The sequence below is a fragment of the Periophthalmus magnuspinnatus genome, chromosome 6, assembly GCF_009829125.3.
Source record: "Periophthalmus magnuspinnatus isolate fPerMag1 chromosome 6, fPerMag1.2.pri, whole genome shotgun sequence".
Classification (NCBI taxonomy): domain Eukaryota; kingdom Metazoa; phylum Chordata; class Actinopteri; order Gobiiformes; family Gobiidae; genus Periophthalmus; species Periophthalmus magnuspinnatus.
Genome location: NC_047131.1, coordinates 24,243,555 through 24,353,771, shown reverse-complemented (window position 1 = coordinate 24,353,771; position 110,217 = coordinate 24,243,555). Strand labels below are relative to the sequence as shown.

At 40.3% G+C, this 110,217-nt stretch overlaps 10 protein-coding genes across 14 annotated transcripts; 6 read left to right on the top strand and 4 right to left on the bottom strand.

The window, feature by feature from the left end:
• The first annotated feature begins 1,803 nt into the window (after nt 1-1,803).
• LOC117372894 (NLR family CARD domain-containing protein 3-like) lies at nt 1,804-8,102 on the top strand. 3 transcript variants are annotated; one of them, XM_055222294.1, is made up of 10 exons: nt 1,804-1,877; nt 2,276-2,346; nt 3,136-3,240; nt 3,665-3,803; nt 3,876-4,068; nt 4,176-5,949; nt 6,028-6,201; nt 6,307-6,480; nt 6,549-6,595; nt 6,686-8,102. In XM_055222294.1, exons 2-10 carry the CDS (start codon nt 2,300-2,302, stop codon nt 7,219-7,221), a joined length of 3,189 nt encoding a protein of 1,062 aa, XP_055078269.1. In that variant the 5' UTR covers nt 1,804-1,877; nt 2,276-2,299; the 3' UTR covers nt 7,222-8,102. The 3 variants fall into 3 exon arrangements, with proteins under 3 accessions (XP_055078269.1, XP_055078268.1, XP_033824664.2); XM_055222293.1 differs by having other exon boundaries at nt 1,849-1,909; XM_033968773.2 differs by lacking the exon at nt 1,804-1,877 and adding an exon at nt 2,088-2,206 and having other exon boundaries at nt 6,686-8,082.
• A 241-nt stretch (nt 8,103-8,343) lies between these two features.
• zc3h18 (zinc finger CCCH-type containing 18) lies at nt 8,344-33,427 on the top strand. Of its 3 annotated transcripts, none has more exons than XM_033968771.2 (19): nt 8,344-8,548; nt 9,460-10,286; nt 10,709-10,793; nt 12,066-12,214; nt 12,468-12,563; nt 14,298-14,440; nt 14,572-14,601; nt 15,897-16,011; nt 16,271-16,524; nt 19,442-19,627; nt 20,176-20,301; nt 20,421-20,510; nt 20,741-21,013; nt 27,208-27,318; nt 29,096-29,301; nt 29,624-29,829; nt 30,796-30,895; nt 31,383-31,479; nt 32,149-33,427. In XM_033968771.2, exons 2-19 carry the CDS (start codon nt 9,474-9,476, stop codon nt 32,357-32,359), a joined length of 3,291 nt encoding a protein of 1,096 aa, XP_033824662.1. In that variant the 5' UTR covers nt 8,344-8,548; nt 9,460-9,473; the 3' UTR covers nt 32,360-33,427. The 3 variants fall into 3 exon arrangements, with proteins under 3 accessions (XP_033824662.1, XP_033824661.1, XP_033824663.1); XM_033968770.2 differs by having other exon boundaries at nt 8,363-8,859; XM_033968772.2 differs by having other exon boundaries at nt 8,363-8,863; nt 32,149-32,977.
• A 7,274-nt stretch (nt 33,428-40,701) lies between these two features.
• Nucleotides 40,702-42,797, top strand: il17c (interleukin 17c). Its single transcript, XM_033968775.2, has 6 exons — nt 40,702-40,731; nt 40,812-40,825; nt 40,958-41,071; nt 41,192-41,276; nt 41,586-41,803; nt 42,542-42,797. The coding sequence occupies exons 1-6, from the start codon at nt 40,702-40,704 to the stop codon at nt 42,795-42,797; spliced, it is 717 nt and encodes a 238-aa protein (XP_033824666.2).
• Nucleotides 42,798-43,547: 750 nt separating this feature from the next.
• On the bottom strand, nt 43,548-47,838 carry utp4 (UTP4 small subunit processome component). Its single transcript, XM_033968774.2, has 16 exons — nt 47,409-47,838; nt 47,071-47,259; nt 46,921-47,005; nt 46,522-46,611; nt 46,221-46,432; nt 45,928-46,096; nt 45,738-45,829; nt 45,574-45,670; nt 45,425-45,489; nt 44,952-45,074; nt 44,710-44,866; nt 44,468-44,574; nt 44,301-44,396; nt 43,985-44,170; nt 43,805-43,915; nt 43,548-43,732 (listed from the first exon to the last, which is right to left on the bottom strand). Exons 1-16 carry the CDS (start codon nt 47,565-47,567, stop codon nt 43,616-43,618), a joined length of 2,055 nt encoding a protein of 684 aa, XP_033824665.1. The 5' UTR covers nt 47,568-47,838; the 3' UTR covers nt 43,548-43,615.
• A 45-nt stretch (nt 47,839-47,883) lies between these two features.
• chtf8 (CTF8, chromosome transmission fidelity factor 8 homolog (S. cerevisiae)) lies at nt 47,884-49,219 on the top strand. The gene is made up of 3 exons (XM_033968186.2): nt 47,884-48,073; nt 48,250-48,373; nt 48,857-49,219. The coding sequence occupies exons 1-3, from the start codon at nt 48,054-48,056 to the stop codon at nt 49,106-49,108; spliced, it is 396 nt and encodes a 131-aa protein (XP_033824077.1). The 5' UTR covers nt 47,884-48,053; the 3' UTR covers nt 49,109-49,219.
• Nucleotides 49,220-50,559: 1,340 nt separating this feature from the next.
• On the bottom strand, nt 50,560-57,259 carry has3 (hyaluronan synthase 3). Its single transcript, XM_033968797.2, has 5 exons — nt 57,189-57,259; nt 54,390-54,483; nt 53,659-54,200; nt 53,035-53,136; nt 50,560-52,827 (listed from the first exon to the last, which is right to left on the bottom strand). The coding sequence occupies exons 2-5, from the start codon at nt 54,481-54,483 to the stop codon at nt 51,898-51,900; spliced, it is 1,668 nt and encodes a 555-aa protein (XP_033824688.1). The 5' UTR covers nt 57,189-57,259; the 3' UTR covers nt 50,560-51,897.
• A 2,114-nt stretch (nt 57,260-59,373) lies between these two features.
• Nucleotides 59,374-69,885, bottom strand: tango6 (transport and golgi organization 6 homolog (Drosophila)). The gene is made up of 18 exons (XM_033968300.2): nt 69,718-69,885; nt 68,672-69,330; nt 68,364-68,474; nt 68,127-68,274; nt 67,832-67,938; nt 67,525-67,687; nt 67,187-67,254; nt 66,986-67,098; nt 66,725-66,901; nt 66,524-66,650; nt 66,117-66,308; nt 64,868-65,011; nt 63,356-63,820; nt 62,694-62,751; nt 62,398-62,556; nt 61,798-61,949; nt 61,395-61,508; nt 59,374-59,827 (listed from the first exon to the last, which is right to left on the bottom strand). Exons 1-18 carry the CDS (start codon nt 69,764-69,766, stop codon nt 59,651-59,653), a joined length of 3,183 nt encoding a protein of 1,060 aa, XP_033824191.1. The 5' UTR covers nt 69,767-69,885; the 3' UTR covers nt 59,374-59,650.
• A 1,547-nt stretch (nt 69,886-71,432) lies between these two features.
• LOC117372062 (outer dense fiber protein 3-B-like) lies at nt 71,433-77,759 on the bottom strand. Its single transcript, XM_033967790.2, has 7 exons — nt 77,744-77,759; nt 77,499-77,612; nt 72,761-72,964; nt 72,348-72,449; nt 72,154-72,275; nt 71,630-71,770; nt 71,433-71,525 (listed from the first exon to the last, which is right to left on the bottom strand). Exons 2-7 carry the CDS (start codon nt 77,608-77,610, stop codon nt 71,433-71,435), a joined length of 774 nt encoding a protein of 257 aa, XP_033823681.1. The 5' UTR covers nt 77,611-77,612; nt 77,744-77,759.
• A 2,249-nt stretch (nt 77,760-80,008) lies between these two features.
• On the top strand, nt 80,009-91,883 carry LOC117372061 (cryptochrome-2). Its single transcript, XM_033967788.2, has 13 exons — nt 80,009-80,302; nt 81,578-81,686; nt 82,455-82,597; nt 84,758-84,942; nt 85,201-85,289; nt 85,404-85,544; nt 85,674-85,799; nt 86,458-86,643; nt 86,724-86,875; nt 86,976-87,178; nt 87,635-87,715; nt 87,955-88,433; nt 90,250-91,883. The coding sequence occupies exons 1-12, from the start codon at nt 80,145-80,147 to the stop codon at nt 88,428-88,430; spliced, it is 2,049 nt and encodes a 682-aa protein (XP_033823679.1). The 5' UTR covers nt 80,009-80,144; the 3' UTR covers nt 88,431-88,433; nt 90,250-91,883.
• Nucleotides 91,884-93,332: 1,449 nt separating this feature from the next.
• Nucleotides 93,333-103,322, top strand: LOC117372625 (C-Jun-amino-terminal kinase-interacting protein 1-like). Its single transcript, XM_033968446.2, has 12 exons — nt 93,333-93,434; nt 94,116-94,442; nt 97,877-97,952; nt 98,390-98,959; nt 99,439-99,978; nt 100,731-100,961; nt 101,427-101,502; nt 101,586-101,752; nt 101,847-101,950; nt 102,237-102,347; nt 102,525-102,694; nt 102,889-103,322. The coding sequence occupies exons 1-12, from the start codon at nt 93,417-93,419 to the stop codon at nt 102,959-102,961; spliced, it is 2,463 nt and encodes an 820-aa protein (XP_033824337.2). The 5' UTR covers nt 93,333-93,416; the 3' UTR covers nt 102,962-103,322.
• Nucleotides 103,323-110,217: the final 6,895 nt, after the last annotated feature.

Here is a 110,217-nt window from a genome sequence, read left to right as displayed (position 1 = left end):
AGATAAAGAAATAGGGTTTTCTACATAACCTGTGATTATGAATATAAGGCATTCTAAAATACACTTTGACTATTCTTTCATTATTCCACATCTAATAGCCTGTTCCAGTCCACAGTGCTGCCAGTGCATATTATCGATAAGCAGACCATAAAGACCACTCCAGCAGCAGACGGCACTGTCCCAGCCTCTGTGGGTTCTGTCAATAGGAGAGTAGTGCTCTACCAAATGTGTTCTCTGAATTCAACATTGATTATTCTAGGGTCAAGTGGGTCTTATGGTCTCTTTTACTCTGCTTTGATACCTGCACTGATCACAGACATTTTAACCTGTTACTGCATTTTTTGTTCTCCTAATAAAACAGCTTAATATGTGGTATGTTGACCAATCATTGAATAGAAACTTAAGAAAGTATCCTGAGTGGTGAATATAAACTGTCCAATGTAGGCAAGGAAAGGCAAGTTTACTTGTATAGCACAATTTGTATACAAAGTAATTCAAAGTGCTTTACAGAATAATAAAGATATTAAAATCATAATACAAACAAAGCAAAACATAAATAATCAGGAAGACTGTTCCAGGTTTTAACTGCTTAATACTGAAACACTGATTCCCCATGTTTAGTCTTGACTCTGGGCACCAGCAGGAGGCCAGTCCCTGAAGTCCTCAGAGTGTGAGATGGTTCATATGGCACATGTCGGTGATGTACTTTGGTGCTAGGCTCAATTTTAATTATTAAAAATGAATAATGATTTGCAACATGCATTGCTTTACTTCACTTATTTGTTTGTTGATAGTATAGAATTAACTATTAAAGTGTATTAGACTACTACAGTGGTTCCCAAAGTGGGGTCTGGGGACCCCTGGGAGGCCTCAGATGCATTCCTGCAGGGAGGTCCCCAAAGGTTATCCATAGAACAAGCAAGAAAGAAACTTGCCTTTTACATCAAATTTACATAAAATATTTATTTATGCTTCTTTGTATTAGTATTAAGGCTACAGCAATGCATAGAAATAGAATGTAAAACATTACATATTATTTCATATGTAGTGCAAAATATTATTTGAGGGGCCCTGTGTGATCTTCGAATCGATGGGGGGCCGTGGCACAACAGACTTTGGGAATGGCTGGATTAGAGAATTAACCGGACTCTGAGTGACCCCTGGTGGAATGAGAAAGAACTAGGACCATAAAAACACAGACGACAACCTTATATTTTTACACATATGGTTATCCACTAAATGTGGAAAAATTAGGATTCATTTGAAAACTTTCTAAATAATTAGTAGAGGAAAATGTCTTTATCCACGCTGGACCCCACCTCTGAGGTCTCTGCTCTGAGCACATGAGTTCTCTGAGAATGATGACCCCAATCAGCGTATCCAGGCCAATGTTTTTCCTCCTCTCTCCTAGTGTAAAAACACAAGGAGACTATTGGCTTAATATAGTCCACCCATCATCTTTTGACCTATGCTTTTGCCCACAACCAAGAATAGAACAAGACATTTCTTCTGTAAAATAATAATAATAAAAAACAACAACAGCAACAAAAAACAAACAAACAAGGAAACCCAAAGTAGTTTTACCAAGTTTAATAAATAAATCTGACATAAAAGCCTATGGTACACCAGCCTGTGTCAGATAATCTTTTATGTCATCGCAAAAACAACACTTTTTGAGAAGTTGTTTTAAAATATGTGTAAAATATGTACATTATGTATTTTTAGGTCATCTCTAGTCAGCGTCACTCCTCAAATGCTCAGTCAGATCGAAAGTGAAACTTCTTTTGCTCCTCGCACCGCCCACTCATGCCAGCTCACTGTCTGTGCGCCCTGCGTCTGTTCTTATCCAGTCTGACGCACCAGACGACAGCTTTAAGGTAAAGTCTCGTAAATTGAATAGGCCTGACGGGTAAGTTGTCTTCTACACAGAGTTCTTCAGGTTTAGGTGATAGTCTAAGCGGGTTACAGCCACAGAAAAAAAGAAAACAATAAGGCTACACGTTTAACGTATCGTGGTTTGACAGGTATAATATGAGCTCCTTTTAGATCACACTATTCTGAAATGTGTATTCTTTCGCATTTAGGTGAGCTCGTTCGCTATCAGACAGATTTACTGGAAGGCTGCACCTTTTACTGTAGACTGGTAATTTTTCACAACAAATACCTTGCGTCAACTGGATCATGCACCAACACGCGTTACTTCAGGGTAGCCTAGTTATTTTTTGTTTGTTTGTTTTGTGAGAAAATAGTTTTTAAAATTCTAAATGTTCTGTAGCTGTAGGATTTGACGTGGACTAACATGGAACAAGACACAGAAGAAACAGACAATTCCCAGCTCCCAAAGAGGTGAGTATGAAAGAATCCAGCTCAAACAAAGAGCTTAAAAGCATTTTTAATACTTGCTTAATATCTTTGCATTGTCATTTCATGACGAAAGGGGTGAAAAAGATCCTCTATCAAAATGTATTTCATGAAGATCATGTAGACACATATTTACTGTCTTTATAAGGTAACTAAAGCCTCCTGCTGCCCCTGAAAGTTTACACTTTAATGTAATTAGCTAAACCAGATATCTTTTAAAAGATAGTCTATCTTTGAGCATGTATCAAATGATTGTGATGCTGTATCAAAGAATTGCTCTATCATGATATCACCAAAATAGATTTTATCCTCATATTGCCCAGTCCTATTTGACAGCACAGTACAGCACAAGTAATCCATGTGTACTGCACAGTAAATCAAAAAGTAATTCACCCCACATTCTTTAGTATACATGACTGAGAACTTGCTCTATGTTGTTTAAATGGGAATACATTTGCTGAGTTGATTTTATCTTAGTGTAGGAATCTGCAGGCAGAAATTATGAACCTACTGGTTAGACTAGTTAGACTTTAAAGAATCTCTTTATATGTCATTTTTAGTGCCCAGTTCTGCTGTTGTAAAATATTGCGTAAAATGAACTTTTACCATGAAAGTGTCCCCTCATCATAAACATACTCGTAGTTGTATCTTGGTTAATGTTTGAGCTTGTATTGTCCTGCATTTGAGGTATGAGTTCACCAAAACCCACTGTGGGCCCCAGCCCTAATTTATGTCTTCTATATGTAACCCCAATGTACTAACTTTTTCACACAGTGAGATAAAGAAGCGTGAGTCCAGCTGTGTATCCTGTAGCGATGAATCCATGTACCTCCCAATGACTTTCCAAAAAGTTCAGGCCAAACCGCTGGAAAAACATGGGTGAGTGTTGTAAATATGGTAGATAATGAATGACTCTTGTAAGGAAGGATTAACAGCCTATTAGCCTGGGTCATTATAAATACTTGACATATATAATGCAGATAACGTCCAAGACAAATAGAAAAACAGGCATAACTGGACACAGCTTGAAGCTTTGACCTCAAGTGCGTAATAATCTTGTGTGATGTATGTTCTGCTCTGCACTTGCTGTATGCAGAGCCTTTTAAAAAGATTTGGAAAGATTTATTATACAGTAGGCTGTAATCACACATACAGTTTGAGGCTGACGTTTACAATATTTCTACTGTTTACCATTTAATTGGCCTGTATTGGCAATAAATCCCTTGCAGTTGGAAGATTTAAGTTATTCTTTCACTTTTGCAACTTTGTTTTTTCTAATTGTACTTCTTTTACATTTCGACAGTAACCCTGACTGCATGTCTGTGAAGAGTAATGAATCCATGAATGCACCGATTACATTTAAAAACGAGGACAATAAATCTGAGTCACTTGTTGCAGACAAAGAGCCAAACCTGTGTGATGATGTGGACTCAGTTTTCATTGTGAGCACATAAAGTCACTTGATTTACACAGTGCTATACAACTCAGTTTACCTGTAATGTTTCCTGTTACAGGCACTGGAGAACAGCATTATGGATTTGGTTAAAACAGAGTTGAAGAAGATAAAAAATATTGCCAGATGTGATTCCCCTGAATGTTTGGGAAATTTAAAAGAGGAAGATGAGAACAGCAAAGCATTTTTAAAAATAGCACTTAATCTTTTGAAACAACTGAAACAAGAAAAACTGGCTGATCATTTACAGAAAGGTAAGTACTCCTGAACTAATAATGATAAGATTGAGTGATGACTGTTAATGTCTGCTAATAATATTTGTAATCTATTTTCAATAATAGTAATGTATCTGTAATAACAGTTTATGCAGCGACACCTGCGGAAATCTGTCAGCGCAAACTAAAGTCAAAGCTGCAACAAAGATTTGAGTGTGTATTTGAGGGCATCGCTAAAGCTGGAAACCGAACACTTCTGAACCAGATCTATACAGAGCTTTACATCACTGAAGGAGAGGTCACTGATGTCAACAAGGAGCATGAAATCAGACAAATTGAAGCTGGACTCAGGCGGTCAAATGTACAAGAGAAAACCATCACATGTGAAGACATTTTCAAAGGACTGATCGACAGAGATGAACCAATCAGAACTGTGTTGACCAAAGGAGTGGCTGGCATTGGCAAAACAGTGCTCACACAAAAGTTCAGTCTTGACTGGGCTGAGGGCAAAGCCAACCAAGATATTGAGTTTATGTTTCCGTTCACATTCAGAGAACTCAACACTGTGAAAGACAAGAAGTTCAGCTTAGTGGACCTGATACATCATTTCTTTGCTGAAACTAAAGAAGCAGACATACTGTGCAGCTTTGAGGACTTCCAGATTGTGTTCATCTTTGATGGTCTGGACGAGTGTCGGCTCCCTCTGAATTTCAGTAAGAACGAGAGTGTGTCTGAAGCAACACAATCCACAACACTGGACGTTCTGTTGACAAACCTCATCAAAGGGGACCTTCTCCCTTCCGCCTGTGTCTGGATCACCACGCGACCTGCAGGAGCAAATCAGATCCCTGCTGAGTGCATCGACATGGTAACAGAGATCAGAGGCTTCCGCGATGCTCAGAAGGAACAATACTTTAGGAAGAGATTTAAACATAAGAAGCAAGCCTATCAGATCATCTCTCACATAAAGAAGTCCCGCACACTCCACATCATGTGCCACATCCCAGTCTTCTGCTGGATTGCGGCCACAGTTTTGGAGTATATGCTGAGGACCAGTGAGGGAGGAGAGCTGCCCAGGACTCTGACTGACATGTACATCCACTTCCTGGTGGTCCAGGCCAAAGTTAAGAAGGACAAGTATCATGAGGCCAGCGAGTGCCACTGGAACCAGGAGACCATCCAGATGATCCAGGCATTAGGAAAACTGGCTTTTGAGCAGCTGCTGAAGGGAAACCTGATTTTCTATGACTCTGACCTGACCGAGTGTGGCATCGACATGAAGGCAGCCTCCACCTACTCTGGTGTCTTCACCCAGATCTTCAAAGAAGAGAGAGGCCTGTACCAGGAGCAGGTCTTCTGCTTCATTCATTTGAGCATTCAGGAGTTTCTGGCTGCTCTTCATGTCCATGTGACCTTCACCAACACTGGACTCAATCTGCTCTCATCAGAGCACAGCTCAGAAGCTAAGCTGTACCAGTCTGCTGTGGACGCAGCCTTACAGAGTCCAAATGGACACTTTGACCTGTTCCTCCGCTTCCTCATGGGCCTGTCCTTGTCCACCAATCAGAGTCTACTACAGGGTCTGATATCTCCTAAAGGCAGCAGCACAGAGACAAGCCAGAAAACAGCAGAGTACATCAAGCAGCTGATAAATGAGAGTGTCTCTGTGGAGAGAAGCATCAACCTGTTCCACTGTCTGAATGAACTGAAGGAGCACTCTCTGCAGCAACAGATTCAGGCTTATGTGAGCTCAGGAGGGCTGTGCTCACAGACTCTGAGCCCAGCGCAGTGGTGCGCTCTGGTTTTCATCTTACTGTCCTCTGAGCAAGATCTGGAGCTGTTTGAGTTGCACAAGTACTCCGCATCTGAGGAGGCTCTGTTCAGACTGCTACCTGTGATCAAAATGTCGAGCAAAGCTGTGTGAGTAACTCTTTTAACTGGTTTAGTTTAATACCACTATTGAGTATTTTCATGAAGTAGCTGTTGTTTCTGTTGCAGTCTGAGCGTGTGTAACTTAACAGAGAAAAGCTGTGAAGCTTTGGCTTCTGTTCTCAGCTCCCAGTCATCCAATCTCATAGAGTTGGACCTGAGCAACAATGACCTGAAGGATGAAGGAGCCATGGTTTTGTCTAAGGGACTAGCCAGTCCACACTGCAGACTGGAGACTCTCAGGTCATGAACCAATTTAATTTATATACTTCTATTAAGTGGAAGTTGATTATCATTTTATTGTATATGTAAAAGCACTATAAATGGGTTTGATATTTGTTTTTTCAGGTTATCTGGGTGTCTGTTGACAGATGAAGGAGGTTGTGCAATTGGCTCAGCTTTGAATTTGAACCCTTCTCATCTGAGAACATTGGATTTGAGCTACAACAATATAGGAGAACCAGGACTGAAAACAGTGGCTGCTGCTTTAGAGAATCCACAGTGGAGGCTAAGCACTGTTAGGTATGAATCTGTGCCAAATAGTTCAGGATGTAAAATATCTTCAACATTAACACATGTCCATGTTTCAGGGTGCAACCTCTTGGAGCCCATTTCTTAAAACCTGGCCTTAAGAAATGTATGTATTTGTTGGCCCTCATTGAAAAGATCATTGCTTCCGCAGGCATATTTAACTTTAAAAGATTAGTGAAATTTATTTTTTTCATAGACGCTTGTGACGTGCCATATGACGAAAACACAGCCCACCGCAATCTCAAAATCTCAGGAGACAAAATGACTGTGACTCGTGTTCAAGATAAGCAGCCATTTCCAAATCATCCCAACCGGTTCGTCAGCTGGCCCCAGGTGTTGTGCCGCACTGGTTTGATGGGGCGCTCTTACTGGGAGGTGGAGTGGAGTGGCAAAGTAGATGTAGCAGTGAGTTATAGTGGCATTAAGAGGAGGGGGGACAGTGGAGATGGTTTGTTTGGAGAGAACAGTCTGTCTTGGAGCCTGAGATGCACTGATGGACAGTTCTCAGTTTGTCATAACCAACAAAGACACTTCCTTTCTCAAGTTTCCTCAGGCTCTGGGAGAATAGGTGTATTTGTGGATTATCCTGCTGGCTCCCTCTCCTATTACAATATCTTAATGGACAAACTAGTTCACATTTACACCTTCAAAACTACTTTCACTGATTCGCTGTTTCCTGGTTTTGCCTTCTGTCACAGTGACTCCTTTGTCAGCTTGTTGCCTGAGGCATAAAGATCATATTTTGAGTTTACAGCAGAGATGTCCAAATGTGCCCCTTAGCCTTCAAACTTCTTGCTGAATTGGCCAAAATGATCATAAATAGTGTACTTTACTGCAAAAGCAAAACAAGACCATAAAAACAAAAATTTGGGTGTGAGATAGATCTCACATTAAACATCCATGATTTAGCCTCTGCATGATGTTTCATTTGAATCATTCACTTTATTTGATTGTTGTAGAAAAAATTGCCAAGAGAGCCCGAGCGATGGAAGAAGAGGCATGAGGCTGTGATCAATATGGGACTGAGAACGTGTAGACATGACCCTTCAAGACTTTGTGATAGTATTGTCCATTCCAGTCTAGTGCAGTCCAGTCTGCCTATGCTTCTGGTATAGGGAATATTATATCTCTGATGACGTAGGCGAAGATATCAAGGACTGGGATGGCATTGAGTGCCTCGGTACAGCACAGCAGCTCAATTTCTGACCACCAGTCTGTTGACCTGCACGATGTTCTTATCCAGTCCTTGATGAAAATGTTTATCAGGTTTAGAGTTATCTTACACAGTGCATTTTAGTGTGTTTTGTACAAGAATTTATACATTGTCACTTTATTATAAAAAAAAGTAAAAAAGCAAGCACGTAAGAGAACCTTTATTTGTTCCACAATGAGAAAATTCCATTAAAAGCAATAACGTTAATGGTAAACACTATATTCTTACAACACTCCTATTTTGAATTAAAGTATGTATAATTGCCCTAAATAACATTAGAAAATGGCCTTTAGACCTATCTGTTTACGATGGTTTGCATTGTTACTGTACTGTATCACTTAGCCTCACTGCACCAACCCTTAATTATCTTGAATAATAAACAATATGAAATATGCAATCTATTTCAGTGAAATTATTATTTTAACCCTTCCTTATGTGTGTGTGTGTGTGATAAATATATATATATATATATATATATATATATATATATATATATATATATATATATATATATATATATATATATATATATATTAGGTAGGTAGCTGATAGGTAGCTGATTTTAATAGATTCATGAAATTTTAATAGATTTATGAAATTTGTGGCCAATACTACCCTCTGCAGGTATGAGATACCTATGGCAGTGTTCATTCATACAGTTGTCGCCAGTTGATGACGCAATGTTAATGGCCGCTTGCGCTGTGCCGTGCCGGATATTTCATTTTCCTCGCCGTATGGGTTAAAATTCATTGTTTTACTCGCGGTGATCTTTTAATAGGATTCTCTGTGGGCAGAGGCAGTTGTTAACGCCAAAGTGCCGTGCTTAAAGACCTACGAGCGGGCAAGGTGATAAAAATGTGTCGATCGTAGCAGTTCAAAAGAGTGGTCGCGTTGTTAGCTTAGCTTCAGTCTAGCATGCATTGTAAATGGAAGTAAATTAACCGATTGTAGCAGAGACTTCTTTAAAAATGGAATACTAGGAGTACCGTATTGCTAAGTAGACGTCTTTCTTCTTTTCCCTCGTTGATGTCTGAGGTTAAGTTGCGCTCGTCGCTGTGTTTCTTCGTTCAGGCCCTAGCATTAGCTGCATTAGCTGTCATGTCTCGCCACAGGTGAACTTATTGACTTGGCCGTGTTGTGTTGTGCTAAAGACACAAGTAGGTATATCTTGAAACCCTTATTTTTTTAACAATTATTTTGAGTGCAGCTAGTTTATCTTAACGACTATAAGTACTCTTAAACGCTACTGTGGTTCATTCAGTTGTGTTAGACGATGATACTGCTTTTACATACATTGAGAAAGATGTTTGGTTTATTGGACATCGATTATGCAAATAAAACTCAAGCAGCTTTAATAGTTGTTTTTGGTTGTTTTTGGGCTTGAAGTAATTAAGAGCTCAACTCTATCCAATCACTGAATGCCTCCATATAACATTCTTGAAGTGGACTGGACACTAATCATGGAGAGTTAAATAGGAATTATTTAAATGTTTTGATATATAAAAAATAAAGTAAAAAAATTGGTCACTGATGGAAAACAAAACCCTTACAATAACTCTTCCATAAAATTCTCAAGTCTTACAATAACAATAGTTGACATTCTTTTGTTTGCGTATGTTAACTTACTTATCTTTCTTAACTTATTTTTAACACAATTAGAAATGTACAGCAGAAGAAGTACATGTCTGTTCAACATTATTACACAGAAACTAACGCTACTGTTTTTTGTTTTTTTTTGTCTTTTGTAATGTTTGCAGCTTGATATTGGGTAATGGATACTCCTGAGAGCCCGAGCCAGTCCCCTCAGTCGCCCGAGGAGGAGGAGCGAGCCCTCTCCGACAGTGAGCTGCTGGGCTCTGTGGACGGTGATGCAAGCAAGGCAATATCAGACAGTGAAATTGTTCCAGAGGAGAATTATGCTGATGAAGATGAGGCAGAGGAAAGCGGAGAACAAGCATCCAGATTAGCAGAGGATGGACAGGAGAAGGATGAAATGGTCCCAGATTTTGTCTCGGACCCAGAGGAGGACGAGCCAATCAGAGACGTAGAACAAGTGGACAAGTCAATTGTTCTGATGGAGGAGGAGGAGGAGGAGGAGGAAGGGGAAGAAGTATCTGGTATTAACGCAGAAGAAGAGGAGAAAAGGGTGACTGATACTCCACTTTCTCCTAACTCTGAACCTGACAGAGAGGATATCCAGGAGAAGGTATACAGTGAGGAAGAGGATGAGGACAATGGCAAACCTGATGAAGAATCTGAGACAAGGAGGACATCGGTGGCAGTGCGGGAGATAAAGAATGACTCTCCGTCTGTGTCTCGAGAATTAGATGAGCATGAGCTGGACTATGACGAGGAGGTTCCAGAGGAGCCTACTGTTCCTCTGCCTGAAGAAGAGGAGGAAGAGGAGGCAAAGACTGAAGGAGAGGTAGAGACAGAGAGCAGCAAAAGGAAAGAGAAGAAGCCCATCCTTCCACCATCTCCCACAGACAACAGAAAGAATGAAGAGGGGCGAACCCGTAGAGACTCATTTCGAGACAAGAGAAATGATGACGACGATGGGGAGATTGATGAAGGAGAAATTGATGTAAGTGGGATATGCAAATGTGAAAATTGTTTGAAATGAGGGGACCCAGATTGTGATACCAAACAATTCTAGACAAAAGTTTCTGTTGAAAAAGATCAGGACAGAGGCTGCAAAATGTATCACAAATTGAAATTGCAATGTGAATGGTCACAAATGAAAAACCGCAATTTTTCTGCTGTGAACTATAAAATATCCTGACTTATTATGTAAACCTGTAGTCTAGACCTTTACAAAGATGTTCTGAATTGCATATGATTCTTGTAGTTTAGCAGTTTATATTTCAGTATTCAGTAAATGCAAATGTAATTGTTATACTATGAATACTACACTGCAAGCTCAATGTTTGTCAAAAATAATCACAACTATATGTTTTATTATATATTTTAACATTGTAAGATGTCACACTGCTCATTTGTTTGTAGGATGAAGACTTGGAGGAAGGGGAGGTTAAGGACCCCTCAGACAGGAAGATTCGACCAAGGCCTATCTGTAGGTTCTTCATGAAAGGTATGGTGTTATCAGTGATCCTGGCTGTGTGAAATTCTTTGTCAGTGTAACATAAGGCAGAGTTGGAAGTTGTGTTGTCAAAAGGTTATCAAAATTCCCATTTTGAAGATTTGCACATTGAATAACAATTATTTTTAAAAGTATTAAAAGTGAAAATGCCCAAATCTTTTTGTCATCATCGCTCACCCCAATATAATGTAAAGAAGAATGTAATTGTCTTGCACTACTTTGAATTGTCTGCAGCAGAGGGAGCCGTTTTGTTGCAATTCATATTGATGTAATATCAGTTGAAATACACTGCTTGGCCAAAAAGTGACCACAAAAAAAAGGTCACACACTTTAATATTTTGTTGGACCGCCTTTAGCTTTAATCATGGCACACATTCGCTGTGGTATTGTTTGTTTTGTTGTATTGCTTCTGCAATGTCACAAGATTTATTTCCATCCAGTGCTGCATTAATTTTTCACCAAGCTCTTGCATTGATGATGGTAGAGTGTGACCTCTGCACTAAGCTTTCCCCAGCACATCTCAAAAATTCTCAATGTGGTTAAGGCAGGGGTGGGCAAATATTTTGACACATGGGCCACAATGGGTTCTAAAATGTGACAGAGGGGCTGGGCCAGGATATATATATATATATATATATATATATATATATATATATGTATATGTATATGTATATGTGTATGTATATATTACATTAGAGATTTGGCCTGTAACATGTAGCAAAACATGATCATGCAAGGCTCATTGTACAAATTTTTTTCCAAATGCATTAACTAAATTAATAATTCATTTAGTAAATTTCAGTTAAATAAACACTGCAGAAAAACTCTGAACAAGGTTTACCCTTACCTATTTTAATATAATTTGGTCACGTTTGGCGGGCTGGATTAATAAACCCAAAGGGCCGTGTGTGGCCCCCGGGCTGTAGTTTGCCCATGTCTGGGTTAGTCTGCGCTCTGTGGTGTCCAGTCCATCTGTGAAAAGGATGCCTCATGCTCCCTGAACCAGTCTTTCACAATTTGAGCCCAATGAAATCTGGCATTGTCATCTTGGAATATGCCTGTGCCATCAGGGAAGAAAAAATCCATTGATGGAATTCTTGGGATGGTATTCTTTGAGCACATAATGTTTCTGAACCTTGACCTGACCAACTGCAGCAACGCCAACCTATTTGCCTAATTAAATCCAGGTGGTGACTTTTTTTTTGGCCAGGCAGTATAGTTTTGAGATACAAAACGTTACCTAATGTAATTACTTTCCCCTAGGAAACTGTACTTGGGGTATGAACTGCAGATTCATTCACCCAGGGGTCAATGACAAAGGAAACTATTCCCTCATCACAAAGCCAGACCCCTTCTCTCCAAATGGAGCACCTCCTGGAGGACCACACCCTCTCATGCCCAATAATCCCTGGGTATGTCTGAGGTCCATGTTTTCATGCTCTACTGTATTTGTATGCAGCCTTGATTAAATGATGTGAACATGAGATGATATACCCAACAAATAAGCTTGTGACCGAGGTGGCACAGAATAACTGTTTTTTCTTAAAGTGGCACACCAACTGACACACGATGTTATCTCTCTGCATCAAATATTGCTTGTGTAAAGGGAAATGAATTGTTGGTTGCATATACATTAAGAGTGATTCTGTTCTTGACCTATTCTAGGCTGGACCAGCAGTGGAGGAACTCCCTCCACCACCTCCACCCGTTGAGCCTCCTGTGGAAAGCGCCTGGGAAAGAGGTCTCAGACATGCCAAAGAGGTTATGCAAGTTTTCTTTTTACAATATCCTACAACATGTCCTACAAAGAAAATGTTAAATGAGCCATATGTATATACCGTAAATTTCGGATTATAAGCCGCTACTTTTTTTCCACGCTTTGAGCCCTGCGGCTTTTACAGCAGTGCGGCTTATATATGGAATTTTACTGGATAACGGCCCCTGGGGGGCGCTCTCTAGCTGTAAACGTAAAAGTGAGACAGACGTGGGGAAAGATTCTGCTCTGAAGAATTCACTAGTTTTGATTTTGAACGATCATTTTGCGCATCATGAAATGGATATGATGCCGTTTTTAAGATAAAGAAACAGAAAGGAAACAGAGCAGGGGTCGGCCTTTAACACGCAAAGAGCCATTTGGACCCACTTTCCACGTAAAATAAAACACTGGGAGCCGCAAATACTTTTTGACATCTAAAATGAAGATAACACTGTATAATAACAATAATGTAACGGAATAATGTAGGTTTTACTTTCACGGACAAGCCTTCTACACGTGGCAGATAAATATGGCAAAAACAACTTAAGTGCATTAAAAAAATACAACTCACCAAACCGCTGCATCAGTGTGAGCTCTGCGCTGATTATGTCTACTCTACTCCGCAGTTTCTTTAAAAAAACAACAACAAAAAAACTCGTAGCGTATCATTTTATCCCAGGTGCTTATTCTCCATGTGCCAAAGCAGTTTTGAAGGTTTCATTGCCTTATTTGCTTTTCCCGTATGTTACGTAGAGCGGACTCTGTGCGTGAGTCACCTGCAGCGACAAACCCAGATTTTAAGTAGGCATTGTCTGTTAAATTTATCTTTCTTTTTCTTGGAGGTCGTAGTCTCCTCTTCTGGCTCCTCAGTTGTCCTTTTCCCCTTTGTTAAAAGCTCTCCAAAGACTTTTGTTTTGGCTCATTTTCACTCACTTGTGGCTCTACTTTTGTGCGTCGTGTCTGATGTGTTATACGTGATACGTCACCGCGGAGACAAGAGCAGATAATATACTTGCTACTACATCAAATAGATTTCTGTGGCGATTTCCAGCAGGATTTTCATGATACATCTACGGACGAGCTTATTAGTGTGTCATTAGGGACGGGCGAAAGTTGCTCCTGACCCCTGTGCGCACAACGTCTGAAAATCAGGGCTCTTTACGCAGGACTATGAGCTGTGTCTGTGTTAGTTCCCAAGCCACGCAGAGCCGCAGTATGAGGCGGAAAGAGGCGCATACGGCTCCGGAGCCGCGGGTTGCCGACCCCTGAAATAGAGCCACTGCACGTGACATCAATGAATCCAACTTGGTCAATGTAAAAAGACGACAAAAGTTTTCAGAGGAAATAAAAGCAGATTTTCCGTGTTGGTGCAGCTTTATTTTCTAAACCTGCAGATGTGTTCATCCCGTGTTGTTGTCGTGTTGGTGCCAATTTTCAGGCACAGTTTAAAAAAAAGCGTGTCGGTGCACCGTCTTTCTGTGTAAATGTCTCATGTTACAATATGAAAACCTGCGGCTTACATTCAGGTGCGGCTTATATATGTACAAAATTGATTTTCTCTTCAAATTTAGCTGGTGCGGCTTATATCAAGGTGCGCTCTGTAGTCCGAAATTTACGGTAAATAATAAATCATGTAACTTGCAAGGTAATATATGATTACTAATGAAAAGAAGTTTCTCAATTGTTCCTTCAGTACTAGTGAATCATTAAAATTTGTTATGCTTTGATTTGTTCATCAGGTGCTGAAGAAGGCCACCATGAGGAAGGAGCAGGAGCCTGACTTTGAAGAGAAGCGTTTTAATGTGACCATTGGAGAGGACGAGCGAGAGTTTGACAAAGAGAATGACTTCTTCCGAGAGCGCAGCTACCGCATCATCAGAGAGTATGTCATTACGTGATGCATTCTCAAAGCCACTGAAAGAGAATATTACCACCAACATATTTTTATAATAATATTATAACTATAATAATAAAAATATAACTATGTATAACATTTAACACCTTTATTTTCAGTGAGATGGACTTTCGAGATCCTGTTTATGGGTAAGTCTTAAGTTACATAAGTAATGATAATAAATTAAAAGAAATAATGGGATCAATTACGGTAGTTAAAAAGGAAACATTTAGACTTGAGAGATGATGGGTATTTTTAGGTAAATTTGATTTCACAACAACATAAACAAAAGCTGGGGTCTATGCAGCAGTGGTTTTCTCTTGCTGTTTATATATACAGTGGGGCAAGTCAGCCACCAATTGTGCAAGTTCTCCCTCTTAAAAAGATGAGAGGCCTGTAATTTTCATAATGGGTACACTTCAACTATGAGAAAAAATGAGAAAAAAAAATCCTGAAAATTACATTGTCTGATTTTATAAAAAATAATTTATTTGCAAATTATCATGGAAAAGGTATTTGGTAATAACAAAAGTTCATCTTACTTTGTTCATATTCTTTGTTGGCAATGACGGAGGTCAAACGTTTTCTGTAAGTCTTCAAAAGGTTTTCACTCACTGTTGCTGGTAGTTTGGCCCATTCCTCCATGCAGATCTCCTCTAGAGCAGTGATGTTTTGGGGCTGTCGCTGGGCAACATGGACTTTCAACTCCCTCCAAATATTTTCTATGGGGCTGAGGTCTGGAGACTGGCTAGGCCACTCCAGGACCTTGAAATGCTTCTTACGAAGCCACTCCTTTGTTGCCCGAGCAGTGTGTTTGGGATCATTGTCATACTGAAAGACCCAGCCACATTTCGTCTTCAATGCCCTTGCTAATGGAACGAGGTTTTCACTCAAAATCTTATGATGCATGGCACCAAGCTGCTTACCTATTGCAGATTTAGTCTTCCCAGCCTGGTGCAGGTCTATAATTTTGTTTCTGGTGTCCTGTGACAGCTCTTTGGTTTTAGCCATAGTGGAGTTTGGAGTTTGACTGTTTGAGGTTGTGGACAGGTGTCTTTTATACTGATAACGAGTTCAAACAGGAGCCATTAATACAGGTCATGAGTGGAGGACAGAGGAGCCTCTTAAAGAAGGCAGTTACGGGTCTGTGAGAGCCAGGAATCTTGCTTGTTTGTAGGTGACAAAATACTTATTTTACCGAGGAATGTACCAATTAATTCATGAAAAACCCTACAATGTGATTTCCTGGATTCTTTCCCCCCATTCTGTCTCTCATAGCTGAAGTATACTTATGATGAAAATTACAGGGCTCTCTCATCTTTTTAAGTGGGAGAACTTGCACAATTGGTGGCTGACTAAATAATTTGTATATATATATAATGAATGCATAACATGCTGCTAAAACATGTTTTATGTAAGTTTTTTTTTTTCCAATTTATTGCAGTGATCCTTATGCTGACCCTTACTATGACTATGAAATGGAAGCATTGTGGCGAGGTGGCCAGTATGAAAACTTCAGAGTGCAGTATACCGAAGCACCTCTGCCATACCACTACAATGTAAGTAAAACGACTACACTGTGCACATAAATAACAATTCACAAAAAAGCTAGTTTTCTGCTATTATACAGACAGCCTTAGTAAACAATTAATCAAACCTGCATGAATGAAGCAAAATACTGCATGTATATTTTTTTTATGTGGGAATAACATTTTAACATGGTTAGCAATCAACATAATGCATTTAAAGGGGGAATGCATTGCTAAATAATAATAAAAGCAAAAAGTTTTGTGTTTTAATGTTTTTTGTTGGTGACAGGACCGTGAGCGAGACCTCCGAGAGCGGCCCCGGGACAGAGAGAGGGAGCGGGATCACCGGGAGAGGGAGCGCCGGCAGAGAGAGAGGGAAAGAGAGCGTGAGAGAGAGAGGCTGCGACGCAAAGACGAGTGGGAGCGGGACCGCATGAAGAGGGAGGACAAGGAGCGGCCGAGGCTGCGACCCCCACGTGAGGCCCGCGAAAAGAAAGATGAGGAGAAACTGAAGGGCCAGACAGACCTTGGCGTCCAGCCAAAGTAAGTATGACCACATGTCTGTGCTTTTGAAAAAGGGAAATGAACATGACATAAATCCTTAAATAATAACTAATTGTTTGTTTTTAAGCTGGCTATTATCAATGGGAACACTGTTTCTAGTAAATAAATCTATATAGAACAGTTTTCTTCATGAAAGTGGTTCTGGAGTAACCTGCAATTATATGGCCATTAGTAGCAGTTCTAGTGCTATACTTATGCAAAGAATCATAAATGAATTATTTGATTCAATATAAAAGCAGGCGTTTTCAGGGTCAGTGTATTGTATAACGATGTCCCCATTGTAACTTGTATTGCTTGATTTTAAAGTGAGCCATGACAGTAGAATCTATCTGCTAGTTTTAATTGAGCAACCAAGTACAAGTCTTGCTGCTTTATTTTTAGCAACTTGTATTTTTGATGGATCTTCTTGAGATGCGAAGGACTACACTTTAGAACAATATGTCAAGTGACATCATATAAAAGACTATTTGTAAAGTGTCATGTTTGACATAATGACAACATTTTTAGTTACAGCTATGACCCATTTTGTTAACAATAGTGTTTATATGTTTCGTAAGACGATTGTCAATGACCAGACCCTGCAGTTTAGTTTTGAGTACCATTATATACTCTCCCCAGCAATGTTTCATTTTAATTCTGATCCATGTCCTAACTTTTGTTTTGACCCAATTATCATAGCTTTAGTTTTGTTGATATTCAGCACTAGCTAGACCCACCTGTACACAAAGTATAGTTCTCTACATAAAACAGCGTTCATTTTGTTGCATTAATCTGCAGCATAATAGAGAGTTATCTGCATATATTGTCTTTAAAGCTTTTTTCACAGCCACCAGTAAATCATTAATAATAACACAAAACAAAAGGAGGTCCTAAGCAGCTTCCTTGCGGAGGACTGCATATTAAACTTTTACTGTCAGAAGAACAGCCATTATAAAACAAATCTTTGAGTTTTTTTGTAGAAGTAACTTTGCATTAGTGTTAATGAATCATTTTTCTCATAACCTTACTAAGTGCTGGGAGGTCTGTAATTCTGGCCATTGAAAGATAGTTTCTGGTCTTTCATTGATGGAATGATTTTGCCTTCCTTCCACAGTGGGATAAATACCTGTCAGGAGAAGTTTTGTGAACCATGACTTCATTTTTAATTATTGCATAACAATTAAAATACATTTTTCCCTAACTCTTTAAGATGCTAACTTTATTTATAAAATAACTATTGAAATAATCTGGAATATCTTTGAGATTTGTTATAAAATCTAACTCCACAAATGAAGGACATGAATTTCTGTTTCTACACATTATTTCATTTAGGATGCATTTTCCATCCTGTTTAGCATTGTCAGTTTTTTTTCTATAGTATCCCATTTTCTTAATTTTATTCATTTTGGTGACTTAGTTTCTTAACTTGCGATGCTTTAACATGCCTTCTAATAAACCTGATTTTACAGCCACTTCTTTAGATTCATCCCTTAATGAGTGAATATTGAATTTTCGTCACTTTCGTCACATATCTGCTTTGTTGACAACCATTTTCTTTATATAATCATTTTTAATAGCTGTGGTAAAATTACAAATGCTATCATAATTACTCGCCACTGAAATAACAGTCCAAAGAGGTAAACGCATACATATAAATAACTCTCCTGTTCTGCTGTGTTTTCTGTTAAATGGCATGTTTTATTGTCACAGTAATCGCATCTCATAATGTTTAATATTCATTAACCAACACACAAGCAATCTCTTGACTAACTCTAATCTTATTCCATGACCTCAGCTGGGTTTTGCCTGTGTTGGTTTATGTTTTCCTCTTATTTGTTAAATTAAATAATTGCAGATCCTGTAATGGCAATTGGTGTGGTTCTATTTTTAGCTCCGATGGTGGATGTGTGTACATGCCAGTAGTTCTTTTTTTTTTTTTTTTACTTGCTTGGGGAAATTACGTGTTGTGTAGACACACAGTATTTACACAAACTGTTTCTTCAGTTACAGTAGATTGAAGTATCAATATTTGCACCTTTTTCTGTCTGGAGGTTTGTTCACATAAGTTAATGTACCTATTGTCATTTCATTACAGCTTATTAGTTTTCTAGCAAAGCAAACAGAAAGATGCAGACTTTTTTGGCTAATGAAAAACGGTAAATGGAGGTGATGTCATCTGGAGTGTGTTGGGACTATAAACTCACACACTCCCACTCATTTCCCCTGCAAATATTTAGATGTCCAGTGTGCGCGAAACAACACTTGAATTTGCAGAGGTCTGGAAACCCCCATACATCATATCATTATAGATCTTTAAATAACTGAGGCATGGACTTGCACTGATAAAATATCATGACATTAGTGCTGAGATTTTGTTAGTGTGTAATTTGATCCTTAAAGCTTTATTGTCAACTTGTTATAGCTTATAGGCTGTGTCATCCCAAAGTGTGAGTCCAATATGATAGCATTATCAAATGATAATTTAATTTTTTATATAAGTTAAAGGTAACTTCTGCTATCTGCTTGTCCCCATAGAGATGTTATTGCTTTGCAATATCTAACTCCATGTAGGGAAGCAGGTGACGCTACCTGGCCAAGAGGCAACTATGCTGCAAGAATGCATGTTCTTCAAGCCATTTTTGAGTGATAGAAAGTTTGTACATGTAATTAAGATGGGACTAATGCCATACTGTGGAACATTGCAGGCAAAGTACTGCCATCCGAAAATAATCAGGAAGTGGACCCATCACCAAAAAGTTACATTGTTGCATTGTTTTTAATAATAATAATTCAACAAAATAGTATCTGTAAAATCCATATTTGATTTCAAGTACTATCTGTGAATGTATTCCAATCACAAAGACCATAATCGGCACATGTAGACTGACAGGTGTTTTTTTTTTTTACTTGATTTTAGCAGACCTATGGAGCCTCCATTGAAGAAGGACTCAGTTCCCATGGCGATGAGGCGACCAGATGAGTGGAAGGACCCTTGGCGAAGGTCCAAATCTCCACGGAGACGTCCCAACACGGGCTCTCCACTGAGAGGCCGCCGCAGGCACCGTCCTTCAGGGTCCTCTGTGTCTCTTTCAAACTCATCCAGGTGCAAAGTCAAAACTAAAGTCATCTTTCCTTGTTGAAAGTCTGTTTGGAAAAAAAGAATAAAATTGCTCTATGTAGAAAGTGTGTGCGTGCGTGTGTGTGCGGGGGTGTGTGTGTGCATGTATAGCTCTGTGTGTGTGTGTGTGTGTGTGTGTGTGTGAGAGAGAGTGTGTGTGTGAGAGAGTGTGAGTGGTGGAAATAAGATTTCTTTTGCAGGCTCTGATGAATGTTGAGGCAAAGGCAAAGTTTATTTCTTGCAAGAAATAGGCCAACAGTATTTCCCTAATGTCAGACCCTGAATGATGGAAATCACCAGGTTTATATTGTTTGAGATGTCCAGAGGGCATATATTTCAAAGTAAGGATGTGACACTCCTACCGAGGGGTGGTTAGACAAGCTCCTGGAGACATTCATGAGCTTGATTACCTCAAGAGTCAAATCAATACAAGGTGTGATACATTTTAAAGGGGAGAGATCTCAAAACCAACTGTTATTGAAAAATAGTCATGATTTGATATTGTTAGACTAAGTGGTGCTGATGTGTTGCAGGTCATCGTCTCGTTCCTCATCCTACACAGGCTCAGGCTCCTCTCGCTCTCGAAGCCGCTCCTCCTCCTTCAGCTCTTACACCAGTCATTCTTCTCAGCACAGCTCTTTCAGTGGAAGCCGCTCCAGGTACCAACTAATTTAAGATGACAAACAAAAAATGTTATCCATTTTTGAACCCAATTAAACATGACTTAAATTGAGGCACATTTTTAATATGATGATGTGATACAAAAATCTTTTCTAAGGTCTCGATCTTTCTCTTCGTCTCCATCTCGGAGTCCGGCACCACTAAAAAATTCAAAGAACAGACTAGTCCCTCTTCAAGGTCCAAAAGGGTAAGTTTATCAAATATATGCAACTTTAAGAAGGTTCATACATTTTGGTCATTTTGTTGTGGTAAATTTATAGCTAATGCCACTCATTGCCTAAGGATAAAGTAAATATTACCCATTATCTGTATTAATTTGTAGTTATTTTTTTTGTATCCATTTCTGCTGATTCCAACTTGTAACTAGTCTGATAATGTGAATGTGCGTGAAAACCTGGTACCTTTTGCCTCCCTAAGTGCTCCACTGAAGGCTGGTGCCATGCCCCCTCCTCGCAGGGACAAGCCTCCCATAAAGAAAGCCCCCAGTCCTCCTCCTCCTCCTGGGCCACAGGGCAGACCTCCGAAAACTTCAGCCGAGCCAGCCAAACCCCCCATAACTCCCAGGGAGCCTCCAGGGAGCGGTGCCTCTGTGGGAGGGGCAACTGCAGGACGACCTGCTCCTCCAAAAGAGCCGGCAAAACCTCCCAATCCTCGGGAAGGCCGACGTAAAGAGCGCCATGTTCCAAGAAGGTAAGCCTTGTGTACAAACAGGAATGCAGTGGATTCTGGCATCCAACAGCAGAAGTACACTGAACCAACTGGCTCTTTGTGTAAAGGCTACTTTCTGAAAAGACACTATTAGCCTATAGGCACCGATAATAAAAGTAGGGATTTTCACAGATAATTTAATAGCATAATTAGAAGGTCAAAAATATGTTGATTCAGCTGCTTCTCCTTTGAGGTTTTCTCCATCAGAGCACTCACTCTGAGCTCCAAGTCCACCCCCTGCTCCATCCGTACACACAGACAGCAGACCTGGGTCAGAGCAGAGGCAGAGAGCAGAGGACGCGTGTTTACTGGTTTCTTTTACATTTGGACAAAAAATATTTTAGTCAAACTGCATTGTACCAGCCCCACAACAAGGGACTGGGAATACAGGCTTCTCACATTAGATCTAATAAGTCAAAAGTGTGAAAACACAAGACAAGCGATGCTGCAACAGTCCGTGCATTAGTGCTATAGCTTGACCTAGATGCTATCGGGCAGCCTTGGACTACGCAAGGATCTAGTTATATTTTAGTTCTCAATCAAATGAGGGGACGTGTGGTGCAACGAGAGGAGTTTGCCTGTTTGAGCTGCTGCTGTGTCCATGTGCTCCATGAGCAGACAAGAAAATAAGTGCATCATGCAGACATGTTTCACTAAACAGCCCAGTGCAGATGGACTGCCTGTGTCTGCCTATCTCTGTTAACTTTAACATGAGATGTTAAAGTTAACATCTCATGCTCCTTTAACATGAGATGCTCCTTTAACATGCTCCTGCTCCTTTAACATGAGATGGATTCTGAGTGACACAAACAAGGCAGCCACAGTGCTGCAGGCTAGCCCCTTTCCCACCGTATTGCACAAACCATAAAACCCTCAGGTAATAATATACTTCAGATAAGCCATATTCTACTACACACGTGGACAAAAGTGTTGGTACCCGTTGGTTAATGAAAGAAAAACTCACAATGGTCACTGAAATAACTTGAATCTGACAAAAGTAATAATAAATAAAAATTCTATGAAATTTAACCAATGAAAGCCAAGACATTGCTTTTTAACCATGTTTCAACAGAATTATTTAAAAAATAAACTCATGAAACAGGCCTGGACAAAAATGATGGTACCCTTAACTTAATATTTTGTTGCACAACCTTTGAGGCAATCAGTGCAATCAAGCGATTCCTCTAACTGTCAATGAGACTTCTGCACCTCTTAGCAGGTATTTTGGCCCACTCACGAGCAAACTGCTCCAGTTGTCTCAGGTTTGAAGGGTGCCTTTTCCAGAGAGGATGTTTCAGCTCCTTCCAAAGATGCTCAATAGGATTTAGGACAGGGCTCATAGAAGGCCACTTTAGAATAGTCTAATGTTTTCCTCTTAGCCATTCTTGGGTGTTTTTAGCTATGTGTTTTGGGTCATTGTCATTGCAAGACCCATGACCTGCATCTTAGACCAAGCTTTCTGACACTGGCCAGCACGTTTCTCTCTAGAATTCCTTGATAGTCTTGAGATTTCATTGTACCCTGCACAGATTCAGGACACCCTGTGCCAGATGCAGCAAAGCAGCCCCAGAACATAACAGAGCCTCCTCCATGTTTCACTGTAGGGACTGTGTTCTTTCCTTGATATGCTTAATTTTTCCGTCTGTGAACATAGAGCTGATGTGCCTTGGCAAAAAGTTCCTTGAGCTTGAAGTTCACCTTTAATGTCTTTTGAAGTTTTTCTGGGCTCTTTTGTTACCATTTGTATTATCAGTCTCTTTGATTTGTCATCAGTTTTCCTCCTGTGGCCACATCCAGGGAGGTTGGCTGTAGTCCCATGGATCTTACATTTCTGAATAATATGTGCAACTGTAGTCACAGGAACATCAAGCTGCTTGGAGATGGTCTTATAGCCTTTACTTTTAACATGCTTGTCAATAATCCCCTGAGGCAACTCTTTCCTTTGCTTCCTCTTGTCCATGTTGAGTGTGATACAAACCATGTCACCAAACAGCGGTGTTGACCTGTAACCCTATATATAGGCCCACAGACTGATTACAAGATTGTAGACACTTGTGATGCTAATTAGTGGACACACCTTGAATTATCATGTCCCTTTGGTCACATTATTTTCTTATAAGTCTTTTCTAGGGGTACCATCATTTTTGTCCAGGCCTGTTTCATGAGTTTATTTTTTAAGCAATTCTGTTGAAGCCTGGTTGAAAAGCAATGTCTGACTTTCATTGGTTATACTTCATGAATTTTTATTTATTATTACTTTTGTTAGCTTCAGGTTATTTTTGTGGCCATTGTGGGTTTTTCTTTCATTAACCGAAGGGTACAAACAATTTTGTCCACGTGTGTATATAATACTGTTACTTCATATTTGTACATGTAATATTTTTAAGGCTTTACATGTATTATATGGTCTGCTTTAGTCAGCTTTAGGCCTATAAACTAAAACAAATTTTTAAAAAAGTTTTAAAATGTTTTATTAGTTTTACTTTATCAATTATCGATGACATGCATCTTCATATTATTGATATTGATTGAAAATTCCATTATCGTGCTACGCTTAACTGTACAACTTGTTCAACTTGTATAGTCAGGTGGGTGTCTGCTGTTTCACTGTGTGGCACTGCTGTAACCACTATGCAAAAATCTAAAACATGTTTCCTGATATTTTGCCGTTTGAATGTGTCTTCATGGACAAAGGTTTAGGTCTATCCCAAAGGGGACAACCGTAGGTGTGTGAGTTGTTTGCATACAGCAGTGCTCCGGGGGGAACCTGTGTAAAGGGCAATGGAAGAACAGCTTTTGCATTGAATGCGTAGGCAGGTTACACACTGGGTACTGTGTAGGAAAATGTGACCTCCCTTTGATCATTTGCTTTTGACCTCTCTTCTCGGGCTTTGTAAATCATAGTTTTGTTAATACACTTATTGTTCCAATCAATTACAATAAATAATGTAATTAAAATCTATTAGGTTTTATACTAAATTATCTGTGCTTGTTCTACCCCACAAAACCAGTAATCTACAGGGATTTAAAACATGAATAAAGGCTTCCACTGCAGAGTAATGTAGAATTTACAATACAGAAATAATCTGTTAGTTTTAAGAAGCTATGACAAACAAAATTGTAATATACAAATATAGAAGCCCCTTATGAACAGAATTAAATCAAGGCAAGCTACGTCGCCCGGACCGGCGTTACCGGGGCCCCACCCTGGAGCCAGGCCTGGGGTGGGTGCTCGACAGCGAGCACCTGGTGGCCGGACCTTTCCCCACGGGGCCCGGCCGGGCTCAGCCCAAAGGAGTGATGTGGGGCCGTCCTCATGTGGACCCACCACCCGCAAGAGGATCCGTAAGGGGCTGGTGCTTGAAGATCTGGGCGGCAGTTGAAGGCGGCAGTCGAAGGCGGGGGCCTCGACGACCGGATCTCTGGACATGGAGACTGGCTCTGGGGACATGGAATGTCACCTCACTGGGGGGGAAGGAGCCGGAGCTTGTGTGGGAGGTTGAGCGTTAGATATAGTCGGCCTCACCTCCATGCACAGCTTGGGCTCTGGAACCCAACTTCTTGAGAGGGGCTGGACTCTCCATTTCTCTGGCGTTGCCCGCGGGGAGAGGCGGCGAGCTGGTGTGGGCTTGCTCATTGCCCCACAGCTCAGCCGCTTCGTATTGGGTTAGGCTAGACAGTGCACCGACTGGGGACTCCATTGTTCTCCTGGGGGACTTCAGCGCCCATGTGGGTAATGACAGTGACACTTGGAGGGGCGTGATTGGGAAGAATGTCCTCCCTGATCTGAACCCGAGCGGTGTTTTGTTATTGGACTTCTGTGCTAGTCACAGTTTGTCCATAACAAACACCATGTTTGAGCACGTGTCCATCGGTGCACGTGGCACCAGGACACTCTAGGTCGGAGGTCAATGATCGACTTTGTTGTCGTGTCATCTGACCTCCGACCGCGTGTCTTGGACACTCGGGTGAAGAGAGGGGCTGAGCTGTCAACCAATCACCACCTGGTGGTGAGTTGAGGCAGCCGATGAGTACAGGCGGGCCAAGCGTGCTGCGGCTCGTGCGGTTGCAGAGGCAAAAACTCGGGAGGGAGGAGTTCGGGGAGGCCATGGAGGAGGACTATCGGACGGCCTCAAAGAAATTCTGGCAAACCATCCGACGCCTCAGGAGGATACTTTGAGGATCTCCTCAATTCCCCCGTCATGTCTTCCGAGGAGGAAGCAGAGACTGGGGACCCGAAGGCGGACTTGTCCATCACCCTGGCTGAAATCACCGAGGTGGTTAGCAAGCTCCTCGGTGGCAAGGCTCCGGGGGTGGACGAGATCCATCCCGAGTATCTCAAGTCTCTGGATGTTGTGGGACTGTCTTGGTTGACATGTCTCTGCAACATCGCGTGGCGGTCGGGGACAGTACCACTGGAATGGCAGACCGGGGTGGTGGTCCCTCTGTATAAGAAGGGGGACCGGAGGGTGTGTTCCAATTACAGGGGAATCACACTCCTCAGCCTTCCCGGTAAGGTCTATTCCAGGGTACTGGAGAGGAGAATCCGACCGATAGTCGAACCTCGGATCCAGGAGGAGCAGTGTGGTTTTCGTCCTGGTCGTGGAACACTGGACCAGCTCTATACTCTCCATCAGGTCCTCGAGGGCTCATGGGAGTATGCCCAACCAGTCCACATGTGTTTTGTGGATCTGGAGAAGGCATTCGACCGTGTCCCTCGTGGTGTCCTTTGGGGGGTGCTCCGGGAGTATGGGGTCCGGAGCCCTTTGCTAAGGGCTGTCCGGTCCCTGTATGACCGGAGCAGGGGCTATGTTCGCATTGCCGGCAGTAAGTCAGACCTGTTCCCGGTGCATGTTGGACTCCGCCAGGGCTGCCCTTTGTCACTGGTTCTGTTCATTATAGACAGAATTTCTAGGTGCAGCCAGGGGCTGGAGGGGGTCTGGTTTGGGAACCACAGGATTTCATCTCTGCTGTTTGCGGATGATGTTGTCCTGATGGCTTCATCGAGCCAGGACCTGCAGCAAGCACTGGGGCGGTTTGCAGCCGAGTGTGAAGCGGCTGGGATGACAATCAGCTCCACCAAATCCGAGGCCATGGTTCTCGACCGGAAAAAGGTGGTTTGCCCTCTCCGGGTGGGTGGTGAGTCTCTGCCCCAAGTGGAGTTCAAATATCTCGGGGTCTTGTTCACGAGTGAGGGAAGGATGGAGCGTGAGATTGACAGGCGGATCGGTGCAGCGTCTGCAGTGATGCGGTCGCTGTATCGGTCCGTTGTGGTGAATTTACCGGTCAATCTACGTTCCTACCCTCACCTATGGTCATGAGCTCTGGGTAATGACCGAAAGGACAAGGTCGCGGATACAAGCGGCTGAAATGGGTTTCCTCCGCAGAGTGGCTGGGCGCACCCTTAGGGATAGGGTGAGGAGCTCAGTCACACGGGAAGAGCTCAGAGTAGAGCCGTTGCTCCTACACGTTGAGAGGAGCCAGCTGAGGTGGCTCGGGCATCTGCTTAGGATGCCTCCTGGACGCCTCCCTAGGGAGGTGTTCTGGGCATGTCCCACCGGGAGGAGGCCCCGGGGAAGACCCAGGACACGCTGGAGGGACTATGTCTCTCGGCTGGCCTGGGAACGCCTTGGGATCCCACTGGAGGAGCTGGAGGACGCGTCTGGGGTGAGGGAAGTCTGGGAGTCCCTGCTTAGACTGCTGCCCCCGCGACCCGGCCCCGGATAAGCGGAAGAAAATGGATGGATGGAAAAAATTGAAATATAGTATCATGAAGACACATTTGCAAGTCAGATAGGCTACCTCTCAGATTCCTATCCTATTCTTATCAGATTCCTATTCTTAAGAAATACATTTGCTTTAATCCTGACTCAAAACAATTAAGAATATATTCCAGCAAACATATTGATGGCAGCAGTGCATGTCTGTCTACAGAGACACTTTTCTCTTCAAACTGATGAATAAAAAAATAAGCTGTATTTCTGTGCTCTTCAGTTTGTGGCTTAGGACACAGTATTTGAATCCAGAGCTGCCTCAATAGTGTACACTGGTGCAAACAGGAGCGTCACCTTTAGTCTGGTGCTGCAGATGCAATACGCACATAAACTACTACTCAGAAAATTACTTTGGCGTGTATACATTCTGTCCTAAATGTATGCATTTTTCTTACTCTACAGGAGGACAGTGAGTGGCAGTGCCAGTGGAAGTGGCAGCAGTTACAGCGGCTCCAGCTCCAGGTCCAGATCTTCCTCAAATTCCCTCTCACGCTCCGGATCCAGGAAGTCCAGGTATTCCAAAACACATCTTTTACTCTACTCTGCAACTCTGTACTGTATTAAAGCATCTCTGAGTGATTGACTGAGATTACTGCTACTTGCTTAACTGTAACAATTACTATGACAAAAATAAGATATGAAGAAAAGCTTGGTGAAATTCTTTGTGGTGCAGACCATGTGTCGAAATATTTAATTCTTAATTCTCTAGCCATTTTTTTTTTTTTTGTGTTTTTATCACTTTTTTATTAACTTTTGAATTGAAGTCTGTTGTTCAAATCTGTGTTCAATTCTGTCTGGACTTTGTCAAATGGTAATTGTACATGTTATGGAAATTGCTAGGCACATACAGTCATAAATTAGTAATTTTTATGCATGGTATTCAACAAAGGCCATTGAGAGTCTGTGGAATTCCTCTCCACTAACTCCCCCTTTCACTTTAAACATTAACCAGCACTTGTGCCTCATACTGCTGGTTTATCCCCTAATGTTGGATGTTACACCAAACCTGGGTCGTTGTACAACTCTCTAGTGCATCAGTGTGAGAGTAATAAAATGCTTATCTGAAAAATCAACAAGAAGGATTTTAATGTTTCTAACTGAATACTGAATACGTACCTGAAAGAAATGTGAAGTTGCTTGAAACATTTGCAGTTTCGTCTGTTCCATTTTCATAATAGGCAAGGCAAGTTTATTTGTATAGCACAATTCGTACACAAGGTAATTCAAAGTGCTTTACAGAATAAAAAAGACATTCAAATCACACAAATCAAAACATAAATAATCACCCAATCTGCAACTCTCTCACCCACTCGTTTGCACCCTTTAAAAACTCTCTCTCGCACTCTTTAAACACTGTCTTGCTCAGTTTAAGAACTTTCCCATTACTTTACAAAAAACTTTCCTGTCACTTCTCAAATACTTTCCTGTCACTTTACTATGTCTAATAAAAGTCCATCAGTCCATGTTTCTTTTGTCATCATAAAATTACCATTAAAAAAGAAGAGTGCAGAATAAAAACCTTTCAGTCGTATGCACAGCTAAACAGAACCATTTTGAGCCTGGATTTAAATATTGTCAAAGTAGAGGCCTGTCTCACATCTTCAGGAAGACTGTTCCAAGTTTTAGCTGCATAAAACTGAAATGCTGATTCCCCATGTTTAGTCCTGACTCTGGGCACCAGCAGGAGGCTGGTCCCTGAAGTCCTCAAATTGCGAAATGGTTCTTATGGCACTAACATGTCGGAGATATACTTTGGACCTAGGCCATGGAGAGACTTATACACAAGCAGAGCTGCTTTAAAGTCTATTCTTTGAGCTACAGGAAGCCAGTGCAGAGACCTGAGCACAGGACTTATGTGCTCGTACTTCCTGGTTCTAGTCAGGACCCAAGCAGCAGTGTTCTGGATGTACTGCAGCTGTGTTAAGGCTCGTTTGGAGAGGCCAGTGAGCAGGCCGTTACAGTAGTCTAACCTCTGGAGACAAATGCATTGATAAGTCTCTCTAAGTCTGTTTTTTTTTTTTTTTTACAGTAAACCTTTGATTTTTGCAATGTTTTTTAGGTGGTAAAAAGCTGCAGATATTATTGATTTGATGTGGCTGTTAAAGTTCAAGTCTGAGTCCATTGTTACCCCTAGATTTCTAGCCTGATTTGAATGTTTTAGAGAGAGAGACAATATGTATTATGAGAGATAATATGTATTATAGTTTTGTAGCCTTGACGTAGCAATAATTGAAGTGGGTCTCCATAGAGTACTTTCTTTGTACTAGTACTGTCTGACTTGTGTTTGCAGATCATTGAGTGTAAGCAGTGTGTCATCTGTGTCGTCGGCCTCTTCCAGCAGCAGCTCTGTGCGCAGTGCAGACTCTGACGACATGTACGCAGACCTGGCCAGCCCTGTGTCCTCCGCCAGCTCCCACTCTCCTTCACCAGGCCGCAGCCGCAAGGACCGAGAGGGGCCAAGAGACCGGCCACTGCACAGCAGAGACAAGGCCAGAGGTTAGCCTAAGTTAAAAGTTTAAATTTAATTTTGTGATCTTTCTATCATCACAAGTAATAGAGATAAGCCACTGACAAAGACATTTTACAACCTTGGTTTCTTAAGAATGCATTACAAATCTGGGGTTGGAGTCAAACTGAATAATCATGCACAAGGCCCATTGTTATAATAGTGAAAAAAAACAACTGTCTGGCACTATCTCTGATGGTTGCTTCTGTGATGCAATATTACTGTGGCAGAAAGGACTAAGTGGGCATCAACGTGAATGCTTTGCATTTAAAATCAAGTACATTAAAGTGGAATGTAACTGACTCATTTTAGAGCGACCCTCTAAGAAAGAGGAAGGCTTGAGGGAGGAGCGCAGGAAGATGGATCAGGCTGGTGGTCCACCGCAAAGAGGTAACCCTGTTCCCAGGTCGGGTCCAGGGAGTAGAGGTGCTCACCCTTCACCTGGCAGCATTGGACCTCCAGCCAGCTATGGAGGATCAGGTTCCCACAAAGACATCAAACTGACTCTTCTCAATAAGGTTAATACTCTTTTATACCTAAGCCTTGCACACATTCCATATAACCCACATAAGTCTGTATATTGTTGGTTAAAGAAGTATTTACTACTAATCTAGACATACATAACTTACAAAAGAGACAGTTCGATTGACAGTTCATAACTGCAGAACTGATTCTTTGCTGCTCTCTTCATAGTGGCATTTCAGTGTAGCAAGCACTGGATTTTCATTTTATGCGTTTTATTTATTTTAATGTTTTTATAGTGACATTTTTGTATATGCATATGTTTTACTCAGTATTACTCAAACCTGCGTGAATCAATGCAACTCTGAAATTTTAGTATTGTGACAACAATAAATCAAACTTTAGATTTGGTACTCGATACCAATTCAGATTTCATGATGATAATAAACAACACTCTTCATTTACACAATAGAATATAATTTTCAACATTAAATTATGCTACTTTCTTTTATATTACCATGTGGTCATACCTGTGCCCTCAGTTGTCCAGTTCAGTTATATAATGGATGACTAAGGTTTGTATATATAGTCTATGTGCTCTTACACTTGTTCTGATACAGCTGAATGTGACTTTGTTACTATTGGTACTTGTTCAAATTAGTCTCTAGTTTTGATACTCGTTTTAATATTGATTTTAGTATCTCATTTTCAATACTTTTGATAATCATACTCTAAGTAAGAGGAAAACATAACATAATTAAAAGCTCATAAAATATAATATATATAACCCTACAATGGCAGGTTAGGCTGTTGAGCTGGGGAAGTTATTTAATTTGTGTTTTTAATTTTTTTTTACATAGGTGTTCATGGATCAAGTCTCACTTCCTGTTTGAAGTGCAAATCTGTTTGTGTTTCCCCAAACACTATCGCTCTCATTACGTTATTTATTTAAATATTTCAACTGTATTTTGTAACTATCACTACCATATTTTGTGATGCTAAGTACTGATCTTGATTTTCAGCAACAGGCCGACAAAGGCAACAGGAAGAGGTACCTGCCTTCAGACAAAGACAGGCCCGGGTCTCCTGCCAGCAAGAGGATGGTGCTCTCTCCGGACAGAGGTGAGATTTCTGGAAATTAAGGCCTTTAAAAAGTGTTAATAACGCATTAAATTTAATTTCAAGGTGCATTAAAAATATTTCTAGTATCTAGTTAACATTTACATTCTGAGGCGCGTTCAGGCAGAGCGCTCGGAGCCCAGGGGGGCAGAGCACATGGAGGTGAACACATGAGGTGTGGCTTGAGGTCTGATGTGGGGCCTTAACCCTCACTCGCACTTTGGCTCTCTTTGTACATCACGAGACCAAGTGCCCCGGCTCTTCAAGGGCAGTGGCCACATAAGCTAGACTATTGTATCTAAAATATGCACAACATTAAATACACTGTGGTGGGGTATAATATGTAACAAATGTAGTTTATGCAAAGATCACTCTCCTCTCCTGCACTCTCCTAATGTGCTTTTAAAAGCTTTAAAACTGATATACATATTTTGATATAATGACAAATAATTGTCTGCTTAAACTAGACATATCCCTCTGGTGTTTATAGGGCGAGACAAGAGGACTCTTGGCCGAGCTCCACCTTCTCCTCGAGCTGAGCGACTCAAAGCCCCAGGAACACGGCCCGTGGGTCTGCAGGGGGACAGGTAAGTGTTGAAGCACACTTGTTGAAGCACACTTGTTTATACAAGTACAGACGAACAAGGATTTCAACAACAGATACACAATTCTTCAAACCCAGGCTATTGGAATGCTACTCTAGTGTCTTCGGAATTGTAAGGGTTTCCCCCAGGTGCTTTTCTGTTTGAGGATCAGGTATTGTTTAAACCAGGGCAGAGACATTCATGGGATTCATAAAATATTAAAAAGCCATAGGGCATAGATATTAAAAGAGCAAAATGGAATACACTTCAAGATAAAACAGTATTATCTTGAAGTCTTTGTCTTATGTGACCAGATCATGTGACCTGTCTGAATTTTAAAAAAGTGTTTTTTTAACATCTATGCCCTAATGAAGGCTCAGTTAGGCCGAAACGTGTCGCGTTTTTTTAATGAATTAATTAAGCCTTGATGGAATAAGGCTTTTTAACATTTGCCTTTAGCAGATACACAATACTGACCACCTAGCTGCAGCTATGTATTTAGCCATAAGCGTCTGAAATTTGCATGATTAAATATTGCAACATTGAGTGTTGAGAAATGAAACCCCGTTACACCAAATTCAAAATATATATATATATATAAAAAAAGTTATTATAATGTTTGTAAAAACAGACCGTTACTCTACTTGAGTAAGTAAATCTTCTCTGTCTCAGGAAACGTCCCATGTCACCACCTCCAAAATCATCAGGAAAAGGACAAGGAGTTCCCTCTGCCAAAGTCGCAGCCCCTGGCTCTGTCTCAGCTGCCAGCACAGGGTCCAGCAAACCCAGCAACACACTGTCTCGCCGTGAGGAGCTGCTGAAACAACTGAAAGCAGTTGAGGACGCCATTGCTCGCAAACGAGCTAAGATGCCGACCAAATAGGCAGGATTTCTCCTATCCTGCGTCAGTGTTGCTTCATGAAGCGGAGGCCTGCCTCTTGTTGAACATGTAATAAAAAAAATTTGTGGTTCATGTGCAAAGGCCAATGCGTGAAATTATGGCAAGTCCATTGTCTTGTTTGCCCCTCAGAGATCCTTTGAGAGCAGGACATTGAAGTTTGGTCTGGGGACCATCTCATGAAAGGATTCAAACAAAAGACAGGAGAGTCTGATCACAGCCTCCTCTCATGCTGCCTCCCAGTAAACGAGATGATCAGACTGCCTCTCCTTTTTTTTTGTCTTTTATTTTTTTCACCGTTTCCCTATTGGCATATTTTTACAGACTCATAATCATTATTTCTGCTTTGTCTTGGTCATGTAAGCATTGGTACCTAAAGTGTTGTCCAATAATAGGAATTTACTCAATTCAGCTTATGAGTATACAGTTGTGACGTGTATGGCTTTCATAAAAAAAAAGTGGCAGCAGTTTCTTTCTCATGAACCCGTGTTTTATTTGTCTTATTTTAGTTTGAGAAATGAGAGACGGACTTGTATGGAAGATCATTTGTATCATCAGATTTTGAATTTTAAATGCTTTTGAATCCTTCACTTTGAATTTTGTAACCCTGAAAAAACATGTTTGAATTGTTTTCTTTCTGAAGTTCAATGCAGAAATTTTAAGTATACATTTTCAATCTTTAAAAATTCAGATTGAAAAATTCACTTTTTAAAGTGAGAACAAATATTTTCAAGTCCTCAAATTCAGCAGGCAAAATTCAGAGTGTAAAATTTGCAGTGAAAAATTGCAGCAAAGATCCAAGATGCTGAGGCATAAGCAATCGATTGTGACTGACTATTTAAAAGGTGTATTTTTAAATTAGAATTTTTAAACACATTGAAAATGGAAATTTGGTAATTGAACTTTAGAATGAAAATAATTCAAACATGTTTTGAATTTAAAATTCAAAAACATTTAAAAGTCAAAATCTGATGAGACAATCTTCTATAGACTTGTAGAAATAATAAATGTCATGCTTTTGTGATAAAAGCCTTCTAAATAAACTATTTTGATAAAGAGAATGTGCCTTACTTGTTGTTCTGCTGTTGTGCAACTAGGTAATTTAAGTTGTACGTATAGAGGAAAGAATTCAATAGTCATGTTTCAGATCATTGTAAAATGTAAGCTTGCATGCTAAAGTGGCTCCATGTGTCATCACTTGGTGTGGGTGTAGGTTAACAATGGTTCAGCACATGCTGTCAGTACTGTAGGGCACTGAAAGTTGTTTATTTTTTTGTGTTTTTTCAGTTACTTTGAAGTCTTTGATAATTTAACATTAGTTATAGCAGCGCTCTTTCAAAATTATGTATCAGTAAGGAATAAGTAATTCAGGAAAATGGAAAATAGTTTTACAGAATATATTAAATTGTGACTATTTGCTTACTGAAATAGTTTTGATGCCAGATTCTTTCAGTGTCGACATACATGTCTTAGATAAACTAATTGGTTCTCATGACGTCTGATGACTGCATGATGTCAACATGTTTACACAATCTTTGACTACAGTGATGCAATCATTTTACATAGAGGCTACTTGCACAATTAAAATGGGAAAAGTACTTATTACTAACCACAACTAAAAGGAAGTCATACTGTTGGAACTTTCTATTACGTCTTTATAGGAAGAGATGGCACTGCAGTTTGTACACTTCGGCAAATGGTTATTTCTAAACAGGGAATAGCTTTTTTGTGCAGATATTCGTACAGTGGATGATGATATGAATATAGAGTGGATTCTGCTGTAGCAACATGGCTCTCTCAACAGGTTAAGAACAGAAAACATTTACGCCTGATTCAAACTTAGATTACCAGTTCTGATTTAAATAACATTTTTGCTTGACTAATATGTATTTCCTTGTGGGCGGATTTTGATATTAGGCTTGATGTGACTGACAAACATGATGAGCCTGTCTGTCAAAGCAGCTCATAGAGTAATTTAATGATTGTGAGAGTTGTTACTCTGAAAATATTATATATGCATTTTTTTTCAACTTTTTAAAGATGATCAGATGTGGTTTCATTGGACTGTACAGTCATGATTTTGAAAGTACCTGCTCCCCCGTAGATGGAGTCTACAGTTCAGTCAGAACTTCCCTATGACGTACAACTTTGTCTGAATATTAACCTTTAGGCTTCCCTTTCACTTCTAACACATTTAAGACTCTAAGTGCATTAATAACCACTTACAAATAAATATAGCTGTAAACCAGGAAATTCATCTCTGCCCTACTCAACATCTAAAACAAATACAAATTTAACTCTATAAATGCCAGAAAACTCCTATTCTGTTTGTACTACAAAAACAAACATTGTTTACATTTTTGGGTTCAAGGTTCAAAGTTATCCAAAATCTTAAGTATGAAGAAGGAAAAAAAAGTACACCTTTTTAACAGGATTATAACGTCCTAATTCCAATTAGAATTTCACTTGGATTAACCTCTCAAACTGGCATTTGTCACTTCTGGTGATGGGTCCTTCACCTGCTTGTTTCTTGCTTGTTATTGTTTTGTAATCATTTACATTTTGCCTGTTTTTTTAAATCCACAAAAAAATAAGCAAAAAAGCTTACTGTGAGTTAAATCACAGTGATACCTAATACTCATCAGACATGAGCAAGTACATAAACTCATACTTCCTACTTCCCAAAAGAGCTTCATCACTATTCTAGTACTGTGTAAACAAAATGCCCTGGTATTTAGGCTGTTGTTAAAAAGTAAGCCAAAGACAGATACTTTTTAACAACAGCCTAAAAGACCAGACTTACACAAACTTGACTGATCCACAAGAGAAATTACTTGGAAAACTTCACCTCAAAAGTCTCAGTGTACAAATACACTGGAGCAGCCCTGGGGTATGTGTCCTGGCTGTCCATAACTCCAGCAGATTAGTTGATGTCATGGCCTGGGTTTGTTTCTTCTATAATGCGACACCAAACACCAGCTGAATAAACTCACTCTACTCGGAGGTCTCTGATGGTTAGGACTCTGGAACACTTGTCATATTCACCTGCACATTGTCCCCCAAAACAGCAGTCGGGTTCAGTCCCTTTCTGTAGCCAGGTCCAGTGCTTCTTGTAGTGATCTAGGGTGAGCCAGGAGTGTCTGTATATGCAAGTCAGACAGCAACAGGACCTGTAGAAAATGATCACAGGCCAATTCAGAGCTACTCATCAGGTGACAGCGATGGCTGCACAGTTCTGAGTGAACAAGACCCAAAACTTCTCTTCAAAGCCCCGACTAGTTTTGTAGTCATATCTCTCTTCAGGACTCGGAAGGAGCAGTCTAGACAAATCATCCCCAGTGAGACACAGGGCTAACTGGAGAGCACCCTCTTCCATGGGCCATCTCACAGCCTGGGCCACCAATTTAAATTGTACATGAAAAGCTTCCCAATCAACCTTTCCGTCATACCTTAGGGTTTTAATGGCACAAGAAAGGTCCATTTCAATGTGTGGAGTGATGTTAAAGTCCCTGGTTGGGCCACAGTATGTGTCCTTGGTGCATTCCTGTACTGCACCGCGTGAGGGACTCCGACAAGCTTCTACTGTGAGTTGTTTGACCACGTCTCTCACCCACTCTCGGTGATCCCACGTCTGACACCAATGTAGCATTTTGGAGCGAGGGAACCCATCAAAGTTCTTCCTGATGTTTATTTTCTGAACACAAGGGCTACTGTAGGCTACAACGCATGCCATAAACAAGAGCAAAAAAAACAGCAGTCCCAATTTATCAGAGCCTACAAACACATGATATTTGATGTTCAAACTGATAAACTTTATTGTTTTTATGCAAATACCTTAATTGGAAAATGTGTTTCAGACCTGTGGGGTGCCCCAGGGGTCAATCCTGTTGTTCAATCTCTACATGCTGCCGTTAGGCCAGTTAATACACAGCAATAATGTGTCTGACCACAACTATGCAGGTGACACTCAGATCTATGTCTGATTGGCAGCAGGTGAATAAGGTCCAGTGGATTCACTCTGCCACTGCATCCAACAGATCAGTGTGTGGATGCAAAACAACTTTCTCCAGCTAAACTCAGACAAGACTGAAGTTATCATCTTTGGCCCACAGAAACATAGAGAACGCGTCAGCAGTCACCTCCAGTCTCTCTCTAAAACTTTAAAATCAGGCTAGACATCTAGAGGTAATAATGGACTCAGACTTGAACTTGAACAGTCACATCAATTCAGTAACATCTGCAGCTTTTCACGTCCTAAAAAACATTGCAAAAATCAAAGGTATACTGTCAAAACCAGACTTAGAGAGATTTATCTATACATTAGTCTCCAGTAGGTTAGACTACTGTAACGGCTTGCTCACTGGCTTCCAAACAAGCCTTAAGACAGCTGCAGTACATCCAGAACACTGCTGCTCGGGTCCTGACTAGAACCAGGAAGTACGAGCACATGCTTCCTGTAGCTCAAAGAATAGACTTTAAAGCAGCTCTGTTTATGTACAAGTCTCTCCATGGCCACCAAAGTACATCTCCCACATGTTAGTGCCACATGAACCATCTCACACTCTGAGGACTTCAGGGACCAGTCTCCTGCTGGTGCCCAGAGTCAGGACTAAACAAAAAAAGGACTATGGGGAATCAGCGTTTAAGTTTTCTGCAGCTAAAACCTGGAACAGTCTTCCTGAAGATGTGAGACAGGCCTCTACTTTGACAATGTTTAAATCCAGGCTCAAAACTGTTCTTTTTAGCTGTGCATATGACTGAAAGGTTTTTATTCTGCACTCTTTTGTTTTAATGTTAATTTTATGATGATTATTTGTGATTATTTATGTTTTGATTTGTGTGATTTTAATGTCCTTACTCTGTAAAGCACTTTGAATGACTTTGTGTACGAATTGTGCTATACAAATAAGTTTTCCTTACCTTGCCAAATATTCATTCATCAATACTCATTTTCAATTGGATGTCTGCAACACGTTCCAATAAAGCTGGGACAGGGGCATGTTTACCACTGTGTTACATCATCTTTCCTTTTTACAACAATCAATAAGCGTTTGGGAACTGAGGACACCAATTGTTGGAGCTTTGAAGGAGGAATCCTTTCCCATTCTTGCTGAATATACAATTTCAGTTACTCAGCAGTCCTGGGTCTCTGTTGTTGTATTTTGCACATCATAATGCGCCACACATTTTCAGTGGGAGACAGGTCTGGACTGCAGGCAGGTTAGTCTAGTACCTGCACTCTTTTACTACTCTTTTACACTTTGCGTCAGTCCATTTCAGCTGAGCTCGGGCCCAGAAAAGGCGACGCCATTTGTGGGTGTTGATATATGGCTTTCGCTTTGCATGGTAATTTTAAGTTGCTCTTGGAGATGTAGTGACAAACTGTGTTAACTGACAATGGTTTCCTGAATTGTTCCTGAGCCCATGTGGTAATGTCCTTTACACATTCATGTCTGTTTTTAATACCGTACCGCCTGAGGGGTCAAAGGTCACAGGCATTCAATGTTGGTTTTCAGCCTTACCGCATACGTGCAGTGATTTCTCCAGATTCTCTGAATCTTTTAATGATATTATGGATCGTAGATGATGAAAATCCCTAAATTCCTTGCAATTGTACTTTGAGAAATGTTGTTCTTCTTGGACTTTTTGCTCACACAGTTGTTCACAAAGTGGTGAACCTCGTCCCATCCTTGCTTGTAAATGACTGAGCCCTTCGGGGATGCTCCTTTTATACCCAATCATGACACTCATCTGTTTCCAATTAACCTGTTCACCTGTGGAATGTTCAAACAGGTGTATTTTAAGAATTCCTCAACTTTCCCATTCTTTTGTTGCCCCTGTCCCAGCTTTATTAGAACATGTTGCAGACATCAAATTGAAAATTACTGAATATTTCACTAATTTATCACTAATATTTTTGCATAAAACAATAAAGTTTATTAGCTTGAACATTAAATTTTTTCAAATCAAGTTTTTGTAATTTATTCAGTTCAATATAGGTTGAAAAGAATTTGCAAATCATTGTATTCTGTATTTTTTTTTTAGGTTTTACACAGCGTCCCAACTTTATTGGAATTGGGGTTGTAGTTACAGTTGCCCTGGAGTAGACTGACACACACATTCATACTACGCAAGGTGGGTGAAGACCCTGGTATTCCCAGGGTTTTACATCCAAGTGCTAACCAGGTCCAGCCCTACTTCAGAGATCTGATAATATCGGTCTTTGACATGTTTGGTCTAAATAGTAAGCTAGACTTGAGAAAATTGTGATACAGCCATATGTATATAGAATCAATGCAACACATGGAGCTGTGTTAGGAAGAGGACACAAAATGTTTTGTGTTTTATGTAGCACACTAATGTTGTGTCCATGAGCTAAATACTTGCCCACCTTAGATTTAGAAAATGTATAGACCTACACAACAGAAATAACTTGGGTTAGGATAACTTCAATGCCAAATAACACTTTTTAAATCAAATAGGATAAGTTCAATAACATTAGTAAACACATAATATACAAAGTCAGGTAAGGGTCATTCAGAGCTATTATATAGAGAAGCATAAACATGTATGACAGGTTAACACAAGGCTTGGTACTGGTGAACTGATTAAATGTTTCTGTATGATTTTATGTGTGTGTTTTGAAATTGATTAATAATAAAATCCCACAACAAGCCACAACTTAAATGTTAGTGTGAAAAGTTACTGCACAATACATGAAACCAGACAGGATTGATTTGATCCTAACCTGCTATTATCCAATTAGATTAAGTACCGTGCATAGAGAAGTTACAGCCTTCTATTAATGTGACTTCCTCTTTCAAAACTCCATAACTGTGACTTGACATTGCTCGGGTGCATGGGAGTTGGTGTGTTATTACCAAAGGTTGCATAATCCCAGAATAAACTAGGTGTTTTTACTAGGCCCACATATAAATGCATAGGGACCAGCCCCTGTCACCTGATCTCATTTGGTTCAGCTAAACAAAAAGCTGCCTCACCTTCACCTAGACCAGCCCAGGGCTAAAAATAACCACACATGCTATTTTAGGTACTGATGCCGCTGGGATCTATATCTGCAATCGACCGTTGTGTATTACCTCAGCCCTGGTGACGCAATGCATACAACCTCCACCAATTTTCATGTGTCTTTTTACACTAGAGGTAAAGAGAATAGGATTCACTGTATCAATAGACTACCTTGGCCTTAAGTTAGGAAACTTCAACTTAACTTCTTTATTTAAAAATAAAGTCTGCAGAGATGCATAGTACTTTACCCTAATTAAGTTATTTTCTTAAAGAAGTTGTACCTTTCAAAGTAGTTGTCTAACCACACACTTTTATTCCTACTTGTGTAATACCTTTATTGAAGTAACAGTACTCTTACTTAAGTAAAGAGTAAAGATTGTCCTCTTTCCACTGTTTGTCTACAAGTGACAAAAACTTATGTTGTCAACATGAAATGATTTGAACATTTGTGTTTCTTGTACCACTCCTTCAGATATGATTTAGACCGTCTCATTTTTGCTTCTTTCTTTTGAAAATACACGATTTGTGGTTAGTTGTCCTTGAAATTACATCAACTTCAAATTATAAATTATAAATCAGATGTTAAGTCCGGATAGATCTCTACTACTCTTTAAGTTACACTACTTGAGTAGCCTTTCCCAAAATACTTCAGTTAAATAGTTCAGTCATTCCTTTGACCACTACATTGTACTTCTAATTAAGTAATATTATGAGAGTTGTTTTTTTTACCCTACCCACCTCTGGATAGTTTGTCAAGAATAATACTCCTGTATGAATCCAAGATTCCAAGTTTACAAAACATGTTCAAATGATTGCGTTTGGAGAACTAGACATGTGTGTGTGTTAAAAAGTAGTAGAGTATTATCAATGCAGTATGACCTTTTAACATCCAGGGTTGTGCCTCATGGAGGCATAACATTGTCAAGCATTAAATGGAGAAAACAGAGTTAGCCTACTTACAACTATCTACAGCGTCCTTTTTGACCTCTGCTGTTTACAGGAGGTCAGTAGGCCTACAGTGAGTAAGCTATTGGTTGTGTTTAATATAACTTTTAACAGACTTACTGTAAGGCTTGGATCATCTTTAGGTCTGTATAACTAATGTGATGTCATTAACGTTATAGTGATAGAAATACTTTAATTAGCAGTAGCCTATGATCATTTGCACCAATTCAGCGGGAGACCTGAGGGCCACATTTGGCTCCTAGGCCATAGGTTGGACACCCCTGAAAGCCTAAATAAGTTGATACACGATTTGACCTAGCCCTTGTAACTCACTGACAAGATGTCTGGAATACATGGAAGAGTTGATGATGCTGAGGGAGAAAGTGAGCACTGGTTTGTAGGCTTTTACAAATCATTGTTTCGTTTATTCATGCGTGTAGATTAATGTGTGAATGTGTTCTAGGCATTTCCAATCAGGTCTGATAAAACACCAAGAATTGTGTGTTTACAAGCTACTAGCCTACTGATCCTTCTTTTCTTTCACCTGAGTGAAAACTGGTCGAAAGTGTTCTTAGTCTATTGCGAGATTTTGGAGTGGACTACCTGAAGGTGTGGCGGTGTGGTGTTTCTGGTGCGCGACAATGACTGTGTGGTGGATGCTCCTGTGATCTTTGTGGAAGTTGCCTCTGGTGACGACACCGCGGAGTCTTTGCCCTGGGCCAGGTGGGCGTGTGCGCGCGCACAGGTGTTCGTGTGCCGGGCCAAGCGCGCTCTTTGAAAGGAACTCAGTAGTGTTTCCATTTCCTTGTGTCGACGTTTTTTCCCGAGCTTTCTAATAAATAGAGAGCGACATGGTGCAAAAAGGGCAGAAGAGCAGAGCAGATTCACAGAGAATAGACGCCTTACTGAGGAAATGGAGCTAACAAAGGTGAGTGGCCCCTGGACAAGAGGCGGTTTGCCATATTCGGAGATGGTTGACAGGGCTATTAAATCACACAAGAAATTAATGTCAGTTATCTCAAATTTTGTGTGATGGAATGGAGGGTCTATAGATGCAAAGCAACTCAATGTATAAAGTAGCCTAACAATATTTGGACTCATTGATTTTCTTGTGACGGCACAAATTGAAATGTATTTATAGCCACTAATAATGTAATGCTATTTGGCTGTAATTTCCAAGTTATTGGTTACTTACAACCTTAGAGATTATCTTGACTCATCCATATTTTCTCTACAGGTCTTTGTGTTTCTGCTGAGCCTTGCAGTGCCTATTTGTATGCATCATTGTTACGATAAAGAGGGCTTGGAAACGATAGCCAGAAAAAAGCTCCAGAGCCATTATCACCAGCCCGGCTTCCCCACCCAGGCCTCAAGTGCACCCATCAGCTGCCCCCTTGATCTGTACCAGAGGGACGAGTCTCTGAAGGGCCGCTCCATCTCCCCCTGGGCCTATGTGTAAGTCCCCATCATATTATAGATTACAGAATATGTATGTATGTAAAGAATTAGGAGGAAAACGTAAAAAGTATTGCAAATATGTGATAAAAATAGGATTGGTAGGATTTGTAGCCTATAAATCAAAACAGTCCAATATTGTCTCCCATAGTCCAAAAACAACCTGGACTTTACATTGGCATCACAAAATCACACTTTGTTGCCCATTGGCAAAAAGTACTGCTTTAAGATTAAATATAGGCAATAAACATCATTTATAAAATTACTCAAATCTAAATTATTTGTGCCGCCATAGTCTCCCCAGAATCTATGGAAACACTGGATAGCTAATTGATACTTAACTGCTCTACAAAATAAACAATAGTAGAAATATTATTGCCTATATCCTTGTGACGTACTTAAATAATCCACACCCTCTGAAATAGGGAAACCCCCACTGGTTCAGCAGCTCGGGCTGCTGCACTGTGTTTTTTGTCAACCTGTATTTTGGTATTTGTTGGCACATGATCATATAAACAAAAACGTGCTTGGTTTTTAAAAAGCAGAAGTTTGACTCCCGAAGACAGTGAGGAAGTATTTAGAATTAGTTCCATAAAAAAATGACAAAAGACATATGGAAACTGTGTTATTATACTTTTCATTAGTTTGTAATGCATTTCTAGCCTAAAATGTTGTTTTTTTTATTTCAATGTAAAAATGATGAACATTGATGAATATCTCATGTCCTTGTGTGTTTAGGGAGAGAAAAATGCCTGAGCACTTCCCCTCCACTTTTTATGAGGCGCGCTGTCTATGTGAGGGCTGCATTCTCTTAAATGATGAAAACGAGCCTTATGAGGACAACAGCCACAACTCTGCTCCTGTGGTCCAGAGCCGTGTGTTTCTGAAGAGGGAGCTGTGTGAAGGCTCCGGGGGAGATGACAGAAGATACCGCCTGATACCAGAAAATGTTAATGTGACTGTAGCCTGCACCTGTGTGCGCCCATTATATTAATGGACCTACAACCACTGCTTAGTTAGCAGCATTAGTTGTGTTTGTTTTAAAATGCACTTAGTTCTCAAGAATGCACTTACTCTGAAGTGTCAGCTTTGACAGGTCTTCCAAAACACTCTATAAGTTACTTTAACACTAAACACCAACCATACATTCAGAGAAATTAATGATTTAAAGACAGCACTTTCATTCTTAGCACACTCTTTGCCATACATTGCCCTGTCAGCTGACACAAGAGTAAAGTGAGGTTTTAACTGACAGCCTACTATTATAGGTTTATTGTGACTATGCTGTTTGTAGGTGTTTTCACACTGAAGTGTTTTCACATTGAAAACATTAACAGTGATAGCTACTTTTATTATATCACTAATATTTAATATTTTAACAGTAATATTATTTTATTTAATGGTAACTATATATTTATTTGTTTTTGTTATTATACTTGTAAGTCTTTTACTTCAGTTGAGCTTCTGTGAAGCTTAATAAAATATTTGTTTGACTAAAAATGTATAGATTGATTCAACACATTTACCAACTTTTCATTTTAGCTTATGCATGCAGTTACTATTGTAAGAAGTTCAATCACATTCAGGCTCCTTGATGCGGTTGGCTTGATTACACATATGCTGCTATCTAGTGGTAGAACAAAGCACTTGTCATTTGTTTTTATTGTAAAATTTAGTTTACATTGAAGTTATGGTAATACCAATAGCACTGGCCAACTTGTGGAAAAAAGTTTGAACTATGCTGGTCTGGAATGAAAACTTCCATTCAGTAAATAATGTTTATTATTATCACTTTTGAGACAAGAAATAAAATTATGTGGCAAACTTTTTCTGCAGAACTGGAGCGGGCAGCTGAGACATAATATCCAACAGGGGACGTTCCACTATCACCAGAGATTGGTCCTCCAATGAGATTACACTCAAAACATCCTTTGGACACAAAAGTATTTTAAGCATACGTGTAACTGAAATAAAAGAACATGTATCTAGAGAGGAGAGTACCTGAAAACTTTTACAGATCTTAAATGCATGGCTGTGTCGGACTCTTTCGGCCTCTGGAAGACCTCTGAGACTCATCTGATTGTAAAGCCTTGTTTTTGGGTCTGGAAAAGGCTAAAGCCAAAAGACAGTTAGTCTAAAAACACTATGAAGGGTAGTGTGCCATAAAAACAGCATACATACCAAACTCTGGTCAATGACACACAACATGTAGACGTCATGCATGATTATGTGATTTGAGTTTTTAGGGTTAAAGAAGATGTGGCTGATGGGTGTGTCTCGCTCCAACCAATGAGGGTGCAGTCCTTGTTTCTGCAACTTTCTGCTCCACTCTGTGTACTCTTTCTGTCCCAAAGAGAACTCAAATACCTGCACAGAGCATAAACCCCTGAGTTTAAAGCTTAAACAAACTAAACTCTGTAGTGATCAAATCTCGATAGTACAGGTATTGTAATACATTTTTTCAAAATGTCTTTGTAGAAACACAAAGACTGCATACCTGCTTGTCTGCATGCACTATCACAAGGTTGCTGGTCATTGGATGAATGGCAATTGCTGTGGGACAGGAGCCATACACCGGAACTGTGCAGTGAAGCTAAACAAAACAACATTTGATTTGGTTTTGAAACACACATTCACACAATTTCAGTTTGGGATACATTATACCTTTAGCTTGTTGAGGTTGTACACATGGACTTCACAGTCTGTGTTGGCTGTTGCAAGCCATTTTCCATCCTCACTAGGAGCTAAAAGATGAACCGGTTGTCGGGAACCTGGTTTACATAATTTAAGTTAGCAAAACATCTATTCTTTTAATGGCATAATGGAATAAAACTGTTATATATATATATATATATATATACACACACACAAAGTAACAAATGAGATTAAAATTCTGTGGAAGTTACCCGATTTTGTTGCGAGAGTGTGGACATATTTACACTCTGACTGACCGAGGGATATTACAATGACTGAGGACTGGGTGGAGGAGGCAAAGAGTTTGGTGGAATCAGGGGAGAAGCAGAGCTGATGGGCTGAACAAAGGAATTTAGGGAGCTTGGAAACCTGTAGATATACACAAAGTGTGCTGTCATCACATCAAGAATAACAATTCCTGTACCACTCCAATTTGGGCTTCATTGTATCTGACCTTGCTGATGCTTATGTTGTTTCCACTGTGTTGTAATCTGTAGAGTCGAACACTGGAGGTGGTCGAGTAGGCCAGCCAGCTTCCACAGGGAGACAGAGCACTGGAGCAGATATGATCCTCACCCTACAGACACCACACACATAATAATGCATTTGATTTATATAATGTTTTTAAAGACTGTAAAACATTCTTCACTCACTCCACACCTGGTGTTGACAGTTTCTGTAGCCACAGTTGCCCTGAGGTAGACAAGCACCACCAACCATTCATGCACACACCACATGCATACATAGGCACGATGGGTGAAGTGGCTTGCCAAAAGACACTACAGCAGTGTGCACTGGTCTGATCTGGGATTGCATCTACTGAATAGTGTCCCTTCCATAATTCATCTCAAAATGTAATATGTAATATAATGTAATGTAATATAATGGTCATAGCAACCAAAAAGAGCAAATCTTATGGCCACACACCTTCCGTTTCAGATGAATCAGTTTTTCTGGTTTCCTTTTGATTAGCAGACATTCTCCAGGTTTCCCTAATAAAACAGGACAGGCAATAAAATCAAGTGTAATGAAACAGCTCAACACTTATCATTATTTTTTGCAATACAATCCCTCACCGTATCCCTCACTTTCTCCAAGTCTCCAAACCTCCAAATGGTCTGGAAACTGGAAGAGCAGCAATCCAGCCTTCTTCGCACAACTAACTAAACTTTTCTACAAAGAGGAAAGCAAATAATAATGATATATGCAAGTCTTAAAGTAAGGCTGATGACAAACTTACAAAGGGGAAAACTATTTTGCGCAGTGCAGACTCAGCTGTATTCTTTTCAACTTTATCCAGCAGGGGACGCACTACCAACTGAGTGTCCATACCTAAGCAATGTTAAAATTATTTTGAGACGCAAAAGATGTCACTTAAAGATGTAAAGGTTATTCTTGTGATCTTTTTTAAATAGAAAATACACAAGTACCTCCAGAGACAACAGCTATATCAGTTAGGACCAGGGCCCGGACATCATGGGTGTGGTTTTTAAAAGTCCTGGTTCGGATCCACTCTTTGTCCTGCTGTTCCCCAGAGGAGAGGAACTGAAACTGGACAACGGTGCCTTCTGATGTCCCAGCAATTAGACTGCTCTCATCCTGAACAAAGAATATGCCAGGAAATGTCAGAGAAAAAAAATTATAGTTTACCTTTTGTGTTAATTATATTACTACAGAATGATCCAATGCTATACCAGAAATATAGAAAGGTTTTGATACTCACATGTGCAACAGACAAGGCAAGGACATCCCATTTAGTGATATAATGACTCCGGATCAGTGTTCCCGTGAGACCGTCCCAGATCTGAACTTTCCCTGCTGAGTCTGCGCTGATGATGGTGTTATCAGAAAGATAAGCTAAACTCCACACCACCACCTCTCTGTTCTTAGCAGTACCTACACCTCTCTCAACCAGCAGTCTGTGTATTGCATGGCCTTCAGAAAAAAGTATAGAATTTCACATTTTAATATTTTAATAGATTGCAGAGACAATAATGTAAATTGAGTATCATTTGTTTTCCAACCTGTTTCAGCATCAAATATTCGGATCATGTCCATCATACCAGCAGCAATCTTTGTCCCAGATGGATGCCAGCTCACAGAAATTATACGACCTAAGAATAAATTGTTTGTAGATGTGTTATTGGTTTTTTATATTACAATGCAAAACCTAAAAATCAAGAGCAATGGTATGGTTGATTTGTGAACCTTCAAAATTATTATATCAAAGGCATACAATTGCTTTTGTGACAGGCTTAAGTTTGAGCTCAATATTACATTAATAATAATAATACATTTTATTTGTATTGCACTTTACACATTTCAGAGAAATCTCAGAGTGCTACAGACACAGAAGAAACATATAAAAACATTATAAATCAGAGAAAGTAATAAACATATAAAAATACATTACATTACATTACCTTTCTGTCTGTCCAGATTTCTTTGAAATTGAATTCTGTCATCCAATACTTCAAAGATTTTGACTGTCCCATCTTCACAACCAACCTGAAACAAACATATTATATTAAAGCACATGCACAGGTTAACTAAGCGCATAGGTCTCCACTGACTGCAAGCAGGTTCCCCTCGAGGTTGCAGCTGATGCTCCAGACTGGTCCACCATAGGCCTCCACTGTGTACTTAGGTCTCAGGTTGTCCAAGTCATACTCTGTGATGAGTCCATCCAAACCAACACTAAATAGCCGAGAGCCAACCCAGCACAGAGCCTCTACTGACCGGCCGTCTCGTCCTGGGATAACCTGACACACAGTTCAGATAGTTCTTTTTATGACGGCAATAGTAGCTTACAAATTTCACTGACAAACATAAAAATGCACAGTAGTGACATTGTGGTAATTTACTCATAATAATAACGTTTCACTCTGAAAACAGTTGAGACAAGTGTTACCTTTTCTTGGCAGTAGTTGTCAGGGAAGTTGAAGAGCTCCACAGACCCCTGATCTCGGGCCACGGCCAGTCGCTCCGTGCCTCGGTTAAACGCCAAGGCTCGGATCCCACTGGGCATGTAGTCGAAGAACCGGACCCGGTGCACTTTGAACTCACCCATCTTCGTCCAGGAAAGACACACGCCTGGTAGTTCTGAAGTCCAGCTGTAAGTGTGGTAGTCGCTTAGATTTACTACCGATGAGGCCGATTTTACACCTCTACGAGCGTTTTTAGAATAACTTTGACATTATGGCCAACGAAGCCATTTTAGTTCTACTAAAAACGCTGTTAATTTTACTTATTTATAGTAGTTTCTCCACAGAGAAGTCTCACACGCGAGAAAACATCAAGGGAACCACGCTGAGGACATTTGAACCGGAAGAGAAAGACGTAAACAAAGCGGAAGTACGTCATGATGCAGAAGTAGCTGGCGCGAAGTCAGGTTGGGTATAGGTCCATGGCTGGATGAGGCTGTATTTGGTTCATTAAATGTATAAAAACTGTGATGATCAAACACTTGTGAAGTGTTAAGTCTGTAGATAGTTCAAAACTTAGACGCATATAGCGACTTTTCACAAAGCTGTGAACACCGACGTCTTTGATAGGAATGGTTCAAATAATAGTAAGGTAAGTTTGTTTCTAGATAGAATAGGCAGTTGCTCAGTTATCCTTATTTTACTATGGATCCCATCTGGACAAGTTAAGAGTTAGCTTGAAGAAAATTGTAGAACATTCTTATGGATACAAAATATCTATTTCTTTATTCATCCCACAATCTGTATTCACAACACGTGTGTTGCTAGAGGCAGTGAGGACGGGAGTAAGCCTCCTGAGTGGCTACTGGTGGAGTTGCAGGGCGAGATCGTGTCCCGCCACAACTCTGGCCTGGCAGGGAATGTGATGGGAGATCTGCTCTATACAAAAGAGGTAAGAGGCACTGAAACATAACTGCACCTGTAACCCCATGAGGCTGATCCGCCCCTGTTAGTGTTTATCTAAACAGGTAAAACTTAATACTTACACACATGCTATACATCCATATGCGAGACATCCCTGTAATCACGAGAAACGACTCTCTCAACTTCAGGAAATGGGACTGTGCTTTTAACAACCATCAAATGTATTCCCAAATATCAAACTTCACCCCTCCTGGAAATTGTTTTTTTTCCCAAAAACACTGACAGTACGAATGTAGCTGAAGATGTATATGAAAGTATGCAAGTATATTTACTGAAATCTAACACCAGGCTGGAACTAGCCATATCAATAATTCTAGCTGTAAAACTTGCACTGCACGAAATGGACCAATGCAGAAAAAAAACAGAAAAAACTTTTATTATCTCTTATTTTGTGCCTGATAAAATGAAAGTCCAGAAGCTCACCATTTGCTGTTTGTATTGTTTCCACCAGGGGGTGCCAGTGCTCATAGTTGGCCATCACATCCTATATGGCAAACATGTCAAACTTGAGAAGCCCTTTGCAGTCCTGATCAAGCACCCTGGACACTCTCGGGACATGTGTGATGATACCTCTGAAGCCATGGAGACAGAACTACAGGCCCCCAGCTTCACAACTTACTCTGTGACTGCTTTGATCAAGAAGAAACTTATCTTCAAAACACGACCCAAACCCATCATTACCAATGTGCCCAAAAAGGTGTAAGCTCCAACGAATAGGTGGCGAAATGACTGAACAAGATTCATATTTTGGCATGGATGTTCATTTGTATATTGTATAATAGTTTTTATTGTAACAAGAATATTAATAAGCCTACACACATAATGTATTCTATCTGAAAATAATAAAACATTCTGAAGTGTTGTCACGACTACTTGTGTATTTCAACACTGTAATTTTTCAGTTTTAAATAAGTAAAAATATTCACCAATTTGCAATTAAATGCATTTAGAGTGCAATTATGCAAAGAAATTGTGCTTAATTTGTGTTCAGGTAATTTATTTTGTGTGTCAAGCATTTCCCTAAACACAAACTTTACATTTTAGAGCTTACAGTATGTGTAAGGAAGGTGGGTCCCGTGTTGAGGTGTAATCCCAGCAGTGAAAAGCATGTCTGTTCGTTCACTCTGTGTAAAGGGACCATTCATTCACCTCCTAATGCAGCAGCATCACTGCACAAATTCAGATCAAATTTTGTAACTGCAGCTATATTTTTTATTCTAAATCATGATATCTGACAGAAATAAATGTAATTTTGAACTGTGACTCTTTCTAAAATTCCAGGCTTCTGGTGCTACTTAATTATCTCCCATTCACAAAGACATGTGGCAAGTCATTATTGAAATTTTCCATTAAAATTTGGAGTGATGAGGGAAAATTTTCTTTTTTTATATTTTCACTTCTCAGCTCAATATAGATGCATTAACCATAAAACTGCATGCAATAATAATCTCCATATTTTCTTAAAATTCGACACTAAAGAAAGCCCTTGTGTCATGTTCAACTACTGGACATTTCCTGGCTCATTAAAAATACTTTCCTTTTTAGACACAATCACCCCATTCATACCACATCCAGATGAGCTTGATATGAATACATTGACATTTAGTGTTTCTGTCTCTTTCCTCATTTCTCTTTGACTCAGCTTTGTCATCTATAGTGAAACTCTACAGACACAAGAGCAACAGGATATGCTTAAACATAAATGGCTTACATATGGTGTATACACTGAAATGTCTGTCTTGCACTACTGGCGTATTGGTGATCTCTTATTGAAGTTATAGTCTCTGCACCCCTTGGTTGTGCTAAGTGAATCACAGTCAAACTTTAACCTGATGTTACACTAATCAATAATATACATAATGAGAGACTTCATATTAAACTCTATTATACTCATTATAGATTAACTTGAAAAAGGACATAAACAGTTCTTTAAAAATCTTGTATTGCTACAAAGCATGATTTGGCACCTTTCTGTTTATAAAATTGACAATATGTAAAAACAGACAAAATGATGATGCACATTAATTGTTTCAGCACCACAACTGATCAAAAAGCTGGACTGTCCAAATCATAAAACATGATGCAACAAAAGTTGTGCAAGTCCACAATAGTATGCACCCAATGTTTGGATCGGCAAATGTCCAGAATGAATGTAACAGAAGATGGAAATTACCATGTTTGTGGAATTCAAGTCAGTAATGAATCAATTTATCGCTCTAAACTAAGTATCATGGCTGTGAACTCACAGACCTTTCTGCTTGTTTGAGACCTAAACGCACCAACAAAATACCTCAATTATCAATGCAATACTGAAAAGTAGAATAATATTAAGCTATGATATTCAAAATTTTGATGCTGGCAGGTGCTGTCTGTAACAACTGTTTTTATTCAAACTTGACAGAACTTGGCAGTGGCCACATTAAAATACTGCTAATGTAAGCGTGGAGATCCATGTTGATCTCAAAGCCTGATCTCATAGAGGCACATTGCCATTGGTGCCATTGAGGCTGTATTTTTACATGTTAAAACAATGTAATATTGATGTATAGTACCTTTAGAGCATTATGAGCAGTGGTCCGATAATATTTACAACCAACATGGACATACAAGTACTATTTTTGCAGTGCATTGACAACAACTTTCATTAATTTATATCTAAATAAATAAATAACATTAAATGAATTCTGAACGTTGCTCAATTCAATAATAAAAATAAATTGAGAATCCAACAAAAGTAATCTAAAAATGGAAGAGAAATTAAGATCAAAAACAATTTAAAGTGGGACTGAACACTTGACTCTTTTGTGACTAAATTGTTTACATGTTGTTTTAATGGCAATGTGTACTGTTTAGTTATTCCTACAAACTTTGCCCACTTTTACCAACTCTGTTTAAATTTTGGTTGTGTGAGGAGTGGAGATGTTTAGTCCCACTTCAGCAAGTTAGGTTAATAAAAATTCTGATTGGTCAATGACGTTTACATGCAGAGCAGTAATGAAGGCCAAATTATAGTTAAAGCAATAGACCTACATATGGTGACTTGTCATAAACTGAAGTGTTTAAATTCAATGCAGGAACAAAGCAACGAATGTACATTTACTGAAAGTGAATATAGCTTAAGTCAAGCTGCCCTGATAAAACAACCAACTGTAGAGACAGAAGTTTAGGACTGATTGTTCATACTAAGCTAAGTTCCACTGATTTATCCTGTTTCCTTTGACCATGCTGTCCCATTTCATCACAGTTTTATACAATGTCATACTGCTCGGTAGAGCTTGTGCATAAACCACTTATAGCCATTGAATTTGGCTCTGTGTGTGAAGCACCAATGAAGTAAATAAGGGTGCTGTTTGGCCCCAATTCCTGTCCCGGATCTGAGACCTGTTCCTCTTCATCTCTTAGCACCACATAAACCGCTCACAGAGGGGACTTCAGTCCTGCTACTGCAAGACCTGACCCTGCTGTTAGAGTCTGCTGGTCTCCAGACCAGATTTATCCCTCTGTGTATGGCAGCTGATATTGCTCTTCTCTCTTGTTACACCTCTTGGCTACAATTGCCAAATAGAGGACCAGTAAAATAATCCAGTAGCAGCCATATAATACCGTCCCTGATATCAACAAGGCTTTCTCTGTCTCACTAAAGGGCTCCTGGGTTTCACAGTAAATAGTGTAGACTACTCCCCCCAGCAGCACCAGAGCCCATACAGTGACAGGCACAGCCCCAATCAGGTTCACCACTATTTTCCTGCGCCCCGAAGTGCCCCAACCTGCCTTGTTAATGGTAAGCAAGGCAAAGATTTTAGCTGGTAACAGACTGGACATGTAGAGAAGAGAGTAGAGGGACATGAAAATCATGACCAAGCTGCCTCGTAGAAAGCAGGCGTACGTGGCTTTGACCATGCCCACCAGCTGCACTGTTAGCAGGAAGAGCAGAATGTTCCACAGTCTTCCCCGATAAAACAAGTGGATCACTGTAGCCACCAAAAAGAAAGGGAAGAATCCTGTCACCACAGACTCATAGGTCATCCAGAGGCTGTGCTTATGGAACCAGAGGGCATTGTAGAGCCACTCACGGAAGTACGACTTGCTCCATCTGGTTTGCTGGTTGAGCCAGCGCAGGTACTGTGTTGGAGTTTCAGTCTGACACTGTGAGCGAGCTGTGTACTTTGTTTTGTAGCCAAAGCTCAAAACCCGGTTGGTGAGATGGCGGTCATCTCCGAAACTGCATTTCGAACCCAAGAAGGTCTGATGGTACCAGGGTTCCAGGAAGCGCTGAAGTAAGGAGTTTCGGTACATCCCCAAAGGACCACTGATACACTGCACACAGCCGAAGTATGACTGGCATGCACGCTCAATGTTGAAAGCCATCCAGTAACGCACACTGCTCAGAAAGGAGATCCACGAGTCGTACTTATTCAGTATCTGTAACAGAGGAGTCAACAATTACAGTTGTACTGTAACTAATGTAATGTACCCCTAAAACAGTACATTACACTAACTACTGCCGGTGAATCTTCATGTTGGTTGATATGTTATGTCTTATGTCATTAACAGCCACAACTATTTACTACTAGACCTCACATTTCATGTAAGACTGACTGGTTTGGCTTTCAAATAAGCAGCATTTACCTGTACGTCTCCGCCGACCCCTCCCACCATTGGGTCTTCTTCCATTATTTTTAGCATCTCTATAGTGCAGGCGGGGTCCAGCACTGTGTCCGAGTCGCACACCTGAAACAAGGACAGACCCGTCAGGTAAATGAGAGACCACTGACAGAGCTTGCAGCTGTCCACCCCCCACTGCTTAGAGGGTCAACTCCTGTGACCTAACCCTCAGCAAGGACACAGCTGCCCCACACAGACAAAAAGTACTATTATAAACAACATCAATAGAATGAATTCACTCTGTTGTCCTTTTGTAAGAGATGTCAAGATTTACAATGATTCATGATTGATCAGGCACCTGCCTTATCAGTCATGAATTATGAACAGAACCGGGCAGGTCTTTCTTTCATGACAATAACCCAAAAGCTTAAGAACACAAAAATACATCCCAGAAGCTTCAAATGCACAATTTCAAGTGGCAACAAATCCACTTAATTTAACTTTGCAAATAGCTGAGTTCAAATCACCAAGTTTTGAGTTCATGGGCGAGTATCTCAACCAACTGGGCAACTACCACCCGAAGAGTACTGTATATGACAATTGTTAACAACCATTATAATTAAATAAATCTGTATCTGTTATATATACCTGCACATAGTCCACAGTGTCTCCTAGGGCCTTGAATGCAGTGTACATGACCTCCCTCTTTCCGCCCCACTCTTGCATGACACAAGAGAAGCGACAGCCTCTGACCAGCCGGGACACCCTTGCAGCTTCCTCCATGTGCACTGTGTTCTTGTTTGTCACTGCTCCTCCACTCCCATCGCTGTGGTAGTTCCCTTTCCACACCATGCTCCCAGCCTGATCCACCCCGCCCATCACCTCCTGGAAAATGTCCATCATGTAACGGTCCTCAGGCTTGTTTCCATCCACCACCAGCACCACCTTGAGTCCAGGAAAGGAGATCCGGCGAATACTGCGCAGGCACTTTCTCAGGTAGTCGGGATCCTCCTGGTAGGCAGCGATGCACAGGGCCACTGTGCGGCGCAGGTGCTGGGGGCGAGCCGGGGCTCTCATGTGCCGATGCTCCAGGAACGCAAACAGGCTCTGCAGGAGAAGGTGCAGGGACAGGAAAGCGCCATACAGGCCGAAAGACAGGTGATGCTGCTCAGTGTGGATGAACTGATATCCTTTACAAAACAACCAAAAAACATTATGAAAAAGAATGAATTTAAGAGAGATTATTTTTTCTATATCTCTAATAGAAAACAGAAAACAACAGTAATTTTTGAAAATGTATTATACTTTTTCAAATGAATGTGATAAAATGTAACATATGCCATCATGCTAAGAAATGTATTTGAAATTGAAAAACAAACCTGTGACATAGGCCAGCAGGATGGTGAACAGAACCACTGCTGCAAACAGAGTGGTGACCACAATGTTCACCGCATTTCTGCAGCGAGAGGGCATCTGAGGAGACACATAACATTGAAATTTTGATTTTTTTATGGAATGAAAATGCCATCGCCAAATTGTCAAAATCTTCATATTGCCAATTGCCAATTGCTAAAATCTTGATAAATCTTGGAAAATAAAACTATGACTGTATAATACATTATTAGTGGAGGTTTATATATGCATTACATATGTTGTAGATGAAAGCCATTTTATTTATTCTGTTCTGTGATGACATAAAGGGAGTCTGTACACCTCCATTTGAGTGTTATTTCCTGTTTTGCTCATGTAAAACTGGCCTGAAACACCTCATGGTGAAAGTACATATATATACAGGAGAAAATACTGGTCAAATGTTTCCATCGAGTAAGAAAAAAAAAGTATGGTATTAACTGCTTATGTATTGTATCGCATATTAGCAAAATTGTATGTTGTTAAGTGGCAATGTGGAACATAAGAATGAATGGCAAAATTATTTTCAAAGACACATGACATGACTAGGGTTCATATGCTGTGAAGGCCATCATAAAGGTAGGACTATACTTTAATTGGGCCATACATTTGTTTATATTATAAATTGAACCAAATTAACAAAATGATCAACATTTTGTAAGTAAAATTATTAAGAGACATTTACTTTGTATTTGGTTATAATAAGAAAAAATAAATACAAATAAAAGTGGAAGAATTAAGATTTCTCACAACATAGCAGTAATCCTGGCTCCATCAGTCCCTCTGGCACTTCCCCTCAGCCACTCTAGGTAATAGCTCTAATTGAAGACTAGGTTTAAGTACTGCAGAGATAGGAACAATCCTGTCCTTTCATTCATAAAATTTCCCTCCGTCCTCTACTTCAGTCTCACTGCGTCCAGGCCTGCATTAGCGGTGTCGGCTACAGTTAAGCTGCTGCTATTTACAAATCAGCAAATAATAAGATAAACGTTCATAAGTTCTGTGATAAAATGGCAAAGAACTGAAGGAAAGAAAATCAATTCAAGAAAGTACTCATAATTGAGTGGTAAATTTGTAATTATATTAAAATAAAAATAAAAGTAAAACAAAAATTACTGAAGATTCCTACCTAACTTTTTTAAGGCTTGGGAGTAGCAGAGGTGAGCTGTACAGTACAAAAACTGCAGTAGTGATCAATCAGAGCTCGTAACTGCCTGACTCCACACAGATGTCAATGGTCACAAGTGTTATATCAAGATTAGCACTACAAAAACTGTACGAGGTCATTATTTGCCAATAGAACAATTCAAAATAACCTAAAATGTGCAATATTCTGAGATGCTGTAACATATCGGACAAATGGACACAGCTATCTTTATTCAGGGGAACCCAATGATAGTACTTGAGCTCCTCTTTTTCATGTGCGCCCTGTTTAAAATACAATACAAACAAAAAAACAAACAAATAAACAAACAATCAAGTATACAAGTCCACATAGAACATTCAAAACAGGTGCATGTATGTGTATAAAAGTTTGTTACCAGATTATTAAATTGCGATTGTGTCACCAAAGTATTCAGTTTTGCTTTTTCTTGGAGTGTATTCCATTTTTCTGTAAAAGTAAATCAGCAAAAAAAGCCCTCTTTCCTTTATCAATGACTAACAAGCGGGTGAAGTGTTCTGGCTGTTTCTGAACTAGTCCCTTATAAATACATTTCATACAGTGCTGTTCTTTTCTAATAGACAGTGATAGCAACCCACCTTTTCATAGAGAATACAGAGATGGGTTTGTTTGTTTGTTTGTTTGTTTGTTTGCTAATAGGACAATTCAAAATAACCTTGAAGCCAAGAAATACATTTACAATAGTTTTTAAGCTCTGCTTCTAAAAATGTAAATATTACAAGATTCTCAATATTTATAATTGAAGTATAGCATAATTGGCCAGTTACTGTACTTTACTGTACTACTAAAAGTGGGTAGATCTAAACCACCACTAGAGGGATTTGGCTCCAGTGGACAGGATAAACTTTCAGTTACACACAGGACTATGACATCATCAAGGAAATGGGGTGTCTGCCCACAAAAGTATCCAACTCTCCAAGTGTTTGCTGCGGAGTAGTTGGACTTGAACTGAGTGAGGTGTGACCATTTGTGTTTGAGGCACCGGTGCCAGACCCAGCACTGATGCCATGGAAAACCAAACAGCCAACACAGTTTTCTTTGGACACAGCTACAATGCTCTCAGACTATGACAACGCTGCTTGTTTCAGACCAAAAAGGAGGTCATGGACAAAATACAATATTATCCCTGTGAAACCAATATAAAAGTCACTGACACAAAAATAGCCTTTGGCTCCTGCTTCAGTCCACACTGAAGTCTCCGTGCTGCCTATACAAGACACCTACTCTGTATATCTCACTTTATTAAATTAATATTTGCTCTTAATGAATAAAGCTTCTAAAACAGGACATCACTGGTCCATGTCTGAAGGCAGTCAACAGTCCAATTCCAGTAACGTAAGCACAAATGTATAGGTCAAGTCTGACGAACCAATATGAGCAAATTGACCATGTTGAAGGAACCACAGAGAAACACATTTTATCAGATAAAATTCAACACAATAAAAAAAAAGTTTATTATAGAACCAGCCTGGTTAGAGATAACATTATGCTCTTAATCCTTTATGCAATCTAACTCTTTGGAAAATATATAATATTGAATGCGCAATTTGATTGTTTTGACCTTAAACAATTAAAGAAATCTTACCTTCCTGAACCGATGGACCCTGTGCGCTGGCCCCCCCGTTCTCAGTGGTCCGGCTCGGTGGCTGAAGCCGGGACGTCCTGCCCTCTGCTCTCCTCTGGCAGCACAGCTCTCTCCTTGTTCTGTCCCTCCTACAGCAGCAGTGTACACTACATCTTTATTCCAGTACTGGTTTCAGGAGATCCCACATCCCAAAATACCCCCCTCCAGCACTCACACTCCTGTCTGTGTGTGAAGGCCGGCCCCTGCTCCTCCCCTGTCTCCCGGCACTGTCAAGGGACATGAATGAGCCCCCACCTCCAGCACTGTCCCATAGGGCACTGCTCAGCCTGATGCTACAGCTCTGCTAGGTGTGCTCTGAGCCCTCCTGGGCTCTCCATGCTGCAGCAAGACCCTCAGAGCCACAGGAGAGGGGCTGGGGTACGTGCGCTGCTCTGCTATCCCACCACACCCCCTCCTCTGCCGGCAGCACCCCGCGTCCTCTGCATTGCAGCGTCCAACAGCCAGGGGCCTGTTTGAATGAGCCCCCTCTCCACCTCAGCTAGACTCAAAGCATCCTTTATGGCTTTATTTATCCACCCCTCCTCTGCGCGGAGCTGCTGACGCGCTGCAGGTTCAGGAGCACAGCCGGCTGCCAGCCCGGGACAAACTGCTGCATGCCGCTTACAATTTATTGCAGGCTGCCAGACACACAAACATATTTCATTAGAGTAGATTGCTCAGGCAGAGCCCACTGTAGCTTGAACTTCCTTTGGAGGAGCAGATAAGCCCTGTACCCTGCACATGGCAGTGCCAGAATATAAATCATGGCCAGAGACCGCTATTTGGGTTCACAGGGGAAAAGGGCACAGACTGTCAGTCATGGAAGAATGATTACATTATTACATCTATTTTTCATTACTAATGGCAGTATTATTATCTTAAAATGATGGGTTTTTTTTTAAATAAAAAAATATATTACATCAATCAACTTGCATTATAAAACAACATTATGCACTGCACATTATGGTTTAAAGTTACTAAATAGTGCCTCATAGCTCATACTGGTTTTGATTTTCAAGTTTGTGTTATAATTTATTAGAAGAAATAGTAGCTGCTGATTGCAGTGTCAGTTGATTTTTGGTGCATTTGAGGTGCTGAAGGTCAGAGACCCTGCAAAGGACCTGACTGTCTTCAGGGACTGGAGCATGCTGCACCCTTTTAGCCTGTTCAGAGAATAATAATAAGTTTTATTAATAAAACATTGAGCCAAACATACTGTGAATGTTAAATGAGTTTTGCTGGTGCTTCACACATTGACTCTATACCCAAAATGGTCAACAGTCGTCAGGAAATGTGCAAGTAATCAAATTTTAACAGAAATCCAATTATTTCAAGGCATCAATGATCAGCTTGGCAGTGTTTAAATTTACAGGTCAACAACCAACCCCCCGACACTAAAAGCATGTGGTTTGGAGACGAGTTCAGGTATTGAGTTAAATAGCACTAAATATATTTCTTCTTTCTTATTTCTATTAAGTTTTAATTAGCAATTAAATTATGGAACCAAACTCAAGGGTTTCTCAATTTAAAAAAAGATTAATCTTTTTGACATATCACCCTCAGCGCTAAAAAAAAGACTTTGTAAAATGATTTGTTGAACTACTATTGATGTGTTGAACTACTACTGAAAAAAATGGCTTTTAGTATTTTACATCATTTCACAGCATTAACTTATAGCAACTAACAGTACCTTATATAAAAGGTATCAGCTTTATATTGTAATTACGTTTATGTTAAGATTGACCCAGAGATAAAGATGATTATGACCTACATGTGCCTACATTTTAAGAGTCAACTACAGGGCAGCTTTGACAATGGTGGTCGGGGGCGGCACTGCAAACACTGCTCTGGTGTGGCTGTTTGCCTTCTGAATGTTCTCCCAGGACCAGAGATGGAGAAGGTCATGGCTCATACACTGTCAACATGAACAAGCCTTGAAAAACCACAAAAGAAAGAATGCTCTGAGCCAGTGAACCCATCCTCACTGCTACATCTGACATGATTTAAGCCCTAGCTGTTTAGAAAAGGGCACTCTTGTCATTATGTTTTACCCATAACCCCTAAAACAAATATTGCAAATCAATAGGGATGGTAAGTTGGCAAATACACCATTAGAACTAGACTTCTTTTTTAATATTTTATTTTTAAGATTCTGTAAATATTCTTTTTTTTTTACTTTGTTTTACAGGGCCAATATGATGCCTTTATGACTCTTTGTGAATGAAAAATGTAGTAGCAGTTGTCGAGGATGCATAGTCTGGAATAGAAATTATTTATTAAAAATTGGTAAGTTTAATATAGTAAATAAATGTATGTCTGTATGTTTTGGTTTTTTCCAACAAAAATCATTGTAAATTCAATAAATAAATTGTTGGACATGCATGCATTTCTAGAAGTTTTGATGGTTTATAAAAGTTCAAAGTTTATGGGAGGACAATAATCTTCTTTTCCAGCTTCTGCTCAGGAAAGATGAATTTTCTCATAGCATCGTCCAGTTCCTCGAGGGCGATTTGAGCATGAAGCACTGCAACATTGTCTGGGTCTGAGCGAACCACCCACTTCAGGGCCCGATACAGGTCCAACAGCACATCAGCAAGAACCTGCAACAGAGGGCAGAGTTACTAACCATTGGAAACATGCCAACAACATTTGATTTCATTCATCTACATTGTGAATTCTGACAAAAATTCAATAAATTAATCTTGTACAATGTAAACTGACAACAAGCCCATCTATTGTGAATGATTAATATACCACACTACAGCACCAGTAGGCCGAGTCATTGCACAGAAAGAAAGTACATTTACCTGTGCACTCATGGACTGATGCCCATAACTCAGTCTCCAGAACTTGCAGCTTTTTATTTGGCTTTGTAAACTAACACAGCTTTGCGGGAAAAGCCAGTAGTCCTGTTAAGTTAATTAGGCTGTCCAAGCTGCACCCCTGGCCCTTCTGTTCCCATGTGACTGTGTGACTTAATGTGTCATTAAGGCCCTGCAGCTGGTCCAGTGCACCCCTGCTCCAGCTGTTCCACTAATGACAGGTCCCAGCACAAGCAGCTGAGCAGACTTTGATATAATGGCAAAAGTGAATTCAGTGTATGGATGCACCAATACTTGTATTGGATATTGGAGCTGATGTTGAAAAATTTGCTTTATCAGATATTGGCTTCCAAATATTGATTCAGCCAATATCCTAATTTGACCTAAAAATTGATGTAATGAGACTATTTGCTGGTCATAGTTGGCCCAGACGGTCTCAAAGAGATAACAGCTGGATGACACATTTGGATCAGTTCTTATTTAATTTTAGTTTAAAGGAAATAAATGCCGTTATTGGTCTCCCCTGTAGGGGTTGTGAAAAGAGGTGCGTAGATTGTGTTTAAGTACTAGTAACCTTTCTGGTGGAGGGCCCACCACCTGCTTATCTATATGGAGACGTTACTGCCTGCTTGTTTCAAAGTAGAGTATTAAAGTGACATAGTGCATATATAGCATTGCAGGTGTTATTGACTGTAACTTTGCCTAACTAAGAAGCTATCATCATTGTTTATTATATTCCTTAGTTCTGGTTCTGGTGTCTTGAAACCACACATGCCTAACAGAGCAGTGATGACTCAATATAAACAAAGTAGAACACCATATATAAGGAAGGTTTAAATATGTAAAAAAAAAATCTGAGGTTTAAATATGTTAAAAAAAAAAATCAGAGGTACAAAAGTGGTTACATTAATTTGCTTAACTTTAGCAAGCTTCCACATGGATTTAAATCATTTATAAAGAAAACATCAAACTACACAAAGCACAAGTCTTTCCTATGCTTCATGTGAGAAACTCTATTGAGTAAATGCAGTGATGAGTAGATTACAAGAGCAGTCACAATGTCCTGTCCTTCATTATATTTGGGAGACCACAGGGAGGGTGCAGAGGCAGGAGGAACATTCTTGGGCTATGGAGACACACAGAGGTCCACTTTGACACTTGAACTTTTGGCCCAATGTTTATCGAAGGGTAGCAAACAAAATGAAGCAGCTCCCATAATGGATTATGAATGATCAGGCCAGCACAGACCTATACATGAATTTGCATCATTTGCATTTTTTTAAGAAGTATGAAACTAAGTGGTCATTTAGACCCTTGTTAATTTTGTATTTAACTGTTGAAGTACCTGTGTGGTTTTGTCGCTAAGGCCTTTCAATAGCTGAGTGATCACGTGAACCGCAGCCCTCCTCACCTCTGCTTCTTTCTCAGTCTTTATCAGCACCGTCAGACAGGTGCTGAGCTGTCAGGGTCAAGAGCAAAGAAAACTGGATTGATTTGACGTGTTCCTTTGTCAGAAAACCCCAGAGTCAGCTTCACTTCACTGCTGAGCTCAGAACACATGCATCGACTAGTGTGTGGTCAGCCATGTGAGGGACAAGGGACAACAAATACATCATTTGGGTATAGACTCAATATTTAACATTGTAAATAAGGAGACATTTTCTCATGTACCTGTAATAAATACTGTAGAAATATAATTCATTTATTTATTATAAGCAAAATAAAGTTAATTGACAGCTGATGTTCACCTCCTGAGCCAATGGTCCCAGTGCGTAGTCTAGTCTCTCACACAGCTCTCCCAGGTTGGACAGGCTGCTGACCCTTACACTGTGGTCTGGGTCTTTGGTACTCCGTAGAAAGACCCCCAACAAAGGGCGACCAAGGTGTGGTGCCAACTCTCCTAAAGAGTGAACACAATTTACCACTGAAATTTAAGTACGGTACATAAAAATGTGCCCACTGTCCACAATATTGATAGCTATGAGAGGTATGCAAGACCAAGAATAAAACTGCATTAAAGGCATTTGCAACATAGTCAAGACTACATCAGCATATCAGTGTACACCACCTGCAAAAACAGATGCAGCTGCAATATGCCCAGTTTTTTATCCATAAAACTCAATCTTTTGATCCCTAGTTTTTGTTTGATAAGTTCATCAGGTCTTAAATGGTCAGGCCACTTTACTGCCAGTTATTAACTTATTCATCAGTGAGTCAACCAAACAGGAAACCAATGTAACCAGGGAGTTTAAAAGATGTTAAAACATTGTCTCATTTTTTTTTTTATTATTTTTTTTAGTGATTTCAATATTTTTTTAATGGATATATTTGAGAACAGAGCAGCTCACCCATGGCCCTGGTGGCTCTCATTAGAACCTCTCCAATTTTGAGCCGTGTTTCTAAGGAGAGGTGCTTGTTCGATGTGGGCAGAGAGGGCCATCCTTGGAAGTCCTGTAGCAGCTGCTCCAGGATCCTCTGAGGAAATAAGTCAGCCAAAGCAGCCAAACCTATAGTGCGCAGAAAGAACACTTACTAAATTGTATTAAAGACAGATTTTGCTATATTTCTGCACAGCAATAAACACTCTATCCAATTGTGCATGATGTCACTTAGTGTCGAATAATCTAGTGAATGAAAGAAATACCTTGAATGGCTGAGAGGTAAACAAATGAGTCTTCATGCTTCAAATTTTCTAAAAAGAGCTAAGGAGGGACACACAATTAAAATTAACCTGAATTCATATATCGTGTATATATGTCAAAAATAAAGATATTAGGCAAGGTAACAATATGTTAAAATTGGCATATATTGTTATAGCTTTCATTCAGGCCATACTATTGCACACAGTATACTTTATTAAACCATATTATCAAAAGGAATAATCCAGATATTTGCCCCAGGTGGTCTATGGGACCCCTACAGAGGGCCAAGAAGTCACTGCTAGATGGATTTTTTTTATGTCAGTTCCCAAGGTTAACCAAGGTAGAACTCCCATCAAAGGGAATTCTCAATGAATCATTATCCGTTCTGGCTTGTAGCCTCTAACAAGTCCCGTGGGATCATAGAGCCAACTGAAGCACTGGAGAGACTAGAGCCTAATTAAATATAAATGTTTTCAAAGAATGACCTAAAAGACCCACTATAAGACTACGTGATACAATGTGACTTAAATTATTGTACAAACAAAACATGCAGAAACAGCATTTTGTACAAGAAGCATAAAGCAATGAAAGTCCCTCTCTATATATAAAACAAAGCACAGAAAACAAAAAATTTACACAGAGAGCAAATGAATACCAAACTTACCACAAGGATTTTATCTTGGGCCTGAACCATCTCAGGATCCTTCCTTTGCACCAGTTGGGTAAGCCCTCTCAGTGCAAATGCTTTTGTTGGTACATCTGGATCGCAAGCCTCCAAGATCCAATCAGAAAGAGGCTTCCCTGGAAAGTTAATACTTTCATTGGTGTTCTCAGATGTAGCTGGCTGCTTAAGGGGAACCTTAGGATGACTCGATGAACCATTTGTAGTGGAAGTGGTTTTAGTCTTATTGGTGGTCTTTAGAGTCTGCTTTGTTTGCACTGTATCGGAGTTTAGGGATGAGTGAGCAGTGAACGTGGAGAGGTCATCTGGCTTATAGGCGCCATGTGTGGCAATCACAGCTTTGAGGTTTGAGGCTAACTCTTGAATGAAGACCTCTGAATGAAGCTGAGACAGCGTGTCCAGTGGTGACAGCAGACGGGACATGGAATGATAGTCCTCTGAGCTCACCTGAAAATATTTATTGGTTTTAAAAAAAAGTTTTTATTGGTCTTAGAAAATAGAATAGAGTTTGAATGAACACTACAGAATTAAAATGCCCAGCAAAGGATACACGCATTTGTTCACAGGCAGCCGATATTTTGCATTGTGTTGAATGAGTAAAATATAGATGTCTAGATCTTCAGAGTTCTATGAAAGTCACTATAGTGAGTGTTTTATATTATGAAGACTGTATATCTTAACAACAACTTGAATGCATTAGGCTGCATCAGAGATGTGCACAGATAGGGCAGAGGTGGTGCACAAGCACCTGCCCCTTTGGCAGTGCCTTCGTGATCAATACATATTTTTGGTTTAATATTTGCCCCTTGAAGACAGCAGTTTTAAAGCTAATAATAGTATAGCCTAAAAGAATTTCGCTGGCGCTCCGGTCCCTTTGTCTCTCTCCTGCCTCTCATTCGCTTGTGTGCGTCTGCCTGTTGCAGCCTCAGAGTCCACTTGTGCGTCTTAATTGTAACAGCACATAGAGCCAAATCAAAGACTCCAGGAACAGTTTAGAGGCCATAAAGATGTTCTACACCACATAAGCTTTTAGTCAATTTTTTGACAATCCACCTCATGTTTGCAAATGTTATGAGCAAAACAGCTGATGAAATAACACATCTATAGATTAAATGGCGCAAGTTTACCACAGCAATGCGTGGCACATTTCTCGCAAATGATCAGCTGAAAAAGCAACATAACACTTACATCTAGGTGTATCGACAAAAGTTTTAAACTGGACTATTGTCTGGAGCATTTGTGCACAGACCAGTGTGAGGCTCCAGCTCACAGACAGTGGCTGTGCCAGGGAGGTAGCAGAGGGCTGGCATTCCACACAGAACCACTGACACAGGATTCAAACATAAGTGATTACAAGCGAGTACAAGTGAGAGGAAATTGTTAATTGTAATCTTGAAGAGAAATAGGCTATTTTGTATCAAACATAATTTCCTGTAATCTCTACCCCCCCACCCCTCCAAAATCATTGGATTACCTTACAATAGTTAGTTGTACCTGAGGAACAGAGAGGAGAGTCGCCACCAGACCCATTCCCATGGTCAGTGTCTGACTCTCCACTGGATTATAACATCTGGAGCTGGGCTCATCAATGAGGCCTACACAGGCTCTCTGGAGCAAAGACAGTATGAACTCCACCACCTTAGATAGAAAAATAAAATGACTATTGACACACTAAAGGATAATAAACAAATGAGAATTACACAATAAAAAGATTAGTGCCCTTCATTCAACTGTTAAACTATAATTATCATTCATTACTGTTTGGCAGTGGTAAGTTATTTATTTTTAAATAAATCACTAAACTCACTTAATTATTGTGGCAGTATTCTTTTTAATTAATTAACTAATAAATGTGTTAACATTATTCTGAATTAAACTATTAATAAAAAAAAAAAAAAGAAGCTAAATAATGTTGATAAACATTATCAGTAAGGGTCTAAAAAAGCAATTCCTTTCCAGGCTCTTGTACGAGTACTGTGTGAAGCTGATTTGTTCGTTATCTTTGAGCTTTCATTTTTTTCTACAAAGCCCTTAAACGGACATGGTCAACAAGAGGTCTGTGTTAAGAACTAATCTTATCAATGTCTCAAAACATTTCCATATTAGTACTAGTAAAGTAGTGTAAAGTGTTAAAATATAGGTTGTGTCAACATCCTAATTGTCTCCAATTAAAAGACAGCTGTTTATATAACACAATTCAATGTGCCCTGCTTGTTTTACAGCTCCTGTTGGAGCAGCACGTGAGTTATAATACTGGAGTGAGTCTGACTTCAAAAAACAAGAGAAAGGTGACCCCTAGTGGAAATGACAGGTCCTGTCACTGTTTGGTCTCTTTTATGACCCAAAAATAAAACTGATGAGCAGGATATATAGGATACTCTATTGTAAAAAGACTAGTCAATAAGCACAAGTTTAACCACAGATTACTGGACAAAAAATTGTATGAGTGAAGACATTTTGCTGCTTATCCAGCGGAATGTCTTCACTCCTACAACTTTTTAGCCATTTGACAGATTTTAGATTTTTCTTTTACAAGGGATCAGACCTGGACAACTGAAGAATTACACAGACAGAGAAGAAAGATGTCGACTTATGTTATTGAGTACAATTAAGGACATTTTAGGGCACATCTTTTGTAGTATAATTTCTTGCCTCAACGGCCAAGGGTTTTATTGTATACAGGCTTTTAAAATACTTTATACAGACGTTCGAAAAGAAAGTAGGAAGGGCTGATGAGACTGACCTGTGTGGGTTTCCTCAACAATAAATTATGGGGCAGACACTCAACCATTACAGCCAGAACTTGCAGCAGAGCCACCTTCTGGGCCTGCCGCTCAGTACGGGACAGCACTCTCTGCTCCACCTCCAATAAAGTCATCTCTGACAGGTCCTGGTGCGGCTCTTCATCAGCTTCAGCAGCCCAACACGTGAGGTCCTACAAGGAAACACATGACTCCTGAGGGGCTTCAACAAAAACTTCCTTTTTGTGTCACAGTTGATAGAGGTTTGTTAGAAAAACACAAAATAATAATAATTATATATATATATAAAATTTTACAAACATAGTCACTAAAAATGTCAAAAGATAATATGTAGCTGAGGCTGCACTCTATTCAGAGACCCTTTGTCACATATTTCGAGTTTGTATACCTGCAGCAGGTCCAAGAAGAAGTCTCCAGGCAGGTCATTGTCTTTGAGCTGTGCCAGAACTTCATTTAGACACTCCAGTCTCCACTGCTCCTCGGACAACTTCTCATACAGAACATCGTCTTCATCGCTGATAAACAGGAGACCTATAATTTATATCATAAAACATACAAAACAGACCAAGGTAAAAGTAGTTTAAGTCACCTGCAGTTGTTCCTTGATCTGAGTCTCACTCCTCCATCAGTGCCTGGACAAAACTGAAATCCTGGTGCCACTTGGTATTCTGGTTGTTTCAGACCTGACATTTGCCTCAGGGCAGACAGAGATGCAGGCTTTTCAGACTGGCTCAGGTACCACAGTATAACCTCTTGACAGGGACCACTGTGGGGAGAAATATGAACAACTGATCATGTCTAGTTTATTTTTTAAGCCTTTCATCTAAATAAATATTTGGGAAAACATTACCGTAGATGTGACACATTTTGCTTAGTAAAACAGAAAAGAGTAAAGATAACAGGCAGCACTTCTTGTAAAGCTGTGAGGAGAGGAGCTAAAGTATGGTTCCCCACCACACAGATCTAAAACACACAGGACAGCACATTAAGACAGAAAGTACCATGATGTCAAGAAAAAAATGATAAAGACGAGAGGAAAACCACTTCTCACTTTGAACAAATCATCTACACATTGTGTTATCTCCCACTCCTCCACAGCATCTTGAGACAGGTCTGGGTCTAAAAACGCAGATCAAGTCTTATGAATACACTGTTAATGCACTAAAAAATAAAGAGACAAGGAGCCAAAAGATGTTTAAATGTCATGTACGTGGAAAAATAAAAGTGTAATAGCATAATATAAAAAGCATAATATTCAGTCATTAGCTATAAATTGTCATGAATTGAAAAAGAGGATGCATAAATACATTCAAACTAATTTGCAAATGCTTTTGAGATTGATCAGTTGCAGTGGTACACAGCAATAGAAATTTTTATGGCGTTACTGACTTGATGGAGTGATACATCGATGCAGAGGTGCAAGCATAGGAGCTAATAGGTACTGTTGAGCAAAGGGGCTCTTCTCCTGCATCAGAGCAAGCAGTGCTGTAGTTGCTACTCGCTGAAACTGTTGAGCTGTCAGCTTGTCTTTGAAATGTAGCATGTCCAGAATCTATACAACACAAAGCATTTGTTTTAACTGATGGTGATTTAACATGTTAGCAAAGAAGACAAATTGCTATATACTTTATACCAACATAATGCAAACTAGTTATAATGGGAAGTTAGGTGGAGGCAAGTAGTATATAAGGCTAACCTGAGGGCACACTTGTTTGTAGTAGCTATCTGTTGATGTAGACTGTTGAGGACATGTCACCAGGATTTTGGCCACACTATCACACTTCCTCCAGTCAGACTCTGCCCCTGAAATATAAGATTGTCTACATTTTGCAGATAAATAAACATGGCCTCTATTTTATTTTAGATTCTATTTTAGACTTCAACTTGTGTAACTGAGCTTTTCTATTGGTATTTTATTTAACTGATTAATGTGCTTGAATTTACAAAGAAAGTAATATTGATTGATAGATAACTGGAAGTCATTTCCTGACCTGTTCCCTCCAGAATGGCCCTCACTACAGCCTGGACTCCATGAGGCTGCATTAGGCGCTCTGACAGCAACTGACCACAAAGACGCCTGAGCCAGGCTGGAGTGCGCCCCTGAGCCTCCCTGCCACCGGAGCTCCCCACAGGAACAGACTAGAATACAAATGTGAAAAAAGATTAGAGTTTAATGACTACTTGAAACCGTTACATTACACACTTTCCTAACTTAACTAATTCCTAACCTTGGGACCTTGAAGTATTAGCAACTCTTTAATGACAATTGGCTGATAGACTTTTCCAAGAAGGCTTTTGAGATTGTCACGACACATCTTTCGCTTGTCAGCACTCAGCTCCTGTTGGAATAAAAAGTGTTTTTGATTATTACTGTCTATAAAATGTAAATCTGACCATAAAATATGGGCCAAATTTTCTAAACCAATATACTTTCAAAAAGAGTATACCATGTCTATTTTGGGTAGAAATTAGTCTAAAGTTCATTCAGATACATAATTGAAAAACATTTAATTAAAGTCACTAATTTGGACATTACCTTGCCTTCTTCAAATGTCTCCCATTCTTTTTTGGGAGGCTGGTATCCGAGTTGACACAGTGCAGCCAGTAAATCTCCCAGGTGTTGAGTGAAGACAAGTGTAGCCAGAGAAGACAGCACTGTCATCTTCAACAAGACATTTGTGATGGTCAGAAGGTGCTGATCTCCAAGTATTTTATTTGTCCCATTCTGGATCAGTTTTTCCACCACTGCTCCAAATGCAGACCGATGGACCAGAGGAACCCCCACTCCTGGGGCCAGGTACGGACAGACACCCAAGGAGACGACAAACTGAAGAGCAGTGGTGAGTGTCTTCTGCTGGGTCACGCTAAGGACATCAGGGGGTAATGGTGGTGCAGACTCAGGGGTGCGCACTATGTTGACTGGTTGAGGGGTTTGTTTGAACAAATCCAACTCCAGTGAGAGATGCCGTGTGAGGGCAAGCAGCAAAAGAAGACACTCCTGAACATAGGCCCAAATGGGGTCATTATCTACAGCACTGGAAAACCAATCAGCCTCAGCGATAACCTGGTCTCTGAGCCTCTGAACCTCAGCAAAACCTGGATCAGAGTCCAAGTGTTGCAGAAGACACCTCCTGTTGACCTGGAGAGCAGAGAGCAGCACCTCCTCCCGGGATGTCAGGGCATTACCAACAGATTCTACAGAAATTGGAAATAACTGGATTAAGACAACAAACTGAACATTTGATGAAAGGACTGTTTGTCGTGCTGTATTCACTTGTATCTTAATGTGCATATTGTTCGACAATTCTGTCACATATTTTTGTTGCGGTCTACAAGCCATCTACTTTAGGGCTACATTATATTAAGAACCCTAAAAAACTGCAGCTTGGCATTGTCAGAGCATGTAGGCTGTTTACGGTCTTGTAAAATATCTAGTTAAAATGATGGAATGCATCTGGACATGGACGTAGTTGTCTTTGTTATAACATAAATAAAACAGGGGAGAAAAAAAATGATAAAAAAAATAAAAACGAGAACCGTTCACTGATGAATACCCATTATTAACAATTACAAAACACTCACCAGCAGGTTTAGTGACAATATTTATGGCTGAAAACAAAGCCGCAGTCATTTCATAATACAAAACTAAACTTTATACCAATCGATAAAGCTTTTAATAGCTAAAGCTTAAAACAGTCGGAAACCAAAAATCAACATGCGAAACAGCGCCCGAAATATACGTCAGAGAACGTCGCATTTTGATTGGGTAAAGCTGCATTCATGGTACCGTTGGAATGTAGGAAACGTCGCCTCCAAAACATCTCTGAACTGAGCCCATAATCTGGTATTTGCGCTTTCCAATACAACAGGGTCACGGCGGAGGGACGTGTCAGTGAACATGTTACAAAAATAATTTTACTGCAGTCGAGTTCAATGTACAGTATTAGGGTTTCACCCAAATTAAAAATCAGTAAAAGTTTCCTTTTGACAAATGCCTAACCTGCTATTAAGCAGTAGCTCGTCTTAAACTTTAGTGGTTCATTGAGATGAGGATTCTGTCTAGACTACAGAGAGGGGGGGGGGAAGCATAAAAGTCCAAAGGTATTGAAGTAAAATGTTTATTTCATAATACATCCATACTGCAACAGAAAAGAAAAGTTTAAAGATTTAAGCAGTTACTGTGACTACCGTTTGCCTTTCTCATCAGAAGCTGGGAAACCCCATTGGAGTGGTGTGTATACAGGATAGGGTGCAGCAGGCTGGGGTGCACCAGGTTGGGGTGCTGATTGACCAAAATCTTGAGGCTGCAGGGCAGGATAAGGCCCAGGCAGAAGAAGGAATCCAGGAAAGGGTACAGGCCAGGGTCTTGGCCTTTCTGGGACATAACGGGACTGAGCATACACAGATCTCCCGTTCTGATATCTGGAGCGACTGCGGACACTGTAGACAGGATACAAATCAAACACATCACTGAAGAACTTCTGTGGAAGCTGGTTTGCAACAGGGGCTGATTCAGGATTGACAGGGGCAGCCCACCAATCCACTTGGCTAGAATCCTCAGGGGAAGGCACAACAGATGAAACATATTGCTCTTGACCATTCTGGTAGTGAGGGTTAACTACCTGGTAGCCGTGCACAAAACTTGGACTAGCAGAATTGGGGCCATAGTCTAGAAATTAAAAAGATATTATTATTATTATTAATAATGATAATATAACAACAACAACAATACACATGTAATGCAAATCAAATACTTCTGAAAACATACTCAACATAGGTCCACAGGCAGCAAGTTCAAACAGAAAGTAGGACATCCACAGCACCCTGAAAAACATTGAAAATCAAAATCTACATAACTTCCATTTAATTAAATTCATATTTGTAGTACCTCATTTTGACAGATGCCCAGGATCTTCCAGAAATCTAAACTAAGCCTGTAATGGTCTGAATAGCGCAGTAGGGTTGGGTTAGTGTTTAACGCATTTTAAACTGTGATTGCTCATCACCAACAGGTGCTGCAGTTTCAGGAGGCGTATGCAGATGTGTTACATATCCAACTGGGAAGAAAAACACTTCCCTTTCATGATGAAACTGCAATACTCAGCTGTACGAAACCGTTGGTGTCTTTAGACAAAATTCTGATTGCCTTTACTATCATTTCTATTCTTTAACTACTGTACAATTTATGACAACACATGACATTGTTAAAAGTCATATGAGAAACATAAGGCAGCTCTCTGAGTTTTTTTTGTTTTTTTTTATTAAATTCTGTGGCGTTCACATGGGACATCAGTGCATTATTCAGTCCCATCCACAATGAGAGGTGCAATATATTCAGAATGGCGCAGTCCAAATGAAAAACTAGGGGCTTTAGCTCTTGTTGAGGTCACCTAGAAACAAATATGCACAAAATATACAAATCTGAATCACTATTACATGTTCTAACCATCATATTTCAGGTAAACTAAAAATGTAATGTGAAAGGAATATGTACCCTCTCTGGGCAGTGAGCCCCAGGTCCAGGCTTTTTGGTGATGTCTCCTGGAGCAAAGGTGCGAGCCGCCATACTAAACTGAGGAGGCTTTTCTTTGTAGAGACTGGAGTCCACAACATTGTAGGCAGCAGGACCAGGAGTCTGGACAGAGAAAATTGTGCACTGTGTTTTTGTGCAAGTCGCACGAAAACATCTGTTGGGTCTCACTGGGAGTCTCTCTACCTTATTTGCTAATTGTTTTTCTTTGGATTATGTGAAGAGACAAAAATGTCAAACTTATGGAGGACAGACTCCAACTACAGCACTACTACACTTTATGGTCAATTTACAGAAGAAATTACTTGAATACCAGAAAAACATAATGCATTGTATAGATGTCTGTGTAAACCCTCAGTCGTCCAGGTCTGATCCATAGCAAAAGATGAGGTTTAAATCTGTCCACTGTACAAACTGTTGTAAGAGTGAAGACACTGCTCATCCAAGCCGCTTCTTCAGTTCTGATAATGCATTGTAATAGAAAATACCTTCCTCAAGTCATCAGCAAAGCCTCCAGTTTTGCTGCGTCCACACAGTGAGTACATGGGGGCTGATGAGGTGACCACAGTTTTTCCACCAATCACTTCAGGCAGCTGGTAAGAGGCAGGGCCTGCACAAAGAAACAACAGTTAGTGACAATACCAAATGAAATATTGAGAAATAAAACAGGTAAATTATTTACCTGGTACAAGGCCATTTGTGCTTTCTTTGGGTTTTCCCGACAGTGAAAATGCAGGAGAAGAGCGAAAGATGGACTTTGTTGACTTCTCTGGGGAATAATGTCCTAATGGAATGGTCAGGTAAAATATTACCTGTTATTACCAATTTAGTAGGGCAAATATCAAAATACTGTAGTTATATTGTACTCTGGTTCAAAATTGAAAATGCAAACTGGTCTTAAATCAATAGCCCTAGTGCAAGTAATAAAGACCACAAACACTGTGGTAAAAATACTAAAGCAGTATACACTAACCTCAGTACATTTTTACTGTTATTCGTGTTACCTATGTTTGTACTTGACAGTAACCATTTTCAGTATTATCTATATAGTATAAACTTTGTGTCTGGGTAATCTAAAAAGCTAATGCAGCTGACCTGGTGCAGGTGCTTGGAATATCCTGGGGTCCTTTGGGCGCCCCTGCAAGGAGAAGGCAGGTGTCCCATCCCTGCCCACTCGTGTGATGTTGGAAAGCACCAAGTATCTGGGTCCAGGGGAAAGGTTGGAGGCGGACAGCTCATGACGGGTCCCAAAGCTGTAGTTGGGTGCTTTTAATTTGGTCAAACAGTGCACCTTATCCCCTTTAAGAATAAACCAAAATTGTACAAAAAAAGGTAAGTAAAGGTGTATGTAAGTTCACATACACTATATAAAAAAGACACATATGCTTTTTTTCCTCAATGTCAAGACCAAGAAAGATTTTTTTTTTACCATTTTTCATTACTTTCTTCTTCCCATGTTAGTACACAGTACTTGTTTCACTGTGAATAATGACACTCTTACCCGCTTCCGCCAGCATCTTCACAAGGTCTTTTGCTTTTGTTATTGAGTTAATATGCACATTTTGGACCAAAGCACATTCATTTCTGGGACACAGAACCCATCTCCTTCCTGAGCAGTATGATGGCTGGACATTCCCATGGTGTTTATACTTGTGTAAAATTGTTTGAAGAGATGAATGTGGCACCTTCAGGTATCTGACACCCAAGAATGAACCAGACTTGTGCATGTCCACAAGTCTCTTTCTGATAATTTGGCTGATTTCTCTCTGTCCCACTGTCACGTCTTCTGAGGAGGAAGCAGAAACTGGGGACTCGTCCATCACCCTGGCTGAAGTCACTGAGGTGGTTGGCAAGCTCCTCGGTGGCAAGGCTCCGGGGGTGGATGAGATCCGTCCTGAGTACCTCAAGTCTCTGGATGTTGTGGGGCTGTCTTGGCTGACACGTCTCTGCAACATCGCGTGGCGGTCAGGGACAGTACCTGTGGAATGGCAGACCGGGGTGGCAGACCGAGAAAGAGCGGAGAGGCAAAAAACCTTCAGTTACAAATCACCTCGCACCCCTTCTGAAGGCCCACTGTTTTTCTCCTCAATATTGAGACAAAATAATCTCTCTTGTCTTCTCTTCTCTTTTGAACTGTAATATAGGTTAAAAGGGTGAACCTATCAACTTGGTCCTTCAAGCCGGATTCAAACCAGCGACCTAAGGAGGCTCAAGCCGAGATAGAGGGAGCAGTAGCGGGAGGGGAGCAACAAGCGCCCCCGCCCCCGTATCACCCGTATCAAGAGGCAACAGAGCTATTACACCAGATGAGAACTACACAAACTAGAAGTGAGGCAAAAGGTAAAGGTGAAAAAATTGAATTTAGTAGAACCATGGGAGCTGACCCTGTGGTCATTACTACTTATAAACACAGACTTACAAAAGTGTTTAAAGTACATAGTGGACTTGAAGATGAAGCTGGCAATGAAAATTGTGCATACAGACAGCAATTAAAGAATGCTTTGCACGCTAATTCTACCACAGGAATTCATAATTGGATTGACAAGCATTATATAAATTTTGCTACAGGGACCCTAGACCAATATGTGGATCATGCAATGCATGCAGATAAAGTGATAAAAAAACCACAGGAAGGAAAAATACTAGTTGATTTACAAGCTGCATTAGGGTGCGGACGCACCTTACCAAAAGTTACTCTACTAGTTAATGGGGTACAAATTTCTTTCTTGTGTGATACTGGTGCGTGCAAAACCACCATGAAAACTAAAGTCCCACATATGATACACAGTGGGGAGAGCAGCAAATGGGGAAGTTACACATGTTTCACTGACAAAACCTGTCATGATACAAGATCCGAAGGGAAAGACAATAAAACTAGCTGTATTGTATTTCCCTGACTGCCCGTTAAATTTGTTGGGTCGTGATGCATTGGTAGCTTTAGGATTAGTCCTAATCCCAGATAACACAGGTAACATACAAGTAAAAAGAATGCAAGAAGTTCAGACCAACAACTTATATGTTATTCACCCAGATGATGAGGAAGAACTGTTTCCCTGACATGCGTTAGAACTTACACAAGAGGAAGAGGCCATATTAAGTGACATACCACAGTGTTTGTGGTCAAAAGGGCCCTCTGATGTGGGTCTGATTAAAGGGGTAATACCGTACCGGTAACAATTAGACCCAAATCTGAATACAGACCTTGTGTGAAACAGTATAAATTAAAACCTGATGCTATAGAAAATGGCCATAAAGTGAGTAAAAATAAGCTTCAACTTTGCAAAAATACAGTGAAGTATTTAGGACATAGTTTAAGTGCTGGAGGCCGTACAATAGTAGCAGGACGTAAAGAGGCTATACTTAAAGCACCAAAACCTCAAACAAAGAAACAAATGATGTCATTTCTAGGATTAACTAATTATTGTAGACAATGGATAGCTAATTATGCTGAAACCTAAGGAAACCAAGAGAGATTATTTTGTCTCAATATTGAGGAGAAAGAGCGGAGAGGCAAAAAACCTTCAGTTACAAATCACCTCGCACCCCTTCTGAAGGCCCACCGTTTTTCTCCTCCTTTTATTAAAGTTAGGAAACCCTAGTTACAAACACATACACACTCTGAAGGGATGGGGGGCATATACTTTGCAAGCAGTGTAAAAACATATGACGAAATTCACAGAGAAATATATTCTGTTTTTGCATTTCCAGAAGGTCACTCTTTCCCTTCACACAAACATCCTCCCATGATGTTTCTGTTTTAGGGTTTCACAGTGACCTTCTTCCCGTGGGATCCTGCATTTTCAAAAGACATTTTCTGCAAGACTCAAGAACAAACATTAGTGCAGATTACATAGTTGAATATAATGATTATAATGAAGAGTGAACATTACAGTACCTTTAAAATGAACAGTGAGATAACATAATATAACTTGAATATATATTTTGAATCCATCACTCTGTATAAGAAGGGGGACCGGAGGGTGTGTTCCAATTACAGGGGAATCACACTCCTCAGCCTTCCCGGTAAGGTCTATTCCAGGGTACTGGAGAGGAGAATCCGACCGATAGTCGAACCTCGGATTCAGGAGGAGCAGTGTGGTTTTCGTCCTGGTCGCGGAACACTGGACTAGCTCTATACTCTCCATCGGGTCCTTGAGGGCTCATGGGAGTATGCCCAACCAGTCCACATGTGTTTTGTGGATCTGGAGAAGGCATTCGACCGTGTCCCTCGTGGTGTCCTTTGGGGGGTGTTCTGGGAGTATGGGGTCCAGGGCTCTTTGCTAAGGGCTGTCCGGTCCCTGTATGACCGGAGCAGGAGCTGTGTTCGCATTGCCGGCAGTAAGTCAGACCTGTTCCCGGTGCATGTTGGACTCTGCCAGGGCTGCCCTTTGTCACTGGTTCTGTTCATTATATTTATGGACGGAATTTCTAGGCTCAGCCAGGGGCCGGAGGGGGTCTGGTTTGGGAACCACAGGATCTCATCTCTGCTGTTTGCAGATGATGTCCTGATGGCTTCATCGAGCCAGGATCTGCAGCAGGCACTGGGACGGTTTGCAGCCCAGTGTGAAGCGGCTGGGATGAGAATCAGCTCCTCCAAATCCGAGGCCATGGTTCTCGACCGGAAAAAGGTGGTTTGCCCTCTCCGGGTGGGTGGTACGTCCTTGCCTCAAGTGGAGGAGTTCAAATATCTCGGGGTCTTGTTCACGAGTGAGGGAAGGATGGAGCGTGAGATTGACAGGCGGATCGGTGCAGCGTCTGCAGTGATGCAGTCTCTGTATTGGTCCGTTGTGGTAAAGAAGGACCTGAGCCCAAAGGCAAAGCTCTCGATTTACCGGTCAATCTACGTTCCTACCCTCAACTATGGTCATGAGCTCTGAGTAATGACCGAAAGGACAAGGTCGCGGATACAAGCGGCTGAAATGGGTTTCCTCCGCAGGGTGGCCGGGCGCACTCTTAGGGATAGGGTGAGGAGCTCGGTCACATGGGAGGAGCTCGGAGTAGAGCCGCTGCTCCTACATGTTGAGAGAAACCAGTTGAAGTGGCTCGGGTATCTGCTCAGGATGCCTCCTGGACGCCTCCCTAGGGAGGTGTTCTGGGCATGTCCCACCGGGAGGAGGCCCCAGGGAAGACCCAGGACACGCTGGAGGGACTATGTCTCTCGGCTGGCCTGGGAACGCCTTGGGGTCCCACCGGAGGAGCTGGAGGACGTGTCCGGGGTGAGGGAAGTCTGGGAGTCCCTGCTTAGACTGCTGCCCCCGCGACCCGGCCCCGGATAAGCAGAAGAAAATGGATGGATGGATGGATGGATGGATGGCTGATTTCTTTTGACTTTCCCATGACGTTACACAAAGAAGCAGTGTGTTTCAGATATGGCTTCAAATGTTGTCAATAAACCTTCCAAAGACATGACATCATCATCTGAGTTTTCCCAAATTGTTTAAATGCATAGTAATCTTACTGTATATAAACTTCTGTCTTTGAAGAAAGTAATGAAAAATGGTCTTAAAAATTCTTCTTTCATTATTCTGGCATTTAGCAAATAGAAATAATTTTGGTAATTCTAACTGACCTAAAACAGGAAGAGTTTAGTCTGATTTCATGTCAGACAGTGAGAAAAAAGTATGTCTTTTTTCAGTGTATGTAAACTTCTAGTTTCTACTGCAATTATAGTACGTTAGAGGTATAATTTTTCAAGTTACATTTTAATATAATTAACATTTATATAATAATAATAATAATGTCCTACTGTTCGACAGAACTGGTGACCCGACAAGACCAAATTTAATTTGCAAAGTGTATAAGCAGTTATGTAGACAAATATGAAGACTTTTACCTGTGAGTCCAGGCAGTGAGTACTTTGGACCCGGGCTCTTGTACATAGCAGCAATCGGGCCCCGTGGTTTGTGAGGTCTCCATGACCCAACCCATGGTTCAGTACTGGGCATTGCTGGAGGAGATCCAAGAAAAAAATATTGAATAAAATAACGCTAATGAGTAAAATAACTTAATGTTATGTTTTTATGTTTTTTAGAAGCTGCAATACCATAGACTCTAAATATCAACATGGCAAGCTGCAGCATTTCAAATAAGAAGTCAGCACAGATGCACTTCCGGCTCCATGGTTCCAATACATTTTCTATAGAAAAACTGTCACCCCCCCCTCTCCGTAACAGCTGCTGTCAAGCTCATCATTTTAGTCTTAAAATGTTTGTATTAACCCACTCTAGATGATCCTAGTCTTTTTATTTCATTATTGTGTAAATAAATCAAGATATGAACAATAATAACAGACAAATCAGGTGCCTTCTTTTGCTGCGGTCACTCCTGCTAATGTTAGCAACAGGTTTGATTGACAGAGCACTCGCTCCCTAAGCGCTCGCTCCCTACGCGCTCGCTCCCTACATACTTGCTCCCTACTACACCAGCGATGTGAGCTTTACCTTAAACAGCCTCACTTCAGATTGGCTCTTTGGTTTCTATGATACCATGGTCAGAATTTTACCAAGGAAATATTTTGTAACTAATAAGACATGTGAGGTTGCTCATTCTGTCATAACAATGAAGAATTTTGTTATTTTGTGAAAAGAAAGCTTGATACGAACCTATGCATGCACCAATGCAAATGCACCATTGGATTCTTATATAAGAAAAAGTATTTCTTGAGTAGTGTAACAGAGTTAAAAATGCACTTATTGTTGTTTTCTGTTTGTGTATTATGTTTCTTTTGATTTTATATGTGAATTTTATCATTTTGACGTCTTATTTTGAAAAAACGGAAGTGCGCATTGCTCCCTTGTATTTTATTTTGATAGCTTTCCTTCCCCTCTCAGTCGCATGTTGGAGACTGCAGAGGCTAAGTTCTGTTGCTGTGGAAAATAATATATTTTATGAGAATAATTTAATGTTAGCAGCAATACAAGAACACATGTTAATTAGACAATATTTTCACATGCAATTAATGTATTTTGAAATGCTAATTCTAAATTTTGTAACTTTAATTTGGATTGTAAAATTTTGCTGTTAGCTTGTATTGTAACATACTTACACCGCGAAAATGAGGCGCCATCTCATGGTCTGTTCTCATTGTTACAGGCATTCAATGTGAAGACATGTTAACGTGTCTATATGTCTGTCACAGGTTTGGTTGATTTTAATTATTATTATTATTATTTTTATGTATGTAAAATAGTAACTGTTGCATTTGTTTCTAACAATATTTACTCCACTACCACACATTTAAATTCAAAATACTTTTGTTGTTCAACTCGCAGTCGCATGTTGGAGACTGCAGAGGGGAGTCAATGTGAAGACATATTAATGTGTGTCTATATGTCTGTCACAGAGAGAGATTAAAGCAGAGTGGCTCCATCCTGTGTCGTGTTATTTGTATACGGACTGGCGAAAAGTTCGCAAACGTTACAGTAGCTTGCATGTTTCTGTGATCTTTTGCATTTTCAAATAAACATTTCATACTTATTTAAGGAAATCATGTTACTAATAGTTCAGTTCATTTTACATCAAATGAGATACTATAGATAAGCCTATCTTTTAATCTAAGAATAAAGTTAGATGTATTACCTTGAAAACTTCTGTGTTTCCTCTCTCAGGATTTGTCTAGGAACTCATGCATTGAACCCAAACACAGTTACAGATCGTTTGGAGCTTGTCACCTTCACTATGACAACGTTACCATGGAGAGCCCAGTGACAGACATGTTTAATATTAGTGAGGGTGAAAGTGGAGGAATTTAATGGCACACACAAGTCAATAATTTATGAGGAACTACAAGTTTAAAACACAACTTTAGGTTAATGTGGCAATATTAGGCTATAAAACGTGCATTGTGGTGAAGCTTCCTTTTGAAGCCAAAAATTGCCTATCCTCTTTCAAGCGGTGAAAGTGAATTTATGTGTTTACTTATAAGAAATTATTGAACTTTGTATCTGGTACCCACTAACATCTACTGCCTGGTGCAGTGGTGCCACACCATAAGCAAACTGGACAGATGTAAGCCTATCTTATGTAGACAATTTTTTGGGTCATTTCAGGCCCCATTCAAGGTTGTACTAAAATCTTCCTGACTGTACGAATCATAGCTCCATTGAGAGCAGACTTGTATAACATGGAAAAGTTGTCCAGTGTTGACTTCAGTCTTGTTCAGCCGCAGCACGGACCGTCGCTCTCTCTAAACGTGACAAGGCTCCTCTCTCTCTTACTGTGCTGTAACGTGATCTACCAATGAAAGCGCTCCTCTTTTATAATTCCCGTCGACGCTGATCCTTCTGTCCAATCAAACGCTGATTTAGAGATGTCAGGTGTTGTTCACGCCCACTGCCAGCCCACGTCTCGTTTGTTGGGTTGTCTCTGACACCCCGAGAAGTTTGCGGAGTGCGGTTTGTGCTTGGACTACTTTCACTCAGTTTGCAAGGATTTGGCTGTGGACTACATATTTCTTTTTGGAGATGGATTAAGGGAGATCATGGTGGTAAATTCGGTGCACTGGTTTCGGAAAGGTTTGCGGCTCCACGATAATCCGGCGTTACAGGAGGCCCTGAATGGAGCAGATACAGTGCGCTGTGTTTATATCCTGGACCCGTGGTTTGCAGGCGCCGCTAACGTTGGGATTAACCGATGGAGGTTTGTTGCAAACCAATGTATCGTTATCCTCCTTAGTTTCAGATATGTTTAGCAGAGTGGACTATTTAAAATGATCCTAAATGTGGATGTTTTAAAAAGGCGCTGCGTAGCGGCAATGGCCCGGGCCTTTACAGCACCTTAGTTAGCCGCTAAGCTAGCCTATGTCACGAAAAGTGAAAAACACCTCCTTTAAACATTTATTTAGTCAATTTTACTCATAATTTTATGTCATAATGTTGCTCCTTATAAAAATAGATAACAAATGATCACGTGTTTTACTTACTTCATTATTAGTTCAGTAGTATGTTTTGGGTTGAAATGAGAGGGAACATGCCAACAGTGGTTAGTGTCTGCTAACTTCTCAGGGCGTCATCTGCATTTTAGTCTTAAATTCCAGTTTGTTGCGTGACATACATTCATGGAAGTATAATACATTCTTATTATAGATCCATGCATACACCACATTAATAACACCAGTATATATAGTCTCTTGTTGGGGGCTAAAATAGGCTGCTTGATAGCTGACAAATATGACATTGTGCAACTATCTTGACTTGTAGACTATGTAGGTGAGGATAGGTTCGGTTAGTTTATTTGCTATTTGTAGTTAAAAAACACATTGGAATAACTTGTGCAAGCAGCTCAAAGTGCACCACAAGACATTAAAAACAACTACATAAACAATAGACAATTACAGACGACATATTGGTATTGTGAAATAAACAAGCTACAAAGATTAAGTTGCTAGGGAAGGCAAGGCAAGTTTATTTGTGTAGCACAATTCACGCACAAAGTAAATCAAAGTACTTTACAGAACAAGACATTAAAATCACAATACAACAAATCCACACAAATAATCACAAATAATCATAAAAGTAACATTAAAAGAGAAGAGTGCAGAATAAAAAACTTTCAGTCATATGTACAGCTAAACAGAACTGTTTTGAGTCTGAATTTAAACATTATCAAAAATATTATAATTATTATAATTATGTCTTTTACAAAAAAAACTTATTGGCAGGTATTACATTCTAAAATATTTACTCAAACCTTAAACCTTCAAACCTTATTTTTAATAAAAAAAAAAAATTACATATTACAGAGTTTGCTGTCTTCAATTGAATGGAAGCCTTTACAAAACAATGACAATTCAAAATTCACTTAATCTTTGCTCTTTGGTGGAGATAAGGCTGAAAGTGTATGGTGGCTGTCAAAATCGATAATGACATGTATTTGTTTTGATTTTACTAACCAATATGTTTGGTATTTCTTCAGGTTCCTGCTAGAGGCCCTCGAGGACCTGGACAACAGTCTAAAGAAGCTCAACTCCAGGCTTTTTGTCATCAGAGGCCAACCAACGGATGTGTTCCCCAGACTCTTTAAGGTTAGTCTTTTTTGTTCTCATCTTTATCCAAAAATGGAACTATGTTACAAGAAAAGGTCCTTACAGTTGTATTGGCAAAAAATAAAACCCCAAAACTCTGCTAATAACAGCTTTGACAGTGTTTTCTTGCAACATAGTCTCATAAATAATGTGCTCAGTGACCTTTCCTTGTGGAGTTTGCATACTTGTCCTGTGTCTGGCTGGGTTTTTTATCTGGGGATTCCACTTTCCCCCGTCAACCCAACATATGCACAATAAATATACAATCAATCCTCCAGCTATAATAGTCCTGACCAAGCTGAGCTCAAGATCTGGAGGTGGGTCCCTGAACATTGTACTGCAGCAGCTCATTGCTCCTGATGTGTAGCACCAGCAGCACAAGTTGGAGAAATGGGATGGGGCAAATGTAGAGGATTAAAGTTGTTCACAAAAGATTACTAAAGTGATCCTTATTCCAAATATAAGATATGATATTTATAGTATACAGGACTGTGCATTTGAGACAATATTAAACTTCATCTATTGAAATGAATCTGTATCCAACATTTTGTTGTACCATTCATTATGTTCCACTTTTGATTGGCACACAGCACATTCCTTTTTTTTTGCCATAAGTGGATAGGCATTGTTAGGCCTTTAATGCAGTAAAGGATGTGTTCTGCTGCAGTTGGGATATGCCATAAACTATGCTGTTTTTTAACTACTAAACAGATAATGAAATGTGTTTTTTGCTTTTGTATAATTTATTGTGTTATATTTTGAATGCAGGAGTGGAATGTGACAAGGCTGACCTTTGAGTATGACCCAGAGCCTTATGGGAAGGAGAGAGATGGGGCCATTATCAAAATGGCTCAAGAGTTTGGTGTGGAGACCCTTGTGAGAAACTCCCACACACTGTACAACCTCGACAGGTCTGTTAACTTTGCACTCCTCCCGTAGTGTGTACTACTGTTGTTTTAGAATTGCTCGTTTCATATGGTAAAATTTACACATTGTTAAACACAGACACCTATACATTTCTCACTGTGGAGTCAGGTGTTTCATATTCCCTATACAGTAGACTGTGTGGTATTGTTGTTATGGAAAAAAACAACATCTTGGCAGCTGTAAGCATTACAGCTGAAATAGGGAAACATTAGAACAGCGCCTCTGTTACCCATTTGTTTCTTTTAATATAGTTTTATAAATATGTCAACAACAGAATAAGTTAATTCTTGCATAAATTAAATATTCAGCTTTTTAAGGACACAGCCGGTTTCAAGCCAAATACTGTAGTTATGGCTATAGCTTATATTACAGGTGTATATAGTAACAAAGGTTTCACAGGTTAAGTCATCTAGATGAGGTTTTTAAGCTGAAGAGTTAAGCCTTACAGTACCTTCTCTTCGATGGTAAGGAAGAATAGGACTATAAACCCAATGAATATCATGATAGAAGGCAGTACACATGCTTATATAGTCAACCATTATAATATGCAATATTTTAGGCTACCGTTAACAAAATTCTAAAAGGTAAAACAATTAAACATCAGAAGCATTTATTTTTATACAGTTTCTTTTTATTTTGATATAGTTTTATTGCTGGAAATGCTATAATAAAGTTCAAAGTATTTTTTTTTCCTGTGGTGGTTTTGTTTTACTCAGTGTTGGAAATACTTGGAAACCAAATTTTTTTGTTGCATCAGAAGTGTCACACAATGAGCCTTCTGGTGGTCGTGTTGTCAAGCTACTGCTGGCATCACCACTGTCAATATGCTGAATCCAGGTGGCTGTTTGCGAGATGGGAGTGATTACCATAAGGCTTGATCTTACAAGTATTGCTCAGTGCTGCCCTCTACATACTAGTCTACTAGTGCATATAGAGAGGCCAGTATTACAGCTTGGGATTACATAATACATGTATGGTGACCACGTGTGTATGAGGGTGTGAGGGCTTAGCTTGTATCTGTTCAGTTGAGTTTATATTTGTGACAGTGAATGGACCAATAGGGAACCTGACACTGCAGCAAATCCACCAACTGGCTGCTGCCGTGACTGGTTGTATAAGGCGGAACTATAAATACAGGGGCTTTTTCTATTGGACAGACATGCTCTGCAAACTGTTATTATTTATGAATACAATGTTCTTACTTTTACACTTCACCTATTGTGTCACTGTGCGAGTTATAGAAGATGTTTCATTGTAATCTTTTTTTAAGATGAGATAAGCTAATCCTTTATTGTCTCCAATGGAAGAAATGTTATATTTAAACATGCAATGTGATGGAATTGTAATAGTGATGGTGAATAGACTGAACTAAACTAAATAAATATACTGGTACATATAACAAGGGGTGAAAATTTTCAAGGTTTCCATTGGACTTGATGAAAAATAAACAGGGAATTTGCTCTTCTGAAGGCTATCTCTTAACAAGGAGGGATGTACAGAAGCATCTGATTTTAAGCAAATACTCATGCTTTCATAAGGGTAATGACTTCAAAAAAAGGTGTGATGAGGAGGAGGTCTTGGACATCCAGGCTCACCATAGAAAGATTGTCAGCTTCCCCCTGGGCAGCTGTGGCTACAATAGTGGCTTACTACGAGTGTGAGTGTGGAATGAATGAATAATGTACTGTAAAACGCTTTGTGTATGTTGAAAGGTGGTATATAAATCCAATGGTTAGACCTAAGAAAGTAAAGGTCTGCAACTAAAACTCTGCAAAACGTTCATGTTTTGTACATGTGCTTTGTTAGTAGAAGAAGAAGTGCATTGTTTTGTAAGTTTTTGACATTTTTGAAAATTCCGCTCAAGTTTCCATTGGAAAATTTCCTTAATTGCTCTAAATATGAGTATGGCAACACAAAAAGCAATTCTAACTGTATACACGTATTGAAACTCTAAATCTAACTTCAAAGCTTGATTTGATGAGTTTCTTGTAGTGTACAGTTACCGTACTACCTTGTTCCCCTTGCCCTTAAAACTGATTGTTGTTTAAGACAGTTAACATATTGCTTTATATCTAATTCAAGTACAGACATCAAAAATTGGCTTGTCATCATCCCTATCTTTGTGTCTCTTTTGTTATTTACAGGATCATTGAGATGAACAACAACAATCCTCCTTTGACCTTTAAGCGTTTTCAGACGATTGTGAGCAGACTGGAGTTGCCTCGGAGACCGTTGCCACCCATCACCCCACAGCAGATGGACAAGTGTCACACAAAAATCTCTGACAACCACGACCAGCTCTACAATATACCTTCTCTAGAAGAACTAGGTATCACAATATTTAGTACCTCTTTAAGTTAATTATACTATCTGTCATACTTCACAGTATTCCTCTTGGATTGCATGCAACTCTTGTTCTTATTTTTTTGTGATGACATAATCAAGTGTTGATATCATCTGCAGTTATACAAGTTACAGTTTGATTACCCCTTTTTAAACCCCACACCTCCCACCTACTTTCCCCAAGACAAAGAAGATAGAAAATAAATATGTGCATGTGTGTGTAAATATGTCCTTATGTGTGCAGGTTTTCGAACAGAAGGCTTACCTACAGCTGTGTGGCGAGGAGGCGAGTCGGAGGCGCTGGAAAGACTCAACAAACACCTGGACAAGAAGGTAGTCAGTTGTCTAAAACCATTTCACCTCATTACCTCAAGTGCAGCTCTTTGATTTTCACACACAAGGATTAGGAACCCACTGTGCCAGTAAACGGGTTTACTCTGTTTTCAGGTATGGGTAGCCAGTATTGAGCACCCTCGGGTGAGCACATGCTCTCTGTATGCCAGCCCCACTGGCCTCAGCCCCTACCTCCGTTTTGGCTGTCTATCCTGTCGTGTCCTGTACTACAACCTGAGAGAGCTTTATATGAAGGTAACAACTTTGAGCTTCTCACTTTTTATAACACAATTTCTCTGCTTTATGTATATTTGTGCCATTTCTTGACTCCTTGATTTCATTAAATAAATAAAACTTCCTTTGCCATTGTCTCTTTTACATAAGCTGCGTAAGCGATGCAGTCCTCCTCTTTCCCTTTTTGGGCAGCTCTTATGGAGAGAGTTCTTCTACACCGCTGCCACCAACAATCCCAATTTTGACCGCATGGAGGGGAACCCCATCTGTGTTCAGGTTTCCCAACCTTTAATCATACATTTTCTTTACATTTTAGTAGCCACTCTCTCACACTCTATGTGTGCAGTTTCTCTTTCTCTAATTAGACATAATTAATGCATAACAAACAGTGCAACAAAATTTAGCTGTTTGTAATTATGCCATATTTTTACTTTATAATTTAAATGAAACCCTGTGTAAAAGTATTACAGGTATTCACTGGACCATGCAACGGAATGCATTACAGTACTTTTTAATTTGGGTATTCAGTATTCGGTAATTAAATGTGTTTTCAAAGTTTTCTTCCCAAAACTGCAGATACAATATGACTTATCTGAAGCATACTGTTAATAATGAGGAAATTAACAAAAATAAAACAAACCGCATTTACAATGTGGCAAGAAACATTAGCAGGCTATAGGAAGTCTATAATTCAATTATACTGAGCTCATGAGCCTGCTACAACCCAGTACAGTTACTTCATATTTGTGAGTGTAGTAAATTTAAGATTTTATATGTATCATATGGTCTACTTTAGTCACATTTAGGCCTAAACTAAAACAAATAAAAACACACAAATTATTGGTTGAAAATTCCATTGTTTTGTATCACTACATTTTAGTGTAAGTGACTTTGACAGTTGGTCATAACAGTTGTTGTCTGAAATACATTTCAGATTCCATGGGACCAGAACCCAGAGGCTTTGGCTAAGTGGGCTGAGGGTCGCACTGGTTTCCCTTGGATCGATGCCATTATGACCCAGTTGAGACAGGAGGGCTGGATTCATCATCTCGCCCGACACGCTGTGGCCTGCTTTCTGACCAGAGGAGACCTGTGGATCAGCTGGGAGAGTGGCATGAAGGTATTGCTGTGGGCACACTCTGGAATACAGAAGTGATATAATATTATATTAGATGGTTTTAGTAATTGTGTGTCTTGTAGGTGTTTGAGGAACTTCTGTTGGATGCTGACTGGAGTGTCAATGCTGGCAGCTGGATGTGGCTGTCCTGCAGTGCCTTCTTCCAACAGTTTTTCCACTGCTATTGTCCAGTTGGTTTTGGGAGGAGAACTGACCCAACTGGCGACTATATCAGGTACATAGCAATTCTGTTTCACATTTGAAAATTTTAATAAAAATAAAAAGACATGTTTCAAAATCTTACGCTTATGTTGTAATGTATTTTTTTTCTATAGGCGGTACATCCCAATTTTGAAGAACTACCCGAATCGCTACATCTGTGAGCCGTGGAATGCCCCAGAATCAGTCCAGAAGGCGGCAAACTGTGTGGTAGGAGTGGATTATCCCAAACCAATGATAAACCATGCGGAGGGAAGTAGGCTCAACATTGAACGAATGAAGCAAGTTTATCAGCAGCTGTCTCACTACAGAGGACTCAGTAAGTTCACAAATAAATCTATTAAGACTTTAAAGTAATGATGTAATGACATGATATATATTATAACACTCTTCATTGAGAGAGGTGTGAAAATATTAGTGACTATTATTAGAAGTACAGGTACTTATTTGTCCAGTGTTACTTTGAGTGCTTTAGGACCCAATACATACTTATAGTATATAAGTATGATTTAACAACTTAAAGTAATTTCAAATAATTTCCATAAAAGCTGAATGAAAACAATTGTGCTCTGAGGACAACAGCACCCTAGTTAATTATGGTCACTAGCAGGTTATTATTGTAGAAAAACAGGAAAATGTGTACATAAGTGTAAACAATACCTTTGTTGGTAACTAGCTTGGGCACAGTTGTAAGCTGCTTATAGGACTTTGCTTGAAATGTCCAAAATTATTTTCAAAATGCCTATTTGAACCTGGTTCTCTAACTATATTTAAGGCTTACTTGCATCGGTACCAACAATCCAAGAAGAAGCAGAGCCACCAATGACGGATGAGTCTCAAACGAGCAGTGGCCCTGGTGAGAAATGGTTATTAGTCTCAAATCCCTTTAGCTAAAAGATGATACCCAAGTCTTTCATCATGTTACAGTTTCATGCCTTATGTACTTTCATTTGTCATTTAACCAGATCTAGAAAGTAATTTTATTATCACTGTAGATCAACCTGTTTGCTGTGCTGGACAGAGAAGAAACCAAATGATATATCCATGTGTTAGATGCCATAACCTGCCATAACTTGCTTTTCACAAATTTTTTAGACTCTCCACACAAACCTCCTGACATAGAGGCAGCAGGGTGCTCCACCGCTCCAGATTCGTCCACCACAGATCTCTCCACTTTCTCAGCGACTGTTCCATACACAGCGCTAGGTGACACCCCCTGTCCACAAAATGAGCCCCCTACCGCCATATCCTCCACCTCCACTGACCCTATGACAGCACAGCCCAAACCCTCGTCTCCTGCCTCACCATGCCCAAATGTGGCTCCCAGCCCTGGTCGTACTACCTCATTGGGCCCAAGAAGGAAAGGCATGGCCCGTAAGGCACGACGTAGCCACAGGCAGAGGGTACGACAGAACTGTGCCACAGCAACTAAAGAGGGGGACAGGAGGACAGATGAGGAGTCCCGGGACAGCACTGCGGCGGAGGACAAGATGGAGGAAGAAATCGAGCAGGACGATGAAAAGATGGAGGAGGAAATGCATGGAGGAGAGTCACCAGGATATCAGCAGTAACAGGTGTTTACCAAACAATTGTATTACAACTTGTATGTAATGAAGTTATAAAGAATGGGTATGTTTAGTGCACAAGTGAAGCACAGGTATGACACTGCATCAGAACTCAAAGCATTTTTCCTGCATTTTGCGCTATGAGTCAACGATAGCCAAAGAACTTTCAACATCAAGCATTGTACTTTCCAGACTATACGTCGCTCTGGACACACCAGTGAAAAAATTCATAATAAAAAAAAAATATTATTATTATTAAGAAAAAATATATGTAAACCATACTGGACTATATTTTACAAAATCCAAGACCAAGAATGGACATTTTATCTTTAAAGGCAAGTTATAATAATAAAAATAAAATATACAACAACTGGCTGAATAGCAGTACGGCAACATAACACATAGACAGCGAACAGTCTGGTAAGTTTACGTAAGATATTAACAGTTAATCAGATACGCTACCCTAATGTGAAATATGCTGGCTTGTCCACAAACACGAGAGAAACGAGTTCTTTTCACAGATTTTTACTGTGGTCTTACTACTTCATCACAGTTCATGTTGTAGAACTAGCAAACACATAAAATATAACATAAGCTCTGGCTCATATTACATATACACACAAAACTGCATATGAGTGCAAGGAAAATATATGTATTACTTTGTCCTGCTAGTAAACAAACCGGTGAACCGAAAAGTAAATTTATTTATTTTTTTCCAATTGTTTCTTAAATAGTGCTCTGTTGGGTAAGACTTCACATTAGCGTAAAAGGCTGAACTAGAAAACAGGAAGTGTGACCTTTAACTAGACTTATGATAAACTAAACATTTACAATATTGTGCTGAATGAAAAATGATCACCTTTATGTTCTTATAAATGAAGGGCAAATAAATAAGAGGACATTAAATATGAAATTTATAAAACAAAACAAGTCAAGTACATTTTCTTACAGTAAACTTTTGTGCCATGTAGCCTGGATTCAGTAAATTGTATTTTGAGGGGTCCAAAGCATGGCTTATTGTAGGTTATCTTCTGATGGTTTCTCTGCACCATGTCAACGTAGAGAGGTGTCAAAACACTGATTTCAATACGAGGGCTTGATACGTTTTACTAATATCACAATGATGACGAAAACCTTTTGTTTTTCAAGCTATAGAATATAATTGTCACAACAAATTAATAGCAGTTCATTTGATATTACCACATAATTTCATTATAGTTTCTGTGGAGTTTGATATCGACTAGTATCTGGGTATTGTATATTTTTGACAACCCTAGTTTCAGCCCAATCCAGTCTTGCGTAGCATTTTTTCTGACACTCAAAGTATCCTCACAGTTTGGTGTCTTATTCAACCATTTCACACTCTGTGGTGGTTGACTATTTTAGCCATAGCTGCCCTGGGGCAGACTGACAGCAATCTGTGCCAACACTTGCACACACCATTTTCATACTAGCCAGTGTGGGTGAAGTGTCTTGCCTAAGGACTCAACAGTTTTTGCCACTCTGGCTCCTGGTATTCCCATTGGCCTCCCATCCAACTACTAACTAGGCCCAGTCCTACTTAGCTTCTGAGGTCTGATGAGATCAGGGTTTGGCAAGGAGGTTTGGGCTAGAGTAGGTTACTTGTCAGCCTGTCCATCAATAGTGCTCACTGACAATTTTGAAGACTTGAGCAACAATGACTTTATTTCTTACTCTTTGCTTAAACAGATTACACAAAATTAATTAATTGATGGTTGTTGAGGTTGACTAAAGGTAAATAAAGTTCAGATGGTTTTCTCCAGAATCTGTTTTATATGTATTTAATATATACTTCTACTTTCAGGAGACTCCCAGATGAAACCTATTATTCAGCTCCAAAGGAAAACCATGGTACCCAAGCATCCACCACAGAAGGCAGTAAAAATAGGAACTAGTACCAGGAAAACTCTTTATTTTTCAGACCAGTCCTGATGAAATGCACTATAGCCCTTGTGGACTGATGTGACCATCAGCTATTTTTGAACTTGCCCCTTTGTCTCGTTGAATGTATTCTTCATAGAATCTGTGACGCACAACAGAAATTATTATTTGCTTACTTCAAAAAGGTGACTAACCCAATTTTTTTTTTTTTTTTTTAATCTCCACCTCTATAATATTTTCTGATTTTTGTGCATCAAACTTCTATGAAAGTGTAGCAGGAATCTATGTAAATACTGCGCAGAGGCAAGAACGTTAGTTTGACTAAATATACATTACATATACATTTATTCTATATTAATTTGCATACTGTAGATGAAATGTTGAAAGATTTTGGAAGTTGCCATATTTTTCTCTGGCAAGAAAAATGCTGCTTTTTTGGACTGATATCAAGGAATGGATATTGTGTACTATATTTTGCTGAGTAGATATGTAAAAATTGTAAAATATAAGTAAAGAGTGGTCTGGTAGTGCGGTTTCACAAATGCTCACACATCAATCTTTTTGTGGCCAAAAACCTTCACTAATGGGCAATAGAGAATATCAGAGATTTTTTTTCCATGTGTCGTGTTTATTACCCAGTGCTTAAGCTTAACTGCAAACATTTCTTGCATGCAGTCATTTTATTTTATGTAGCTGAAAAACCACGTCAATTATTGCCCACCCCCAAATAACAATGTACTTGCCTAACAAGTCCAGAATGATATCTGCGTAAAGTATTGGATGTGTATTTTGGATGACAAGCAATCAATATACCACAACTATCATTATAACTATAATGATAGTTATGTTATATAAGTTACACAATTATTTGAAAAATAAACTGACTGGGCTCTTGCTAACTGGAATGGAAAATTCAAAATGTAAACATTTTGTGCATTTTTCATTCAGGTAGAGATGTGTAGAGTTACAATCACTACTCTTTATTGCATTTTCAGAAAACTTAATTTAAAAAATGTTTTAATGTTAAGTGTGTAAGCCCTTACAGGCTGACTTTGTGAAACCTCCGCTTGACTGTCTGGTTGATTAAATTGTGTCATACAATGGTCTTGGCAAGATAACTCATGGAATTTCATCTGCTCTGAATTACCTTGGTTTGTGGAGTAACCAATTACTTTTTTCAAAAAAAGATAATTGAATATAATCTATAGTTTAGATACATATAAAAACAAATACACTGTCTGTAGTCTCAAAATACTGTTTAAAACCTTGGTGTTAAAAATTAAAAGCCTCAGCCCCTAGAGCTCAATCTAATGATAATTTAGATTTAACAATCTAATGGAATCATTTGGGACATTAATGTCTCTGTAAAAGCATAGTGTATCCTTCCAAGTACTCCCAAAATATTTGTATATTTTTAAAGTACACATTAACAGTTGTGACTACATTCCAGGTGATGGCAGTATGAAATTATGAAGCTAAGATGGATATGTGGCTATTTATTTGTTTTGTATTGTACAAAGAATTTATTTTCAATAAAATGCCTAAAAGATTTTTGAGAACAGTGTCTCTTTCTAGAAATTTTTGTTTTCTGAAGAAGGCTCACCAATGTTTATCATTATTATTTGCAGATTCCAATGCAATATATACATAAATATATCTCTAAATGTAGTGTTTTGCGTTTCCCAGTAGATGAAAAAAGATATGAGTCTGAGCAGCATGATTTGCTGCTCGACTGATATTCGACACTTCACTGTTCGAAAAGAAATGTGCTGAAACAGGAACAGCTTTAAATCAAACCCAGACAAATAGGACATAATACGAATTTGCCTTTCAAATGTACAAATTAATGCTGTGTTAACTTAAATGCATTATTTCTTGTTTTGTTTATCACCGAATCATCTTTCTTCTGTTCAGGTGCTCAGGAGGCTATCATTACATCAGGCTGTTGCCTGTGTAACTATTTCATGTATCCACAGAGGCATTGACACTGAAGGCTTCTTACATGCAGCTCAGATGCATTTATAAAGTATAGAGGTCCAACCACAGAGCAGGCTATGAGCAGAGCAGAGGAAGTGGCTGCTATTGGCTGATGATCGATTCGAGGAGCAGCTGTCCTGGTCCAGTCCTGGAAACTGAGAGGGCATTTGAGACCTGCATTACTCCGCACAGACACAGAGATATCCTTAGTTTATATACCTTTCACACGGCAGGGATTCTGCACGGCTAAAGCTAGAGCTCCTGGATTACTTTTTAAATACATTGACTAATTAGACCATGAATTTTCAGAAGACCAGGTGGGCACTGAAGATCCTACAAGACTGAGTCAAGACTTCACTACAGTGAGGCCAAGCTGGGGATATAACTTTTGAAAAACATGATGCTGGTGTTACAGTTTTTCTCTTTGAGGAGTAAATGGAAAACTGTTTTCTACTATGGATAAAAGAGTACCTCATCAATTGCACAAAAGAATCTGAAATCCGTAAATGTTTCAGAGATAAATCTTTTTAATCCAAGCCAGGAGCTCGTCCAGGGCTTGGCTGCTGTACGTCAGATGGAGCCTGATGGAGATGAGCAAGATCTGGAGGACCAAGTAGAGAAATGGTAGTCTACTTGATAATCATTTCGAATTATTTTTTAACACAAACAAATAAAGCAATTTAATTTATTTTATTCAGTGATTACTGCATTCTATGCAAGGTTTATTAGATCAAGAACCAGGGCCAGTAATAAATAAATCTGAATTCTAAAAAAAATCTCCCAGTGTGTGGTGTTTTCCGTGATCATCATTTTTCACTATAGCAAAGTAATCCTGTGGCTTTTCACCTTCACCAGTTCATGGACCTGAGATTGCTGTCATTTATCGTGCTATTGCAACTCTCACTTTTGTCACTAGATGTCAGCAAAAAGATAGGTCAGTCATTGCCATGTTGCCATCACCCTCAGAACAGGAATTACCAGAGCATGTTCATCAATATAAAATTTAACACGCAATTTTAAGTTTTATAAAAATGTGTTCTACTACTTTTCAGGCTCACAGATGACTTCAGTGTAACTGAGTTTGAAGATGAAGACTTGTCTGAGCTGACAGAAATGAAAGACCACGGCCTGGTAAGTTATTAGGTGTATTTTTGCACGCTACTTCATTAACATTTCATTTTGATAAGATATTAAAATCTGGGAAAATCTGTCAGCTTAATAGCAAACAGGCCTATCTCAACTATCAGAGTTGAGTTTAACACCAGAAAATTAAAAATAAATAAATAAATAATCAAATTTTGTATTTTTCAGTAAGAGTCTATGCCTTCATTCAAAGTGAAATTCTACACATAAAAGAACAATTGCAGGGTCTATTTTACTATGACTACTATTAAGAACTGCTTTATCTTGTTCTCACTTACAGGATGCACATTAATCAAGCTCAATAACCATAATTAAAGGATCTCCGTAATAAAGGACTTCACCATACAAACTGTTAATTACAGCCACAGCATTGTTAATAGTGATCATTGATTACTTGATAATATATGTCATTGATTGCAATAATTGCGCAAGAGTTCCCATGTCTGTATTTTTCATAGCAGACAAAGCTTGCTGTTATTTTAGTGGGCCCCACACCATCTGTTTATTAGTCTTATTCACTCAAAATGCCACAAGCAGGACAGCTGATGATGTCACCCGTACACTCTGAATGGCTGCTCTCACTTCCTCCTCCCTGCCATCTTCCCCGTCACTCCGCTTCCTCCTGCCCCTCCCCTTCTCTCTCCCATCTCTGTGCTATGCTCCTACCAGGCACATGACGAAGATGCTGATGATGACGTGACAGATCAACTGGCCAATCAGCTCTCAGCTAGGGAGTGGAAGGGGTGTGTCTGCAGCAGCAGCCTGGAGCTGATCGATGCTGAGGAGACTGAGGAGGAAGAGGGAGCCGAGCAGAAGGTAGCAGAGGTGGGTGGGGGAGGAGGAGGCCTTGTCCGGAAAGAGGAGCAGCCCCTAATATTGAGCTGGGAGCAGGGGGGCACAGGGCCACCAACCTGTTCTACGGTCATGGACAAATACAGACCAAAGAGGCCCACCACTTTGGCTCTGTTCCCACAACAGCCACAAGCCGGCTCCCAGGTAAGAGCGCAGGGGAGGGGACCAGTGTTATTTTTACACAGCTGAGAAAATGGGTCAGTATATGTTAGCCAGGAGCTTTGGGATAATGTCAACACCTTGAGTAGCTCCATTTGCTTATGTGCTGTCCGTGGGATGTGATCTGGCCTGGGCACTTTGGGAAAAACAGCTGCATCGGCCTGTTTTTGATGTTCTGTAGTATTGCTATTCATAAATCCACCCTGTCGCTCCACCAACTGTTTTGTACAAGCTCTAGTGATGCTCAAGGACACTGGATGTTGATGCCTTCTCTTCTTCCCAGAACAAAGGTATTACTGTACAGTGTGATGCTTAATTTATCTTTAGCACAATCCGAAGGGTAGGATGTTACTGTACTGTAAGGAAAGTCACAATGGTCCAGGGCCAGTACTGAATTATGTTAGAGGCAGCAGCAGAGACGGTAGTAGTGGCCTGGACTATCCCTTTAAATGAGCAGCATCCTGTTTACCGTGTCAGCTCACATCAGCGCACAGTCATTTCACCTCCTCCCGGCTTTAGCTTTAATATTAACGTCAACTCAAAACAGGCTCAGCTCAGGGTTATTATTTTATATATAGTGAGTGATGGGTTATGTAGCTCTCCACTAAATAAAACCATGAACAAGCTTTGCAGCCAATTAATCTATCTGTATTAGATCAACGTTTCCCAAAACAGCCAATGCCCACAAACAGCGAAAAAGATTCAAATAGATTTAACCTGACTTACTATTTTATAGCACAGCATTTAGTCAGCGCTTTACAGTTACATGTTATGTTGATTTCGGTTTTTCAGTGTATTCCTTGCAGTCTACATGTACAGTGTACAAAGTACAATAAGAATACAAAAGACATATTCAGCTATTCCAAACAACTAAGTGTAATACAATATCTATTTCACATTCTTAAATAATTTAGAATGTGTTGAAACTAGTATTTAACTATATATATTGCTTAAATAAATTAAATAACAAAATGGTTATTTTTAAAAGATTCTTTCAGACCAAGGTTTAGTTTGTTTTCATACCTGGCAGACAGCAAGTTCATTAGTGTGAAAGTGGTCACATGATTTTGCCTTGACATGTCCAGTCGTTGATTTAAACAGGTTTTACCTCGGTCTTCCTACCGGTGGCAGTAGGACGACAGTGCCATCTGTAGTCCGACAGGACAGCATCCCAGGTGTGTGAAAGCATCCCGGTTTATAATACCATGGGCACCTTTCTGTATTTCAGTTGCATTCAAAACCAACTAAACCTTGGTCTAGAAAATGAATCTATTAAAATAAATTCACAAAAGACCAGATAAACAATTTTGGACTAACAAATGGTTCCTAAATTCTTTTGAAAACTTTTTACTAAAATATATTACAGTGCTATAGGTAAAACTGACAAAATACTTAAATTCATAAATGATAGGAAAATTGTGTGTGACTAGTTTAATCAGCAAGCTTTTCAGTCCTTGAAATTTTCAATCCTTCAAATGTTTCTGTTTATCTTATCTATGCAATGTGTTTGGAGAAGGCTATCATATGTTATATGTTTTAGGCTTTACAGATGTTATTAATAGTGTGCACAGTATATTTCATTTCTGATTAAGGTCAGAGCAGATTGTCTGGCAGTCAATGATCCTGATGAAACATAATCAGAAAATAAAATGCTGATGTGGACACAGCCTTCAGTGTCAGGCCTTTTTGAGCCATAGGCTGTGCTGAGTTTATCTATAGCAATAATCTCACAACACACCTCCAGTGTATTTTTACAACATGCTGCTGCTCCAAACAAAACTGACTTAAACACTTAAACATAACATATTTATAATTTACATTGTTAGTTAGACTTGATTTGTTTTTTTTAAAGGAACTGTATGTGGACTGTGCTCTTAGTTTTGAAAAAAGGTAGGCCTACTGTAATTACAACTGAACCTGGGTCGCCAGTGCCTAAACCTGCGGGTAGAGGACACATACAAGTTTTTCTCAGTATATGGACAGGTTAAGCCTCATGTGAAAGCTGAGAATGTCCAGAATATACTCACTGAGCTACAGATGCTGCACTATAATGATTAGCCTCAGGTGGGAATGTTTAGGTTCTGAGAGTTCAGGATTTAGATCAGAGAGAGAGAGAGATTTAAACCAACTGGAGTTCAGCATTGAAACTGGCAACCAAATGAGAGACTCATGGCTCATTCTCCTTCCTGGTTGAATAATTGTCTAGCCAATGTTTTTTGTAACAAAGAATAAATCAGCACAAGAATCACTAAAAGTTTGATTTGAACATGTTTACTTCATATCTGATGACACAAATAGGTCAAGTCTATGAAATTTTAAATCTAATTCTTATATACAGTTCCTTTAATGGCTCAGATGGAAACTTTACAATTTTTACTTCTCATTCCCTCATTATGTTGTTAAAGCTAAAGGGTCTGAACTGTATTTTGTCCAGTTCCCCTAACTTGCATTTTCTATATTTTATTCTTTCATCCAGATCTGCCCAAACTCCTATGATAAGTAAACTATAAATATCTAATCTGTAAATTTTTATAAACTCTAAATTATTAGCTCAATGAAAAAATATTGCTTTTTAGTTTCATGAACCTGTGCTCTCAAATATACTTTTTACAACTCAAAGAAAAATATCTATCTAAAACATTACTGTATCTATTTCTGTCTGTTGAACAGTTTGTCCAGTGTTCTCTGTACTTTGCTGTCTCTGTCCTGCAGTGGATGACCTGGCTCGGTTTTCTGATCCATTTAAGTGCATTGATTTCTCCCCTGCTATTGCTCTCCTATTTTAATTATGTTTTTTCATGCACAGTATATATAAAAATGTATTAAGCATTAGTTAGTTGGTCTAGTACCACTGGATAACTTTATATTAAGAATTGAAATTGCTTAGTACCTAATTTACTCCTAGCCTGGTGAACCAGTGTCTCCTACTTTCTTTGCATCTGGTAAGTACTATAGGAAAACCATGTAATCTCGAGTAGCTAGGCTAAATTACTCCCAAGGATAGAAAACCTACATACCAACTTGAGACAGGTGGACAGACAAGGTTCAATTTAATAAAATATTAAGTGCTTGGTGATGGAAAAACATATCATGTCATGAGGGATTCAGAAAAATACAAAATGGCATCACAAATCTTGTCAGGACTCCCACATTTACACAGTTTCCACGTAACCATAGTAACAGCTAATCGAGCAGCAGATGCGTGATAGGATATGAGTGTGAGTCAGCACTCTGACATCGAGGTGAAATCGCCACACACTTCCTGCTTGTTCCCTTCCTGGCACTGACGTCACATGTTCTGTACTTACAACGTGAAAATGCCTGAACCAGGATTAAGTGTGAGACAGGCCCAAGACTGCACTGTGTTTGCCCAGGTATTTTCCATAACAAATGTACATTATATGTATACTCTCTTCCAGGACACTATAAACAACAATTCTCTTGGTAAAAAGGACAGTTGGAAAGACTCTCACTCATCCTCGCCACATATCACAGGTGAGAGTGAACCTTAATCTGCTGTATCAGATAACTAATCTATGACATTAGCAGCATTTCATGCCACTCAGTGCTCTCTCATCACAGCATCCCTCCTCCTCCTCAGCTTTACATTTGTGGAAACAGACGCTATTGTATAAAGCTGGAGCTTCAGTGTTTACAGTGGACCAGTCCAGAGTCCAGAGCCTAAATCTAAAAGCACTCTTTTTGTTAATGTTCTTTTCTGACAATGTTTAGTTCTTATTAAATAAACAACATTGGCCTTTTTTATCTTTATGGATTTATTAAAGCCAATATTGCAGTACTTTGTATTTCTGGCTTCAAGTTCATTTGGTTATAAATTGCTAGTGGAACAAAGATTAGCCCACAGTCTTCATCTCATTACTCAATACAGTATGTAACCAGTCCATGTGCTTTCTTTGTCTCTGCATGTGAAGGGGATCAAACACCACCGGGTGCCCAGTCCAAAGCCGAGGCCAAGGTCCGACCCAGCACCCGTCGCCCGGCCCCCAAACCCCCTGTAACCAATGGAACTAACAGCAGAGCAAACGGACAACCTACCGCTGTTGCTACAACTGACACACGTGCACGGGTCAGAGAGAGACAGGGGTCCACCAATGCAAGCAACCAATCCCCCAGAAGCCAGCGCAGGGGAGGCGGAGGAGCAGGGACAGGGGGTAAAGGCACAGGACGGGGTGGACTGAGAGACAGGAACCAGACCGACTCAAAAGCAAAGGATGGGTCAGGCAAGGATGAGAGGAGAGGGGCACGGCTGTGTGAGGAGAAGTGCAGAGATAAAGACAAGAATGGACACTCCAGAATAAGGGAGACAATTGGACTGAGAGGCAGAGCAGAGGCCAAAACAAAAGCAGCCCCTAAAGCTCCCACCAAAGGAGCTGGAAGCAAAGCTAATAATATGCTAAACAACCATCAACCTTACCTGCCCGCCATGGTGGTCCCTCGCACACCTGTTGCACCTAGAAAGAATGACAAGAGCAAAGAGAAAGGTAAGGTGAAATTACACTGAAGATTTGAAAAAACTGTGTCTTTTAATGTGTGAAATCTGTATTTAAAACATCTTACAGGCTCCTCAAATCATAATTAGATCTTGCTTGTTATTTCAGGAAAGGCAATACAATATAAATTGCCATATTAACATGAACTAAAGTGTTTGTATCATGTCATCTTTGAGTTGTTGGCTGCATATTTCCCCTTTCTTCTCTATGATTACACAACTCTAAAACCTCTTAACTGTTTCCTTCAGCTTCTGCACAAGTACTTTTTTGTTGCTGGTGATAGTTATATTTCAACCTAGAGATGCTAAAACTGTGAACCACAATCTGTTTGGTTGTATACTATCCTGAACATAATATATACAAATAACATACAAACATTTAGAAATAGACTATATCTTTCTAATTTGTTGTTTTGTGATCTATAAAATTGTAAATGTAAATTTTTCGACATGTACTGTCTGTGTGACCAGGCCAAAACCATGACAGGAAACAGGAACAGCCACCTGCCCTGTCCCGCTCCAGCAGTGAAGGTGGCTCTAACAGAATGTCCCTGAGCTCGGACACAGAGGGCCCCCCACCTGGACCCCTACACCCCTCTCTGTCCTACAACCCCAACCCAGACATCAGCGAGGAGGATGGTGAGGGAGAGCCCACCCCATCTAAGAACATAACACAGAACTGTCCTGAAGAAAATACAGAACCCAAACCAGAACTAGAACCAGGAACCATAGAACAAAATAGCACTACTATTACAGAGGACACTAATGTGGTCCGGACTATCCCAAAGAGTGAGACCACCGCAGGGCTGAACTATGACTCTGTGAAGTACACTCTGGTGGTGGATGAGAACTCTCAGTTAGAGTTGGTCAGCCTCAAGGACTGTTTGCACAGCTACAGTGAGCACAAAGATGATAGTGACACAGAGACAGTCTATCAATCAGCCAATGAGGAAGAGGATCCCGAGTACGAGGTGGAGAGGAAGAAGAAGGATGAAGAGACCAAGAAGCAAGGTATGTGCATATATGCTCTAGTATTTTAATTAAAGGTACACCATGCAGCTTTTCTGGTGGAGGGTCTACCACCTGCATATTTCCAAGGAAATGTTAAGGAGATGGGATGAAAACTTATCTGATTCCATGGAGACAAATGTGTCTCCACCAGGTCAAATTACAGGTCATATCTGAGAAGAGGTAACCCCCAAGTAAGCATGTTTTTCAAGGTGTTTTTAGGCAGTGAAAACATCTCTAATTGAATAAATGCAAGACAGACAAGTTCAATGCATTAATGTTGAACATTTCATGTGAGGTAATTACATCTCCATAGAGCCAAACAGGTGATGGACCATCCATCAGAAAAGTTACAGAATGCACCTTTAAAGCATTGTCACTTTAAATGACACACATAAAGATGAAAGCAAATTAGTAAAAAAAAAAAATCAAGAGGATATACTTTTTAATACTTTGTACAAATAGAGGAAGGCTAATATGCCTGCAGATAGCTTAGCAGTACAAGCTTTGTATTTCAATGTATCTTTCCTTCAGTGATCACACGTGTCGACACTAAATATCAGATATCACTTTCACTTGATATAGAAAGCCTTCATACAAGAACATTGCTCAGTATAATAATTGTTGCATATTGAAAATGTATATATTAAGAACATGCAATCTGATTCAGGATGGTGCATTTATTAACTGTTTCTTATAAATTATAAATGATTTTACCCAGACATTGTTTGACAGTCACATTTGACTACTTTTAGAGAGGAGGAAAGAGGAGGAGAGGAAAAGAAAGGAGGAGGAGGATTTGCAGCGGAGGAGGGAAGAAGAGGTGAAGAGAAGGAGGGAAGTAGTGGCTACTTTTTACAAACATCCCAGATTCAGATCTACAACAACCTCAGAAGAAGACCAGTCCAAAGAGGGCAGGGCCACAGCACCGCGCAGCAAAAAGTTCCTCAACCTTTTTGGAGGTGACAGCGATTACAGTGAAACAGGTGATTTTTTTTTAGATTATTTATTTGATATTTTATAGACTGAATAATGGGGCCAGATGTCTCATTTTTAAAAAGATTACAAAATACAAACTTACTCACTTCATGTTTCTCAGAGTTAAAATCTCTGCCTTATCTTTGAAAGTCCCATTTCACAAACTTCAGAGTTTTTGGACTGGATTGCAAATTTCTATGCAAAGTTGCCTTTTTATAGATCACCAACGCAACATAGAAAGTCACAGAAGTTTTTTGTGCATATGTTACACTCGCTTTATAAATGAGTCCCCTGAAATGTATAAAAAGAAAATAAAACACATTATTAAGATCAGACTTACTAACCTTATTTGGCCATACAAATGGCTGATGTAACATTTCACATTTTACATATTTGTACATTTTACTTTTTATTTTATGGTGCTTTGGTTCTGCACAAGAGATTTTATTGCCTTGTGTGTGACATTCAATCAGGTGCCAGCTCTTTTGGAATGTTTTCCTGTGTTTTGAATGGAGTGGAGCGGCAACAGAGCCACAGAGCTGTCTACAGGTAATCTTTTATTTACCAAACATATTCATAGAACACTAATCACACACAGCAAAAGGGAAGTTAGTTTACATATGCATTTGTAGGTTTGTTCCTCGCCATGCCGATGAGCTATACTTAGAGACAGACGACCCAGTGCTCATCCTGAAACAGTCCGAAGACTTATGGTGTCAGGGCTACAACATGAGGACAGGAGCCACTGGCATCTTCCCTGCTTTCTATGTGGTCAAAGTGTCCAAAGATATTAACAATGGTATTCTGACACTTTTTCAAACTCTTTGATACATATATATTTTAAAATATTGTTATTTGTCATATTATTATATCTCTCCATTATTCCCCGTCAGCCCCAAAAGAAGGCTGGCTAGAGCAGTTTATGGTTCGCTTCCTTGGATCCGTCCAGGTGCCAATTTTCAAAGGCAATGATGTGCTCTGTGCTGCTATGCATAAGGTTGGTTTTATATATATATATATATATATATATATATATATATATATATATATATATATATATATATATATATATATATATATATATATATATATATATATATATATATATATATATACACACACACACACACACCCCACACACCCCTACACACACACATATACCCCCCCCCACACACACACACACATACACACACACATAAATAAATATATATATAAATACAAAAGTGTAACATTACATACTTATATGTTGCCCATTTAATTCCCAGTGGTCTGGTGTCTTGCAGGTGGCGTGTAACAGGCGACAGGCGGGACAGCCCCCCTCTGCTTGTGTGCTGGAGGTCAGTGTAAAAGGGGTGAAGATTATCGTGCAGGATCAGTGCCAGTCTGCTCACAGGGTATGGCTTTATTCCAATTCCAGTCTTCACTGCCATAATGGACCAGTCTTATCAGTAGGAAAGAAACAAGCTTAGGGTACATAATAGTGAGGGTGATCAAATTACTGGCCATTTGTAATGCAAAACACATTGGAACACCATATAATATAAAAATATGAATTATCCTTTTTGTTTCAGGGGGACCAGTGCTTTAATTTCTTCCAGTTGAAAAACATTTCCTTTTGTGGATGCCATCCAAAACACAACAGATATTTTGGTTTCATCACCAAACATCCTGACCAACATCGCTTTGCCTGTCACGTGTTGATGTCAGATACAACACTGCATCCTCTGGCTGAATGTGTAGGGTAAGACAGCTTTCTTTGTAAGTCTCAAAGTCAATTTTGAATATTTCAACAAATGTAGACTGACTACTATATAATACACTACTGTGTGTCAAACTGTGTGAGACTGTAAGAATTTCTATTTTTTAGGTGTTGTGCCTTTAAACAACAACTTTAAAATTTACTCTGTCTCTTCTGTTCACATTTTGTCCTTCTAGGAGAGCGTTTAAACAATATTATAAGCAGAATATTGGCTACTCATGTCCTACTGAAGACATCTTCATTGAGTAAGACCACACTGCCTTCTCACTGCGCGCATGTAAGCTTGGTCTTACACCTCTAAAGAGAACACTACTTTCTCTGACTCTGCATGGTGGATTTTTTATTTACATTGGGATAAAACACACAATCCCTGACTTTGTTGACTAGTTATATCTCTGGATATTAATGGTATGACCAGGGATATCCTCACATTTAACAAGAATTCACCTGAATTTAACATGTTTATAATCATAAGAATATGTATTGCTTTATGATAGTATAATCCCATTGGAGATTGAACCATCACTAGTTATATAGTAGATGATTGTTTTGCATAATTTGTATGGAACATTATTCTGTGTTAAAACAAAGCAACAATACAGAAGAATGACAATTGGCACAAATACATATTCAACAAAGGGCCAGCATAAATGGTTATATTGCTTACCATATTGTATGTTCTTGTCAAAATATTGTGAACAAAGTACAGAACGAACTAAACTCTACAAAATGGCAAACTTTATCTTACATTTGGTGAGGACCAGTGTACCTAGGAGTTTTTCTTCTTCTTGCACAAATGAGGGTTAATCTAAAATATCAAAGCATAGCTATGTAAATTATAAACATTACTGACACATGACAATCTACTGTTGAAATGTCTGAAGGTGCCTAATTTTACTTTTGCTGCTTATTTTTTTCATCTATAAAGGTATGCAAAGCTTTTTTCCTTTAATTGTGAATAAGGCCTAAATGACGCTGTGCAATTTGTCACTAACAAAGGATCCTGGTGGACTGGACATCTGCAGTGATGGATGACAGTGAGCTCCTCAGCTCAGGCTTTTTCTGCATTGTCAGCTTAAATATAAACCAATATTCAAGTTAGTAGATTTGATGAACGACCCTCTAAAATCAGCTACTACAAATAGAATAAAATGTGTGTAATAATGATAAAAATAAAAATGTACTCAGACCTCATTCTGTATATACAATAGGTATAAATTATGTTTTTCAACTTCTTCAACAGCATAGAAAAAAGGAGTTGCATGTCAGCCAGGTCCTGGTTAGCCAGCCCCTCCTCCTATTTCCGTTGTGCACTATAGGAAAAGAGTACTGACTAATAATTAACCTATTTTAATTGGAAAAGCAAAACACATAAAAAAAGAGCTAACAACTATTGTATAAAGAACAGCATGACTTGGATACAGTCACATTAAAAAACAATGTCTGGCAATACAGCAATGGAGATGAAGCCTGGATTTGTAGTATTTTCTGAATATAGTGCCTATAATTTTCTGATATGACTTTTGTAGTGTCTATTTGTGTTCGGCTTAAAAATGTCTCCAGCCCAAGCCCACTTTGCAGTGTTTTTGAGGACTGAAACTGTGGCACCAGATCCACCAGAAAATGTCCATTTTGTCTGTTCGTATGTGACCATTATGGTGAATTGTAAATAAACCATCATTACACAGTATGTATCCTGTATAGAAATTGTATGTTTGTTTGTATAGAGTTATTATTATTGTATGCCGTTAGTTTGACCAAAACATGCATGATATTAATGTTGTCAAATGGAGACAATATGCAGAATTGTTTAACAAAGTTCTTGTCAATAAACCATGTTTACAACTAAAAAAGCAAAATTAAATACATGTTGGAAATAGTACAATATATCCTCCCATGTTTGGTATTTTCATTAAGCAGAATACAAAGTATTAAGCTAAAATAAGACAGACAGATACACACCACAAAGATATGAAAAGACATATTCTTTTTTCCCCTAAACTTTTCCTGTTTTAGGTCAATTAGGATTACCAAAATTATTTCTATTTCCTAAATGCCAGAATAATGAGAGCAGGATTTCTTGAGACAATTTTATCTTACTTGCTTTAAAGTCAAAGGTTTACATACATTTCATTAGTATTTGGTACCATTGTCTTTAAACTGTGTAACTTCGGTCAAACGTTTTGGATATTCTTCCACAAGCTTCTCACAATAGTTGGCAGGAATTTTGGGACATTCCTCCTGACAGAACTGGCGTAACTGAAGAAAATTTGCAGGTTACCTTGCTCACCCATTCCTTTTCAGGTCTGCCCATACATTTTCAATAGAATTAAGATCAGGGCTTTGTGACAGCCACTCCAAAACACTGACTTTGTCATTCTTAAGCCACTTTGCAAACAGTTTGGCTGTATGCTTTAGGTCAATCATTTTCCATTTGGTAGACCCATCTGTGCCCAGGCTTTAACTTCCTGGTTGAAGTCTTGAGATGCTGCTTCAGTATGTCCACATACACCTGAAGGATTATTAGGAACACCATACTAATACGGTGTTTGACCCCCTTTCGCCTTCAGAACTGCCTTAATGCTACGTGACATTGATTCAACAAGGTGCTGAAAGCATTCTTTAGAAATGTTGGCCCATATTGATAAGATAGCATCTTGCAGTTGATGGAGATTTTTGGGATGCACATCCAGGGCACGAAGCTCCCGTTCCACCACATCCCAAAGATGCTCTATCAGGTTGAGATCTGGTGACTGTGAGGGCCATTGTAGTACAGTGAACTCATTGTCATGTTCAAGAAACCAATTTGAAATGATTCGAGCTTTATGACATGGTGCATTATCCTGCTGGAAGTAGCCATCAGAGGATGGGTACATGGTGGTCATGAAGGGATGGACATGGTCAGAAACAATGTTCAGGTAGCCCGTGGCGCTTAAATGATGCCCAATTGGCCCTAAGGGACCTAAAGTGTGCCAAGAAAACATCCCCCACACCATTAGACCACCACCACCAGCCTGCACAGCGGTAACAAGGCATGATGGATCCATGTTCTCATTCTGTTTATGCCAATTTCTGACTCTACCATTTGAATGTCTCAATAGAAATCGAGACTCATCACACCAGGCAACATTTTTCCAGTCTTCAACTGTCCAATTTTGGTGAGCTCGTGCAAATTGTAGCCTCTTTTTCCTATTTGTAGTGGAGATAAGTGGTACCCGGTGGGGTCTTCTGCTGTTGTAGCCCATCCGCCTCAAGGTTGTGCGTGTTGTGGCTTCACAAATGCTTTGCTGCATTCCTCTGTTGTAAAGAGTGGTTATTTCAGTCAACATTGCTCTTCTATCAGCTTGAATCACTCGGCCCATTCTCCTCTGACCTCTAGGATCAACAAGGCATTTTCGCCCACAGGACTGCCGCATACTGGATGTTTTTCCCTTTTCACACCATTCTTTGTAAACCCTAGAAATGGTTGTGCGTGAAAATCCCAGTAACTGCGCAGATTGTCAAATACTCAGACCGGCCTGTCTGGCTTTCCTTTGACCATGCCACGCTCAAAATTGCTTATATCACCTTTCTTTCCCATTCTGACATTCAGTTTGGAGTTCAGGAGTTTGTCCTGACCAGGACCACACCCCTAAATGCATTGAAGCAACTGCCATGTGATTAGTTGATTAGATAATTGCATTAAGGAGAAATTGAACAGGTGTTCCTAATAATCCTTTAGGTGAGTGTAATGTTCTTTCCTCATGATGCCATCTATTTTGTGAAGTGCACCAGTCCCTCCTGCAGCAAAACAACCCCACAACATGATGCTGCCACCCCTGTATTTCACAGTTGGGATGGTGTTCTCAGGCTTGTAATCTCATTGGCTCATTATGGCCAAGCAGTTCAATTTTAGTTTCCTTTCCAAAAATTTGGGTCTTTGTCCCTGTGTGCATTTTCAAACTAATCTTTCTTTTTATGTTTCTTTTGGAGTAGTGGCTTCTTCCCATGTCAGTACAGTATTTGTTTCACTGTGGATAATAACACACTCTTACCAGCTTCAGCAGCATCTTCACAAGGTCTTTTGCTTATGTTCTTTGGTTGATATGCACATTTCATACCACAGCACTCATCTCTGGGGCACGACACCCGTCTCTTTCCTGAGTGGTATGATGGCTGGACATTCCCATGGTGTTAATACTTGCATATAATAGTTTGAACAGATGAACGTGGCACCTTCAGGCATTTGGAAATTGCACCAAGGATGAACGAGATGGGTACAAGTCTGCAATTCTCTTCCTGATATCTTGGTTGATTTCCTTTGACTTTCCCATGTTACACAAAGAAGTGTGTGTGTGTGTGTGTGTGTGTGTGTGTGCATGTGTGTGTAAAGTTTTAATTTTGATTTGAATAAATGGGGCACCAGAATTTCTTAAGTTCAACAAAAGATGTTCCTATCTCTCTCTCTCTCTCTCTCTCTCTCTCTCTCTCTCTGTGTCTTTCTCTGAAGTTCTGATACAGGAACCCAGTCATTTATCTCTAAAAATCCCTTTAAGAACAAAATTCTTTTGTGTAATCTATCCATCCATCCATCCATCCATTTTCTTCCGCTTATCCGGAGCCGGGTCGCGGGGGCAGCAGTCTAAGCAGGGACTCCCAGACTTCCCTCACCCCGGACACGTCCTCCAGCTCCTCCGGTGAGACCCCAAGGCGTTCCCAGGCCAGCCGAGAGACATAGTCCCTCCAGCGTGTCCTGGGTCTTCCCCGGGGCCTCCTCCCGGTGGGACATGCCCAGAACACCTCCCTAGGGAGGCGTCCAGGAGGCATTCTGAGCAGATGCCCGAGCCACCTCAACTGGTTCCTCTCAACGTGTAGGAGCAGCGGCTCTACTCCGAGCTCCTCCCGTGTGACCGAGCTCCTCACCCTATCCCTAAGGGTGCGCCCGGCCACTCTGCGGAGGAAACCCATTTCAGCCGCTTGTATCCGCGATCTTGTCCTTTCGGTCATTACCCAGAGCTCATGACCATAGGTGAGGGTAGGAACGTAGATTGACCGGTAAATAGAGAGCTTCGCCTTCCAGCTCAGCTCCTTCTTTACCACAACGGACCGATACAGCGACCGCATCACTGCAGACGCTGCACCGATCCGCCTGTCAATCTCCATCCTTCCCTCACTCGTGAACAAGACCCCGAGATACTTGAACTCCTCCACTTGGGGCAGAGACTCACCACCCACCCGGAGAGAGCAAACCACCTTTTTCCGGTCGAGAACCATGGCCTCGGATTTGGAGGAGCTGATTCTCATCCCAGCCACTTCACACTCGGCTGCAAACCGCCCCAGTGCCTGCTGCAGGTCCTGGCTCGAAGAAGCCATCAGGACAACATCATCCGCAAACAGCAGAGATGAAATCCTGTGGTTCCCAAACCAGGCCCCCTCCGGCCCCTGGCTGCGCCTAGAAATTCTGTCCATAATATAATGAACAGAACCGGTGACAAAGGGCAGCCCTGGCGGAGTCCAACATGCACCGGGAACAGGTCTGACTTACTGCCGGCAATGCGAACACAGCTCCTGCTCCGGTCATACAGGGACCGGACAGCCCTTAGCAAAGAGCCCCGGACCCCATACTCCCAGAGCACCCCCCAAAGGACACCACGAGAGACACGGTCGAATGCCTTCTCCAGATCCACAAAACACATGTGGACTGGTTGGGCATACTCCCATGAGCCCTCGAGGACCCGATGAAGAGTATAGAGCTGGTCCAGTGTTCCACGACCAGGACGAAAACCACACTGCTCCTCCTGAATCTGAGGTTCGACTATCGGTCGGATTCTCCTCTCCAGTACCCTGGAATAGACCTTACCGGGAAGGCTGAGGAGTGTGATTCCCCTGTAATTGGAACACACCCTCCGGTCCCCCCTTCTTATACAGAGGGACCACCACCCCGGTCTGCCATTCCACAGGCACTGTCCCCGACCGCCACGCGATGTTGCAGAGACGTGTCAGCCAAAGACAGCCCACAACATCCAGAGACTTGAGGTACTCAGGACGGATCTCGTCCCACCCCCGGAGCCTTGCCACGAGGAGCTTGCCAACCACCTCAGTGACTTCAGCCAGGGTGATGGACGAGTCCGCATCTGGGTCCCCAGTTTCTGCTTCCTCCTCGGAAGACGTGACAGTGGGATTGAGGAGATCTTCAAAGTATTCCTTCCACCGCCCGACAACATCCCCAGTCGAGGTCAGCAGCTCTCCACCCGCACTGTATACGGTGTTGGTAAAGCACTGCTTCCCCCTCCTGAGGCGTCGGACGGTTTACCCGAATCTCTTTGAGGCCGTCCGATAGTCCTTCTCCATGGCCTCTCCAAACTCCTCCCAACCCCGAGTTTTTGCCTCTGTGACTGCCCGAGCCGCGGCACGCTTGGCCCGCCGGTACTCATCAGCTGCCTCAGGAGTCCCACGAGCCAACAAGGCTTGATAGGACTCCTTCTTCAGCTGACGCATCCCTTACTTCCGGTGTCCACCACCGGGTTCGGGGATTGCCGCCGCGACAAGCACCACAGACCTTACGACCACAGCTACGAGCAGCCGCATCGACAATAGAGGTGGAGAACATGGCCCACTCGGAGTCCATGTCTCCAACCTCCCCCGGAATCAGGGAGAAGCTCTCCCGGACGGTGGGAGTTGAAGACCCCCCTGACAGAGGGCTCCGCCAGACGTTCCCAGCAGACCCTCACAATGCGCTTGGGTCTGCCAGGTCTGTCCGGCTTCCTCCTCCGCCAGCGGATCCAAACTCACCACCAGGTGGTGATCAGTTGACAGCTCAGCCCCTCTCTTCACCCGAGTGTCCAAGACACGTGGTCGGAGGTCAGATGACACGACAACAAAGTCGATCATCGACCTCCGACCTAGAGTGTCCTGGTGCCATGTGCACCGATGGACACCCTTGTGCTCGAACATGGTGTTTGTTATGGACAAGCTGTGACTAGCACAGAAGTCCAATAACAAAACACCGCTCGGGTTCAGATCGGGGAGGCCGTTCCTCCCAATCACGCCCCTCCAGGTGTCACTGTCGTTACCCACATGGGCGTTGAAGTCCCCCAGGAGAACAACGGAGTCCCCGGTTGGTGCACTGTCTAGTACCCCTCCCAGGGACTCCAAGAAGGCCGGGTGTACTCTGCACTGCTGTTTGGCCCGTAGGCCGACACAACAGTGAGAGACCTGTCCCCGACCCGAAGGCGCAGGGACGCGACCCTCTCGTTCACCGGAGTGAACCCCAACACGCAGCGGCTGAGCTGTGGGGCAATGAGCAAGCCCACACCAGCTCGCCGCCGCTCCCCGCGGGCAATGCCAGAGAAATGGAGAGTCCAACCCCTCTCAAGAAGTTGGGTTCCAGAGCCCGAGCTGTGCGTGGAGGTGAGGCCGACTATATCTAGCCGGTAACGCTCAACCTCCCGCACAAGCTCAGGCTTCTTCCCCCCAGCGAGGTGACGTTCCACGTCCCCAGAGCTAGTCTCCATGTCCGGAGATCC

Coding starts and splice junctions, on each gene's coding strand:
- LOC117372062 (XM_033967790.2), bottom strand. CDS start 77,610: ATGCCCAGTACTGAACCATGGGTTGGGTCATGGAGACCTCACAAACCA. Junction 72,965..77,498: donor CTCACTGCCTGGACTCACAG/GTAAAAGTCTTC, acceptor TTATTCTTAAAG/GGGATAAGGTGCACTGTTTG. Junction 71,526..71,629: donor GGGCTCACTGCCCAGAGAGG/GTACATATTCCT, acceptor ATTTGTTTCTAG/GTGACCTCAACAAGAGCTAA.
- LOC117372061 (XM_033967788.2), top strand. CDS start 80,145: ATGGTGGTAAATTCGGTGCACTGGTTTCGGAAAGGTTTGCGGCTCCAC. Junction 85,545..85,673: donor TGAGAGAGCTTTATATGAAG/GTAACAACTTTG, acceptor CTTTTACATAAG/CTGCGTAAGCGATGCAGTCC. Junction 87,716..87,954: donor TCAAACGAGCAGTGGCCCTG/GTGAGAAATGGT, acceptor CAAATTTTTTAG/ACTCTCCACACAAACCTCCT.
- utp4 (XM_033968774.2), bottom strand. CDS start 47,567: ATGGGTGAGTTCAAAGTGCACCGGGTCCGGTTCTTCGACTACATGCCC. Junction 47,006..47,070: donor TCGAGGGGAACCTGCTTGCA/GTCAGTGGAGAC, acceptor TGTTTGTTTCAG/GTTGGTTGTGAAGATGGGAC. Junction 45,830..45,927: donor TATAGCTGTTGTCTCTGGAG/GTACTTGTGTAT, acceptor AACATTGCTTAG/GTATGGACACTCAGTTGGTA.
- LOC117372894 (XM_055222294.1), top strand. CDS start 2,300: ATGGAACAAGACACAGAAGAAACAGACAATTCCCAGCTCCCAAAGAG. Junction 3,241..3,664: donor AAACCGCTGGAAAAACATGG/GTGAGTGTTGTA, acceptor ACATTTCGACAG/TAACCCTGACTGCATGTCTG. Junction 3,804..3,875: donor ATGTGGACTCAGTTTTCATT/GTGAGCACATAA, acceptor TTCCTGTTACAG/GCACTGGAGAACAGCATTAT.
- zc3h18 (XM_033968771.2), top strand. CDS start 9,474: ATGGATACTCCTGAGAGCCCGAGCCAGTCCCCTCAGTCGCCCGAGGAG. Junction 20,302..20,420: donor TTCAGTGGAAGCCGCTCCAG/GTACCAACTAAT, acceptor ATCTTTTCTAAG/GTCTCGATCTTTCTCTTCGT. Junction 30,896..31,382: donor GGTGCTCTCTCCGGACAGAG/GTGAGATTTCTG, acceptor TGGTGTTTATAG/GGCGAGACAAGAGGACTCTT.
- has3 (XM_033968797.2), bottom strand. CDS start 54,483: ATGCCCTCTCGCTGCAGAAATGCGGTGAACATTGTGGTCACCACTCTG. Junction 54,201..54,389: donor CCTGCTGGCCTATGTCACAG/GTTTGTTTTTCA, acceptor TGTTTTGTAAAG/GATATCAGTTCATCCACACT. Junction 52,828..53,034: donor GGGTCGGCGGAGACGTACAG/GTAAATGCTGCT, acceptor CCTCTGTTACAG/ATACTGAATAAGTACGACTC.
- il17c (XM_033968775.2), top strand. CDS start 40,702: ATGGAAGAGTTGATGATGCTGAGGGAGAAA. Junction 41,072..41,191: donor GAGTCTTTGCCCTGGGCCAG/GTGGGCGTGTGC, acceptor TCTAATAAATAG/AGAGCGACATGGTGCAAAAA. Junction 41,804..42,541: donor ATCTCCCCCTGGGCCTATGT/GTAAGTCCCCAT, acceptor TTGTGTGTTTAG/GGAGAGAAAAATGCCTGAGC.
- LOC117372625 (XM_033968446.2), top strand. Junction 94,443..97,876: donor AGCCACAAGCCGGCTCCCAG/GTAAGAGCGCAG, acceptor ACTCTCTTCCAG/GACACTATAAACAACAATTC. Junction 101,503..101,585: donor AGCCACAGAGCTGTCTACAG/GTAATCTTTTAT, acceptor ATGCATTTGTAG/GTTTGTTCCTCGCCATGCCG.
- tango6 (XM_033968300.2), bottom strand. CDS start 69,766: ATGACTGCGGCTTTGTTTTCAGCCATAAATATTGTCACTAAACCTGCT. Junction 67,099..67,186: donor GTGTAGATGATTTGTTCAAA/GTGAGAAGTGGT, acceptor TGTGTGTTTTAG/ATCTGTGTGGTGGGGAACCA. Junction 62,752..63,355: donor CCCAAGATAAAATCCTTGTG/GTAAGTTTGGTA, acceptor GTCCCTCCTTAG/CTCTTTTTAGAAAATTTGAA.
- chtf8 (XM_033968186.2), top strand. CDS start 48,054: ATGGTTCAAATAATAGTAAG. Junction 48,074..48,249: donor ATGGTTCAAATAATAGTAAG/GTAAGTTTGTTT, acceptor GTGTGTTGCTAG/AGGCAGTGAGGACGGGAGTA. Junction 48,374..48,856: donor ATCTGCTCTATACAAAAGAG/GTAAGAGGCACT, acceptor TGTTTCCACCAG/GGGGTGCCAGTGCTCATAGT.